Genomic DNA, 144,179 nt, shown 5'->3' on the forward strand with positions numbered 1-144,179 from the left:
ACCATTTCACTACACTCACATTAACAACTGCTAACTATGTGTATGTGACCAATAAAATGTTATTTGATTTGATCCCATCTAGTTTGCGGTTAGTGGGATTACGATTTGTTTTTCAACAGGACAATGACCCAACACAACTCTGAGCTGTATAAGGGCTATTTGACCAACAACGAGAGTGATGGAGTGCTGCATCAGATGACCTGGCCTCCACAATCACCTGACCTCAACCCGATTGAGATCGTTTGGGATTAATTGGATCGCAGAGTGAAGGAAAATCAGCCAACAAGTGCTCAGCATATGTGGGAACTCCTTCAAGACTGTTGGAAAAGCATTCCAAGTGAAGCTGGTTGAGAGAATGCCAAGAGTGTGAAAAGCTGTCATCAAGGCAAAGGGTGGCTATTTGAAGAATCTCAAATATAAAATACATTTAGATTTGTTTAACACTTTTTTGGTTACTACATGATTCCATATGTGTTATTTCATCGTTTTGATGTCTTCCTTATTATTCTACAAGGTATAACATAGCAAAAATAAAGAAAACCCTTGAATGAGTAGGTGTGTCCAAACTGTTGACTGGTTCTGTATATCTACTAATACATATTTGGTAATGGATGAGGGGTTCTGCGATATCGTACTTAGTGAGGACTGGAGATGAACTCAGAAGATGATGACAGTCATGAGGAGACAGGTAAAGGAGGAAAGTGTACAGTAGATAGTCTAGAAAAAGGCTAGTTAAAGGAGAGTCTAGTTGAGGGGAAGTCTGAAGGGGGAGACGCCCCTCACCCCTGACCCCTGTCCCAATGCTCTCAAAGGCGAGTCTGGGCCTCAGGGATGTAGATCTCGATGCTGTCTGCTCTCTCTGACACCGAGTTTTGACGGAAGGAAGCTGCACGCTTGGCCGCCATCAGCCTCCTGCGTGCCTCCTGGCGATGGCGGTCTGGAAGATCCAGGGATTTCTCCCGCGTCACACCTCTCTTCCCGATCATGGACTTCTTTGGTATGGCAGGTGGTAACTGGATACATGAAGAAAGAGAGACAAACTAGACCAAAATCTGAACTGTATCAAAAACGATTCTGTAATTCAACATGTATAAGCAGTAGTTGACATATCATCCATTTGAGTGATTAGAAATAAATCAGCATTGTTAAGCACCATGTCAATGACACCCAGTGGTATAAATCAGCATAGTTAAGCACCATGTCAATGACACCCAGTGGTATAAATCAGCATAGTTAAGCACCATGTCAAAGACACCCTGTGGTGCTTAACTAAGCATTTGACCTCACATAACGAAGAGCACCGCTCCACACTACTACAATGTTGCTCTGAGTAATCTCACATCTCTCTCTAATAAGGCTCTGACTGTGTGATTATGTAGCTGTATCTGTTTCCATAGAAATACAATGACTCTAATTCTGTGTCTGTGTCTCACCAGGCATTGAGAATACCCACTATAGACAACAGAATAAGAATAGACTGTATTCTCTATACCTCAGTGCTACCCACCTTCTTCTCAGGGCTCTTCTCTACGGGCCTCCAGTCATTGTTCTTCATCTGCTGCAGCTTGTCAAACTTGGTGGTGACGTCATCGATGGACAGCTGCAGGAGGTCCCAGAATCCAGCCAGGTCCTGAGAGGTGGGGCGGGGCATGGCACTGGGGTCCTGCAAGGGGTTATAGATGACCACATCAGTGCCTGAATTACAGATACTTTAGGCCTGAGACCGAGATCATATTCCATGTTCACTTTAAAAACAGTGTAGTTTTAGACTGTAAGTTATTTATTGCACTTCTGATAACTTCCACTAGATGTCCTTATCAGAACTCCAACAGCAGAAAACTGCAAGGATTTATGGTATATTTAAAATAATAATAAAACAGTTTCAGCAAAGTCATGGTAGCAGGAAGGTCAAACTTCAAAAAGACAATCATTTCAGTTTTTTCTCCAATTGTCATCTCATGGTTAGACTATTGGACCTAGAGGACACTTCATTATAATGAGCCACAACAAAATGTGATCCATGCCAATCTCTCCTAACCCCCATGAGGATGGGCAATCATGAAGAGGGCTCACATTTCATTCACTGACAGTCAGTCTTATTCATCACATCACATCGACCAGAGTCCCAATCAGCTGGAGCTCTAGTGTCTCAGACACACTACTGACACCACAGAAGATACTAGTGAGACTAGAGCCTAAATCTCCAACTCTGTTATGAAGTTAAGAGTTGAGAAATAAGATCCATAGCATCCCATTGGACTCCGGCTTACCATCTCCCCCCATTAATTCAGTGACTTGATGTGCTCCATATACTGGATAGCTGGAGGGCACAACAATATCAAAGCCAACTGTCTGGAGGAGTTTCAGACTGCTGCATTCTGAATGTAGATCTAAATATATAGGCTCTGAAGTAAAGGTTTAGGTCACTCTTTGAATTACAATGAAGTTAATAAAGTGGAAGGTCTCAGAAAGGAAAAATAGTAAGCAGTACTTAATAAGTGTTCAGAACTACGTGCCGTACATGGTAAAGGGTAATTGCATGTTATTAACACAATAGCTTAGGCTACTGTCACCATTAAGTGGTGCCAAGAGCTACAGTACACATGTACATACATACAGTACCAGGCAAAGCTTTAGTAGTTCTGTAATTGATAAAGTATGCGGGTGCCGTATTGATAGATTGCACCTCCGTCACTCGGTTGCGTCATGACATTGTTCTGAACGTTCTTAATAAGCCATCCTCTATCGGCGGTGCCATAGTGGTGCCCTAAAGAGGTGATTAGCCCAGTCATTCTGGATGGAGGCTAACTACTGTTTCGTCTAAATTACACTATAGTGCCTGGAAATATGATGACATTGCTAAAGTAGTCAAATACTTAGTAGAACAACTTTGCCCGCATTATCATGTCATCAAATTTACTTTAGACAGATGACAATGTCATTAGCAAGCAAAGTTCGTAAAAAATAGCTAGCAATGGTAACATTAGCCAGCTAAAATCCAGTGGCCTCCCCTCAAGCTTAACTTGTTAGCTAATGTTATACTGCATCCAAAGTCAATCTGGTAACATCAAAATTATGACAAAAGGCTTCCTACTAATTATTTGGCTCTTTTTGAATGTCATTTTATTTCCAAGCCACTGTAATGCACTTTTTATGAGTCTACAACTGTCTTTGGAAGTTTGTTCAAGTTAGGCGTATGTTATCCAGGAGAGAAAAAGCTTTACAAATAAAGCACAATTAGACATCTCCTTAAACCTCAAATTTGCCGTATGCCACTTCTTGAAATAGACTCAAATCTATGTTCTGAAAGTCTATGCAGTATTATTTGGAAAATGTCTATCTGGGAAGTAGAGGCAGAAAAACTCTATATAAAAGACTAGTTCAAACTAAATAATCCCCTGTGCACTTTTCAGTCTTTTCTGAATGCTGCCATTTCTGCTGCATATGGCAAAAAATAGCAGTACAATTTGTCCAGACCGGCTTAATCTCAAATCTTGAATATTTGGCTGAGATCAATACAGAGGAGTAAGAATAGAGGTAAACCAATATGAAGAGATAGTTCTTAATTTAAAGGAGGGTCGTCTCAGTATTCTAGTCTAGAGCTGGGAGTGCGTCATTGGTGACACGGAAATTTACAGTCTCATATTGTTCACCTCAAGATGCTGTCATCTCAGAAGTACTAGATTTCTTATTTTGTATTTTTCCATACTCAATGGCAAATTCAATAGTTTCTGACCTGTTGGGCTTGGGACTGTCATTTGTTTTTCACTGGGACAATGACAAGAAACACAACTCTAGGCTGTGTAAGGGCTATTTTACCAAGAAGGAGAGTGATGGAGTGCTGCATCAGATGATCTGGCCTCCACAATCCCTCGACCTCAACCAAATTGAGATGGTTTGGGAGGAGTTGGACCGCAAAGTGAAGGAAAAGCAGCCAACAAGTGCTCAGCATATGTGGGAACTCCTTCAAGACTATTGCAAAAGTATTCCAGGTGAAGCTGGTTGAGAGAATGCCAATAGTGTGCAAAGCCGTCATCAAGGCAAAGGGTGGCTATTTGAAGGATCTCAAATATGAAATACATTTTGATGTAACACTTTTTTGGTTACTACATGATTCCTTCCATTGGTGTTATTTCATCGTTTTGATGTCTTTTCCTATTATTCTACAATGTAGAAAATAGTACAAATTAAGAAAACCCTTGAATGAGTAGGTGTTCTACAACCTTTGACTGGTAGTGTATTTTTTTTAACACACACTCACAAACTGTATGTACACACAATGTTTCAATGACTTTACTCACCAGGTTCTGCTGACAAAGCCAGTATAACTGCTGGAATTTCTGAGACATAAGGAGCTGAGCACTGCCCACCGCACTCCTGATTTTACCTAGGACTGAAAGACAGAAAATCAACTCATCATCTGTTACCTAAAAGTCTTACGAGTCTCTATGGAAGAAAATGTTTCCTAAATGACTGTACATTCTGAGTCCTATCCCACTCACTGTCCTCAGAGAGGTCGTTCTCCTCTGCCTCTGCCTCCATCTCTTTACACCATCCCTCCATCCTCTTGGTCTCTGCGTGGAGCAGCTGCATGAACCAGCTTCCATCCCTCCGCAAGGAGGGGGACACGCGGCCCGACTCTCCAGACGATGCTGCGGGCTCCCTAGGAGAGGGAGGCTCTAGCTGCCAGGTGGTCTCGCTGGAGGTCTGCTGGGGGCTGGGGGGCTCCGTGGGTGTCCGGTAGTCCTCCCGGTAGCTGAAGAGGCCCTGGGTGCGGACGGTGCGAACTCCGTACTGGGTGGGCGTGCTGGGCTCAGAGTGCCCCCCTAGGAAGCCCCCTCCAAACTGTAGGCCCTTGTCCTCCATGGTGGGAAACCCCTCCATCTCCATGTCAGCCTGAACGGAGGCTGTTACACTGTTGGAGCGCTTCAACCTGCCCTGCCCTCTGAGACACAGATTAGGGAAAGCAAACATTCAGGCAAGGGATATTGTAAACTAACACACAGAGAGAAAGAGGAAAGGCTGGTGGTGACGTTGATAAAGACACACCGGGCCAGGCCTGTAGTAAAGCCATTGTTACAGAAAAGGAATGTATGAAAAACAACATTTTACCTTTTGTCATCTTCTACTTGGATCCCCACAGAATGGTATTCCCTCGATCCTTTGGTTTCTGACTCCGAGTCGGTGGCTGCTTCCACCTAATGCAACACAATATAACAGCAACAGTGTTCTCATTATGACCACTCCCAGACGTCCGTGGGGTTATTGGTCCCGCGCTGTGCCTCCTCAACTGTAAGCGGCCTGTCAGAACATAACTACAGTGTGATTAACAGAGGCAGAGAACTCAACCAAACACAACTAGTTCTTCAACACCCTCAGCACTCAACACAGTGATTTATACCAACAACAAGCAGCCGTTTTGGAGATACACAGGGAAGGTATTAAAAAAACTAAAATACATTACAAAACCTAATTAGGGTGTGGAGAGATGTGATCATGTGTAGTATGCCTGGGGTGGTGTGTAACAGACTGACAGACAGGTGTTTGTTAGTGTTCATTGAAGCATGATACTGGGTTGACGGTGCTGGCCAGGGATGGTAAGAGACTGATCCCTCTTGGTCCTGAGAGTTGCTGATCCTGATTGAATGGCCCTATCAGCACTGATCCTTTATGGAATGTCTGTCTGTCTGTCTGTCTGTCTCGCGCTCTCTCTCTCTGCCATTCTCTCTCTTTCTCTCTTTGCCTCTCTCTCTCTCTTTTTGTCTGTCGCTCTCTCTCTCCCTCTTTCTCTGTCTCTCTCTCTTTATCTATCTCACACATGGTCCATGGGCACCCTGTCTATCTCTTTCTTTCTAATCTGATCTTTCTCCATGAACTTGTTTCACACACAAAAACATATATGTCCTGTGACTGTTCGTGTCAGAAAATTATTACTTCATTACATGTACTGCCAACAAAACTTTTACCGTGCAGTTGCATATAGCCTACAGTCTGCAGGGACTAGTAATATCTGGGAGGTAGAAGTGTGTGGTGTGTGTGGTAGCTTGATATAGTCCTTGTGACGCCCACTGACATGTTGTCTCTCTGTTGAGTAAAACAAGTGTGAGACCAGCAGACCTCTAATTTTAAACTTGATTATTAACAGGGTAATTTGAACATCTATTCACCCACATTTGAATCCTCCTCCGCTCTGAGAGACTACACAGTGGAATCCAGCTGAAGCAGGCAGAGTCCTGATAGAACATCTGTCTGCCTGTCTGTCTGTCTGAGAGCCTTAAAAGCTCCAAACTCACATGAATAACTCTTTAGCTTTAAGTGGTTTGCAATGAACAAAGAATCTAGAAAAATGTCAAGCCTGCTACATTGCAGAGTAGCCTGGTACAAACAGTGACATTTTTGGAGGGACACTTTGCTATTCAGGCAGCGAGCAACTCTGAATCCTCCTTTTCTTTCCCAGAAAGGTAATCAGTGGTGAGTCGCTACTGGTCCAGGTGACCTCCATTACTTTCTGCTAAAGGCACAAAGCGAAGTCCACCTCAGAGAGACAGAATGGGCTGCTGCTCTATGATGGATGAGGAGGGGAGAGATTTAGGGGATCCTGGGAAATGTTCAAAGTGTGCTGGTAGAGACAAAAAAAATAAGCAACACCTGGTTTGATGAAAACACACACCACGCTACACACACACACACACACGCGCACACAGCATAGGTGTGGAAACCTTGGAAACTGTAGGCATCAGCATAATGGAGATTAAGGCAGGTAGTAAGTTACAGTAGGTAGGTAGTGAGAGTAAGATCCTGCTACATTATCCATTCTTACACTGTCCTAATATGGACGCCGCACACTATAAATGCCACCAGAACGTAAGGCGTCAAAACTCAAACACTGCGCCCAAACGGTCAAAGGCTAAGGATTAAGATTGTGGTCTTTTCTGAGGTGAGGGGTGAAAGGTCAAACTATGGGCCAATCAATAGGGTTGTAGGCTTCAGTACCAGAGGTGAATTTGACTGAACTGTGCTCAGGAGGTCTGTGACGATGCAGGTGAATTTAAACTGATCTTACCACACTGGCCGAATACTAGCTGCACAGTTTAAAGGGAAACTTTGTTGGAGTTTGGTGTTGCATGCGGCATGTCTGGTATGTTTCAATAAATGTAGACATTCACACTGCCAGCCATTACTAATCTAAAGTGCTTCTGTATTTTACACACATCATTGGATCCAATTTGAAAACCAATGTAATTCAGGCCTTCCTGCCTCTCCTTCTCCATTACCCCCTGTCTCTCTCTTCCTTCTTTCTCTTTCTCTCTGTCACCCACCATACCCTCTCTTCCTTCTCTCTCTTCCTCTCTGTAACCAACCACACCCTATCTTCCTTCTCTCTTCCTCTCTGTCACCCCACCATACCCTCTCTTCCTTCTCTCTTCCTCTCTGTCACCCCACCATACCCTATCTTCCTTCTCTCTCTTCCTCTCTGTAACCAACCATACCCTCTTCCTTCTCTCTCTTTCTCTCTCACTCCCCCAGACCCTCTTTTCCTTCTCTCTCCTTCTGCCTATTCTCCCCAGCAATTATATATATTATTCTGTATCTGCATCTGATTAGGAGTGTGGTGAATCAGGGGTCCGTTAGTGAGCAGATTTGGGGAGATGGCGGGTAGTGTGATTGGGTGGCATGGCATGCAACACAGCAAGGCACTACGCCGAGCGGCACGGCATTCAGCTCAGCTATTTAAAATCTTCATTCATCACCCAGGATGGGCTGCCTGATCATCTCTGAGGGACTGAGACTCACCTGTCTCCACAAACAAACCCTGCCTGGGGGGAGAGAGAGGGAGGAGATAGAGAGAGAGAGAGAGAGAGAGAGAGAAAAGAAGAGAGGGAATAGAGAGAGAGAGAGAGAGAGAGAGAGAGAGAGAGAGAGAGAGAGAAAAGAAGAGAGGGAATAGAGAGAGATGAGGGTGACCATTGAGAGTCATTTGATTTGATTTATTAGGACGACGCTATTAGACGATACCATTGGCAACAGCTAGTCTTATTAGAGTCTGACACTTACTGAAAAAGACGTTACAGACAAAATGCTTAACAATTTACATACATTGAAAACCTAACATGTAGTGTGCATGTGTGTCCATCTATCAGTTCCATGTACATGTCAGTACATATAGTACACACAACAAGCAGGTCAGATAGGGGAGAGGCCTTGTGCCGTGAGGTGTTGCTTTATTTGTTTTTTGAAACCAGGTTTGCTGTTCACTTGCTCTATAAGAGAGGGAAGGGAGTTCCATGCACTCATGGCTGTATAATACGGTATGTTTCCTTGAATTTGTTCTGTCCCTAGGGAGTGTGAAAAGACCCCTGGTGGCATGTCTGGTGGGGTAAGTATGTGTTGCAGTGCTGTGTGTAAGTTGAATATGCAAACAATTTGGAATTTTCAACACATTAATGTTTCTTCTAGAAAGAAGTGATGCAGTCAGTAACTCCTCATCTCTTAGCCAAGAGAGACTGACATGCATGGTATTTATATCAGCCCCCTTATTACAAGAAGTGCCACTCTGTTCTAGGCCAGCTGCAGCTTAACTAGGTCTTTCCTTGCAGAACTCGACCACACGACTGGACAATAATCAAGATAAGATAAAACTAGAGCCTGCAGGACCTGCAGGCTTTGTGGATGTCACGAGTCCGACCGAGGGTGTTTCCCCTTCCCGGGCGGGTGGCGCTCGGCGGTCGTCGTCACCGGCCTATTAGCTGCCACTGATTGTCTTTCCTCCCCCTCCTTGTATGTTTAGTGGTAGCACCTGTTTATGTTTAATTAGTTTGTCTTTATTAGACAGCCGGCCCGCCTGGTTGTTGTGCGGGATTATTTCAATGTAACCTTCGGCTCTGTTGTAAGAGGTACGTGTTAGTGCCTGGTCGTGATTTTTCCATTGTACATTTTGATTCCCTGTGTTTGGGAACGTAACTTTTGCACCCTGTGGTGCTATTAAAAGACGCACAGCATTGAACTCTCTGTCTCCTGCATTTGACTCCACACCCACGACACCCGGAGCCTTACAGTGGAGTGTGGTGTCAAAAAATAATATTATGGACAGACTTCTCCCAATCTTTACGACCGTTGAATCAATATGTTTCGACCATAACAGTTTACAATCTAAGGTAACACCAAGTAATTTAGCCTCCTCAACGTGTTCAACAGCCACACCATTCCTTGCCAGATTCAGCTGAGGTCTAGAACTTAGGGAATGATTTGTACCAAATACAATTCTCTTAGTTTTAGAGATGTTCAGGACCAGTTTATTACTGACCACCCATTTGAAAACGGACTGCAACTCTTTGCTAAGGGTTTCAGTGACTTCATTAGCTGTGGTTGCTGATGCGTATATGGATGAATCATCAGCATACATGGACACTCATGCTTTGTTTAATGCCAGTGGCTGGTCATTGGTAAAAATAGAAAAGAGTAGAGGGCCTAGAGAGCTGCCCTGGGGTACACCATGCTTTAAATGTTTGACATTAGAGAAGCTTCCATTAATTAGATACATGTAGATAGCTCTGAATCCATGATAATCCCAGCCTTTGAACAGGGAAATAGTGAGATAGGGAAGGAACGAGCTCACTGCACCATACACAAGCAGAACAAATTTAATATCATCCTTTGATAAAAGGCTGTATGCAGTCTGAATTGGTGACTGCTGGTCTGTCTGTCTGTCTGTCTGTCTGTCTGTCTGTCTGTCTGTCTGTCTGTCTGTCTGTCTGTCTGTCTGTCTGTCTGTCTGTCTGTCTGTCTGTCTGTCTGTCTGTCTGTCTGTCTGCCTGTCTGCCTGTCTGCCTGTCTGCCTGCCTGCCTGTTTTATTCAGGGGAACTGTCAGGCCAGACGTCTGCAGACTGCAGTGTGTGATGAAGCCCCTTACTCCCAGGGTCACACGAGGGAAGAGAGAATGAAAGAGAAAAGAGCGAGGGTAAGAGAGTGAAGAGAGAGAAAAGAGAGAGGAGAGAGAGGGAGAGGGGAGAGGGAGGTAGGGAGAGAGACCCATTCAGTATAAGCCCGATTCATGAGTTGAATTCTAATTAATGGATTGCAGTAGGATGACTCATTGGTTCTATTTTTAGGCCTAGAGGAGAGACTGGTGTGCCAGAGTGGGATACATGAGCGTGCGACTTTATGAATGGGTGGGTGTGTGTGTGTGCACAATTTTTTGTATACCCGTGTGTATGTGTGTGTGTGTGTGTGCTTGCGTGCCACTCACCTGTATCCCTATGGAAGAGCGTGGTGTTTTGAGGTACTCCTCAGCCTTGGACACCAGGATGGCTTTATCACAGGTCATCACTGAGCTATGACTGTCTGTGGACGGGTGCCTCTTCCCAGACATCACCCCTGCAGCCTCCATGGCTATAGTCACCGCCTTGGCACTGTCCAGACTGTCTGTGGAGTTATACAGGGACCTTCCCAGGCTCAGGCCCAGCCCATCCCCCCACCCTCGAGGAGGTCTACCGTCATGGTACGCATCCTGGGTGGATTCTGTGCTGCTCTGAGCCGTGACTGAGATGAGGGGCTTAGAGCCTACGGTGGAGCGGGGCGGGACCGGCGGAGGGGTCATCTTCTTGTAGTTGTTTGTGTACGTGATCTCTGAAAGATAGAGGAATAGAGAAGGTAAAAGTTAAAAGGAAGTACTATGATGTGGAAGTTGAAGTAGATTAGGTACTGTAGGGCTCTGCCGTTGACAATTAGAGAGCGGAGAGACCACAGAGAGGTATTCACTGTGGAGTGTTGACAGCCATTCTCCTTACATGTATTTGATGCGCAGGGGATTATAAAAATTAAACATATCTTTCAAGTGCAAATGAGAATGTGACTATATAAATAACTGGGTTTGATGTGTCCTCTCCTTTAAAAAATAACTTTGACGGAGCAGCCTAATACTGTAACAGGCTATCAACTCAAACAGCTTATCCATTTGAAGAACATCTAATGATCAAAGCCCACAGTGGTCTTGGCTCATCAGAACTCTTATAAAGAGAGGTTTTGTACTATCCAGAATCCTTAGGACGTCACTACCCCCTTGAAGTTGTCATTTTAAATGGTTACGGTAAGGGTTAAGATTAGGGTTAGGTAAGACTTATGGTTAGGGTAGGGGTTAAGGTTATGGTTAGTGTTTATAGTAGGGACGTCCCAAGGAGACCAGATACCACTGACCATAGAGAAAGGGAAGGAGGAATACAGTACACTGAATTATACAGCAGGCCAGCATTTCTAAGAAACTAGTATATTGTAGGGACTAATGGAGTTTTCAACAGTTTGCAATTATTTCTTACACAAAATCTATGCTCACTGAAAAATTCAAGCATGTCTTCTGGGCATCAAATTAAATAATTTATGAATGTATGTACTGACAGGGGCTAATTGATTTGTGTTCAGTCCCTTCAGTGAATTCTTCATCCTCTATTCCATTCTCCAGAAAATATTTCCACTGGGTTTCTCATTTGAAGAAAACTTATCCTCTTCGGACTACTTTAAAATGGACTAACAATGACATTGGACTATGAATTGGTTTTGAATATGCATTCAATGCAGAATTTGTCCCTCCAACACCATGACCCTTAAGCACTCCCCAGCAGCACCCAGGCTGGTTCTATAAATACCCTCTGCTGACATCCTCCCTGTAGAGCTCAGCATACTGCTCTAAGGCCTAATGACTCACTTTGTCCCCCATTCAGAAATTATCTTCTCAAAGAGGTCACCAAGATGAGTCAGTAGAGAGAGAAAGAATAACAAAGAAGAGACAGAAAGATACAGACATTGAGAGAGAGTGAAGGCGAGATAAAGTATATATACAAAGAGAGAAAGAGAGGGTGAGGGAGAAAAAAGAGAAAGAAAGAGAGAGTGAGAAAAATATAAATAAATAAATAAATAAAGAGAGAGAGGGTAAGAGAGAGAGAAAGAGAGAGAGAAAGAAAGAAAGAAGGAAATAAAGTGAGAAGATTCAGCAGATGGACCCCCCCATCTTGGCAGTGTTACTCAGCATTTAGCCTGTCCCCTCACGTCTCAGCCAACAGAAACCATAGCAACCATACCAGGCAAGACAGGTGGTTTTACTTAACCTTTAAATCACACAATAACTATCCAGACAGAAAACCTGCTCCTTATCTCCATGACAACAACATGGACACCTTTTTGCTTGTTAGCAGTCATTCAAAAAATTGGACTTTCAAAAAGCAAAGTGTCTCCGGCCATATCATCAAGATGATAAAAAATACTAAACAGTGCTACGTTTACCAGGCTTTTAAGGATATCCCACTGGGCACAGACGTCAGTTCAACGTCTAAGTTTTGATTTACAGCACCAGTCAAAAGTTTAGACGCACCTACTCATTCAAGGGTTTTTCTTTATTTTTACTATTTTCTACATTGCACATCAAAACTATGAAATAACACATATGAAATCATGAAGTAACCCCAAAAAGTGGTAATCTAATCAAAATAGATTTGAGATTTGAGATTCTTCAACGTAGCCACCCTTTGCCTTGATGACAGCTTTGCACACTCTTGGCATTCTCTCAACCAGCTTCATGAGATAGTCACCTGGAATGCATTTCAATTAATAGATGTGCCTTGTTAAAAGTTCATTTGTGGAATTTCTTTCCTTTGTAATGTGTTTGAGCCAATCAGTTGTGTTGTGACAAGGTAGGAGTGGTATACAGAAGATAGCCCTATTTGGTAAAATACAAAGTCAATATTATGGCAAGAACAGCTCAAATAAGCAAAGTGAAACTTTAAGACATGAAGGTCAGTCAATCCAGAAACATTTCAAGAACTTTGAAAGTTTCTTCAAGTGCAGTCGCAAAAACCATCAAGCACCATGATGCAACTGGCTCTCATGAGGACCGACACAGGAAAGGAAAACTCAGAGTTACCTCTGCTGCAGAGGATAAGTTCATTAGAGTTACCAGCCTCAGAAATTGCAGCCCAAATAAATGCTTCACAGAGTTCAAGTAACAGACACATTTCAAATTCAACTGTTCAGAGGAGACTGCATGAATCAGGCCTTCATTGTTGAAATGCTGCAAAGAAACCACTACTAAAAGACACCAATAAGAAGAAGAGACTTGCTTGGGCCAACAAACACGAGCAATAGACATGAGACCGATGGAAATGTGTGCTTTGGTCTGATGAGTCCAAATGTGAGACTTTTGGTTCCAACCGCTGTGTCTTTGTGAGATGCAGTGTAGGTGAACAGATGATCTCCGCATGTGTGGTTCCCACCGAGAAGCATGGAGGAGGAGGTGTGATGGTATGGGGGTGCTTTGCTGGTGACACTGTTGGTGATTTATTTAGAATTTAAGGCACACTTAACCAGCATGACTACCACAACATTCTGCAGCGATATGCTACCCCATCTGTTTTCACCAACAGTTTTAAAAAAATGGAACCTTTATTTAACTAGGCAGGTCAGTTAAGAACAAATTCTTATTTACAATGATGGCCTACCCCGGCCAAACCCTAACCCAGACGATGCTGGGCCAATTGTCCTATGGGACTCCCAATCCCGGCCAGTTATGATGCAGCCTGGAATTTGAACCAGGGTCTGTAAGGATGCCTCTAGCACTGAGAAGCAGTGCCTTAGACTGCCTTAGACTTTTTTTATTGGTATTTCAATCCCCTAAAGATGCCTCGGTCAACGGAGTACTTCTTCACCTCATCAAACTCTCGGTGCTTTCGGCGTATTCCAGCTGACAGGTCCTGGTGTAAAGTGAGTTTGGTGTTTCCCACTGTAATGGTGTTGATTTTCGCCGCCTGTAGGACTCGTTCCTTTTCGGTGAATCTCAGGAAACGTATGGTGATTGGGCACGGTGGTTGTCTGGCTGCTGGTGGAGGCCTCAGTGCTTGGTGAGCTCTCTTGAGTTCTATGGGCCTGTCGGTGGACAGGTGGAGCCACTCGGGAAGTTTGTCTTGCAGGATGCGGATCAGTGGCATGTTTCCCTCTACTTTTTCTCCCAGATTTAATAGAACACAATTATTCCTTCGCCACCTGTTTTCCAGGTCCTCTGTTTTCTCTTCCAGATGCTCTATTTTCTTTTTAGCATATGCTATTGTTTCCATGGTGTTTGTCAGTGAGTTTTCCATGGATAGGATTCCCCTCTCTGCCTCATCCAGGTGCCCGCCTTGATGGTTATCTTGTTGTTGATGTCAGGGCAAAGCATTTTCCAGGGTTGACACCTTGCCCTATCGCACTGAGCTGAGAGTTAATGCCATCTAATTTGATGTTGAGTTCTGTATGTTGGGATCTCAGTTCAGAAAGGATATCTTCGGCAGAGTGCAAGGTTGGCATTTGTTGGACCTGGGGGGCGGGGTGTCCTCTTGCGCCTGGCTAATGACGCTAGATTTTTCAAAAAATGGCTTATGCTCAAATCTGGGTACAAATGTCACCTGTAATGTCACCTTTTGTAGCTGCCATGACCTTTTGACTAAAGCTAAAGGAGTTTTAACTTGAAGTGGAGGTAAGATTAAGAATTGGAAACTACTTGTGCGGAGCTCTTAGTTCATGCGGCCATCTCGTTCAAGGGTCACGTGATCCCCCTTAGATTGTTTTAAAAGGGCAGAACCACACCTGTTTGGATCCCCATATTTTCAGCAAAAATGTGGGGCTTGTCTGTTTTGCATGTTATTTTGACATGAATACATGTCACATATCAGTTTGTAAACAATGTAAATATATATATATATACATATATATATATTTACATTGTATATATATATATATATATATATATATTTACATTGTATATATATATCATATATATACAAACATGGTCTCTTTTTGGTTTTCTTGAATAAGGCAGCTCCAGCATGAAGGTGTTTCAGCCTAACTCAGTGGTTTCTGTGGTGGTCGGGCAAGCCAGCAGAAAATATGGAGCGTTGCGCCGTGATTGGCTCAGTGTTCTATCACTCAAGGGAACACTACGTCACCGTAGTGGGGTAGAGCTCGAAAATTCAAGCCCCCTGGGTGCTGCCATAGAGTTACATTAGAAGTGCCCATCCAAGAAGGCTCAAGTTCATTGGCCACAGATAAAATTACTTCAAATCACGTTATATCTACAGTAGCTTTGATTGGACGAATCATGTCAACATCATACTTTCAATTTTTTAGCTAGCAGTCATCATCATGAATCAAGTCGACAATCTGCTGGTAAAACCTTTTTAATCCTTATCATATGAAGATAAATAATGAAGAGAAATTATAGATAAAACATATCCTTGCTAATCGGATATTGGACATAAACATTTCACAACAAATTGGAAATTGCAAATTCAAACCACCAATGAGTGGTTGGAAGGAACCAGTGGATAACTGCAAGCATTGCAAAGCAATCCTGAGCCTGCTATTCAGTGGAGTGGCTTTGTGGTCCAAGTCTAAGATTAAGTGTTTCTTTTCCTAGATTAAAATGATAAAACTTTCAGCATTGTCCATGCTGTCAATGAAGCATGATTTGTGCAGCACACAAAACAACTGTTAACTTGAAACTGCAAAATATGACTTTAGTGAGTTCAAGACAACTGGGAACTTGGGAAAAATGAGTTACGGCTGGGAAAATACATTTAGAACTGTCATCCAACTCAGAATTGTAAATCGGGAACTAGGGCCTCTTTCTAGAGCTAAGACCTGAAGATCACTGATGCCATCATGATTACATTTTTGATTTTTTTGTTGTTGACAGTTGTCTTGAAAGCACCATAAATACAGAGAATGCCAGACTTTGATGACAGAATTTTCCCACGAAGGACCGTTGCGCCACTTTCCTATTCAAGTGAACACAGAACAACAAGGTGAGTCCGAAAATGTCTTGTATGCTGCTGCATAAATGACATAATATGCCAGGGAGATATATATACTGTAGCTAAGAAAGTAATACTAAGTGTATATTGTGTAGTAAGCTGGTAGTAGCCCGTGTGCCTCACCCTAATAATCTGGTCTATTTTCACCTCTTAATTTCACCCACTGTTCTGAATTGGTGGTGCACATGTAGCCTATAACCTGTTTTTGAGAAATGTAAACATTGAATATTGTAAGAGCTTTCATTGTCTGCTTATATACCCCCTTTATTTATCCTACGGTTCTGACTTGGTGTACAGGGACAACACTGTAAGAACGGCCCATTTTCTGAATTCTGTCGCTGTACATTTCAAAAGTGCTGAACAAATAGTTATATTGACTACGTCTGTCCTAGCTCGATCATTAATATCTTATTCGAAATTACGGATTGCCTCATATCCGCTTGTCGTCCCCTTATGCCATAGCTTGTACATCTCAATTGTCAGTAGAAACCACATTTGTTTAAGCAAGTCAGCCATATCGGCTACGTTTTTTTAAAAGGCAGGAAATGAGGCTGAATGAACTGTTTCACTGCCAGACCAGGCTCAACTGATATTCAGGTGTAGCAGTGTTGGGTTGGGACTCTGCTGTTGGGACAGCTTTATGTAGGCCCGAACAGTTTGTGGGCACCGTTTGTCACCGTTATTATGCAATTAATGTATTGTTTAGTGTTGTGTTGTGTATTGGCTTTGCTGGCATGCATCCCACATATATATATTTTTTGCCAACCAAGATTTACATGCTAAAATCGCCACTGACAATGAGTAACGATAACTTGGCTATATACAAGGGGTACCAGTACCGAGTCGATGTGCAAGGGTACAAGGTAATTATGTGCAGGGGTACAAGGTAATTGTCACTCCTCTATGTCACTCCAGACCCCAGCATCTGCAACGGAGGCCTTAACTCCAGCATTTTAAACAAAATAACTTGACAAAGTGCTCTCCCTGCCAGATGTATCACCAAGGCCCAGGGAATCTACAAATAGAAACCTTGACCTATACTGAGGAGAAGGGTGTGTGTGTGTGTGCCTGTTGGTGAGTGTGCGGAGGGAGTGAGAGAGGGAAGTAAGGAAGGAAGGATGGAGGGAAGGAAGGAAGGCCCATCAGTCAAGCGAGCCAATGTTCCGAAGCGTTCGTCATTGCTAGAGCTCTCACGACTTCTCTCACTCACGATTTCTCTCACTCCCATAGCCCGTTTTAGGAGGAAGAGGGGAGAGGAGAAGAGGGAAAAGAGGAGAGGGGTATTTTACATTCCCCTGACGTTTTTCAATCTACCTGCAAGATAAGGGCTTGTGCCTGATGAATCAATAAGGTCCACAACGCGGCAGAGAGGCTCAAGGAGAAAATAAATAGCCAAGGGTGATGAGAGAGAGAGAGAGAGAGAGAGAGGGAGAGAGAGAGAGAGAGAGGGAGAGAGAGGGAGAGAGAGAAAGAGAGAGAGAGAGAGAGAGAGTGAGTTGCAGGGTTTTAACGGTAACTGATGCTTGTTTTCAGGGATTATTATGTGGTGGTGTTGTTGTTTTGTTTAATCTTGATAAGCTTGATAAACCAGTGTGAATGTGAGACTGCTTATTCACAGAATTTTTACTGTATGTCATGAATAAATGATAAACGATGCTGGTTTAAAACATATTCACCATCCGCTATTGGCTTGGACAGGAGGTTTACCTGGGGTTTCGTGGGTCGTCCGGTCAGTGCTGCAGGTGGAGGGGAGGCGGAACTGGATCCCTGAAACAAGCCAGCCAATCACATTCAACATCCTGGTCACATCTGCCTAGTACACAGAACACTAATCACAGTACACCATACAGAAAAACAGTTACATACTGTACCCATAGATAGGAGCATAATGGCAGATAATAAAATATAATATATCAATTGAAGCACCTTGGATAGATTGTGAGGCAGCAGCAGTTTACTTTTTCCTTCAACAGCAACATACACTCACCGGCCAGTTTATTAGGTACACCCATCTAGTAATGGGTCGGAACCCTCTTTTCCTTCAGAAGAGTCTGAATTCTTCAGGGCATTCTACAAGGTGTTGGAAATGTTCCACATGGATTTTGGTCCATGCTGACGCGATGGCATCATGCAGTTGCTGCAGATTGGACGTTGGTACATTCATGCTGCGAACAGCCTGTTCCTTCTCATTCCAAAGATGCTCTATTGGGTTGAGGTCTGGGGACTGACCAGGCCACTCAACTGAACTAAATGTTCTTCCACTCCTCAATTGTCCATTGTTGGTGACCGTGTTCTCACTGGAGCCCTCTTGTTTTTCTCTAGTAGGAGTGGAACCCAGGGTGGTCGTCTGCTACAATAGCCCATCCGTGACAAGGATCGACGAGTTGTGCTTTCCCAGATGCCATTCTGCACACCACAAATCAAATTTTATTGGTCACACACACATATTTAGCCGATGTTATTGTGGGTGTAGCGAAATGCTTATGTTCCTAACTACAACAGTGCAGTAACGTCTAACAATTCACAACAATACACACAAATCTAAAAGTAGAAGAATGGAATATATAAATATTAGGATGTGCAATATCAGAGTCTGGACTATATATCTATATATATACAAATCTATATATATATAAATATACACTACATGACCAAAAGTATGTGGACACCTGTTCGTCAAACATCTCATTCCAAAGTCATGGGCATTAATATGGAGTTGCCTCCCCCCCCTTTGCTGCTTTAACAGCCTCCACTCTTCTGTGAAGGCTTTTCAATAGATGTTGGAACATTGCGTGATGTATTGTTGTCTCTGCCTTCTTGCCTTTGTGCTGTTGTCTGTGCCCAATAATGTTTGCACCATGTTTTGTGCAGCTACCATGTTGTGTTGCTACCATGTTGTTGTCATGTGGTGTTGCTACTATGCTGTGTTGTCATGTGTTGCTGCCATGCTATGTTGTTGTCTTAGGTCTCTCTTTATTTATTTTTATTTAACCATTATTTAACTAGGCAAGTCAGTTAAGAACAAATTCTTATTTACAATGACGCCTACTTGTAAAACCGTAGTGTTGAAGTGTCTCTCTTGTCGTGATGTGTGTTTTGTCCTATATTTTCTATTTTTAATCCCAGCCCCCGTCCCCGCAGGAGGTCTTTTGCCTTTTGGTAGGCCGTCTTTGTAAGTAAGAATTTGTTCTTAACTGACTTGCCTAGTTAAATAAAGGTTCAATGAAATAAAATTGCTGCAGGAACTTGCTTCCATTCAGCCACAAGAACATTAGTGAGGTCGGGCACTGATGTTGGGTCTGTGCAGGCCAGTCAAGTTCTTTCACACCGATCTCAACAAACCATTTCTGTATGGACCTCGCTTTATGCAGGGGGGCATTGTCATGCTGAAACAGGAAAGGGTCTTCCCCAAACTGCCTCAAAGTTGGAAGCACAGAATCTTCTAGAATGTCATTGTATTCTGTAGCGTTCCAGAGCATTCCAGATTCCAATGGCGGAGAGCTTTACACCACTCCAGCCGACGCTTGTTATTGCGCTTGTGTGAGGCTGCTCGGCCATGGAAACCCATTTCAAGAAGCTCCCGACGAACAGTTCTTATTATTCTTGTTTCCAGAGGCAATTTGAGGCAGAGGCAAAACTATCGGCCTATATCGAATCTTCCATTCCTCTCAAAAATGTCAGAAAAGGCTGTTGCGCAGCAACTCACTGCCTTCCTGAAGACAAACTTCGTATCATCATAGCACTGACACTGCACTTGTGAAGGTGGTAAATTACCTTTTAATGGCATCAGACCGAGGCTTTGTATCTGTCCTCGTGCTCCGAGACCTTAGTGCCTCTTTTGATACCATCGATCACCACATTATTTTGGAGAGATTGGAAACCCAAATTGGTCTACACGGACAAGTTCTGGCCTGGTTTAGATCTTATCTGTCGGAAAGATATCAGTTTGTCTCTGTGAATGGTTTGTCCTCTGACCAATCAACTGTACATTTCCGTGTTCCTCAAGGTTCCGTTTTAGGACCACTATTGTTTTCACTATATATTTTACCTCTTGGGGATGTCATTCGAAAACATAATGTTAACTTTCACTGCTATGTGGATGACACACTGCTGTACATTTCAATGAAGCATGGTGAATCCCCAAAATTGCCCTCGCTAGAAGCCTGTGTTTCAGACATAAGGAAGTGGATGGCTGCAAACGTTCTACTTTTAAACTCGGCCAAAACAGAGATGCTTGTTCTAGGTCCCAAAAAACAAAGAGATCTTCTGTTGAATCTGACAATTAATCTTAATGATTGTACAGTCGTCTCCAATAAAACTGTGAAGGACCTCGGCGTTACTCTGGACCCTGATCTCTCTTTTGACGAACATATCAAGACTGTTTCAAGGACAGCTTTTTTTCCATCTACGTAACATTGCAAAAATCAGAAACTTTCTGTACAAAAATGTATGCAAAAAATGTATCCATGCTTTTGTTACTTCTAGGTTAGACTACTGCAATGCTCTACTTTCCGGCTAACTGGATAAAGCACTAAATAAACTTCAGTTAGGGCTAAATACGACTGCTAGAATCCTGACTAGAACTAAAAAATCATATTATTCCAGTGCTAGCCTCCCTACACTGGCTTCCTGTCAAGGCAAGGATTGATTTCAAGGTTTTACTGCTAACCTACAAAGCATTACATGGGCTTGCTCCTACCTATCTCTCTGATTTGGTCCTGCCATACATACCTACACGGTCACAAGACGCAGGCCTCCTAATTGTCCCTAGAATTTCTAAGCAAACAGCTGGAGGCAGGGCTTTCTCCTATAGAGCTCCATTTTTATGGAATGGTCTGCCTACCCATGTGAGAGACGCAAACTCGGTCTCAACCTTTAAGTCTTTACTGAAGACTCATGTCTTCAGTGGGTCATATGATTGAGTGTAGTCTGGCCCAGGAGTGTGAAGGTGAACGGAAAAGCTCTGGAGCAACGAACCACCCTTGCTGTCTCTGCCTGGCCGGTTCCTCTCTTTCCACTGGGATTCTCTGCGTCTAACCCTATTACAGGGGCTGAGTCACTGGCTTACTGGTGCTCTTTCATGCCGTCCCTAGGAGGGATGCATCACTTGTGTAGGTTTAGTCACTGATGTGATCTTCCTGTCTGGGTTGGCGCCCCCCCTTGGGTTGTGCCGTGGCGGAGATCTTTGTGGGCTATACTCGGCCTTGTCTCAGGATGGTAAGTTGGTGGTTGAAGATATCCCTCTAGTGGTGTGGGGGCTGTGCTTTGGCAAAGTGGGTGGGGTTATATCCTTCCTGTTTGGCCCTGTCCGGGGGTGTCATCGGATGGGGCCACAGTGTCTCCTGACCCCTCCTGTCTCAGCCTCCAGTATTTATGCTGTAGTAGTTTATGTGTCGGGGGGCTAGGGTCAGTTTGTTATATCTGGAGTACTTCTCCTGTCTTATCTGGTGTCCTGTGTGAATTTAAGTATGCTCTCTCTAATTCTCTCTTTTTCTCTTTCTTTCTGTCTCTCGGAGGACCTGAGCCCTAGGACCATGCATCAGGACTACCTGGCATGATGACTCCTTGCTATCCCCAGTCCACCTGGCCTTGCTGCTGCTCCAGTTTCATCTGTTCTGCCTGTTGTTATTAATATTTGACCATGCTGGTCATTTATGAACATTTTGAACATCTTGGCCATGTTCTGTTGGCCTTTCTAGGGAGTTTTTCCTAGCCACCGTGCTTCTACACCTGCATTGCTTGCTGTTTGGGGTTTTAGGCTGGGTTTCTGTACAGCACTTTGAGATATCAGCTGATGTACGAAGGGCTATATAAATACATTTGATTTGATTTGTTACACCCAAGTCAATATTTAACTGCGCTACGTGCTTCAGCACTAGGCAGACTTTCAGCACTAGGCAGACATGCATAGAGCCATGGCTTCAATGCCACCGAACACCTTTGGGATGAATTGGAACGCTGACTGCGAGCCAGGCCTAATTGCGCAACATCAGTGCCCGACCTCAATAATGCTTGTGGTTGAATGGAAGCAAGTCCCTGCAGCAACGTTCCAACATCTAGCGGAAAGTCTTCCCAGAAGAGTAGAGGGTGTTATAGCAGCAAAGGGGGGACCAACTCCATATTAATACCCATGATTTTGGAATGAGACGTTTTTACGAGCAGGTGTCCATATATATACACAGTGGGGCAAAAAAGTATTTAGTCAGCCACCAATTGTGCAAGTTCTCCCACTTAAAAAGATGAGAGAGGCCTGTATGTTTCATCATAGGTACACTTCAACTATGACAGACAAAATGAGAAGAAAAAAAATCCAGAAAATCACATTGTAGGATGTTTTATGAATTTATTTGCAAATTATGGTGGAAAATAAGTATTTGGTCACCTACAAACAAGCAAGATTTCTGGCTCTCACAGACCTGTAATTTATTCTATAAGAGGCTCCACTCGTTACCTGTATTAATGGCACCTGTTTGAACTTGTTATCAGTATAAAAGACACCTGTCCACAACCTCAAACAGTCACACTCCAAACTCCACTATGGCCAAGACCAAAGAGCTGTCAAAGGACACCAGAAACAAAATTGTAGACCTGCACCAGGCTGGGAAGACTGAATCTGCAATAGGTAAGCAGCTTGGTTTGAAGAAATCAACTGTGGGAGCAATTATTAGGAAATGGAAGACATACAAGAACACTGATAATTTCCCTCGATCTGGGGCTCCACGCAAGATCTCACCCCGTGGGGTCAAAATGATCACAAGAACGGTGAGCAAAAATCCCAGAACCACACGGGGGGGACCTAGTCAATGACCTGCAGAGAGCTGGGACCAAAGTAACAAAGCCTACCATCAGTAAGACACTACGCCGCCAGGGACTCAAATCCTGCAGTGCCAGACGTGTCCCCCTGCTTAAGCCAGTACATGTCCAGGCCCGTCTGAAGTTTGCTAGAGAGCATTTGGATGATCCAGAAGAAGATTGGGAGAATGTCATATGGTCAGATGAAACCAAAATATAACTTGGTTCAACTCAACTCGTTGTGTTTGGAGGACAAAGAATGCTGAGTTGCATCCAAAGAACACCATACCTACTGTGAAGCATGGGGGTGGAAACATCATGCTTTGGGGCTGTTTTTCTGAAAAGGGACCAGGACGACTGATCCGTGTAAAGGAAATAATGAATGGGGCCATGTATCGTGAGATTTTGAGTGAAAACCTCCTTCCATCAGCAAGGGCATTGAAGATGAAATGTGGCTGGGTCTTTCAGCATGACAATGATCCCAAACACACCGACCGGGCAACGAAGGAGTAGCTTCGTAAGAAACATTTATAAGTCCAGGAGTGGCTGAGCCAGTCTCCAGATCTCAACCCCATAGAAAATCTTTGGAGGGAGTTGAAAGTCCGTGTTGCCCAGCAACAGCCCCAAAACATCACTGCTCTAGAGGAGATCTACATGGAGGAATGGGCCAAAATATCAGCAACAGTGTGTGAAAACCTTGTGAAGACGTACAGAAAACGTTTGACCTCTGTCATTGCCAACAAAGGGTATATAACAAAGTATTGAGATTAACTTTTGTTGTTGACCAAATACTTATTTTCCACCATAATTTGCAAATAAATTCATTAAAAATCCTAATGTGATTTTCTGGATTTTTTTCCCTCATTTTGTCTGTCATAGTTGAAGTGTACCTATGATGAAAATTACAGGCCTCTCTCATCTTTTTAAGTGAGAGAACTTGCACAATTGGTGGCTGACTAAATACTTTCCCCCCCCACTGTATATACAGAAATAGCTGAATAGTATGGCCTTGACTAGAATACAGTACATACATATGAAATTAGTAAATAGTTTGTAAACATTATTAAAGTGACCAGTGTTCCATTATTAAAGTGACCACTTATTCCATGTCTTGATTACATAGGGCAACAGCCTCTAAGGTGCAGGGTTGAGTAACCGGGTGGTAGCCGACTAGTGACAGTTTCTATGTTCTGGGCGGAGGTTGGCTAGTGATGGCTATTTAACAGTATGATGGCCTTGAGATGGAAACTGTTTTTCAGTCTCTCGGCCCCAGCTTTGATGAACCTGTACTGATCTCGCCTTCTGGACGATAGTGGGGTGAACAGGCCGTGGCTTGGGTGGTTGATGTCCTTGATGATCTTTTTCATCTTCCTGTGACATCGGCGCTGTAGGTGTCCTGGGGGGCAGTCAGTGTGCACCCGGTGATGCGCTGGGCACACCGCACCACCCTCTGGAGAGCACTGCGGTTGTGGGCGGTCCAGTTGCCGTACCAGGCTGTGATACAGCTTGACAGGATGCTCTCAATGGTGCATCTGTAAAAAGTTTGTGCGGGTCTTAGGGGCCAAGCAAATTTTTTCAGTCTCCTGAGGTGAAGTGGAGCTGTTGTACTACGTCGTTATTTGTCTGTTTGTGGCCCGCCTGTTAGCTGTTTTTCGGCAACAGGACTGCCGCTGACTGGATGTTTTTTGTTTTTCCCACCATTCTCTGTAAACTCCATTTCTGAGATAGTGGATCCGGTGGATCCTGGCACTGACAATCATACCACGCTCAAAGTCTCTTAGGTCACTCGTTTTATCCATGCTAACGTTCAATCGAACAGTAACTGAATGCCTCCATGCCTGTCTGCCTGCTTTATATACAGTAGCAAGCCACAGCCACTTGACTCACTGTCTGTAGGAGCGATCCATTTTCGTGAACATGGTACCTAATTAACTGTCTGGTGAGTGTATGTTCACACCGTGAAAAGGAAGTTAATATTTAGTGAAATTTGTGACTATCCATCTTGTTTAATCTAGTTTTTAACTAGCAATCATATTTACAATCGTACATTTCAATTGATTCAATTTTTTTAATGAAATACTGTATATGTTCTTATTCAAGATATGACCCTAGTTGAACCTGTGAAACTGTAATAAGACCACTAAGAGGCTGTGAGAAGATGCACAAAGAGGAAGCAATCACAGCAATCATGCTGAGACATTTACACATCACTCTCAAGCTAAATCAGAAGAGATCATTGGCTAATTGGTAGATGGCTTTAGCATCCCTGGAAGAAAACTCATAGGATGGCGAATGTAAAGAGCTAATCTGACAGTTTAGTATGGCTAAACAGAAAAGATTGAATGGTGGAGATCACATTCAGATGAGTAATGAGCAGTTAGAGGTATGGAATTGGAAAGCATGGCTTTTGCCGGTGCACTTACAAAAATAACTCCATGTACTGCCGTATTGCTGAGCACTTTGGTGATTGCTAAGCAACTTTGGAGCTCCATACTAGGCAATGAGGGTGGAAGAGTCATTATGTTCCTAACTTGACAGTAAGCAGTCAGTAATACTCAGTTAAAATAAAAAACTCAAGGAGAGGATTTTAATTTCAGTTATCAATGTTGGGTAAAATAGCCCATCCAAAAATACAAAGAACATTCTAGTCTGATCACTCGCTGTGAGGTGAGAGGTAACCATAGAAGGTATCCACACCAACACTCTGAGCTCAGAGGTTTGCTCATGTTATATCAAATGGGCATAGTACAATTGGTATGTCATCAAATCGTCACTGTATCTAATAAAAAGTCCAACAACGCAGCAAAGGCAGGAGGAAGTGTGATGTATTATGCAGTAGAAAGGAACAAAATGAATATGACAAAACAAACTAATTAACTTCTCCCCTGTATAATCTTGTCAGATTCAGCTAATTTAGCAGACTTTCATAAACTGACGCACATGGAAATAAATAATGTACTGCACAGTTTCTGCTCAACACAACAGAACAGAGTGTCACTTCGACAGTCACTGTTGTGTACGACTCACATATATTTCTTATCAAAGCTTTTATTCCCAGTGCACTTTATTAGGGCCCAGGATTTAATGGTGCCATTTCATACACAGCTCCTTAATAATGATAGCACAGACATCTCTTGTGTTTCATCTGGCTGGTGCCTTGCTGGTAGCAGAGCTATCATTCTGTATTTCCAATAGTGTCTGGGATCTGTTCCCTACACTGGGCACAAAACTTAAAACACCGCCCAGCACCAAACACAGTGCAGTAGGTGTCAAAATAATGCATCTTCCGAATCATCATAACCATGCAGTTTAAAATCACCATTCTCTACAGTCTCCAGGTCAATAATATCAGTCACCAGTCATCCTCACAAATACTATTGTCATTGACATATTGTTTGTATACAAAAGCATGAACATTAATATTTGGATACACTTGAGTACCAGCTGTTAGAATAACATTCTCAGTCTTTGGTTCCTGAGCATGAGGATGACACAGTACATGACAGCAGAGATACAGCAACATCAGTAGAGACACAGCAACATCACTTCCTTGTGGCAGACAGAGAGACAGGACCTCCATGGCTTCACTACCCGGGGATGGATTGAGTTGACATTGACAGGAAAACATCCCATCAGATGTCTTCGAAGCTGCTGTCAGATATCTGCTGATGTATAGGTGTTGGACAGGACTGACGTAACTGACTAAATCAAGGGTTAGTAGGGGTGTGTGAAATTGTGTGTGTGTGTTTCTGTCTGCCTGTTTGTGAACCTGCATGTGTAAAAAAGATATAGCAATAGTATTCCCAACAATCCAAACAGCTACTGATCACTTCTGTTCCATAATCTGATTTAATGATGTCATTTCCCAAGGTTCCGTTAGTTCCCGTAGTGTAAATCCAACAGCTCATTTGATTTATAGCCAGTCTTTGGGATTTGTATGATAATTGCCAAGATTTACATCGCTCTATTCCGGAGTGACATTTAACAGACTACTCAAGATATGTCAGGGAAAAACAATACTGTAAAACCACAGAAAAACAGTACTGTATATCCACAGTCACAGCAAAGATTGTCAAGACACATAAGCAAAGGCCAGTCTATTTAGTGTACCACAGTGAGCTCCACAGAGGATTTAGTGATAAATGTAATTTGTGACAGACTTATCGAATGAAAAGTATGCATTCATTACTCGTAAAGAACAGAAAGATAAGTTCATGTCAATGTTCACCAATGCGTACAGCAGTTCAGAATGCGTTGGTCCATCATAGTTCAAGCCAAATGCAATTGAAGTCTGGTGTGCATTCAACTGATTTGATTGTTCATCACATGGCACAGTACATTCCATTCAGCGACGTAGTTGCTGTCACTAATGCAGTCCTTTAATGTCAAACCACATTCATGATCATGGTTTCATCCTAAGCATTATGAAACATTCATACCGTGCTTTACTGTGGCCATGATACCCAGAAAAAAGAAATCCATTAAGATCCATAGTAAAACATCTTTGAACATCAATACTAAATGTTCCTATGCATACTCTGCTACTGACACATTCAACACTACATTCTTCTCACTGCGATCTTGAGGAGACATCTCACATTCTCAGAGTGTCAGAGACATATATGTTATCTCCGCACTGTTGTACTCATATCTCCCGCTCCACAGCTCTACACTAGAACTCCTCTTCATGGACCGTGGTTCCCACTGGGGGGGCTTCTGCTGCCATCTGTCCCACAGAAAGGCCTGGTCACAGTGAGACTTCCCTGGGTTGTCAGTGGCTGTCTCCCCATCCGGAGCTTCAGGGTCCTCACAGACATCTATGACAGAGTGATCTGTGGCTTCCCCTGTGGTATCCTCTAGCTCCATGGGTGCCAGCTCAAATGCGGACAAGCTAATGCTAGCTGGGTCTAGTAATATTAGTGGATCTAGGTCTAGGATGACTGGTTCTGGGTGGCACATTGTGGCTGGGTCCAGGGCTACTGAGTCTGGGGTGAATGGACTGCCCAATCCAAGGGAGACCGGGCCAGGTGAATGCACTGTAACTTGGTCCTGTGGTTCTGAATCTTCAGGGAACTCTATAGGTAGGTCTTCATTCATGTGATCTAATCGGTACTCAATAGCTGGGTCCACACACATGGATTCCATTCGGTATATAGAGGGGTGGTCCGGACTGGGGGGGCTCAGAGAAACTGGGTCTGGTGGTGTGTACATGGCGATTGGGCTGAGGTCTGATGAACTCACACTAACTGTCTCCAGAGGTTCCAGAGGATCCAAGAAGACGGAGTCCAGATCTGATTCATCTGAGGAATTTAAGACCAAATGGACCACAAATGGATCAGTTGGGCACTCAGTGGCCTGGTCCACTGGTTCTGGAACAGGTGGCCATTCTGGCTCCAGAGACTCATCAAATTCATCAAAGGAGTCGATGGTGACTGGATATGCACGCACAACTATTTCTGATGGGAACATGTCGGAGTCTAAGGGGAATGGATCTGGGAGGTCTGGAAGGCAGACAGTGGCTAAGTCCTGTGATTCTGGATCAGATGGGATCAGACACACATCCAGTGATTCTAAATCAGTTGGGCTCTCTGGTGTAACTATGACAGTTGGGCAAATGGTAACTGAGTATTGATCGAGTTGCTCTGATGAACACACACTGGTATTATACAGTGGCTCTATCTCAGGTGCTGTTGAGGCTATAGGGCCTGGGTCTAAAGATTCAGTATCTGACAGACAGACAGGAACTGCCTGGTGTACAGGAGCTGTGTCTTGAGACACTGGATCTTGCTGGTGCACAGTGACATCTTCCACAGATTCTGAATCTGATGGGGACAAGTCAGAGTCTGACTCTTGTGGTGGGGACACAGTGACCTCAGGTACTGGATATGGTAGGTACGTCACTCTTGGTTCTGGGACAAGGGGTTTCACATTAACTAAGTCAATCGATTCTGTATCGGAGCGGTTCACAATAGCTGGGTCCAGCTTGTGTGTTTCTTCAGGGCACACATTAGCTACGTCTGTGGGCTTGTGTGTTTCTTCAGGGCACACATTAGCTACGTCTGTGGGCTTGTGTGTTTCTACACTGTACACATTAGCTACGTCTGTGGGCTTGTCTGTTTCTACACTGCACACATTAGCTACGTCTGTGGGCTTGTCTGTTTCTACACTGTACACATTAGCTACATCTGTGGGCTTGTCTGTTTCTACACTGTACACATTAGCTACGTCTGTGGGCTTGTCTGTTTCTACACTGTACACATTAGCTACGTCTGTGGGCTTGTCTGTTTCTACACTGCACACATTAGCTACGTCTGTGGGCTTGTCTGTTTCTACACTGTACACATTAGCTACATCTGTGGGCTTGTCTGTTTCTACACTGTACACATTAGCTATGTCTGTGGGCTTGTCTGCTTCTACACAGCACATATTAGCTATGTCTGTGGGCTTGTCTGTTTCTACACTGTACACATTAGCTACATCTGTGGGCTTGCCTGTTTCTACACCACACACATTAGCTACGTCTGTGGGCTTGTCTGTTTCTACACTGTACACATTAGCTATGTCTGTGGGCTTGTCTGTTTCTACACTGTACACATTAGCTATATCTGTGGGCTTGACTGTTTCTACACTGTACACATTAGCTACGTCTGTGGACTTGTCTGTTTCTACACTGTACACATTAGCTACGTCTGTGGGCTTGTCTGCTTCTACACAGCACATATTAGCTATGTCTGTGGGCTTGTCTGTTTCTACACTGTACACATTAGCTACATCTGTGGGCTTGCCTGTTTCTACACCACACACATTAGCTACGTCTGTGGGCTTGTCTGTTTCTACACTGTACACATTAGCTATGTCTGTGGGCTTGTCTGTTTCTACACTGTACACATTAGCTATATCTGTGGGCTTGACTGTTTCTACACTGTACACATTAGCTACGTCTGTGGACTTGTCTGTTTCTACACCGTACACATTAACTACGTCTGTGGGCTTGTCTGTTTCCAAACAATACACATCTGTGGACACTGGATCTGGAGAGCACACAGTCTTTGCGTACTGCTGCTCTGAATCTACAGGGTCCTCTATGGCTGGATCCACAGACTGTGCTTCTGAGGAGCTCATGCTGACTGGGCCTGGAGATAACTGATCTGATAGGCTCTTAGTGTTCTGGTCTAGTGGTTCTGGGCGAACCACAGAGGTTGATGAGTCTACTGACGCTGGTTCTGGCTGGATCATGGTGACTGGATCCACAAGTACGGAATCTAGAGTGATCGGGATAGAACCCTCTACAAACAGTGATGCCGGACGACTTAGAATGGCTGGGTCCATTGAGATCTGTTTAGGAAGATGGCGCCTCACGACGGCCTGCTTCTCTTGTACCTCTTCCTCCTCAGGACAATTAACAGCTGCGTCTGCCGTGCTCTGTCTCACCAGCACCTTGCTCCTGGCCTGCGTCCCTACAGACACTTGAGCCACTTTAGCCCGTTTCCCAGCCGCCCATGTTCTCCCAGCTTCTCCCCCAGCCGCCCATTTTCTCCCAGCCACCCCTTCTCCCCCAGCCGTCCATGTTCTCCCAGCCACCCCTTCTCCCCCAGCCGCCCCTTCTCCCCCTGCCGCCCATGTTCTCCCAGCCACCCATTCTCCCCCAGCTGCCCCTGCTCCCCCAGCAGCCCCAGGATGTGGAGACCACGTGTTGTAGTGCTGCGTGAAGGTGTTGAAGTTGCTATTGAAGGCCCTGAGCTCAGTGCACAGGTCCCTCCTGAGATCAGACAACTCACGACGCATGGCCGACACTTCCTCCTTCCACTGCATGCTGATCGCTGCAGCTAGGTGGGCTGACTCCTTTATACTGGCCTCGATGGCTTTGGGTGAGGGCCTCTCTGGGGCCTGGAAGCTAGGTTTAGGGGGCCTGAACAGGCTGGGTGAATCAGGGGGCCCAGATTGAGGTTTGGCTGTGGCACCGGTACTGTCTTGGAGGTACAGTCTGTTTCTTCTGATAGGGCAGCCTAGATCGTCATGGGCCAATGGGACTATGTCTGCTACGTCTCGACGTACACTGGCCTGGTACTCAGGTAAGCTAGTGGCTTCCTGTGCATATTTTCCCTCTGGAAGACAAAGGTAAATATGTGTAGTATGTCGTCAGGTCACAGGTGTGAGCAGCTGGAGAGAATGTGCTAGTGTTAGCCACCAAGCACAGACATCAAGTCATGCAGTTTTTAAGTTAAGGAATGTATGAGTCAAAATAAGACTTGAAATTGTCTCATATCTTCAGTGTCTAAAAGTCATTATTATAGTCTTTCCTTGGATCTACGAAGCTACATAAGGAAACCTTTCGGGAAAATAAAACATTTTTGTTATCAATATTACACTAAACGTTCATAGTCCCATTTTGACTCATATTTCTGATTATAGTTTACACTGCCTTCTCAATCTCAAATGAAACTGTATCATGCTCTTGCATGCTTCTCATCTTTTCACTGCACAAAGACATACCCCAAAACACATGACAAAGAACAAGATACTGTAAAAACCTACTGTATGTATGGTATTCATACCTTCACAACAGATATGATACAGGTGTAACTTTGTGCACTGAAAAGAAGCAAAGATGAGCAACACATCCCCAACCACTATCAGGAAGTATATGAACCCTATTGAACATCATGAGGTCCAGTATGACCTATCTACCTGAAGTCAGAGGGTGGAACCAATTGTCCAAAGATTCCTGACATCAGAAACACCCCATCCTCCACACCATAGATTGCATGAAATTGCCATGACAAATTTAAAGATTATGTTTTAGTTTGTTGAGAAAGCAGTGTAAATAATTGGTGAAAATCTGTCAAATGCACAATTCTCCAGATGCCCACACCTTCTCTGACCCCTCCCTAATATCATTGGTAGAACTCCACGGTAGAAAGAATGGGTCTTCACTTCTTTACCAGGGGAAGGATGTTGTTGTTTTTGTGTCTATCCAGAAATGGGAAACAATGTCATTGCTACGGTTTATCCTCTGGCGAAGTAGATGATCTTACAGGACCGTTTGCTGAAATGATTTTTATTCACTCAGTGTCATATTCGCAGTTTATTTTATTCCACATAAAAAATATAACTCTTGTTTTTGTGACCTCAATTGTATTGGCCAGTGCAGTCATTACCTGCCACATGAGACACCAGAATCTGTGGGAATTGAACTGGAGAACCTGTGGGAACTGAACTGGAGAACCTGTGGGAACTGAACTGGAGAATCTGTGGGAACTAAACTGGAGAATCTGTGGGAACTGAACTGGTGAAGCTGTGGGAATTGAACTGGAGAATCTGTGGGAATTGAACTGGAGAATCTGTGGGAACTGAACTGGAGAATCTGTGGGAGAGAAAACTCAAAGCCGTTGCTGTGGCAACAACGTGTATGCATCACAATGTGGTTTGTAAGTACAGGTAGATAAAGCTGTCGTAAACCCATTCAGTCATTAAGACTCTGGAGTTGAAGGACTGTTCATCTGAGCACTATTTCCCCTGCCCAGAGTTTCAGCTGAGAACACACGCAAAGTATCTGTGGCTTATCATGAAATAAGGTATAGAGCCAGATTGTGCTGAAGGCGATTAAGTCCATCAACTAAAAGAAAAAGCTAAAGTAAGGAAACAGCAACGAGGGAGAAAAAACAATCCATCCTCACTTAATCTGAAAAGGTCTCGTGATATAATGTTCACTTCATGTGCCTGCAGAATCATTTCAATAGGGTTCATATCTTCACTCTCTGATATTATGTGGAATGAGAATATGAATGACTGAATTGAAAATGCAATATGATGGATTGACTCAAAGCAAATCATAAACTATTCTTGAATATGCTCTGTATATATCAGGAAATATGTCAAAGTGGTTCATGCACATGTATGGAGCCATTTCATAAAGCACTTGAAGAGCAGAGCATCACAAGAAATGTCATGTGCATGTTGTTAATTTCTTATTTCTCACTTGATATAACATTTTGATATTTACAAACGGGAACTGTACCCTTGTGTATAAGGTTTACTTTGCATGGCTATATCAACTTATCATCCACTTTGGAATCAGAGATCAGCTGTCATCTCAATAGTGTTCATGCTCTACTGTATACAGTATGTGTTGTATCTGTTAATGTGGTGCAGTCCCCTCCTCCCCTGTTGTTCTGACCTGCTGTGGCCCTGATGGTAGAGGTGAGGGTGGAGGAGGTCATGGTGGGGATGCAGTCATCATCCTGGGAGTAGCCAGCCTGGATGGCCCTCAAGTAGCTGTGGCTCCGTGTCCGGAAACAGCCGGGCAGGTCCAGAGCCTCCACAGCCTGAGATTCCACCTCACTGAAGACCGACTCACAGACTGACTCAAACTGACCGTTTATCTCTGTCTCACTCACCTGGAGGAGAGAACAGCAGGGTGAGAAAGGGTCAATGCAATGAAAGTTCTTGTCTTTGAGGGAAAACATTAATTGGTTGTATACAACGTTTGATGTTATGCTCTTTTCTTCCTTTGAATAAAAAAGGGTTTGCTTGAAATGGCTACCAGCTAATTGCCAGGAGAGCAAATGTTTGAAAAGGAGAACGTCTGCAAATGTATTGTTCATTTGAGCATTGTCCTGATGCGCAATTACTTAGAGAAATGTCAAGCATGTGACTTGCTCACCAGGACAATGTTTTTTGTTTGTGGTTTTTTGTTTTTCTCAATTCCTCCAGTTTGACACAGTTGCCTAAATAATGCATTCTGAAAGCTAGATCTATGTTGAAATGTGTAAAGGATTAGAGGAAGTCAAGGTGACATATTCTAGTGGCATAGCATACTGTATGAGTGTTAGTTCCCTCTGAATCCCCTGAGACAATGTGTCCTGATCTCAACAGAACCATTATTTGGCAATCTTAATATCCTGAGACAGAAGTGCATCTTGCCATATAGAGATATCAATTTAAGGAAGTTTAAATGGTCCGATGTGTATCTCACCATTCCCATTTGGCAATCCTGAGAATCGTAGATAAGGATCCTGTTCTATTGCGAGATATATAATCTTGTAATAACCTCAGCAGGGTGCCGTGGAGGCAGAGATAAAGCCAGAGAATTAGCGGGAGAGAGGTTGAGCTTTTAAGACTTGGGACAAATCAATACACTCCGACTTTAAGAGCGAGATTTAGATCTTAAATGAATATCAACCAGACACATAAAAGACTCAAGACTAAATTTTGCACAAATGCACAAATACATGAGGGGGTAAGAAAGTTTGATAAAAGTATATGCATCTAAGGAAGGGTCAAGACTGAATGAAGGAAGAGAGAAGAATGGTGAGCTAAGGTATGGAACATCATATAATATCCCATTGTCTTCCGACGGGTGGCTTCATTCTAACGTGAAACGCGTTGCCAGAGTCTGAGCAGACGTCCGTCATGATATCTGGCGTAATACAATGATTATATCTTGTAAATATCATTGCTATAGGCCAGAGACTCACCTGGCTGACCTGGCTAACACAGCTGGCCTGGCTGAGAGTGCTGATTGCCCGCATGTAACTCTGGTTCCTGGAGCGGAATTGGGCTGTTGGGAGAGGTGGCTGCCGGTAGTTATAGATGGTGGAGGGCTCCAGGGCCAAGCTGGGGTGTGGGTGAATGTCTCTGGAAGCCTGCACCTGGAAGCTCTGACTGAATGGAGAGATAGAGACGACAGAGCGAGAGAGAGAGAGAGAGACGACAGAGCGAGAGAGAGACGACAGAGAGAGAAAGAGATTGCAGAGAGAGAGAGCGAGAGATGGCAGAGAGAGAGAGGACAGAGACGACAGAGAGAGAGACGACAGAGAGCGAGAGATGGGAGAGACACAAATAGATAGAAAGGGAGATTATTATACTTGTAAAGGGGTTGTAGAAATTGGCTTAATAATTTTAAGTAAACATAGTTTGACAAATCTGTCACATGGCCACAGGTCTTACAAAAGGGAATAAAACAGTTAAGTGTTAATTACTTCACGGCAGGCATCCTCTGGGTGAGCTGAACTTCAGACTGAGACTGATTATGACATTGCATTGACCAAGAGAGGGGGGGGGGGGGATCTTCCTCCCTCCACTAAATCATTGCTGTGTTCAACAGTGTCCCCGAAATGGCAATTCGATTTGCTATTGTGCTGAAGCAGCCAATCAATGCTTGGAGATGAGGGAAATGCAAATGAGGAGCTAGTTAGCAAGCAGAGCCAGCATTTCTAAGATAGCAGGAGAGTGTCAGCCAGGTCAATTAAATGTGCTTCCCCATAAGGGAAACAGCCTTCACTCACGCCATCACAGAGATGCATACAAAGCTCTCTACCGCTCTCCATTTGGCAAATCGGACCATAACTCTATCCTCCAGATTCCTGCTCACAAGCAAAAACTCAAACAGGAAGTACCAACGACACGATCAATACGGAAGTGGTAAGATGAAGCGGATGCTAAGCTACATGACTGTTTCTCTAGCACAGACTGGAATATGTTCTGGGATTCATCCAATGGCATGAATAACTTCTTTGGGATAGGGGGCAGCATTTTCACTTTTGGATGAATAGCGTGACCAGAGTGAACTGCCTCCTACTCAGTCCCAGATGCTAATATATCCATATTATTATTAGTATTGGATAGAAAACCCTCGGAAGTTTCTAAAACTGTTTGAATGATGTCTGTGAGTATAACAGAACTCATATGGCAGGCAAAAACCTGAGAAAAAAACAAACAGGAAGTGGGAAATCTGAGGTTTGTAGTTTTTGAAGTCACCCCTATTGAATACACAGTGGGATATTGGTTATGTTGCACTTCCTAAGGCTTCCACTAGAAGTCAACCGTCATTAGAATGTTGCTACTGTGATGTGGGACCGGATGAGAGCTCTTTGAGTCAGTGGTCTGCCTACAGCCTCGTTCTCAGTCACGCGCTTTCACTTGAGAGGTAGCTCTCGTTCCATTGCTTTTCTACAGACAGTGGAATTCTCCAGTTGGAACATTATTGAACTTTTATGATAAAAACATGCTAAAGATTGATTCTATACTTAGTTTCACAAGTTTCTTCGACCTGTAGTATAACTTTTGAACGTTTCGTCTGAATGGACCAGATCGCACATTTGGATTTGTTTACCAAACTCCCTAACAAAAGAAGATATTGGACATAAATGGACATAAATGATGGACATTATCGAACAAAACAAACATATATTGTGGAACTGCGATTCCTGGGAGTGCATTCTGATGAAGATCATCAAAGGTAAGTGAATATTTATAATGCTATTTATGAATAATGTTGACTACCCAACAATGTGGATATTTCTCTGGCTGGTTTGGGCTTTGAGCGCCGTTCTCAGATTATGCTTTTTCCGTAAAGTTTTTTTGAAATCTGACACAGCGGTTGCATTAAGGAGAAGTGTATCTATATTTCCATGCCTAACAATTGTATTTTCATTGACATTTGTAATGAGTATTTCTGTGAATTCATGTGGCTCTCTGCAATATCACTGCATGTTTTGGAACTACTGAACGTAACATGCCAATGTAAAATAAGATTTTTGGATATAAATATGAACTTTACAGAACAAAACATACATGTATTGTGTAACATTAAGTCCTATGAGTGTCATCTGATGAAGACCATCAAAGGTTAGTGAGTCATTTTATATCTATTTGTGCTTTTTGTGACTCCTCTCTTTGGCTGGAAAAATGGCTGGGTTTTTCTGTGAGTTGGTGGTGACCTAACATAATCGTTTGTGGAGCTTTCGATGCTGTAAAGCATTTTTGAAATCGGACACAGTGGCTGGATTAACGAGAATTGTATCTTTAAAATGGTGCCTAATACTTGTATGTTTGAGAAATTTGATTGATGAGATTTCTGTTGATTTGTATTTGGCGCCCTGCAATTTCATTGGCTGTTGGCTAGCGGAACCCCAGTCCTAGACAAGTTAAGGAGTTTACCACATCAGTCAACAGCTTCATTAATAAGTGCATTTACAACATTTCCCCACAGTGACCGTACGTACATATCCTAACCAGAAGTCATGGATTAAAGGCAACATCTTCACTGAGCTAAAAGCTAGAGCTGCTGCTTTCAAGGAGAGGGACACAAATCTGCACGCTTATAAGAAGTCCCGCTACACCCTCAGACGAACCATCAAACAGGCTAAGCCTTAATACAGGACTAAGATCGAATCCTACTACACCAGCTCCAACGCTTGTAAGATGTGGCAGGGCTTGCAAACTATCACGGATGACAAAAGGAAACCCAGCCGAGATTTGCCCAGTGACGCAAGCCTACCAGACGAGCTAAATGCCTTCTATGCTCGCTTCGAGGCAAGCAACACTAAACCATGTGTGAGAGCACCAGCTGTCCCAGACAACTGTAGAATCAGGCTCATAAGGCCGTAGGGCCAGATGGATTATCAGGAAGCGTACTCAGAGCATGCGTTGACCAACTGGAAAGTGTCTTCACGGACATTTTCAAACTTTCTCTGACCCAGTCTGTAATACCTACATATTTCAAGCAGACCACCATAGTCCCTGTGCCTAAGAATACCAAGGTAAGCTGTCTAAATGACTACCGCTGTGTAGAAATAACATCTGTAGCCATGAAATGCTTTGAAAGTGGTAATAGCTCACATCAACACCATCATCCCAGAAACGCTGGGCCCCCTCTAATTCGCATACAGTTTCAACAGATCCACAGATGACGCAATCTGTATTGCACTCCACACTTCACTTTACGACCTGGACAAAATGAACACCTAAGTGAGAATGCTATTTATTGACTACTGCTCAGGGTTCAACACCATAATACCCTCCAAGCTCATCACTAAGCTAAGGACCCTTTGACTGAACACCTCCCTCTGCAACTGGATCCTGGACTTCCTGATGTGTCACCACCTAGTGTTGAGGGTAAGCAACATCACCTCCGCCATGCTGACCTTCAACACAGAGGCCCCCAGGGGTGCATGCTCAGCCACCTACCATACTCCCTGTAAACCCATGACTGCGTGGCCACTCGTGACTCCAACACCATCATTAAGTTTGCCGACAACACGATGGTGGTAGGTCTGATCACCGACGACGATGAGACAGCCTATAGGGAGGAGGTCAGAGACCTGGCAGTGTGGTGCCAAGACAACAATCTCTCCCTCAACATTGGCAAAACAAAGGAGCTTATTGTGAATTACAGGAAACAGAGGGCCAAACACACCCCCATTCACATCGATAGGGCTGTAGTGCAGCAAGAGCTTCCTGGGTGTCCACATCACTAAGGACCTACTGTATCATGGTCCAAACACACCAACCCAGTCATACAGAGGGCACAACAATGGCTCTTCCCCCTCAGGAGGCTGAAAAGATTTGGCATGGGTCCTCAGATCCTCAAAAAGTGCTACAGCTGCACCAATAAGAGCATCCTGATGGGTTGCATCACCGCTTGGTATGGCAACTGCTCGGCATAATACTGCAGACGGTAGTGCGTATGGCCAGTACATCACAGGGCCGAACTCCCTGCCATCCAGGACCTCTATACCAGGCGGGGTCAGAGGAAGGCCTAAAGAATTGTCAAAGACTCCAGTCACCCAAGTCATAGACTGTTTTCTCTGCTACAGCACAGCAAGCGGTACCGGAGCGAAAAGTCTGGAACCAAAAGGTACCTGAACAGCTTCTATCCCCAAGCCATAAGACTTCTGAACTAAAATGGCTGATACTAAATTCTTTAACTTCATATGTATATTATTTAACTTCAAAAAAGTATTTAAGAAAAGCGCTAATATGTAGCACCCAAAATGAGGGAGGTTTGAATGCTCTGGATTTTAAAACCTCTATAATCTTTAAGATCAAATGGATACAGAACCATTTAAGAAATAAGGATAGCATTTGGACTATAATCCCTAATTTAATATTCCAACAGAAACCTGCTCCTTTTACTCTCTGTTCTGTACGTAATAGGCGATCAGCTCTGATAGCCTTTAGCCGTACCCTTATCCTACTCCTCCTCTGTTCCTCTGGTGATGTAAAGGTTAATCCAGGCCCTACAGTGCCTAGCATCACTTCTACTCCCCAGGTGCTTTCATTTGTTGACTTCTGTAACTGTAAAAGCCTTGGTTTCATGCATATTAACATTAGAAGCCTCCTCCCTAAGTTTGTTTTATTCACTGCTTTAGCACACTCTGCCAACCCGGATGTCCTAGCCATGTCTGAATCCTGGCTTAGGAAGACCACCAAAACCCCTGAAATTTCCATCCCTAACTATAACATTTTCCGACAAGATAGAACTGCCAAAGAGGGCGGTGTTGCAATCTACTGCAGAGATACCCTGCAGAGTTCTGTCATACTATCCAGGTCTGTACCAATACAATTCAAGCTTCTACTTTTAAAAATCCACCGTTCCAGAAACAAGTCTCTCACCATCACTTGCTATAGACCACCCTCTGCCCCCAGCTGTGCCCTGGACACCATATGTGAATTGATTGCCCCCCATCTATCTTCAGAGCTCGTGCTGCTAGGTGACCTAAACGGGGACATGGTTACCACCCCGGCCATCCTACAATCTAAGCTTGATGCCCTCTATCTCACACAAATGATCAATGAACCCACCAGGTACAACCCCAAATCCGTAAACACGGGCACCTTCATAGATATCATCCTAACCAACTTGCCCTCCAAATACACCTCTGCTGTTTTCAACCAAGATCTCAGCGATCCATAATGGGTCTACGGTCAAACAACCACCCCTCATTACTGTCAAATGCTCCATAAAACACTTCAGCGAGCAGGACTTTCTAATCGACCTGGCCAGGGTATCCTGGAAGGATATTGACCTTATCCCATCAGGGATAAGCTATTCTGGGTATTCTTTAAAAGTGCCTTCCTCACCATTTTAAATAAGCATGCCCCATTCAAAAAATGTTGAACCAGGAACAGATATAGCCCTTGGTTCTCTCCAGACCTGACTGCCCTTGACCAGCACAAAAACATCCTGTGGCGTTCTGCATTAGCATCGAATAGCCCCCGTGATATGCACATTTCAAGCAGAAATTTGCATCCTGTAGCACAAACTCAGAAAAGTTCTGGGACACTGTAAAGTCCATGGAGAATAAGAGCACCTCCTGCCCACTGCACTGAATCTAGGAAACACTGTCACCACCGATAAATCTACTATAATTGAGAATTTCAATAAATATTTTTCTACAGCTGGCCATGCTTTCTACCTGGCTACCCCTACCCTGATCAACAGCCCTCCACTCCCCACAGTAACTGGCCAAAGCCTCCCTCATTTCTCCTTCACCCAAATCCAGATAGCTGATGTTCTGAAGAGCTACCAAATCTGGACCCCTAAAAATGAGCCGGGCTAGACAATCTGGACCCTCTCTTTCTAAAATTATCTGACGAAATTGTTGCAACCCCTATCACTAGCCTGTTCAACCTCTCTTTCATATAGCTGCCGCGGTCATCCCCCTCTTCAAAGGGGGAGACACTCTAGACCCAAACTGCTACAGACCTATATCTATCCTACCCTGCCTTTCTAAGGTCTTCGAAAGCAAAGTTAACAAACGGATCACCGACCATTTCGAATCCCACTGTACCTTCTCCACTATGATATCTGGCTTCCGAGCTGGTCGTGGGTGCACCTCAGCCACACTCAAGGTCCTAAACGCTATCATAACTGCCATCGATAAGAGACAATACTGTGCCGCTGTATTCATCGACCTGGCCAAGGCATTCGACTCTGTCAATCACCACATTCTTATCGGCAGACTCAACAGCCTTGGCTTCTCAAATGATTGCCTCGCCTGGTTCACCAACTATTTCTCTGATAGAGTTCAGTCTGTCAAATCGGAGGGCCTGTTGTCTGGACCTCTGGCAGTCTCTATGGAGGTGCCACAGGGTTCAATTCTCGGGCCGACTCTCCTCTCTGTATACATCAATGATGCCGCTCTTGCTGCTGGTGATTCTCTGATCCACCTCAACGCAGATGACACTATTCTGTATACCTCTGGCCCTTCTTTGGACTCTGTGTTAACTAACCTCCAGACGAACTTCAATGTCATACAACTCTTCCGTGGCCTCCAACTGCTCTTAAATGCAAGTAAAACTAAATGCATGCTCTTCAACCGATCGATGCTCGCACCTGCCCGCCTGTCCAGCATCATTACTCTGGACGGTTCTGACTTAGAATATGTGGACAACGTCAAATACCTAGGTGTCTGGTTAGACTGTAAACTCTCCTTCCAGACTCAAATTAAGCATCTCCAATCCAAAATTAAATCTAGAATCGGCTTCCTATTAAAGCATCCTTCACTCATGCTGCCAAACCTACCCTCGTAAAACTGACCATCCTACCGATCCTCGACTTCGGCGATGTCATTTACAAAATAGCCTCCAACACTCTACTCAATAAATTGGATGCCGTCTATCACAGTGCCATCGGTTTTGTCACCAAAGCCCCATATACTACCCACCACTGCGACCTGTACACTCTCGTTGGCTGGCCCCCGCTTCATACTCGTCGCCAAACCCACTGGCTCCAGGTCATCTACAAGTCTCTGCTAGGTAAAGCCCCGCCCTATGTCAGCTCACTGGTCACCATAGCAGCACCCACCCGTAGCATGCACTCCAGCAGGTATATCTCACTGGTCACCCCCAAAGCCAATTCTTCCTTTGGCCGCCTTTCCTTACAGTTCTGCCAATGACTGAAACAAACTGCAAAAATCACTGAAGCTGGAGACTCATCTCTCCCTCACTAGCTTTAAGCACCAGCTGTCAGAACAGCTCACAGATCACAGCACCTGCACATAGCCCATCTGTAAATAGCCCATCCAACTACCTCACCCCCATACTGTATTTATTTATTTATTTATTTATCTTGCTCCTTCGCACCCCAGTATCTCTACTTGCACATTCATTCATATAATATATACATATATATATTCTGCACATCTACCATTCCAGTGTTTAATTGCTATATTGTAATTACTTCGCCACCATGGCCTATTTATGGCCTTACCTCCCTTATCCTACCTCATTTGCACATACTGTATATAGACCTTTTCTATTGTATTATTGACTGTATGTTTGTTTATTCTATTTGTAACTCTGTGTTGTTGTATGTGTCGAACTGCTTTGCTTTATCTTGGCCAGGTCGCAGTTGTAAATGAGAACTTGTTCTCAACTAGCCTACCTGGTTAAATAAAGGTGTTCTCAACTAGCCTACCTGGTTAAATAAAGGTGTTCTCAACTAGCCTACCTGGTTAAATAAAGGTGTTCTCAACTAGCCTACCTGGTTAAATAAATGTGTTCTCAACTAGCCTACCTGGTTAAATAAAGGTGTTCTCAACTAGCCTACCTGGTTAAATAAAGGTGTTCTCAACTAGCCTACCTGGTTAAATAAAGGTGAAATGATTCTTATTTTTATTTTTTTAATTGTTGGGATATAATTCTTACTCAAATGCAATTTTTATATGGGTATAATCCCTATTAAGCTTGAGAAATTTCATAAACAAGTACTTCTAACTTGGAACCCAAATTTTCTCCACATGGGTATACAATCTAGAATAATAAAGAAATAAAACACAAATATATTTTTCCAAAACTGGTTTGACAACAACATTTTTTTGGTTATATAATTATTGAATAATGATGGCCAACTATATGATTATCAAGAATTTATGAGAACACACAATGTTACATTCACTCCTGAGGAGTATCACATTGTTGTTAGAGCTGTCCCTAAAGGTGCTATTCTTCTTTTAGGAGAATATAACAGTACTCCAAGTGCAACTGTTGAGGATTTTGTCTCTGCTGAGACTCAATACAATTAGAAGGAATTGACATTTTAAACTATAAATGTAATAACATGTACATAAGGAAACTATGTCAATATGTTACTATTCCCTCAGCTAAAATACAGCCCTAGGACAAGTGAACTGGAACAAAGTTTCATTGTTGTCTGGTAAATATTGTATATCTAATAAGGTGATTGAAGTATCATACAAACTCATTCATAGAATCTACCCTGTAAAGACCTTTATTATACACAGATTTAAAATAGCTATTGATAGCAAATGTGTATTTTGTGGTTGTGGCCCAGAAACTCTTGGCCATTTATTTTGGTACTGTTCTTATGTCAGAAGATTTTGGAGGGAGTTTTAAAATATTTTATTTGAAAAGATTAATGTTAATCTGAGAGACTGATGTTATGTTTTAGTGTGATCCAAATGATATGGACCCTGATTTAACTTGTTCATTTGTTTATCGTTCATGGAAGATTCTTTATCCATAAAATGAAGTGGGCAGAGAACAAACCTCTTTTCACATTATTTAAGATAGAATTGAAATATTATTTTGAAATTATCAGTAAATGCTAAAACAAAAAGCAATACGCACCATAAAAGTACTTAACAAAATGAAAATGAATCTTGAACCCTGCCTGTTAGGTTGATGTACTCTTGTTTGTATATTTCTGTTTAAAAATAAATAAAATAAAAGACTTCTGAACAGTTAATCAAATGTCTAGCCGGACTATTTACATTAACCCCCTTTCTTATTTCTTTCTTTATCTTCATTTATTTACACTGACTCCTGGCACTGGCTCTATGCACACTCACTAGACTCTACCCACGCACTCATACACACTACACTGACTCCTGGCACTGGCTCTATGCACACTCACTAGACTCTACCCACGCACTCATACACACTACACTGACTCCTGGCACTGGCTCTATGCACACTCACTAGACTCTACCCACGCACTCATACACACTACACTGACTCCTGGCACTGGCTCTATGCACACTCACTAGACTCTACCCACGCACTCATACACACTACACTGACTCCTGGCACTGGCTCTATGCACACTCACTAGACTCTACCCACGCACTCATACACACTACACTGACTCCTGGCACTGGCTCTATGCACACTCACTAGACTCTACCCACGCACTCATACACACTACACTGACTCCTGGCACTGGCTCTATGCACACTCACTAGACTCTACCCACGCACTCATACACACTACACTGACTCCTGGCACTGGCTCTATGCACACTCACTAGACTCTACCCACGCACTCATACACACTACACTGACTCCTGGCACTGGCTCTATGCACACTCACTAGACTCTACCCACGCACTCATACACACTACACTGACTCCTGGCACTGGCTCTATGCACACTCACTAGACTCTACCCACGCACTCATACACACTACACTGACTCCTGGCACTGGCTCTATGCACACTCACTAGACTCTACCCACGCACTCATACACACTACACTCACTCCTGGCACTGGCTCTATGCACACTCACTAGACTCTACCCACGCACTCATACACACTACACTGACTCCTGGCACTGGCTCTATGCACACTCACTAGACTCTACCCACGCACTCATACACACTACACTGACTCCTGGCACTGGCTCTATGCACACTCACTAGACTCTACCCACGCACTCATACACACTACACGGACTCCTGGCACTGGCTCTATGCACACTCACTAGACTCTACCCACACACTCATACACACTACACTGACTCCTGGCACTGGCTCTATGCACAGTCACTAGACTCTACCCACGCACTCATACACACTACACTGACTCCTGGCACTGGCTCTATGCACACTCACTAGACTCTACCCACACACTCATACACACTACACTCACTCCTGGCACTGGCTCTATGCACACTCACTAGACTCTACCCACGCACTCATACACACTACACTGACTCCTGGCACTGGCTCTATGCACACTCACTAGACTCTACCCACGCACTCATACACACTACACTGACTCCTGGCACTGGCTCTATGCACACTCACTAGACTCTACCCACGCACTCATACACACTACACTGACTCCTGGCACTGGCTCTATGCACACTCACTAGACTCTACCCACACACTCATACACACTACACTGACTCCTGGCACTGGCTCTATGCACACTCACTAGACTCTACCCACGCACTCATACACACTACACTGACTCCTGGCACTGGCTCTATGCACACTCACTAGACTCTACCCACGCACTCATACACACTACACTGACTCCTGGCACTGGCTCTATGCACACTCACTAGACTCTACCCACGCACTCATACACACTACACTGACTCCTGGCACTGGCTCTATGCACACTCACTAGACTCTACCCACGCACTCATACACACTACACTGACTCCTGGCACTGGCTCTATGCACACTCACTAGACTCTACCCACGCACTCATACACACTACACTGACTCCTGGCACTGGCTCTATGCACACTCACTAGACTCTACCCACGCACTCATACACACTACACTCACTCCTGGCACTGGCTCTATGCACACTCACTAGACTCTACCCACGCACTCATACACACTACACTGACTCCTGGCACTGGCTCTATGCACACTCACTAGACTCTACCCACGCACTCATACACACTACACTGACTCCTGGCAGTGGCTCTATGCACACTCACTAGACTCTACCCACGCACTCATACACACTACACGGACTCCTGGCACTGGCTCTATGCACACTCACTAGACTCTACCCACACACTCATACACACTACACTGACTCCTGGCACTGGCTCTATGCACAGTCACTAGACTCTACCCACGCACTCATACACACTACACTGACTCCTGGCACTGGCTCTATGCACACTCACTAGACTCTACCCACGCACTCATACACACTACACTGACTCCTGGCACTGGCTCTATGCACACTCACTAGACTCTACCCACACACTCATACACACTACACTGACTCCTGGCACTGGCTCTATGCACACTCACTAGACTCTACCCACGCACTCATACACACTACACTGACTCCTGGCACTGGCTCTATGCACACTCACTAGACTCTACCCACGCACTCATACACACTACACTGACTCCTGGCACTGGCTCTATGCACACTCACTAGACTCTACCCACGCACTCATACACACTACACTGACTCCTGGCACTGGCTCTATGCACACTCACTAGACTCTACCCACACACTCATACACACTACACTGACTCCTGGCACTGGCTCTATGCACACTCACTAGACTCTACCCACGCACTCATACACACTACACTGACTCCTGGCACTGGCTCTATGCACACTCACTAGACTCTACCCACGCACTCATACACACTACACTGACTCCTGGCACTGGCTCTATGCACACTCACTAGACTCTACCCACGCACTCATACACACTACACTGACTCCTGGCACTGGCTCTATGCACACTCACTAGACTCTACCCACACACTCATACACACTACACTGACTCCTGGCACTGGCTCTATGCACACTCACTAGACTCTACCCACGCACTCATACACACTACACTGACTCCTGGCACTGGCTCTATGCACACTCACTAGACTCTACCCACGCACTCATACACACTACACTGACTCCTGGCACTGGCTCTATGCACACTCACTAGACTCTACCCACGCACTCATACACACTACACTGACTCCTGGCACTGGCTCTATGCACACTCACTAGACTCTACCCACGCACTCATACACACTACACTGACTCCTGGCACTGGCTCTATGCACACTCACTAGACTCTACCCACGCACTCATACACACTACACTGACTCCTGGCACTGGCTCTATGCACACTCACTAGACTCTACCCACGCACTCATACACACTACACTGACTCCTGGCACTGGCTCTATGCACACTCACTAGACTCTACCCACGCACTCATACACACTACACTGACTCCTAGCACTGGCTCTATGCACACTCACTAGACTCTACCCACGCACTCATACACACTACACTGACTCCTGGCACTGGCTCTATGCACACTCACTAGACTCTACCCACGCACTCATACACACTACACTGACTCCTGGCACTGGCTCTATGCACACTCACTAGACTCTACCCACGCACTCATACACACTACACTGACTCCTGGCACTGGCTCTATGCACACTCACTAGACTCTACCCACGCACTCATACACACTACACTGACTCCTGGCACTGGCTCTATGCACACTCACTAGACTCTACCCACGCACTCATACACACTACACTGACTCCTGGCACTGGCTCTATGCACACTCACTAGACTCTACCCACGCACTCATACACACTACACTGACTCCTGGCACTGGCTCTATGCACACTCACTAGACTCTACCCACGCACTCATACACACTACACTGACTCCTGGCACTGGCTCCATGCACACTCACTAGACTCTACCCACGCACTCATACACACTACACTGACTCCTGGCACTGGCTCTATGCACACTCACTGGACTCTACCCACGCACTCATACACACTACACTGACTCCTGGCACTGGCTCTATGCACACTCACTAGACTCTACCCACGCACTCATACACACTACACTGACTCCTGGCACTGGCTCTATGCACACTCACTAGACTCTACCCACGCACTCATACACACTACACTGACTCTTCGCACATGTCTATGCACACTCACTGGACTCTACCCACGCACTCATACACACTACACTGACACTTCATCACACTCACTAGACTCTACCCACACACTCATACACACTACACTGACACTCCATCACACACACGCACGCACGCATACACACAGACTTCATACGCTCACAAACACAAAACACACACATGCATATTGACGCCACACACACACACACACACACACACACACACACACACACACACACACACACACACACACACACACACACACACACACACACACACACACACACACACACACACTCTCTTTCACATATGCTGTCTATTATATGTCCTGATTGCCTAGTCAATCAAATTTCAAATTTCAATCAATCAAATGTATTTATAAAGCCCTTCTTACATCAGGTGATGTCACAAAGTGCTGTACAGAAACCTAGCCTAAAACCCCAAACAGCAAGCAATGCAGGTGTAGAAGCACGGTGGCTAGGTCAAATCAAATCAAATCAAATCAAATGTATTTACATAGCCCTTCGTACATCAGCTGATATCCCAAAGTGCTGTACAGAAACCCAGCCCAAAACCCCAAACAGCAAGCAATGCAGGTGTAGAAGCACGGTGGCTAGGAAAAACTCCCTAGAAAGGCCAATACCTAGGAAGAAACCTAGAGAGGAACCAGGCTATGTGGGGTGGCCAGTCCTCTTCTGGCTGTGCCGGGTGGAGATTATAACAGAACATGGTCAAGATGTTCAATGTTCATAAATGACCAGCATGGTCGAATAATAATAAGGCAGAACAGTTGAAACTAGAGCAGCAGCACAGTCAGGTGGAAGTTGAAACTGGAGCAGCAGCATGGCCAGGTAGACTGGGGACAGCAAGGAGTCATCATGTCAGGTAGTCCTGGGGCATGGTCCCAGCTAGGTAAAACTCCTAGTCACTTTTACCCCTACCCACATGTACATGTACAGTATTATCTCTATTACCTCAACTACCTCGTACCCCTGCACATTGACTCAGTACTGGTACTCTTTGTATAAAGCCTCGTTATTGTTTTTATTGTGTTACTATTTCCTTTCTATATCGCAAATATTTGTCTTCCTTTTTAACTCTGCATTGTGGGGAATGGGCTCGTAAGTTAGCATTTCCAATGTAAAGTCTACACCTGTTGTATTCGGCGCATGCGACCAACACAATTTGAATTGATTTTATTTGGGCTAGAACTGCTACCATTTTCTTCCAAAACTGAAATGGAATGTGCAGAGCGATAGAGGGAGGAAGAACAGGCAGAATACACCCTAATGGTAAGGTCAGATAGGGATAAGTAAGCTGTTTTCAGCCTTTGTGTAGAAACAAAAATTGGCATTTTTCAGTATGACCAATGCTAGTGTGATTTAAACCCTGCTATTCCATCAAGAATTGTCAGAGATGGACCTCATGCATTTACACTGCATTCATAGACTATATCAAATATTCATACACAGTATAGAAATTTCTCCCTGGTTCAGATCACATCCAGAGATGAGCCTAGGAAAGAAGGGAATTCAGATTCAGAGGATCAGTTAAACTAACTAATATACTATCAAAAACAGAGATTAGTCACCGGTCAAGACCAGCTACGACTGTGATGATGTTCAATATCAGCTAAAGACAAACCCACTCAGTATACCTACAGTAAGAGGTAAGTTAGACAGAGACTGTATTGTGTTGACCAGTGCTGTACTGCTAGAGAAATAGGAGATAGATTGGCCTGGCTGACCTCGCATTGACTAGCAGTGCGTGTTTGCTGTATGAGGTGTCTATATGGCTGACCTCTCATTGACTAGCAGTGAGTGTTTGCTGTATGAGGTGTCTATATGGCTGACCTCTCATTGACTAGCAGTGCGTGTTTGCTGTATGAGGTGTCTATATGGCTGACCTCTCATTGACTAGCAGTGAGTGTTTGCTGTATGAGGTGTCTATATGGCTGACCTCTCATTGACTAGCAGTGAGTGTTTGCTGTATGAGGTGTCTATATGGCTGACCTCTCATTGACTAGCAGTGAGTGTTTGCTGTATGAGGTGTCTATATGGCTGACCTCTCATTGACTAGCAGTGAGTGTTTGCTGTATGAGGTGTCTATATGGCTGACCTCTCATTGACTAGCAGTGAGTGTTTGCTGTATGAGCTGTCTATATGGCTGACCTCTCATTGACTAGCAGTGAGTGTTTGCTGTATGAGGTGTCTATATGGCTGACCTCTCATTGACTAGCAGTGAGTGTTTGCTGTATGAGGTGTCTATATGGCTGACCTCTCATTGACTAGCAGTGAGTGTTTGCTGTATGAGGTGTCTATATGGCTGACCTCTCATTGACTAGCAGTGAGTGTTTGCTGTATGAGGTGTCTATATGGCTGACCTCTCATTGACTAGCAGTGAGTGTTTGCTGTATGAGGTGTCTATATGGCTGACCTCTCATTGACTAGCAGTGAGTGTTTGCTGTATGAGGTGTCTATATGGCTGACCTCTCATTGACTAGCAGTGAGTGTTTGCTGTATGAGGTGTCTATATGGCTGACCTCTCATTGACTAGCAGTGAGTGTTTGCTGTATGAGGTGTCTATATGGCTGACCTCTCATTGACTAGCAGTGAGTGTTTGCTGTATGAGGTGTCTATATGGCTGACCTCTCATTGACTAGCAGTGAGTGTTTGCTGTATGAGGTGTCTATATGGCTGACCTCTCATTGACTAGCAGTGAGTGTTTGCTGTATGAGGTGTCTATATGGCTGACCTCTCATTGACTAGCAGTGAGTGTTTGCTGTATGAGGTGTCTATATGGCTGACCTCTCATTGACTAGCAGTGAGTGTTTGCTGTATGAGGTGTCTATATGGCTGACCTCTCATTGACTAGCAGTGAGTGTTTGCTGTATGAGGTGTCTATATGGCTGACCTCTCATTGACTAGCAGTGAGTGTTTGCTGTATGAGATTCCATATTGAGTCTGTCAGCAATGCTCAGCGCAAGCTGGCTCTTCAGCCTGACCAGTAGGGAGGGAGAACACCATGCTTGTATTCACCTCAAGTCTGCAGCAAAATTGGTGATGTAGTTACACACGTCACTGTTCATTTTATTCACCCGGTAAGAGCTGTGGGTAGAGAGAAGAAACTGTGTTACTAGACCCATTGCTGGTGGGAGTCAATGGATACAGGTGTGACTGAGATCACGGCACAACATCAAAGGTTTCAGATAGATTTTTGTGGGGACATCAAACGTTTGCATGAGATGTTAACCAAAGTGCTCCAAACATTAGGGTGATACAAATACAGGTTTATGGACAGGATGACCACAGCAACTAATGGTATTAATGGTCATGTGGAAGATGCTAGAGTTGTAGACTGACAGACAGTGGTGCTTAATGGCAGACAGTACTACCTCATGTACAGTAATTGACCGATAATGACACAGATGAGACCTTTTAGTATTGATGAACATTAGGTATACAGACAGTTGTACAATTAAAAAACAAAATCAGTCTGAACTGCACTTAAGAAGATCATCAGCAATAATACGTAGGCCTATCGGCAATGGCTCATTTACCCATGAAGTCTTGAATAAATAAGCCATTTCTAATGGCAATTTAGTTGTGCGTAAATGAGCAAACTGAGGAGTAAAATACAACTAAAAGTTCTATCCATGAACATTGAAAGCAGCTCCAGCTTTAAGCTGACAACATAAGATGAAAGTGCAGCACATTGACTGACTGAGGGACATCATGTGCATGGCTTTATCCATCATCTCTACGTGGTAGAGATGTCTATTATAGTCGATAGAGCTGAGGCAAGCTGTTTCACAAAAAGACAACCCTTTATAATTTTTTTACCCCAGCACATTGCCTTTAATGTCTCCAACTGTTGCTAATGCACTTCCCATTGTTTGCCAATCCCAGCAGCGTTGCAGTGCTTGACACAAACCAGTGTGCCTGGCACCTACTACCATACCCCGTACAAAAGCACTTAAATCTTTTGTCTTTCCCATTCACCCTCTGAATGGCACATATACACTATCCATGTCTCAATTGTCTCGAGGCATAAAAATCATTATTTAACCTGTCTCCTCCCTTTCATCTACACTGATTGAAGTGGATGTAACAAGTGACATCCATAAGGGATCATAGCTTCCACCTGGATTCACCTGGTCAGTCTATGACACGGAAAGAGCATGTGTTCATAATGTTTTGTGCAATCAGTGTGTAATAATAATATCATATACAGTTTATTAGGTATACCTATCTAGTACCGGGTCAGACCCCCCGTTGCCTCCAGAACAGCCTGAATTCTTCTGGGCATGGAAATGTTGCTCAATTGGCATAAAGGGACCTAATGTATGCCTGGAAGACATTACCCACACCTTTACACCACTGCCACCAGCTTGAACCGTTGACACCAGGCAGGATGGGGCCATGGTCTCATGCTGCTTACGCCAAATCCTGACTCTGCCATCAACATGATGCAACAGGAACCGGGGTTCGTCGGACCAGCCAATGTTTTTCCACTCCTCAATTGTCCAGTGTTGGTGATCTTGTGCCCAGTGGAGCCGCTTCTTCTTGTTTTTAGCCCTTAGGAGTGGAACCTGGTGTGGTCGTCTGCTGCAAAATACCCATAAATGACAAGGACCAACGAGATGAGTTCCGAGATGCCGTTCTGCAAACCACTGTTTTACTGCTCTGTTATTTGCCTGGTTGTGGCCCGCCTGTTAGGTTGCACAATTCTTGCCATTCTCCTTTGACCTCTCTTAGGACTGCCGCTGACTGGATGTTTTTTGTTTGTCACACCATTCTCGGTAAACCCTAGACCCTGTTGAGTGTGAAAAGCCCAGGAGGCTGGCTGTTTCTGAGTTACTGAAACCGGTGTGCTCTGGCTCAGACGATCATACCACGCTCAAAGTCGCTTAGGTCACTCGTTTTGCCCATTCTAACGTTCAATCGGACAGTAAGTGAATGTTTTGATGCCTGTATACCTGCTTTATATAGCTAGTCACGTCCACGTGACTCTCTGTCTGTAGGAGCAAAACATTTTCGTGAATGGGGTGATGTACCTAATATGCCATTTAGCAGAGGCTTTTATCCAAAGCGACTTACAGTCATCAAATCAAATTGTATTGGTCACATACACATATTCAGCAGATGTTATTGCAGGTGTAGGGAAATGTTTGTGTTCCTAGGTCCAACAGTGCAGTAATATCTAACAATTCACAACAATACACACAAATCTAAAGTTAAAGAATGGATTTAAGAAATATATAAATGTTAGGACGAGCAATGTCAGAGTGGCATTGACTAAAATACAGTAGAATAGAACACAGTACATACATATGAAATGAGTAAAGAAGTGCGTAAACATTATTAAAGTGACCAGTGATTCCATGTCTATGTTTATAGGGCAGGAGCCTCTAAAGTGCCGGGTTGAGTAACTGGGTGGTAGCCGTCTAGTGAAGGCTATTTAACAGTCATCCTGAACAGATGAGGGCAATAGTCACAGGAATTAGGACTTCTGGGAAATGAGTGTTCTCTATAACAGGAAGGTGAGCGGATATAGGTCCGACAGCATTGCAGACAACCACAACTAACAGAGAAGCTCAATGAAGAATAATCACATTGTCTGAATGTTTACTGTCAGTGGGACTGAAGATAATGAGCAGTGAAGTTTAGCCTCATCCATCATCCCAGAAAACAGAGGTCAGGAGACAGTAAGGAAATCAGGAAGTCAGAGGGACCTACAAATGTGTTTAAGCCCCATTATAAAGCCATTTTATAATCATCAATGTTTAATGATGATAAGACTTCCCCATCATCATGAGCATACAGTAGGAGATATAAATAAATAGCAGATACACAGCAAATTAAGCATTTGCCTGCTTCTGTGGCAGAAGGATATTGTGCACATACACTCTTAGAAAACAGGTGCCATCTAGAACCTAAAAGGGTTCTTTGGCTATCCCCATAGATACGGTAAAGAAGTAAATCAAACTTGACCAAAACAATATAATTGCCATGAAAACGCGTGGGTAACAGGGCCGTAGGGGAAAGATCCCGATGTCTCCTATTGCTCCCCAGCAAAATTTGCCTACACTTAGGCTATTAATCATATTATGTGTATTTAAAGTATAATGCTTGTATGGATGTCAACCCCAACACATGTTCATGTCATCATTACCAATCAACTGCATTACAGTTAAAAACAACTTTGACTAACATCAACGATTTCTGTATGCTAGCTATGCTAACCAGCTTATACGAATGGGAGTTAGCATTTCGTAGTCGCTTCATCTTAACCTGAAAAACAAAAACAACCAAATATATAAAAAATTGACTTAAGTAAGCACATTGTGGGCCTGTTACAATACATAAATCATGACGTATTTCATGAATATCCACTTTGTAGATCAGATTTTTTTAATGTGCACCAATCTGGTCAATGGAATGCTTACCTCATCTATAGGAGAACCCTCTGAATGACCCTTTTTGGTTCTAGAACCATTTTGGTTACAGGTAGAACAAAAATGGTTTTACCTGGAACCAAAATGGGTTATCCAATGGAGACAAGGTTCCCTTTTGGGGCCCTATTTTTCTAAGAGTGTACACCATATTGGTTAGTCAGCTTGCCTCCATTTCAGCCTTCTAGGTTGAGGACAGTTACTCTGTTGTGCAATGACTGTACCATTATAGACAACAAGGACTTTAACTATGAGTGAAAGTACCACACAGATCCAAGCACGAGGCCTACTTACACAAAGTTAAAGTATTGTGGGAACAGCTCAGCAAACAAAGAAGCAGTTTATGCAGCCTGTGTCTAAAACAGCAACTAATCAATGGAATGGGATTCTTCTCTGACCTTGAGATGTGAGCAACAAGCGTTCATATGATACGCAATCACAATCTGAATGAATAATTAATTGCCTTATGCCACATCAGGAGTTTTATTCATTACGGCTGCTACTCAAGAGGCCAATCATAATTTGAAGGGGAAAAAAGTTATAATAAAACCTGCCCAAAATAGCTGGGATTGATTGGCTTGGTTTTTGTAGACCTTGCCCCCACATTCTTGATGAGAAGGCAGCCATTAGAGAAAGTGTGCTTCTCTCCGATGATGGGGAGTGCTCCTCTGCTTCCCAATCAAATGCTACAGTGCTATCAGACGCTGTGTACCATGCCTGATTGACTCATTAACTTAATTATCCTGCTATGCAGTAATGCTTTAAATTGCCACATGCCATTCCAGTCCCATCATCATCATTAATACATCCATTAAACCAGTTTGGAAAGTCCCTCTTATTGCAGCGAGAAATCCAATATACAAATTCCATTCATCTTAGTCTACAGTCTGTAGGTCCTTAGGTCGGGACCCCAAGGGATATTTGGGGGGTGTAAATGATTATTAATTAAGATGATCGTAGACGTCAGTCCCCTCTTGTGGAGGGGCGTTTCAGCTGAATGGACCTAGAGACAGGCTTGGTGACGGTAATATATTCTTTATTGTTGAGAGACTGAACAGAGAGTCACCCTGTCAGCCATGAGAGGGAGGTGACACAACGCAAAGGCTGTTCTCACTTTAACACCATTAGCTCCAGGAACCTCTGCCATCAAATTTACACCCGCTGCAACCCAGCAGGAGAGGAAATTGCTTCAAGTGGAAACAGAAATCCAACCTTGCACACACACCCCAAACCTCAAATCCAATTCAATTCAGTGCAAACAAGCAGTGAGCCATGATATTATGAAAGCGTTATACTCATACCAGCAGCACCACTCCTGCATGGAGCCCCATACTGCAGCAACATCTGGACAATTTATTTTATTTTTAAGCGAAGGTCAATTAAGTTATATAAACTGTTTTGCGTTCATAATTATTCAAATTTAACGTGTGAGATCTTGCAAGGAAAAACTCTGGGCCCCAAGGCCAGACAAAACTCTGGCTGGCCCTAGAGGTGAAGCTCAAACTGAAATAGCTGCAATAGGAGCAACAGACAGGCAATACTGGAGCAGTCCTGAGGTGTCACAACACAATAAGACAAATGGCCAGACAGGGAGATTCATTCAGTCCATTCAGCCATGAATGGAAAGCCACCACAGCAGGCATTCAGCCTGGGATGAACTTGGTAGCCCAACACTGAAACCCTTGAAACCCTGAGGGAAACCAACACTGTCTACCGTGAATACAGGAGCAACCTCATCAACTGTATCCATACTTGTGTCATTGTCAATGGACTCTGAGGCGGGCTGTGTGGCCAGGAAACATAAAAGGATCCATAAAGGGCAATGGTGTGTGCATGCGTGCTTGTGTGTGTCCTATCTCACTGACGTGTATTCACACATTGATTTCACATATCAATGACATACTGTATACACCAACAGAGGCCTTTTAAAACGTAAACATTTTATTTAAACTTCTTAGACAAAATAATAATAATAATTTGTATTATTTTACAAACCCACCTTCACCCACGCACATTTGGGGGACTAAACCATTTTTTGTTGTTGCAAGTTTTTTTGGACTTTTTTCTTTTTGGTAAAATATTGTGACCTCCCACTTTTTTTGCAATCAAGCCTTCTTGTGTATAATATTGTTTGACAGTTATTTTGAAAGAATCGAATACTCATACATTTTTTGGAAAATGAAAACCTTCCCCAGCACAATCAAGAGATTGTATACCGTGATGCATCTGTCCCTTAAGTCACTCCGATATAACTGTTTGTGGAAATATAACAAAATTGTGTACAACAGGGAGTAACCGCTCTTGTACTTTTGCCCGAAAGTTAGCAACTATGTGGCAGTACCAGAAAATATGTAACAAATCCTCCACTTCCACACAACGAAAATAGGACAAAGGGGATTCTTCTATGCTCCATATTTGTAACATCTTGTTAGTAGCCAGAAACGTGTATAATATCTTCAACTGAAACATTCAGATGATGAGTCTAATTGTCACATCCTGACCTTAGTTCCTTTTTTATGTCTCTATTTTAGTTTGGCAGGGCGTGAGTTGGGGTGATCATTCATGTTTTGTTCTTGTGTGTATATTTCTATGTGTTTGGCCTGGTCTGGTTCCCAATCAGAGGCAGCTGTCAATCGTTGTTTCTGATTGAGAACCATACTTAGGTAGCCTGTTTTCCCACTTTTGTTTGTGGGTATTTTCCATTTCAGTGTTTTCACCATACGGGACTGTTTCGGTTTTCCTTTATTCTCTTGTTTGTTTGTATTCAGTGTTCAGTTTATTAAAGGTATCATGAACACATACCACGCTGCACTTTGGTCTACTCCTTCTTCCACCAACGAAAATTGTTACACTAATGCGGGTTTAAAAATCAGTTTATAAATAATTTCCAAGGGATTGACGTATCAAACTGCTCTTCCCAGTAAGTGTGGAATTTGTGTGGGATGGAAAACCAATTTGTTATTTTCCAAATGAAAGTGGGTTTCTCTCATCTACGATATTACATGAGATCCCATTCATATTTACATATAGTTCTAGAGATTGATTTAAGGCTTCAATATTCTTTAGATGCGGGGCAGATGGTAGCATAGTGGTTAGAGCATTGGACTAGTAACTGATAGTTTGCAAGATCAAATCTCCGAGCTGACAATGTAAAAATCTGTCATTCTGCCCCTGAACTGAAGGCAGCTAACCCACTGTTCCTAGGCCATCATTGAAAATAAGAATTTGTTCTTAACTGACCTGCCTAGTTAAATAAAGCTTTTAAAAAATGTAGCCCTCCATTGTCATACATTATAGATATATATCCGTTTCACCTTTTCTGGTTTACCATTCCATTAAAATCAGAAAAATGTTGGCTTCAAACTGCTTAAAGAAAACCTTATCTGGGGATGGAAGTGACAGGAAGAGATACTGTAGAGACAATTAAGGTGTTTATTAATGTCACTCTGCCATATAAAGACAAAGCTTTACCTTTCCACAGCAATAGTATTTAGTCAATCTTGGCACGTTTCAAATCAAAGTTCTCCTTTACAGGATCCTTTATTCTTTCTCAAATGTGGATGCCAAGCATGTCCACTGGGCTATTGCTCCACTTATTTGTATGCAACAACGCAAAATATAGTTGGACTTTCTTAAGAAAAACACTCTCAAAATGGTGCATTTCTTATAATATGTTTTCAGATCTGATAGTTTGAAAAGTTATTCAAATCTCCAATAAGAGCATATAGTGATGATTGTTGCGGCTGAGAGGCAAATGTTGTTTCATGCTTTCAAGACCACTGATACTCAGACCTACTACATTGGAATTATTCCTGATTTTGATTGCCAGCATCTCGATAGCCAATAAGAATAAATAAGGTGAAACTGGATCCCCTTGTCTGACCCCTCTGAATAGCTCAAAGTTTTTAGATAAATACCCATTATTCACTACTTTACTCACCGGTTTCTACTATAAGACCCTAAACCTTTGAAGAAATGACTTACCAAAATGTAAATACTGACGGCATCTCTAAATTAAATCGCTTTTATCTTCCCAAAAGCCTTCTCAAAATCTGCAATAAACAAACTAACAAATATTGTCACCAATGTAACGACCAGTCATGTTTTGAGCCCCACATTTTTTGCCCCCAAATTTTTAATAACATAAATATGTATATATATATATATATTTTTTTTTAATTGGGGGAGCTTGCCTGTTTTGCATGTTATTTTGACATTAAAACATGTCACAAATCAGTTTGCAAACAACAACAAAAAAAAAATATATTATATCATTGAGTTTAATAAAGCCGCATACAAGGAGGCAGCCCCAAAATGCAGGTGTTTCAGCCAAGCTCAGTGCTTTCTGTGGTGGTGGGGCAGGCCAGCAGAAAATAAGAGCATTGCACCATGATTGGCTCAGCATTGCACCGTGATTGGCTCAGTGTTCTGTCACATGGGGACACTACGTCACCTGCATTTAGTAAGGGTAGACAATCAAGAATGTGAGCCCTTTGGGCACAACCATAGACTTAGATTAGAAGTGCCCATCCAAGAAGGCTCAAGGTCATTGGCCACAGATACATTTATGTCAAATCACGTTATATCTACAGTAGCTTTGATTGGACTTTCAAAATCTTAGCTAGCAGTCATCATAAATCAAGTAGACAATCTACTGGCAAATCCTTTTTAATCCTTGTTAATATGAAGATAAATACTGAAGGTAAATTATATATAAAATGTATTGGTGTTCATCGGCCATTGGATATAAACATTATACAACAAGTTGGAAATCGCTAATTCAATAACGTAAAGTAAAGTAAAGTGACAGTGGCTAACCTCAAGCATTGCAACTGGGAAGTCAGACTGGGAAAATATGTTTCGAATGGTCATCCAACTCGGAATTGTAAATCTTTCTCTTCATTTGATGACAAAATTTGCCAAAAATATGCTTCTGCATAAATGACGTAATATGCCATGGTCGGCCATATCAGCTATGTTTGAAAAAAAAGGCAGTAATATGGCTGAATGAATTGTTTCGCTGCCAGACAAGGCTCTGCTGGTGTATTGGTGGTAAGGATTCACTCCATCGTGCTGGAAAGAAAGCTTTGCTGTTGGAACAGCTTTTTGTAGGCCCTAACAGTTTGTGGGCACCACCTGTCGCCGCACATACACATGGTTAGCAGATGTTAATGTGAGTGTAGCGAAATGCTTGTGCTTCTAGTTCCAACAGTGCAGTAATATCTAACAAAATTCTAAAATTCACAACAACTACCTTATACACACAAATGTAAAGGGATATATTAAGAATATGTACATGTAAATATATGGATGAGCGATGGCCGTGCGGCATAGGCAGGATGCAATAGTTGGTATGAAATACAGTATATACATATGAGATGAGTAATGTAAGATATGTAAACATTATTATAGTGCCATTATTTAAAGTGACTAGTGATACCTTTATTAAATCCATTTATTAAAATGGCCAGTGATTTGGGTCTGTATGTTGGGAGCAGTCTCTCTATGTTAGTGATGGCTGTTTAACAGTCTGATGGCCTTCAGATAGAAGCTGTTTTTCAGTCTCTCGGTCCCAACGTTGATGCACCTGTACTGACCTCGCCTTCTGGGTGATAGCAGGGTGAACAGGTAGTGTCTCGGGTGGTTGTTGTCCTTGATGAACTTTTTGGCCTTCCTGTGACATCGGGTGCTGTAGGTGTCCTAGAGGGCAGGTAGTTTGCCCCCCCCCCCCCGGTGATGCGTTGTGCAGACCGCAGTACCAATTGGAGAGCCTTGCGGTTGAGGGCGGTGCAGTTGCCGTACCAGGCGGTGACACAGCCCGACAGGATGCTCTCGATTGTGCATCTGTAAAAGTGTGTGAGAGTTTTCGGTGACAAGCCAAATTTCTTCAGCCTCCTGAGGTTGAAAAAGCGCTGTTGTGCCTTCTTCACCACGCTGTCTGTGTGGGTGAAACATTTCAGATAGTCCGTGATGTGTACGCCGAGTAACTTAAAACTTTCCACCTTCTCCACTACTGTCCTGTCGATGTGGACAGGGGGGTGCTCCCTCTGCTGTTTCCTGAAGTCCACGATCATCTCCTTTGTTTTGTTCACATTGAGTGTGAGGTTATTGTCCTGACACCGCACTCCGAGGGCCCTCACCTCCTCCCTGTAGGCCGTCTCGTTGTTGTTGGTAAACAAGCCTACCACTGTAGTGTCATCTGCAAACTTGATGATTGAGTTGGAGGCGTGCATGGCTACGCAGTCATGGGTGAACAGGGAGTACAGGAGGGGACTGAGCACGCACCCTTGTGGAGCCCCAGTGTTGAGGATCGGCGAAGTGGAGATGTTGTTTCCTCCCTTCACCACCTGGGGGTGGCCCGTCAGAAAGTCAGTATATACGTACATACATATGAGATGAGAAAAGAAGCATGTAAACATCATGTTGTCTACTCTTGATCAGAAGAAGCATTTCAATTAGAGGGTCTCCTACTGTATCAGTTTGCTTATTCAAGTCATTCAACTCTTTAGTTAATTAATTTTCCCTCCTAAGATATAGCTTTCCCCCATGATGACCACTTGATTGAATGGCCTCTGAATACACATTTGAAAGTGTCCCAGACAATCAGAGGATCAGCTGATCCCACATTCTGTTATTTTTTTTATTTTATTTTTTCAACAAAAAAAAGTGCAGTGATTGATTGAGTTTCCAAATAACCCGGTCCTCTAGGATATTCTACTGTAGTTAGAGACAAATAAATAAGGGCCTGGTCAGAAAGTAAATGGTCAGCAATGGTAGACTGTGATACGTTTGAGACCAGAGCGAAGGAGATAAGGAAGTAGTCGATGCGACTAGCTTGCTTATAACCAAGCCACGTGTATGTAGTCAGATCAGGGTTTCTTAATTACGAAACATCTACCAGGTCTAGAAATTGCAGAAAGTGCTTTTGGATTAGAATAATGCAAACGATCTATCTAGATTTGTATTCTGCACAGTATTAAAATCCCCAACAATTATGAATAATAATCCATTGCAAAAAACACATTAGAAATGAAACGTAATTAACTCCCCAGAGTGCTTGGTAACAGAGAGACAACCACAGACTGACTGTGAGAAACACACTTGCATTTTGTGTGTCATCAGTGGCGGGGGTCAGGCTGACAAGATATTAAGGTATTGTGTACTCGACATTTGCTGTGGTGTCAGTATTTTCCAGGAAAAAGCCTTGCTGTGCCGTAATAGTAATTGACCAACCTGTGTTGAATGGTAATGAGTAGAGCTGCTGTAGCATGTGGGGGTTGGCGAGGAGAGAAACACACAACAACCATACATGACTGACATAGCAGGGGGCTGGATCAGGACCAACATAGAGCTGACAGTGCAGTACAGCAGGGACACCACGAGCAACGTAGAAATGAACAGAGATAGATAGGATAGAATTACAACAGTCACATTTGCATTAAACTGTACATGAAACTGTATGGCATCCAATAGGTTTCACACCTTATAAACAAACACCACCAAGGTGGACCCAAGTCCACAAGGGGGCAACAGGGGGCTTAGCCCCCTCACTTGAAACTTGTGCCCCATCAGTTTTAGTTTTATGTCCCAATATAAAAATAGCAAAACGCCAATCTGTCCCTTCATAAGCACACAATCAATGGTCTCTGAGATTCGGAATTTGAACTTTTTGTTTATTATGGTATAGCGTGATATAAGCAGAATTCAATATAATTCTAATGCAAGAACACCCCAAAATTGTGCCCCCCGCTGATTTCAGCTACTCCCTTATCCTGGGTCTGCACCAAGGTCATTTGTAAGTGAGAAAGAAATTGACATCATGTACCACAGCAATTTTTCTGTTAAATTAAAGGCTGTCAATCAAATGACTAATAATTATTTTCGGTATGCCAAAATAGCACCAATAAAACATTCCCCATTCCAAAATGAAGAATGTACTAGTACAGAGCAGCCTGTTTTGAGAGTGCCAAGAATAGAGTTCATCTAATAGAGCCTTGTACATTAAAAGAGCCTAGCTCAGGCCAGTCATTGTGTTGTACTGGCTGATACAGCAGAATACAATAGGCAGAACAAAACATGAGTTTCTGAAAGTGCTGATCCGGGAGGAGGATTTTACAATGGAAAATTAATAAAAATGGACTCCTATTATTACTGTCTCCATATTCAGCCATGAACAAAGAGAGACGAGTGGCTTTGGAGGAGTGAAAGTGACTGTGCTTGCTCTTGCAGACAGTGGCACTACTACTTTAACAATCAAATCAGGGAACGATGGAATCGCCAAATACAATTTCATGTTTTTATGTCTGACGTAATGTTTAAATTCAAAACACAATAAAGATTCAACTATAGTGGTGGATCAGAGAATAGTGATTTTCTCATACCTGCCCCTGAAATAATGAAGAAAACCTTTTAATTAGAGACAAAATTCTAAAACCATTTAGACTGAAAGTCGATAGGAGATGTATTTTACACTGAGACCCACCTTGTAACTACCACATGATCTCATTAAAGGACCACATTTGTATTCCAATATAACTGCTACTGCTCTGCCACATACACTGACAAGGATATGAATGATATATGAGAGTGGCCCAGGGGTGAAGATGGTGAGGAAGTGAGGTAACAAGGAAATGGGTGAAACAATGGGCAAACAAAGCAGCCATTGACAAGGACAATTAACACACCATACAAGGACCAGGAACAGTAGAAGTAAACAGAGGAAATAACTAGTGTGTCCCTTTAAACACTCTGTGGAATGAATTCAAGGCTCTAAACCTCTTCCGAAACCACATTTGATAATGATGAGACATTTCCAGGGAAATAACATCAGTGTATCATTTCTGTTTTAACATTTCCTCACTGACATTAATGTAAAGAAAGGTAGATGACTACAATATGCAGTTTTATAGTCCAATTACAACATTGCCTTCCAACAGAGTATGTAAAAAGGCAAACAACAGCATTCTTGCCCAACTTATTGAATCATCTATCTAGGATATGTCTTTTCTTGTGCTATTGTTTCTGTGTTAGAATTCTGCTGGCATCATCCTATCATTGGACAAGTATTGTAATCTAATTTCATGTTAATCTGCTGCATTTGTCATGCCATATTGCTAGGCATTAATGTTGTTGTTTCTGTGACTGTGTCTGCATCATGTCCCATCTAATCCTTTAAAAGCCCATTTCCTCTGCCACAAAGCAACACAACACTACACTAACGCAACACTAACACAAAACGACACTAACACAACACTACACTAACGCAACACTAACACAAAACTACACTAACACAACACTAACACAAAACTACACTAACACAACACTACACTAACGCAACACTACACTTTTAGTGTTCCACTCCAGAATTCATTCACTTTATTCCACAGCGCACACCCGTAACAATGTTTTATAAACAATCACACGAAAACCTTTTTGCTATAGAAATCAAATCAAATGTATTCATTCATTTGTACAAGGTTTAGAAGTTGCCCTTATTAACCACAGATCTAGGATCACATCTTTGAAACTGCATGCTGGGATACTTTACATGGCCTACCTCTGGGAGTCTAAGAGCGGTCTTTGCATGACATACTTGACCAGGGAGTGTGGCCGGACCGTCTTCACGGGGGAGGTCTTGGGACTGGAGTCAGACTCTCCACTCTCCTCATCACCCATGGCTTTGACGTAACTGCTGCTCCTCATCCTCCGGCAGGGGATCTCATCACCCTTACCTCCCCCTGGGTAACCACTCCACTCATCCTGAGGTACCTGGGGGAGGACAATAGAGAGGGGGTTAGAGAGAAGGGTTCAGGTGGGGTCTCTATAGGGTGGGAAGTGGCACTAAAACCATGTAAGAGCAGTAGTACGATTGCAGAATATAATGTTATTATAGTACGAGTACTAGAAATACGCAGGTTTACCTCAATGTTTCTTTGGTCCCACTTGTGGTACCATGTATTTCCGTACATAATATTTACTGTAAGTAGGTAGAGTTTATCTTTGAACTGTTACTATTGTTGCATAGACCTGAAAACAGTTTGCCAATATCTGTGCGCTATGCCAGTATATATGTTGTTCCCTCAAGGTTGCCTGTGTACTCAGAGGCTCTTGGCTCAGCCGTGGTTGTAAAACAGACTGTGTCCTCGATCATGTTTATTGGTAAAAGTGAAGGTAGTGAGAGTGAGATTATAGAGGATCAAACAGAATAGGAGATTCATCCACAGCAACCGCCTTTCAACCACATCTCAGGCAAATATAGTTCATGTACATTCCATGTAATATTCTGTTGTCATTCTCTCTCGACAGCTAGTGAGACATTGACAGCTGCATGGCAGCATCCCCATTGGAAAGATGTTTGGTTTTCTGACTCAGACTTGTTCCCTTGACTGCAACCTGTTCCCAGATTGAGACTCAAAGCGTGTTTACCCAAGTGTTTACCCAAGGTTACAGTACACATCACAAGGCTCCTCAATATTGAGAAGCAGCATCAGAGATGTGGTGTCTACTGCTTACACAGTGTTACATGGTGTATGGTAAATCACAGGAGAGGTAACACTATTTGACATTCCTGTCTGATGGATTACATACTGATGCAAGACATCTTTAAGTAGTACATAAACCCTGCAAGAGATCTGTTATAGTTCAGTTGGATAAAATAAAATAAAATATACAGTCATTGATGATGGGCGAGGTGCTGGCTAGTGGAGCAGAACACTTGAAAAAGAGCTGCACAATAGAAAGCTCAGATCATTTAATAACAACGTTTGTACAGTTTGTGCTGTCATTCACGTTTCCAAAACGTGCATCTGCAGTGGAATTCAAAAGATCAAATGAAAATCATGAGCCGAACACAAAAGTATCATATTCTGGTATTGTGTTTGTATAATAGAATGTGTTGAAAGGTTGTGGAAACTATTTGAAGCTGTTCAACAAACTTCTTGCTCATTTAATCGAACTGGTAACATCATGTTGTTCACAAACTCATTTAAATATCACAGGCTCGTTAAACAAACGACCACAAATCTATCTCTCTCTCTCTCTCTCTCTCTCTCTCTCTCTCTCTCTCTCTCTCTCTCTCTCTCTCAATCTCTCTCTCTCTCTCTCTCTCTCTCTCTCTCTCTCTCTCTCTCTCTCTCTCTCTCTCTCCCTCTTCTCTCTCTCTCTCTCTCTCTCTCTCTCTCTCTCTCTCTCTCTCTCTCTCTCTCTCAGTTTTGTGTTACTTAAAAAGTAACTACATCAGGAACTGAGTCGGGAACTAAGCCTCTCACACAAACAAACGTACACACACATGGCTAGGGGGATTGCTGAAGTATATATTAGTGCTGTGTGTGCGTGCGCGTGCCTGAATGTGTGTGCATGACGCTGTACTTCAAATACAAAAATATTTCTTCCCTGTACATTGAATCTCCAACCCAAAGCCATCGCAAAATCACCCGACATACTTAAAACGTTACATTTAATTTGCGCCACACAGGCTCACCATCCTTCAAGGGGCCTCAACGTCACTCAGAGTGAAGGTAAAAGCTACTCAAGGAGCCTCTCTCATCTAAAAGATCTTCAGAACCAGAAAACTCTTTAGAGAACAGTCACCATATTAGATACTTAGTCACCATAATAGATACTCAGTCACCATATTAGATACTCAGTCACCATATTAAATACTCATTCACTCAGTCACCATATTAGATACCCAGTCACCATATTAGTCACTCAGTCACCATACTAGATACTCAGTCACCATATTAGATACTCAGTCACCATAGTAGATACTCAGTCACCATACTAGATACTCAGTCACCATATTAGATACTCCATCACTCAGTCACCATACTAGATACTCAGTCACCATATTAGATACTCAGTCACCATATTAGACACATTTTTCAATGTGTGTCTGGGTTAGTCATCTATTTCTCAGGTTGTATCTGGGTTAGTCATCTATTTCTCAGGTTGTTCAGTGTGTGCCTGGGTTAGTCATCTCTTCCTCAGGTTGGTCTGGGTTAGTCATCTCTTCCTCAGGTTGATCTGTGTGCGTCTGGGTTGGTCTGTCTGTCTGGGTTAGTCATCTCTTCCTCAGGTTGATTTGTGTTTGTCTGGGTTGGTCTGTCTGTCTGGGTTAGTCATCTCTTCCTCAGGTTGGTCTGTGTGCGTCTGGGTTGGACTGTCTGTCTGGGTTAGTCATCTCTTCCTCAGGTTGGTTTGTGTTTGTCTGGGTTGGTCTGTCTGTCTGGGTTAGTCATCTCTTCCTCAGGTTGGTTTGTGTTTGTCTGGGTTGGTCTGTCTGTCTGGGTTAGTCATCTCTTCCTCAGGTTGGTCTGTGTGCGTCTGGGTTGGTCTGTCTGTCTGGGTTAGTCATCTCTTCCTCAGGTTGGTTTGTGTTTGTCTGGGTTGGTCTGTCTGTCTGGGTTAGTCATCTCTTCCTCAGGTTGGTCTGTCTGTCTGGGTTAGTCATCTCTTCCTCAAGTTGGTTTGTGTTTGTCTGGGTTAGTCTGTCTGGGTTAGTCATCTCTTCCTCAGGTTGGTCTGTGTTTGTCTGGGTTGGTCTGTCTGTCTGGGTTAGTCATCTCTTCCTCAGGTTGGTCTGTGTGTGTCTGGGTTAGTCATCTCTTCCTCAGGTTGGTCTGTGTGTGTCTGGGTTAGTCATCTCTTCCTCAGGTTGGTCTGTGTGCGTCTGGGTTAGTCATCTCTTCCTCAGGTTGGTCTGTGTGTGTCTGGGTTAGTCATCTCTTCCTCAGGTTGGTCTGTGTGCGTCTGGGTTGGTCTGTCTGTCTGGGTTAGTCATCTCTTCCTCAGGTTGGTCTGTGTTTGTCTGGGTTGGTCTGTCTGTCTGGGTTAGTCATCTCTTCCTCAGGTTGGTCTGTGTTTGTCTGGGTTGGTCTGTCTGTCTGGGTTAGTCATCTCTTCCTCAGGTTGGTCTGTGTTTGTCTGGGTTGGTCTGTCTGTCTGGGTTAGTCATCTCTTCCTCAGGTTGGTCTGTGTGTGTCTGGGTTAGTCATCTCTTCCTCAGGTTGGTCTGTGTGTGTCTGGGTTAGTCATCTCTTCCTCAGGTTGGTCTGTGTGCGTCTGGGTTAGTCATCTCTTCCTCAGGTTGGTCTGTGTGTGTCTGGGTTAGTCATCTCTTCCTCAGGTTGGTCTGTGTGCGTCTGGGTTGGTCTGTCTGTCTGGGTTAGTCATCTCTTCCTCAGGTTGGTCTGTGTTTGTCTGGGTTGGTCTGTCTGTCTGGGTTAGTCATCTCTTCCTCAGGTTGGTCTGTGTTTGTCTGGGTTGGTCTGTCTGTCTGGGTTAGTCATCTCTTCCTCAGGTTGGTCTGTGTTTGTCTGGGTTGGTCTGTCTGTCTGGGTTAGTCATCTCTTCCTCAGGTTGGTCTGTGTTTGTCTGGGTTGGTCTGTCTGTCTGGGTTAGTCATCTCTTCCTCAGGTTGGTCTGTGTTTGTCTGGGTTGGTCTGTCTGTCTGGGTTAGTCATCTCTTCCTCAGGTTGGTCTGTGTTTGTCTGGGTTGGTCTGTCTGTCTGGGTTAGTCATCTCTTCCTCAGGTTGGTCTGTGTGTGTCTGGGTTAGTCATCTCTTCCTCAGGTTGGTCTGTGTGTGTCTGGGTTAGTCATCTCTTCCTCTGGTTGGTCTGTGTGCGTCTGGGTTAGTCATCTCTTCCTCAGGTTGGTCTGTGTGCGTCTGGGTTAGTCATCTCTTCCTCAGGTTGGTCTGTGTGTGTCTGGGTTAGTCATCTCTTCCTCAGGTTGGTCTGTGTGTGTCTGGGTTAGTCATCTCTTCCTCAGGTTGGTCTGTGTGCGTCTGGGTTGGTCTGTCTGTCTGGGTTAGTCATCTCTTCCTCAGGTTGGTCTGTGTTTGTCTGGGTTGGTCTGTCTGTCTGGGTTAGTCATCTCTTCCTCAGGTTGGTCTGTGTGTGTCTGGGTTAGTCATCTCTTCCTCAGGTTGGTCTGTGTGTGTCTGGGTTAGTCATCTCTTCCTCTGGTTGGTCTGTGTGCGTCTGGGTTAGTCATCTCTTCCTCAGATTGGTCTGTGTGTGTCTGGGTTAGTCATCTCTTCCTCAGGTTGGTCTGTGTGTGTCTGGGTTAGTCATCTCTTCCTCAGGTTGGTCTGTGTGCGTCTGGGTTAGTCATCTCTTCCTCAGGTTGGTCTGTGTGTGTCTGGGTTAGTCATCTCTTCCTCAGGTTGGTCTGTGTGCGTCTGGGTTGGTCTGTCTGTCTGGGTTAGTCATCTCTTCCTCAGGTTGGTCTGTGTTTGTCTGGGTTGGTCTGTCTGTCTGGGTTAGTCATCTCTTCCTCAGGTTGGTCTGTGTTTGTCTGGGTTGGTCTGTCTGTCTGGGTTAGTCATCTCTTCCTCAGGTTGGTCTGTGTTTGTCTGGGTTGGTCTGTCTGTCTGGGTTAGTCATCTCTTCCTCAGGTTGGTCTGTGTGTGTCTGGGTTAGTCATCTCTTCCTCAGGTTGGTCTGTGTGTGTCTGGGTTAGTCATCTCTTCCTCAGGTTGGTCTGTGTGCGTCTGGGTTAGTCATCTCTTCCTCAGGTTGGTCTGTGTGTGTCTGGGTTAGTCATCTCTTCCTCAGGTTGGTCTGTGTGCGTCTGGGTTGGTCTGTCTGTCTGGGTTAGTCATCTCTTCCTCAGGTTGGTCTGTGTTTGTCTGGGTTGGTCTGTCTGTCTGGGTTAGTCATCTCTTCCTCAGGTTGGTCTGTGTTTGTCTGGGTTGGTCTGTCTGTCTGGGTTAGTCATCTCTTCCTCAGGTTGGTCTGTGTTTGTCTGGGTTGGTCTGTCTGTCTGGGTTAGTCATCTCTTCCTCAGGTTGGTCTGTGTTTGTCTGGGTTGGTCTGTCTGTCTGGGTTAGTCATCTCTTCCTCAGGTTGGTCTGTGTTTGTCTGGGTTGGTCTGTCTGTCTGGGTTAGTCATCTCTTCCTCAGGTTGGTCTGTGTTTGTCTGGGTTGGTCTGTCTGTCTGGGTTAGTCATCTCTTCCTCAGGTTGGTCTGTGTGTGTCTGGGTTAGTCATCTCTTCCTCAGGTTGGTCTGTGTGTGTCTGGGTTAGTCATCTCTTCCTCTGGTTGGTCTGTGTGCGTCTGGGTTAGTCATCTCTTCCTCAGGTTGGTCTGTGTGCGTCTGGGTTAGTCATCTCTTCCTCAGGTTGGTCTGTGTGTGTCTGGGTTAGTCATCTCTTCCTCAGGTTGGTCTGTGTGTGTCTGGGTTAGTCATCTCTTCCTCAGGTTGGTCTGTGTGCGTCTGGGTTGGTCTGTCTGTCTGGGTTAGTCATCTCTTCCTCAGGTTGGTCTGTGTTTGTCTGGGTTGGTCTGTCTGTCTGGGTTAGTCATCTCTTCCTCAGGTTAGTCTGTGTTTGTCTGGGTTGGTCTGTCTGTCTGTCTGGGTTAGTCATCTCTTCCTCAGGTTGGTCTGTGTTTGTCTGGGTTGGTCTGTCTGTCTGGGTTAGTCATCTCATCCTCAGGTTGGTCTGTGTGTGTCTGGGTTAGTCATCTCTTCCTCAGGTTGGTCTGTGTGCGTCTGGGTTAGTCATCTCTTCCTCAGGTTGGTCTGTGTTTGTCTGGGTTGGTCTGTCTGTCTGGGTTAGTCATCTCTTCCTCAGGTTGGTCTGTGTGTGTCTGGGTTAGTCATCTCTTCCTCAGGTTGGTCTGTGTGTGTCTGGGTTAGTCATCTCTTCCTCAGGTTGGTCTGTGTGTGTCTGGGTTAGTCATCTCTTCCTCAGGTTGGTCTGTGTGTGTCTGGGTTAGTCATCTCTTCCTCAGGTTGGTCTGTGTGTGTCTGGGTTAGTCATCTCTTCCTCATGTTGGTCTTTGTGTGTCTGGGTTAGTCATCTCTTCCTCAGGTTGGTCTGTGTGTGTCTGGGTTAGTCATCTCTTCCTCAGGTTGGTCTGTGTGTGTCTGGGTTAGTCATCTCTTCCTCAGATTGGTCTGTGTGCGTCTGGGTTGGTCTGTGTGTGTCTGGGTTAGTCATCTCTTCCTCAGGTTGGTCTGTGTGCGTCTGGGTTAGTCATCATAACATCTATGAATTGCCTTTTATGGGTTCTTCATAAAGGAAGACAATCTCAGTGATTGTTAAACGTCGTGTTGATGTCGCAGCTGAAACTAATATCCATCTGTAATTGTTATATCCTGTCACATTGTGCGTGCTTGGCACCATCCCATCCCAACCCACCAAACTATCTCTCGCCGTCATTCCTTTATAGTTCATTAAGTCATGAGAAAAGATTATGGTACTCTTTGAGGAAAAGTGTGTCACTGCAATTTTCAAGCAAAGCCAGCAGCATACCACCCTGCATCCCACTGCTAACTTGCTTCTGAAGCTAAGCAGTGTTGGTCCTGGTCGGATGGAGATGGAGACCAGATGCTGCTGGAAGTGGTGTTGGAAGGCCAGTAGGAGGCACCCTTTCCTCTGGTCTAAAAAATTATCCCAGGGCAGTGATTGGTGTAGGGTGCTGTCTTTTTTTAACACACGTTAAACGGGTGTCCTGGATAAATTCCCAATCTGGCTCTCATACCATCATGGTCACCTAATCATCCCCAGCTCATTCATCCCCCCTCATCTTCCCTGTAACTATTCCCCAGGTTGTTGCTGTAAATGAGAATGAGTTCTCAGACAACTTACCATGTAAAATAAGGGTTCAAAAAACAATAATGGGTTGACACTAGACCTTATTTGAATCTGGCTCACACACACACACGCTCACACACACGCTCACACACACACTGAATGCTCATCATAGTTGATGGGTAAAATAAGTCTTCAAGGAGTTTGATATTTTTAGACGTCTAATCAAGTAAGGAGTGCCACAAGCTGTGGTGAGATTAGTTTCATTTGGATTTGCTGGTAAACTATAGTAGATTGATTAGAGCATCTCCCATCTCCCCCTGTGTAGGGGGGACCAGACATCACTGTGTTTCCCCCCATCCTAATGAATACACACACGCAGCACAGGGCTATTTACATGGAGGAAGAGAACATACAGATCTATACAGTAAGTGTCTGAACAGCTCATGCTGCTTCCAACATGATGGAATATACTAGAAAATGTGTGCTCAGTTATTGATAGGCCGAATTGAATGAATGCACTCAAGTGAGGAGAACCACTACAAACTACACTGATGGCAAAAAGAGGCAGAAAAAGGCAACACGTTCTGAGATATGCAGTATCTATAGTCCGGTTACTCTCCTAGGATGTGTGGGTGTCCACGTGTATGTCCCTTCCCATGACTGAGCCCTCAGGCCTCAGCTCTGATCCTGCCCCAGAGGCATCCCCAGGGAAATGGGCTGTAGGCTGCAGGCCCTGCTGCTGCTGCAGGGAATTTCATTGATTAACTCTGCTGCTCCGCTCAACTCAGGTCCTCTCCCGCTAGGAATATAAGTCAGTGGCATTAAAATAGGACTCGAGTAGAGACGGGGATAGATCTGGCTTCCTTGGCCCCACACTTGTCTCCAAACAACTCAATCAGTGATAATCCCTCCCCACTTCATCATTTCCTCTGAGAGGAATGTAGGAAGAGAATGATTCAGTCTTACTTTCTCCTCTCCCTCTCCCACTTTCCTTCTCTCCCTGCATCTCTCTCTCTCTCTCTCTCTCTCTCTCTCTCTCTCTCTCTCGATGTTGTGTATTGTTTGGTCTTGGGTCTAGGTCTCACTGCCTTCCTGGAGGTGTCCTCTCCTGTCACAGGGTTGCTAGGAACTGTTGTAAGGGCGATGAACAGACAGAGGATTCTCTCACTGTGTGTGGGAGCATCCTGTTAGTGCTACAGCACATCACAGCACGCCTCTCTCCTCACAAACTGACAGGAAATACATGTGAGGGACAAAGGGAGGGAAAAAACAGACAGTCGTGGCCAAAAGTTTTGAGAATGAGACAAATATTAATTTCCACAAAGTTGGCTGCTTCAATGTCTTTAGATATTTGTGTCAGATCTTACTATACAATACTAAGTATAATTACAAGCATTTCACAAGTTTCAAAGACTTTTATTGACAATTACATGAAGTTGATGCAGAGTCAATATTTGCAGTGTTGACCCTTCTTTTTCAAGACCTCTGCAATCCACCCTGGCATGCTGTCAATTAACTTCTAGGTCACCTCCTGACTGATGGCAGCCCATTCTTGCATAATCAATGCTTGGAGTTTGTCAAAATTTTTAGATTTTTGTTTGTCCATCCGCCTCTTGAGGATTGACCACAAGTTCTCAATGGGATTAAGGTCTGGGGTGTTTCCTGGCCATGAATCCAAAATATTGATGTTTTGTTCCCTGAGCCACTTAGTTACCACTTTTGCCTTATGGCAAGGTGCTCCATCATGCTGGAAAAGGCATTGTTTGTCACCAAACTGTTCCTGGATGGTTGGGAGAAGTTGCTCTCGGAGGATGTGTTGGTACCATTCTTTATTCATGGCTGTGTTCTTAGGCACAATTGTGAGTGAGCCCACTCCCTTGGCTGAGAAGCAACCCCACACATGAATGGTCTCAGGATGCCCCAAACGGACACGCTTTTTTTCCGAATGCCCCAAACAATCGGAAAGGGGATTCATCAGAGAAAATGACATTACCCCAGTCCTCAGCAGTCCAATCCCTGTACATTTTGCAGAATATCAGTCTGTCCCTGAGGTTTTTTCCTGGAGAGAAGTGGCTTCTTTCCTGCCCTTCTTGATACCAGGCCATCCTCCAAAAGTTTTCACCACACTGTGCATGCAGATGCACTCACACCTGCCTGCTGCCATTCTTGAGCAAGCTCTGTACTGGTGGTGCCCCGCAGCTGAATCAACTTTAGGATACAGTCCTGGCGCTTGCTGGACTTTCTTGGGCGCCCTGAAGCCTTCTTCTGTCACGCCTTGGTCATTGTATTTGTGTTTTCGTTATATATTTGGTCAGGCCAGGGTGTGACAGGGGTTTATGTTATTGTATTTCGTATTGGAGTTTGGAGTATTTGGGATCGCGGCTGATTAGGGGTGTTGTATAGGCTTGGCTGCCTGAGGCGGTTCTCAATCAGCAGTCAGGTGATTCTCGTTGCCTCTGATTGGGAACCGTATTTAGGTAGCCTGAGTTTCGCTTTGTCTTTCGTGGGTGATTGTTCCTGTCTCTGTGTAGTTTCACCAGATAGGCTGTATTTAGGTTTCACGTTCCGTTTGTTGTTTTTGTATTTATTAGTTATCTCATGTATCGTCACTTTTTCCTTCATTAAAGACATGAGTAACCACCACGCTGCATTTCGGTCCGACTCTCTTTCAACAAACGAAGAACGCCGTTACATCTTCACAACAATTTAACTGCTCTCCTTGAAGTTCTTGATGATCCAATAAATGGTTGATTTAGGTGCAATCTTACAGGCAGCAGTATCCTTGCCTGTGAAGACCTTTTTGTGCAAAGCAATGATGACGGCACGTTTTTCCTTAATCAGCATGACAGAGGGATCTCCAGCCTTGTCCTCGTCAACACTTACACCTGAGTTAACGAGAGAATCACTGACATGATGTCAGCTGGTCCTTTTGTGGCAGGGCTGAAATGCAGTGGAAATGTTTTTGGGGGATTCAGTTCATTTGCATGGCAAAGAGGGACTTTGCAATTAATTGCAATTCATCTGATCTCTCTTCATAACATTCTGGAGTATATGCAAATTGCCATCATATGAACTGAGGCAGCAGAAGTCGTGAAAATTAATATTTGTGTCATTCTCAAAACATTTGGCCACGACTGTACAGCATGCAGGAAGAAACATAAGCCATTGGCCAATTCCCTTCAACTATTACCATCCTTCCTGAGCTCATTCCCAAGCTTCTTCCAGCCCTCTGGCTGTCTTTATGTCATAGCACAGCTGTCACCCTGTCCTATCAATCTATAAATATCAATCTTCACTGGGACGGCTGCACACAACACATAGCCTACCATGCATTCTGCATCTATACATCCATATCTCAGAATATACGGTGCATGGATGATCCCCTCAGCTCCCTTTCTGTAAATTAGGCAGTCAGTAGTGCTGAGCGATTACTGCTTTTTGAGGTTGGTTCGGTTTCTGTTCGATTAACATTTTTTCGATTAAGTACACTATGCATTATGTGGGTTGAATGCTGTTCAACACAGATTAAAACAATTCATAAAAATCCCATAATGGTAGTGACTGCCCATTACTGATTATCACTTCTTCACCAGCATTCATTGTCATTACTTTACTATAATAAAGTATTTTAGTTGATGTGTAGAACACATTTGTATTATTTTATGACATTATTTCATTCCAATTCATCATCTCATCTCTATAGAGCTGCTGCCTATGCTGTCTGACTAATTCACTATTGTAGTAGTTCTTCAAAGTAAATAAGGCATACTTTTATGACTGCTAAATACCAACTATCAATAACTTAGGTCATGTATTTCCAGGTAGAAATACCTTGCGAAGCAACTGCTGTCATGGGTGCTGTAAACGTTAGCTGTAAACAGCAGTACGTAGACATCTGGAACTATTGAAAACCTATTACAAATGAGTCTGGTTAACTACACTGCCCTTCAATCGAGAGAGAGAGAGAGAGAGGGGGGAGAGAGAGAGAGAGAGAGAGAGAGAGGAAGAGAGAGAGAGAGAGAGGGGGGAGAGAGAGAGAGAGAGAGAGGAATGTAGACCCACCTTCTTCAACCTATTTATCAATAAATTGGCAATGGCACTAGAACGGTCTGCAGCACTCGGCTTCACCCTACTAGAATCTGAAGTAAAATGTCTACTGTTTGCTGATGATCTGGTGCTTCTGTCCCCAACCAAGGAGGGCCTACGGCAGCACCTAGATCTTCTGCACAGATTCTGTCAGACCTGGGCCCTGACAGTAAATCTCAGTAAGACAAAAATAATGTGTTACAAAAAAGGTCCAGTTGCCAGGACCACGAATATAAATTCCATCTAGACACCGTTGCCCTAGAGCACACAAAAAACGATACATACCTCGGCCTAAACATCAGCGCCACAGGTAACTTTCACAAAGTTGTGAACGATCTGTGAGACAAGGCAAGAAGGGCCAGCTATGCCATCAAAAGGAACATCAAATTTGACATACCAATTAGGATCTGGCAAAAAAATACTTGAATCAGTTATAGAAGCCATTGCCCTTGATGGTTGTGAGGTCTGGGGTCTGTTCACCAACCAAGAATTCACAAAATGGGACAAACACCAAATTGAGACTCTGCATGCAGAATTCTGCAAAAATCCACATGAAAGGAAGCGATTCCCAAACCTTCCATAACAAAGCCATCACCTACAGAGAAATTAACCTGGAGAAGAGCCCCCGAAGCAAGCTGGTCCTGGGGCTCTGTTCACAAACACAAACAGACCCCACAGAGCCCCAGGACAGCAACACAATTAGACCCAACCAAATCTTGAGAAAACAAAAAGATAATTACCTGACACATTGTAAAAAACAGAGCAAACTAGAATGCTATTTGGCCCTAAACAGACAGCACACAGTGCCAGAATACCTGACTACTGTGACTGACCCAAAATTAAGTAAATCTTTGACAATGTAGACTGTCGCTGAAGGCAGACCTGGCTCTCAAGAGAAGACAGGTTATGTGCTCACTGCCCACAAAATGAGGTGGAAACTGAGCTGCACTTCCTAACCTCCTGCCCAATGTATGACCATATTAGAGAGACATATTTCCCTCAGATTACACAGATCCACAAAGAATTCGAAAACAAATCCAATTTTGAAAAACTCCCATATCTACTGGGTGAAATTCCACAGTGTGCCATCACAGCAGCAAGATTTGTGACCTGTTGCCACGAGAAAAGGGCAACCAGTGAAGAACAAACACCATTGTAAATACAACCCATATTTATGCTTATTTATTTTATCTTGTGTCCTTTAGCCATTTGTACATTGTTAGAACACTGTATATATATATAATATGACATTTGTAATGTCTTTACTGTTTTGAAACTTCTGTATGTGTAATGATTACTGTTCATTTTTGTTGTTTTTCACTTTATATATTCACTTTGTATGTTGTCTACCTCACTTGCTTTGGCAATGTTAACACATGTGCCAATAAAGCCCTTGAATTGAATTGAATTGAATTGAGAGAGAGATAGAGAGAGAGAGAGAGATAGAGAGAGAGAGAGGGGAGAGAGAGAGAGAGGGGGGGGGGGGGAGAGAGAGAGAGAGAGACTGTGGTGTCTGCAGCGCTGCAACTTCACTCTGCCTTTAATCACAGGCTTTCTCTCTCTGAACCGTCCAGCTTTGGCAAGTCAACATGGCAATTAATTGTCTTATTAAATCCTGCCGCATTGCCCTATCAGCAAAACAATCAAAGCCTAATCCGCGCTTTCTACTCTTTTGGAAGGAAAAGAGTTGTGTTAAGCGGTGAAAGTGAATTAATGAAGGCTAAGACACAACAGTAAAACAAAATGATTTTGTAGTGGCACTTTGGCTGAGCAGTTGAGTGGCTAATAAGGCATGTATTATGCTTGTTTTTTCAGTCAGTCCTTTCAGATCTACACTATCTGCTTGTCTACAGTATCTAAGAGAGGGAAGAGCAAGACTTACAAAGAGAAGGGAGAAAGAACATGAGAAAGAGATAGAGGGGTTGAAAGAGAGAGATAATTATAGAGAATGAGAGAGAGAGATAATTAAGTTTGCCATGAGCAGCAGTCTGTCGTGAATCTGTATCCTGGCCAGGTGAGCTTGTCACATCCATGACTTCATTGCGTTGTCACTGTCACCTTACTGCATCTAAATCAAAGCTGCTGTTCCTCCCTAACAGATACTAACAAGGGCCGGAGTGTGTGTGTGTATTCATGCTAGGGTAATTTGTGACAATTTGTGAAATCAGTCTGCAAAAGACAGAGAGCGATGATCGATGGCACATACAGCATGATTCCAAATATTTGTAATTTCAGGAAGAAGCCAACTGTACTCCATCTCTGTCCTGTTCTATGCTCACTAACACACCAAACGTTCCCATTTTTGGAGAGCACTCTGCTCTCTCACAACATCATAACTTCCTCTCTTTTCAATAGATTTTTTCTTTCTTTTCTCCCCTGTCGTCAAATCCAATGACAACAACAAGGTGTCATTTAGAGTGATGTTCTTGACTAACAACTCAATCTAACTACCTCACTGCTCCTGTTGATAAGGAAAGGTATAGAAATAGAGAGACATTCAGCCAGCCAACAAGCCAGTCAGACATTGAGCCATTGAGCCATTGAGCCAGCCAGCCAACAAGCCAGTCAGCCATTGAGCCATTGAGCCATTGAGCCAGCCAGCCAACAAGCCAGTCAGCCATTGAGCCATTGAGCCAGCCAGCCAGCCATTCAGCCAGTCAGTCAGCCATTGAGCCAGCCAGCCATTCAGCTATTGAGCCAGCCAGCCAGTCAGCCATTGAGCCAGTCAGCCATTCAGCCATTGAGCCAGCCATTCAGCCATTGAGCCAGTCAGTCAGCCATTGAGCCATTGAGCCAGTCAGCCATTCAGCCATTGAGCCAGCCAGTCAGCCAGTCAGCCATTGAGTCATTGAGCCAGCAAGCCAGTCAGCCATTGAGCCAGCCAGCCAGTCAGCCATTGAGCCAGCTAGCCATAGACCTGAATAGTCTGTTTATTTCCCCCTGTCTCCTAGCCCTCTGTGGATCCACAGTCCTCCCTGGTAGCTAGTTCACCTCAGAGAAGGGGCATCAATCCCCAGGGGAAATGCGTCACCAGCTGGGCCGATAGACAAGGCTCAAAATAGCCCTGCAGTGGAGAACCAACGGAATGGACTGGGCTATTTATAGAAAAAACAACGTGTTTATGGTCGTTCAGACACCCCATCAAAAGATCAGGCAAAGAATGCATTACCGTCTGCATCAGTCTCAGGGAGAGTTTAGTGCACTTAGAGAGATAAAGAGATTCGAGGTTCTAGAGGCTACCGTTGTCTGGGGTTCATCATTTTCATCACCATTAAAAGGGTTTTGTATACAGATGCTTGGAATTAGTCACAAAACCTCTGTTTTCCTGTTTACGTCAGTTAATAGTCAGATAAGCATTGCCTCCTCACTAGAATGGTGGGTGGATTGAGCCATGTATCATGTATTTCTTGTCCATTAAAGACAGCAGTTACACCACATTCTACTTCGTAGATTCTCTGAGGCGTATTTATCTGAGTGCTAAGGAGTTCAAATGTTTTTAGCTTCAGGCAATAGCCCACTCATGGGTTGTATGTTAACTGTAAAACAAGTACTTTTTACTGTCAGGAAGAGCTTGATATTGATTCATCATACACCAACAGCATCGTTTCATATTCAGCGTTATTTTAGTGAAAAAGTACAGTAGGCATTCAGTGCCGTGGGCAAGGAAGTTGCCATTCCTAAACAAATACCCTTTACTACCACAACCCTAACATAAAACCTCTGGACCATCAACTACAAAAATGCTGATTCACTTTGAATTGATCTTAATGTCATTACCCACAATCCACCAGGGTTTCCCACAATGCAGATCCTGGCCTCTCACACACCAATACAGACCAACTGACTCCTTTGGGAAACATGGCACTGCAAAAAGCTCAAACCTGCAATGATCCTGAGTCTTTTCTTTGCCCCCCCTGGTGTTATTCATTGATACAGTATTTGATATCTCCCACTGAGCTGTCCCCTCACTGCTTCTACCCTGCTGAGCCCCTGACAGGTGACTCATATCCTGGACAGGGAAATACAAGAGATTATCTCTCAGAACTATCAGAGGTCCAGCTGAGACAAACAACATCATAATAACGCTGTCTGGATTCAGGGCTGTCTGTCTGCTGAACATGAGCCTCTGATGGAATAGAGTGCCATATAAACGGCAGGCTTAAATATTGAGATCCATGCTAATCAATGAGCCTCGTTGTTTGCAGTGTTTCTAAGTGTTAGAATGAAGCATAGCTGGTCTTTGGTTCTACACTGACTGATAATGACCATAAATCCTCTCTCTCTTCAATGGCTTCACTAAATCAGACTACCAGTGGACCTATGTCTATGTGTACATATCTGTCTGCTTATCTGTCAATCCCATCCATTTGACATTTTAGTCAATTAGCAGATGCTCTTATTCAGTGACTTCGTACTGGTCTCTTTCTTTCTTTCTATCACATTGCTGTGGTTCCGGCAACATGGCTCCAGCAACGGACAGACTAGGACTAGAAGAGTGACTCACCTGTAGGTAGTGGCAGGGCCTGAGGTTGGGCTTGAGGTCTGTGGGCATCATGGGTTTCTCCAGGTTGAGAGAGGACTTCCTGTAGGCCTCCTTGGCCTGACTGACGGTCAGCGTTGACCAGGAGCTCCTCTTCATGAACTTCCCTTCAGGAGCCATGGCCACACTCTCACACGCGGAACACTTCACATCGTTGTTGCTCTTGGAGGTCTTGAGCGACAGGTCCCCGTAGTGGCTGTGGACAGAGTCGGGGTAGCAGTGGCTGCTGATGTGGTCCACATGTTGGCGTGACATGACACTGGGCGTCCGGTACGTACTGTCACTGTCCAGATTATCGTCTGAGCTCCACCAGCCTGCCACCCCGGAGCGCTGCTTACTGCTGCTGTCTGATGACTTACGCTCTTTGCTCTTGCTGCGCTTGCTGTGTTTGTGGTGTCCGTGGTGGTGATGATGGTGGTGGTGGGAGCCTTCCCGGTGCGAGTCTCCCTTGGTTCCGTTCATCTTGGACGAGCCCTCCAGGGAGTGGGACTTGGTGAAGAGCTTCTGGACAGAGTGGACCAGGTGTCGGATCCTCCCAGGGCTCTCGTTGCGGTGCTCCGTGGTGGTAGTGGATGCCCTCTGGTACTGCAACGTGTGGAAGCCATCACGGTGTAACGGAAGCTGCTTCTCAAACTGGTCTAGCAGGTTGGCTGGGATTCTGTTCATCTTACCGCTGCCGCCATGCGACGAGCCACACTCATCTCGATCCCGTGATCCACCGCCAACACCTCCTCCTCCTCCTCCTCTACTACCACCATCCCGCGACCCGCTGCCGTCGTGGTGGGAGCTGTAGTGCATCCTGGGAAAGGTACTGCTGGAGATGGAGTGGTCTGTGTTGGCCATGGAGACTGGCATCGCCATGCACTCAGAGTGGATGGAGCTACGGGGGGAGCAGCGATGGTGCTCCATGAGACAGCTCTCTGTGGGGCTGAGGAGGTATGAGGGGGTGCGGGATTCATGGTGGTCCAGGGAGTGGTCGCAGTCGGCCAGGCCGCAGGTGTGAGCTGAGGTGATCTGGAGCTGGCTGGGCCGGCCACCCGATAGAGCCTTCATGTTCCTGGGTGGAGGAGGGGAGAAGCTGTCTTCATCGAAGTGCTGAGAAGGAGACCATGAAAACCGCTGGTCTATGTGTGAGAGAGAGAGAGAGGGAGAGAGAGAGAGAGAGAGAGAGAGAGAGAGAGAGCAACAGATGCTGTGTAAATAGCTAAGAACAAATAACCTTCAGCAGTTGCAACAATCAAAACCCATGATCAAATCAGCTGCTTATCAAATGCCATTGTCACTACAGCAGCACAATGTAGTCAGTCACCTAGAACAACAAAGTTGAAAAAGAGAAAGTAAGATCACAAATTGTCACAGTCCCACAAACCTTTTATTCTCTACTCCCTCCCTCCCTTGTCTGTCTGTTGGTGCCAGGCTGTGAGGTGAGGCATGGCGAGGGAAGGGGGACAGGTAGCAGCTAGTGTTGCCATTTATCCATTGCAAAGTGAAATAATAGCCTATCATTTTGGAGCGGGGGTGTCATCCGTCAAAGCCCTGAGGAGAGCGTTTTGAGGTGCATCAGCGGACGAGCGTCCTTGGGAGGCATCCTACCACCACGGCAGCCACATCGCTGGATTAAAACCACATTCTCTGTCATCTGTTTCCAAGGGCGGACATCCCAACCCACCTCTCTACAGCATTTAACTTAATCAGAGAATAGCTTTACTTTATTTAGACAACCCACTTACCATTCTTTCACTCTAGTTACACATACCCTCTCCTTGAATAAAACAGAGACAAGGGGATGCCAGACAGAGACTGCAGAGACTACTAATGGAATAGTATTATTTTAATGTGTAGGGGATAGTGGGGTAAGTTGAGCCACCCTTGTTTCTACATTTACGTTAGCGTTACATTCTAGGAAACACAACATTTATAATTTCAACAAATATTTAGAAAGCAGTCATCATTTGAAGGATCACTGAAGGATACAACCACATGGAAAAAGTGATTCGCAAGTTAGGTCCAAAAAATGTATTTTCAACAAGTCAAATGAATGTATTGTGTTACAGGTTTCATGATGCTTGTATCTAAACCAAAGTAGATAATGTTAAGATTGTTCTACATATCAGTTGCGGTCTCTATAAACTTCAACGAGGTGCTTAACCTTGCATGAAAGTGCATCATTGTAGCTACTTTCTGAAAGTATTCCGACCCCTTGACTTAAAAAAATAAAAAAACGTTACAGCCTTATACCAAAATTAATTAAATAGCTTCTTCCCCTCATCAATCCACACACAGTACCTCATAATGATAAAGAAAAAACAAGTTTTTCATTTTTTTGCAAAAATTGTTTTTTAAATATGGAAATATCACATTTACGTCAGTATTCAGACCCTTTACTGAGTACTTTGTTGAAGCACCTTTGGTAGCGATTACAACATCGCGCCTTCTTGGGTATGATGCTACAAGCTTGGCACACCTGTATTTGGGGAGTTTCTCCCATTCCTTGCTGCAGATCCTCTCAAGCTCTGTCAGGTTGGATGGGGAGCGTCACTGCAAGATTGGGCTCTCGTTGGGTTCAAGTCCGGGCTCTCGTTGGGCCACTCAAGGACAGTCAGAAACTTGTCCCGAAGCCACCCCTCTGTTGTCTTGGCTGTGTGCTTAGGGTCGTTGTCCTGTTGGAAGGTGAACCTTCACCCCAGTCTGAGGTCCTGAGTACTCTAGAACAGGTTTTCATAAAGGATCTCTCTGTACTTTGCTCCATTCATTTTTGCCTCGATCCTGACTAGTCTTCCAGTCCCTGCCGCTGAAAAACATCCCCACAGCATGATGCTGCCACCACCAGGCTTCACCGTAGGGATGGTGTCACGTTTCCTCCAGATGTGCTGCATGGCATTCAGGTCAAAGAGTTCAATCCTGGTTTCATCAGACCAGAGAATCTTGTTTCTCATGGTCTGAGAGTTTTTAGGTGCCTTTTGGCAAACTCCAAGCGGGCTATCATATGCCTTCTACTGAGGAGTGGCTTCCGTCTGGCCACTCTACCATAAAGGCCTGATTGGTGGAGTGCTGCAGAGATGGTTGTCCTTCTGGAAGGTTCTACCATCTCCACAGAGGAAAATTAGAGCTCTGTCAGAGTGACCATCGGGTTCTTGGTCACCTCCCTGACCAAGACCCTTCTGCCCCTATTGCTCAGTTTGGTCGGGTGGCCAGCTCTAGGAAGAGTCTTGGTGGTTCCAAACGTCTTACATTTAAGAATTATGGAGCCCACTGTGTTCTTGGGGACCTTCAATGGGCAGACATTTTTTGGTACCTTTCCCCAGATCTGTGCATCAACACAACAACATCCTGTCTCTATGCTCTATGCACAATTTCTTTGACCTCATGGCTTGGTTTTGGCTCTGACATGCACTGCCAACAGTGGGACCTTATACAGTGCCTTGTATAAGGTCCCACAGTTCGGCCCCCTTGAACTTTGCGACCTTTTGCCACATTTCAGGCTTCAAACATAACGATATAAAACTGTATTTTTTTGTGAAGAATCAAAAACAAGTGGGACACAATCATGAAGTGGAACGACATTTATTGGATATTTCAAACTTTTTTAACAAATCAAAAACTGAAAAATTGGGCGTGCAAAATTATTCAGCCCCTTTACTTTCAGTGCAGCAAACTCTCTCCAGAAGTTCAGTGAGGATCTCTGAATGATCCAATGTTGACCTAAATGACTAATGATGATAAATACAATCCACCTGTGTGTAATCAAGTCTCCGTATAAATGCACCTGTCATGAACCTTAGACACTGTCACTAGCTGGCTACCAGCGGGTCCTCTACCCTGCACCTTAGACTGTTGCCCTATGTACATAGAGTCATTGAACACTGGTCACTTTAATTATGTTTACATGCTGTTTTACCACTTTACAGTAAATACGGAACAAAAATATATAAAAAACGCAACATGCAAAAATGTCTAAGATGTTTTTGAGTTACAGTTCATATAAGGAAATCAGTCAATTTAAATAAATTCATTAGGCCCTAATCTATGGATTTCACATGACTGGGAACACAGATATGCATCTTTTGGTCACATATACCTTTAAAAAAAGTAGGGACGTGGATCAGAAAACCAGTCAGTATCTGGTGTGATCACCATTTTCTTCATGCATCGCGACACATCTCCTTTGCATAGAGTTGATCAGGCTGTTGATTGTGGCCTCTGGAATGTTGTCCCACTCCTCTTCAATGGCTGTGCGAAGTTGCTGGATATTGGTGGGAACTGAAACAGAGTAGTAAGCGTCGATCCAGAGCATCCCAAACATGCTCAATGGGTGACATATCTGGTGAGTATGCAGTCCATGAAAGAACTGGGCCATTTTCAGCTTCCAGGAATTGTGTACAGATCCTTGCAACATGGGGCTGTGCATTATCATGCTGAAACATGAGGTGATGGCAGAGGATAAAGGGTGATGGCAGAGGACAACGGGCCTCATGATCTCATCACGGTATCTCTGTGCATTGAAATTGCCATTGATAAAATGCAATTGTGTTTGTTGTCTGTGGTTTATGCCTCCCTCTCGCCCACACAACGACATACACATGGTCTGCGAGACTGGTTGGACATACTGGCAAATTCTCTAAAATGACGTTGGAGGCGGCTTATGGTAGAGAAATTAAGCTCTGGTGGACATTCCTGGATTCAGCATGCTAATCGCAAAAACTGAGACATCTGTGGCATTGTGTTGTGTGACAAAACTGCACATTTAAGAGTGACCTTGCATTGTCCCCAGCACAAGGTGCACCTGTTTAATGATCATGCTGTTTAATCAGCTTCTTGATATGACACACCTGTCAGGTGGATTGATTATCTTGGTGTAACGCTCGTCGTTGCATGAAGAATGAGTGGACCAAAGAGCAGCGTGGTACGTGTTCATGATAATTTATTTAAACTGAACACTGAGAGAGCATAACAAAATGGAACAAACCGAAACAGTTCTGTCTGGTGCAGACACAAAACAGAAAACAACTACCCACAAAACACAGGTGTGAAAAAGCTGCCTAAGTATGATTCTCAATCAGAGACAACGATAGACAGCTGCCTCTGATTGAGAACCACACCCGGCCAAACACAAAGAAATAGAAAACATAGAAATAAAAAAAACTAGAAGCCCACCCTAGTCACACCCTGGCCGAACCAAAATAGAGAATAAAAGCCTCTCTATGGCGTGACACTTGGCAAAGGAGAAATGCTAAATAACAGTGACGTAAACAAATTGTGCACAATATTTTTGAGAAATACGCTTTTTGTGTGTCTGGAACATTTCTGGGATCTTTCATTTCAGCTGGTGAAACATGAGAACAACACTTAACATGTTGCTTTTATGTTGTTGTTCACTGTATTCTAGTCATGGCTCATCCTATATAAGTAGTGCTGTACACACCTTTTCTAGTCATATACTGTCCATATTCCACACCATTATATACACTACCAGTCAAAAGTTTTAGAACACCTACTCATTCAATGTTTTTTCTTTATTTGTACTATTCTCTACATTGAACCTGGGGCGGCAGGTAGCCTAGTGGTTAGAGAGTTGGGCCTGTAACTGAAAGGTTGCTAGAACGAATCCACGAGCTGACAAGGTAAAAATCTGTCATTCTGACATTCTGCCCCTGGCAGTTAACCCACTGTTCCTAGGCCGTCATTGTAAATAAGAATTTGTTCTTAACTGACTTGCCTAGTTAAATAATGGTTAACAACAAAAAATGTATATACAGTGCCTTGCGAAAGTATTCGGCCCCCTTGAACTTTGCAACCTTTTGCCACATTTCAGGCTTCAAACATAAAGATATAAAACTGTATTTTTTTGTGAAGAATCAACAACAAGTGGGACACAATCATGAAGTGGAACGACATTTATTGGATATTTCAAACTTTTTTAACAAATCAAAAACTGAAAAATTGGGGGTGCAAAATTATTCAGCCCCTTTACTTTCAGTGCAGCAAACTCTCTCCAGAAGTTCAATGAGGATCTCTGAATGATCCAATGTTGACCTAAATGACTAATGATGATAAATACAATCCACCTGTGTGTAATCAAGTCTCCGTATAAATGCACCTGCACTGTGATAGTCTCAGAGGTCCGTTAAAAGCGCAGAGAGCATCATGAAGAACAAGGAACACACCAGGCAGGTCCGAGATACTGTTGTGAAGAAGTTTAAAGCCGGATTTGGATACAAAAAGATTTCCCAAGACATCCCAAGGAGCACTGTGCAAGTGATAATATTGAAATGGAAGGAGTATCAGACCACTGCAAATCTACCAAGACCTGGCCGTCCCTCTAAACTTTCAGCTCATACAAGGAGAAGACTGATCAGAGATGCAGCCAAGAGGCCCATGATCACTCTGGATGAACTGCAGAGATCTACAGCTGAGGTGGGAGACTCTGTCCATAGGACAACAATCAGTCGTATATTGCACAAATCTGGCCTTTATGGAAGAGTGGCAAGAAGAAAGCCATTTCTTAAAGATATGCATAAAAAGTGTAGTTTAAAGTTTGCCACAAGCCACCTGGGAGACACACCAAACATGTGGAAGAAGGTGCTCTGGTCAGATGAAACCAAAATTGAACTTTTTGGCAACAATGCAAAACGTTATGTTTGGCGTAAAAGCAACACAGCTCATCACCCTGAACACACCATCCCCACTGTCAAACATGGTGGTGGCAGCATCATGGTTTGGGCCTGCTTTTCTTCAGCAGGGACAGGGAAGATGGTTAAAATTGATGGGAAGATGGATGGAGCCAAATACAGGACCATTCTGGAAGAAAACCTGATGGAGTCTGCAAAAGACCTGAGACTGGGACGGAGATTTGTCTTCCAACAAGACAATGATCAATGCCAAGTCAAAGTCCAGACCTGAATCCAATCGAGAATCTGTGGAAAGAACTGAAAACTGCTGTTCACAAATGCTCTCCATCCAACCTCACTGAGCTCGAGCTGTTTTGCAAGGAGGAATGGGAAACAATTTCAGTCTCTCGATGTGCAAAACTGATAGAGACATACCTCAAGCGACTTACAGCTGTAATCGCAGCAAAAGGTGGTGCTACAAAGTATTAACTTAAGGGGGCTGAATAATTTTGCACGCCCAATTTTTCAGTTTTTGATTTGTTAAAAAGGTTTGAAATATCCAATAAATGTTGTTCCACTTCATGATTGTGTCCCACTTGTTGTTGATTCTTCACAAAAAAATACAGTTTTATATCTTTATGCTTGAAGCCTGAAATGTGGCAAAAGGTCGCAAAGTTCAAGGGGGCCGAATACTTTCGCAAGTGAAGACATATAAACTTCACTTGCACTGTAGTGAACACATATAAACTATGAAATAACACATATGGAATCATGTAGTCACCAAAAAAGTGTTTATATTTGAGACTCTTCCCTTTGCCTTGATGACAGATTTGCACACTCTTGGCATTCTCTCAACCAGCTTAATGAGGTCATCACCTGGACGACCTCATCAATTAACAGGTGTGCCGTGTTAAAAGTTCATTTGTGGAATTTATTTCATTCTTAATGCGTTTCAGCCAATCAGTTGTGTTGTGACAAGGTAGGGGGGTATACAGAAGATAGCCTTATTTGGTAAAATACCAAGTCCATATTATGTCAAGAACAGCTCAAATAAGCAAAGAGAAACAACAGTCCATCATTACTTTAAGACATGAAGGTCAGTCAATACGGAACATTTCAAGAACAAGAAGCAGTCAAGTGCAGTCGCAAAAACCATCAAGCGCTATGATTAAACATGCTCTCATGAGGACCGGCACAGGAAAGGAAGAACCAGAGTTACCTCTGGTTGAGGATAAGTTCATTAGAGTTAAGTACACCTCAGATTGCAGCCCAAATAAATGCTTCACAGAGTTCAAGTAACAGACACATCTCAACATCAACTGTTCTGAGGAAACTGTGTGAATCAGGCCTTCATGGTTGAATTGCTGCGAAGAAACCACTACTAAAGGACACACATAATAAGAAGATATTTGCTTGGACCAAGAAAGACAAGCAATGGAAATTATACTGGTTTAAATGTGTCCTTTGGTCTAATGAGTCCAAATTCGAGATTTTTGGTTCCAACTGCATGTGTAGTTCTCACCGTGAAGCATGGAGGAGGAGGTGTGAATAATAGTAAATACTACAGTATTATCCGCAACAAAAACACTGTTGTAAATACTACAGTAGTGTCCGCAAAAACACTACAGTCCACAAAAACACTACTTTACGCCCTGATCTGTTTCACCTGTCCTTGTGCTTGTCTCCACCCCCCTCCAGGTGTCACCCATCTTCCCCATTATACCCTATGTTTTCTGTCTGTCTCTGGGAGTTTGTTTTGTGGTCTGCTTAGCAAAGTACTGACCATGTGGAGAGAAGCATCAGCCATGAGCCTGTGGTCTGCCTAGCCATGTACTGACCATGTGGAGAGAAACATCAGTCATGAGCTTGTGGTCTGCTTAGCAAAGTACTGACCATGTGGAGAGAAGCATCAGTCATGAGCCTGTGGTCTGCTTAGCAAAGTACTGACCATGTGGAGAGAAGCATCAGTCATGAGCCTGTGGTCTGCCTAGCCATGTACTGACCATGTGGAGAGAAGCATCAGTCATGAGCCTGTGGTCTGCTTAGCAAAGTACTGACCATGTGGAGAGAAGCATCAGTCATGAGCCTGTGGTCTGCTTAGCAAAGTACTGACCATGTGGAGAGAAGCATCAGTCATGAGTCTGTGGTCTGCTTAGCAAAGTACTGACCATGTGGAGAGAAGCATCAGTCATGAGCCTGTGGTCTGCTTAGCCATGTACTGACCATGTGGAGAGAAGCATCAGTCATGAGCCTGTGGTCTGCTTAGCCATGTACTGACCATGTGGAGAGAAGCATCAGCCATGAGCCTGTGGTCTGCTTACCCATGTACTGACCATGTGGAGAGAAGCATCAGCCATGAGTCTGTGGTCTGCTTACCCATGTACTGACCATGTGGAGAGAAGCATCAGTCATGAGCCTGTGGTCTGCTTAGCCATGTACTGACCATGTGGAGAGAAGCATCAGTCATGAGCCTGTGGTCTGCTTACCCATGTACTGACCATGTGGAGAGAAGCATCAGTCATGAGCCTGTGGTCTGCTTAGCCATGTACTGACCATGCCTGACTCAACACTTGGCACAGAGCCATTGGTCCAATATTGTCAATGCTCCAAGAACCCCCTAAGTGATCTATGCTGGAACTCTGACATGCAGGAGGCTAGAGAGAGAGAGTCAGAGGAAGGGCCTCATATATTAAGGGCTCCAGTCCAGTACATAGCCTACGCTATGCACAGAGTATAATTAAAGGTGGTTTTGCTCCTGTTATTACATTACCATTTAAATAGCATTATATCTGCTAGAGTAACTGACTGGGACACACCTCCCCTCATTTAGCCTGGAACAGGACTTAAAATATCTACAGCGCAAAAGGCCCACGACCTTCAGATTTGGCAATATCATTGTACCTCAGTATTACGTAATAGATCAATACAAGGCCAATACGGGGCCATACAGGGCCAATACTGGACCAATACAGGGCCAATACAGGGAGCACTAGGCATCAGAGCAGTATATCATCTCTTCACCAATAAATACCATAAACACAGGCGTACAAAGTAGGCTTTAGTTTGAGAGCACTTGACAATAACAAGAGCAACAGCTAGCTATGAGAACAACATCTGATCCAGGAAAAGAAGCCCCCTTTCAAAGAAAAGCAAATCGATAGAGCAGCTTAATTAACCATCTCCCAAAGGTTAAACACACTCTGCCCGGAAATACTGGCCTTTCATCACTAAGGGGGGGAATTGCGTCCTAACACCCAGGGGATAAGCGATGGTCCAGGTGATGGTCCAGGTTATGGTCCAGGTGATGGTCCAGGTGATGGTCGAGGCCAGGGATTGGCAACTGGCGAAGGCCCTCGGATCCCCCCCCCCCTTCCCAGTCATCTTACAGTTGCCAGATAGAATAGCAGAATGCACAAAGTAGAATTCAAAATTTGGTTGTGCATCACCAGTTTTCCTCTTGTTGTGTCAGTCACTGTTAGTCAGTCAATTAGCCCATGTCAGCAAATTTGTTTGCTTGTTATCATGGTTGAATTACTGGCCGGGGGCCCCCCATTGTGTTTCTAAATCATTGTCACTCAGATATATGATATTAAAACTGCAAACATTTATTTCCAATCTATGGCAAAATGTGTAGAATAGCAGGAAATGAGCTGTAAAACAGCTCATTTTCCTCTCCGCCCCATGGCAAAATGAGTAGAATTGCATGAAATGAGTTATAAAATAGCTAAATCTTCTCTCCTTTCCATGGCAAAATGTGTAGAATCAGCAAACTTGCTTTAAAAACGGCAACATGTTTTCTCCACTGTCAAGAGGGGGGCCACTAAAATCTTTGCTCACTATGCAGCCCCTCATGATGAGCTCAGATTTTTTGTGACCCCCATCAAAGTTGCCCATTCCTGGTCCAGGCTATTAGATTGGAGTGAGAGCTGATGGACAGCTACACGGCCAGGGCAGAAGAGCTGTGATGGCCAGGGCCTGATTATCTACACTCGCCTCCCCTCACAGATGCTCAGGTCAATCTGTTAGACAGCCAGGGATCCGACAGACAATCTTTTTCACTGACACGGCTTGACCGCCCTCTCGAGCCCATCCCAACGCCCCGCGACAGAAAACATTATTAGGCCTTTCACAAGCAGAAAGAGAGAGAGGTCTGGAAGGTAATATGTGGAAAGAGAGGAGAAAGCAAAAGGCTCTGGGAGAATATGTGGGGTTGTGGAGGTGCTGAGTCAGCTTGTCACAGATCATACAGACGACAGGTCTACTTTCTGAATGCAGCCCAGCCGGGGGGTTCAAAAAGGCAGTTCTCACACTAATCAATGAGATGATATAGGGTCATTGTCAAGAGAACCTCTGCTGCAGACATGACTGTGCTTCTCAAACAGAAACACTTATTGAGGTACTGTTAGTTACTTATGTGATAATTAACTAATATGATTTAAGATAATTATTTCAATTGTTGATGCTTAATAGAGTGCTGAATATGAAAAGAGGAAGAGGGAGAGAGAGAGGGAGAGAGAGGGAGAGAGAGAGAGAGAGAGAGAGAGAGAGAGAGAGAGAGAGAGAGAGAGAGAGAGAGAGAGAACATTGTTGGGTGGGTGTTGCACTGTATTGGCTGGCTGTGCCGGAGCCTGAGGCGCATCCTGTTGCTCTGCCCATTGTGTTGTGTTGGTCCACAGAGCTGCCAGCTCAGTGAGGATGTGAGTGAAGACAGATAGCCAGCCACAGCCTGCTGGGCCTGAACAGCGTGCTGGAGCAATCAGAGCAGCACCCCACCATCTCTGGGATAGCAGCACTGGGGCTAGAGCTAGATTAGACCAGAGGTACTACTACTACCGCTGCTCATGCCGCAGTGGGATTTTTTAGTGGGAAGAGAGGAGCTGCATAACAGAACATCAATGAGTAGAGAGAGAGTGTGTGGGAAAGTGAGGGTGTGTGAGAGAGAAACTATGTATGAGAGAGAGACAGAGAGAGAGAGAGGGGGGGGGATACACATTTGAGACTGAGAGTCTAAGAAGACAGCCTTTGTATAGCCAATGTGGCCCATAATCCTGCCATGGCCACCTAACACACAGACCTATCAGACCTTTCACCATTAATCCCTCCAAAAGAGATTAGGTCCAGTGTCCCTGAGTAAAATTTCCCTTTTTCTCTTTCCAACAATCTCCTTCCATTTTCCAGAAGAACTCCACAGTCAGGAGCCAAGGGGACTCTTACTTTACTTTCCTACCATGAGATTAATTTAGCCAGATAAGCGGGGCAGCAGAATGCTTGAATACTTATCAGTGTGGCGCAGCGAATTAGCAGCGTAATGAAGAAGCCATCGTCTTATCGGTGCTGTGCTCAGTGTTCTGCGGTATGGAACTGTCCTTCTATATGTCAGTCAAACAGGGAGCAGAATGAAGGGGAACCAAATCTCTGAAGTGACAGAATCACTGTTCCACTTCAACTACTCCTTCTATGGAATAGAGAAAAGAGTCCATTTTGATATCATGACTAAAGCCTCAAAACCTCTCACTGTAGCCATAGAAACGGGTATCTTTTATCACAGGAAAACATGAGGAAAGATCCTGTCTCTGAAAGCCCACTTCAGGATCAGGATGTCCAGCTGAACACTCCAATTCCATCACAGCAAAATCCCTGTTCACCTTTTCCACCACACTTCTCTAATGTGATGCTTCTCTCTCTCTGTCTTCATCTCTCTGTTTATCTCTCTCTACCTCTCCCCGTCTCTCTCTCTATCGCTCTGTCTGTCCTGGGTGTAACGGTAATGACTTGGGAGATTGAGGTGATACAGGCAGTCGGGTTCAGATCCTTGTCTACTTTTCAAAGTAAACCAAAACATTAGAAGCACAAAGCCAATCAGCATGTTAAATGATTTGTTGTGATGTTAATCTGAGCTGTACAGCTCCTGTGCTGATTATACCTGGTAGAAGCAATTGCCACATATCTCAGTAAAGGATGTTCTGTATCGAAAGCATGTAAGAGGATAAAGAGAGCTCCACTTTTTTCTGTTTCAAATTCAACTCCTAATTCAATTCATGATTGTTCAATTTATTTGCATGAATGGATGGTCGTGATTGGGAGACTAGTGTTCAGCACTGGATAATTAACATACAAACAAATGCACATAGTGCACATGGACACACACGCGCACAAACACACACACAAACTCACACAAACAGTTGGAAAAGGTTGCTGTTGGCTGAACAAAAAATATAATCGCAACATGCAACAATTTCAAAGATTTTACTGAATTGCAGTTCATATAAGGAAGTCAGTCAATTTAAATAAATTCATTAGGCCCTAATCTATGGATTTCACATGACTGGGAATACAGATGCGCATCTTTTGGTCACATATACCTTTTTAAAAAAGCAGGGACATGGATCAGAAAACCAGTCAATATCTGGTGTGACTACCATTTGCCTCATGCAGTGTGATACATCTCCTTCACATAGAGTTGATCAGGTTGTTGATTGTGGCCTGTGGACTGTTGTCCCACTCCTCTTCAATGGCTGTGCGATGTTGCTAAATATTGGCGGGAACTGGAACATGATGTCGTACACGTCAATCCAGAGCATCCCAAACATGCTTAACGGGTGACATGTCTGGTGAGTATGCAGGCCATGGAAGAACTGGGATATTTTCATCTTCCAGGAATTGTGTACAGATCCTTGAGACATGGGGCAGTGCATTATCATGCTGAAACATGAGGTGACGGCGGTGGAGGACTGGCACAACAATGGGCCTCAGGATCTCGTCACGGTATCTCTGTGCATTCAAATTGCCATCATACCGTAGCTTATGCCTGCCCATACCATAACCCTACCCCCACCATGGGAAACTCTGTTCACAACGTTAACATCAGAGAACAGCTCTCCCACACGACGCCATACATGCTGTCTGCCATCTGCCCGGTACAGTTGAAACCGGGATTCATCCGTGAAAAGCACACTTCTCCAGTGTGCCAGTGGTCATCAAAGGTGAGTATTTGCCCACTGAAGTTGGTCAGGATTCCAAACTGCAGTCAGGTCAAGACCCGGTTGAGGATGGCGTGCACACAGATGAGCTTCTCTGAGATGGTTTCTGACAGTTTGTGCAGAAATTATTTGATTGTACAAACCCACAGTTTCATCAGCTTCCCGGGTGGCTGGACTCTGGCCTGGCTGGACTCTGGCCTGGCCTGGCGTAGTTTGACATGTTCTGCATTTGTGAGGCCGGTTGGACGTACTGACAAATTCTCTAAAACAACGTTGGAGGCAGCTTATGGTAGAGAAATAAACATGAAATGATCTGGAAACAGCTCTGGTGGACATTCCTTCAGTCATCATGCCAATTTGCACTCCTTCAAAACTTAAGACATCTATGGCATTAAGTTTTGTGACACAACTGCACATTTTAGAGTGGCCTTTTATTGTCCCCCGTACAAGATCATGCTGTTTAATTAGTTTCTTGATATGCCACACCTGTCAGGTGGATGGATTATCTTGGCAAAGGAGAAATGCTCACTAACAGGGACGTAAACAAATTTGTGCACAAAATTAGAGAAATAAGCATTTTTTGTGCATATGGATCATTTCTGTGAACTTTTATTTCAGCTCATGAAACATGGGACCAACACTTTACATGTTGCGTTTATATTTTTGTTCAGTGTAATTAGTGTAAGTGGCTGTTTCAGAGGCAGTGAAATAAAAGGACTGCTATTGACCCTGGCCCAGAAAACACTCACAACGCAGCCAACAAAGGACTACTCGCTGTCGCTGGACCACCAAAATGTTCAGAACTGAAAATGGGACTTGATTAGAGTGTACTGATAACCTTGTTGAGCTGTATGGGATTACAAGGATCTACTGACTACAATGATGTGACAGTTCTTTATCACATCTAAAACATAGTTATCACTGTTCAATAACCTCTGAAATGTTGTCTATGACTGAGAGAAAGAGTGGTTTGCTAGAGCTAGTAAAGATCAGATAGGTACTCAGGTCACGCAGTCAGCATCTGTGTAGGGCCCTTTGAATAGAGCCACACACAGCCTGAAAGTCTCTAGGTTCCATCTCTAGTAACTCACTCAAGCCACATGATTCAACTAATCATTCAATGGACTGAGCTGATTTAGTTTCCCTCCCCAGGACATGCAGTGGTGATAGGATGGGAGGAGAGCTGGGAAACCTGGCATCTCCTGGAGGAGCGGACTGGACATGACAAAAGTTTGCTTTTGGGCCAAAAGGTTTTCCTGAAAGGTTTTTCCTTTTGTGTTTGATCTCTGTTCCCCGTGGAGTAAAATGGTATAAGACAGGTCAGTTGAGTCAGAGTTTTTCCTGGTAAGGTGATATGGTCAGGAAAAACAACTGTCATGTTTCTGTCCTTTCCCACAAGGGGAACACCAATTAACACAGACAGCTAGCTGCAATGTCCCTGTTACATAGATGGGAGGGTGTTAGGGGATGGAGCTCCCGGGGTAGAGTTGGCCGGGTGCTGCATTTATACTGCCCGTTATCAACAGCAGTATGGAAATTAACTCTTCAACATGTATCATTATTAAGGTCCCGTCTCTCTCACCACATCCATCAATGATTTATATCTTCTTCTGTCCTTATCCATTCCCCCACTTCTCTCTCTCTGAAGGAAGCATTTTACAGGTGAAGTCTCAACAGGCTCAGCTTGAACCCTGGTGAGTTGATGATAAATACTACTCCATGTCAGACCACTCAGTGAGAGTATGAGAGACATGGAGTGTAGTGTGTGTGTGTGTGTGTGTGTGTGTGTGTGTGTGTGTGTGTGTGTGTGTGTGTGTGTGTGTGTGTGTGTGTGTGTGTGTGTGTGTGTGTGTGTGTGTGTGTGTGTGTGTGTGTGTGTGTGTGTGTGTGTGTGTGTGTGTGTGCGTGTATGTGTGTCGCGTATGACTATGACAGGAGAGAGAAAAAGTAGGGGGTGAGAGTGGGACCAATGAGAGAGGGTGAGGGAGATACACAAGGTGAAAAACAAAGACAGCTAGCTCCATCCACAATGCTGTAACCCAGCCCCTCAGAGAGAGAGAGAGCGTCTGTGCTGCCACAACAGCTAGCTCCATCCACAATGCTGTAACCCAGCCCCTCAGAGAGAGAGAGAGTGTCTGTGCTGCCACAACAGCTAGCTCCTTCCACAATGCTGTAACCCAGCCCCTCAGAGAGAGAGAGAGAGCGTATGTGCTGCCACAACAGCTAGCTCCATCCACAATGCTGTAACCCAGCCCCTCAGAGAGAGAGAGAGCGTCTGTGCTGCCACAACAGCTAGCTCCATCCACAATGCTGTAACCCAGCCCCTCAGAGAGAGAGCGTCTGTGCTGCCACAACACCCGGTGGAGGAGCTGCAATAATCCAGCCATCATCCATCCCACCGAGGCCCCCCATCAGCCGTGGCTCATACACACACACACACACACGCACGCACGCACACACACAAGCACACACACACACACACAGTCTTGTCACTCCTCACAGCCCTGAGTTAGGGGTTGCTTAGTAACAGAAGGTTAATGACAACATAGATCTCAGTGTTAGTCAGCGCCTGAAGCCACAACACAGAGAAATGTCACAATTACAGTCAGAGTGAGGCGAGGTGAAGTGAGGCACTTTAGTACTCCATCACTTCACAGGTGTGAGATGTCTCAAAGACATGTGTCCAAGTTGGTGTTGCCTTCACAGTATGACTCTCTCTGCAATGGAGTTAGCTACATAACAGTGGACAATTTGCTGGCTGGGATTTTCAGCATTGCGTTTATTGCAAGCCTGAATGAACAAGATATATTAACCATAAGAACCATATTTTGCAAAGCCCATTAAGATACCTGGCAGCCACATATTGCCATCTCTCATAGTATCATTATAATTTACTAGGACTGACTCAACCCAAGGATAAACTACTCATCTGCAACAGGACTACTGCAATGTTCAGAGAAAACCTGTGCTCGTAAATTGGGCAGGTATGAAATATGTGTATATATTACGAGAGAATGATACTGTTTTACAACCTCATATCAACAAAGTCAGAGAGTTTATTACGGCAACATTGAACGACTCAGTGGCCCCTTTCAAATACACACCATCATCCTACTTTGGCTTCAAAGTTAGCATAGGATAATAATCAACGTTAGCATCACGCCATCTCTGTCGGCCAATGACACTTTGACGACCTCCCAGACATTACCACATAATGTAGAGACATCTGTCCAATGACTGCAGAGTCACAGAGCCATCATCAGCCACTGTGGATAACACTGCATCAGACTGACGATATATGTGTCTGTTCTGACAGTGATTGTGCTCGTTATGCTTCTGTTGTCTATATGGGATCAGCATCATCAGAATTAGAGTTGGAGGGTCTAATATTGTAGCATCTCCTGCTCTTCTATTGGAGTCAATTAAAGTCCTTGCGACATCATTGGCAGCCTGATTAGCATATTTACCACTATAGGTCCCCAGGGAAGCGGCTGCCTCGTCACATCACACTGCATCACACAGCCTTGTGATTGCCCTCTAATGGTTGTCCTTCAGACGAAACCTTTGAGACGACACTTTCATATGTACACACTGCAAATTAATCAGATTAGGCCTCCAACTTTTTTCCTTAATTGACCAAATCATCATCATTAAAACACCACTGTTTAAGATCATGCAGAGAGGAGCCAATTAATGGATTCCCCATACTCATTAGGAGGATAACATAATGCTAAACATTACAAAATATAATATTTATCATTTGCAGGTGTGTGTATCTGTAAAACCCATAGAGAATTCAGAATGGACAAATCTTTATGTGTGTATCGATAATCTAACTTTAATGACATGCAGAAAGTCGTAGTATGTGTCTGTGTTCGTGCGTATGTGCATGCATGCGTTTCCTGATTCGCAATCGTCATGGTGATCTCATCTCAGAGGAGAGGTAGATGAATTGGTGCGGCAGAATTCATTCAGGACGAGAAGTGAGCAGAGGCATGGTTATGATGGACTAATGTTGTTTTGCTTGAATTAACAGGGAATATATGAAACACGCTGCAAATCTGTTTCACTCGCTGGTCAATTTAATACAATTTAATACCTAATTATGTTTCACTTGTCATAGTTTATGCTGCTTGGATTTGAACAATGTGAGGTGGGGATTTAATTGATGTCGGCCCCTTGCTCAGTGCTCAGAATGTTAATGGCTATGTTTGGTGTATTAGATAGATGATAGATAATAACTCATTAACTTATCTCTATTTTTTCTTAGTCCCCTGACATTGATGACATGTTCTGTGAAGTCATGTGACTAGTGGCCCTCGGGGCCCCTAAGGTTGATCACAAAGGTCATAAAGGACTTGACCTCTTCTAGCACTTTACTAATTCCTTCTCCTGACTCCCCAATTCACGTAAGTTACATAACCGACTTAAACCTATCCCCAGTGGGCCATTTATATACTCTTTAGGAGCAGCAGCTTGAACCTCAGCTCTCCAGTACTCAGGAGAAATTTAGAGAATGCTCTAATCAATCACATCTCTGCATCTGAGGGGAGAGGAGGAGAGGATGGAGGGCCAAAGAGAGGAGGACTCCCACCCTTCTGTTTTCATTTAAAAAAATGTGTTATCTAGAACCTAAAAGGGTGCTTCAGCTGTCCCAACAGGAGAACCCTTTGAAGAACCCTTTTTGGTTCCAGGTAGAACCCTTTTAGGTTCCATGTAAAACCCTTTCCACACAGGTTTCTACATGGAACACAAAAGGGTTTCTTCCTGGAAACAAACAGGGTTCTACATGGAAACAAAATAGGTTATCCTATGGGGACAGAAGAACCATTTTGGAACCCTTTTTTCTAAGAGTGTACAACACTGATATGGGAAACATCCAGTCCCCCAGAGTGCAGTGCCACAGCAATATGGAGGTGGAATCCCTGGTTAACTCATACAAGGTATTGTCAAACTCAATGAAGCCACTGAAAAATGAAAATTCAAACCTTCTATATGAGATAGAAACACAAGGTGTAGGAGGGAGATTTTCCTTCCTCTAGTCATTCCTGTGCTGCATTGATCAAAATACAACCTAACTTCTAGCAGTGCTGCAGCGCTGCAGACTGAGGTCCCTTTTGATTTACCCTCCCACTCCTTCCGTTAGCAGGTTTTGCTGGGCTAGACAGCGGCAGAGGACTCAATGCAAACACACTCTCTCAGTAGGAGCTGGTTTGGTAGAAATACTGTATGTTCCTCCATGCATTCAAATCAAATCAAATTGTATTTGTCACATGCTCCGAATACAACGGGTTTAGACCTTACTGTGAAATGCTTACTTACAAGCCCTTAACCAACAATCCAGTTCAAGAAATAGAGTTAAGAAAATTAAGAAAATATTTACTAAATAAACTAAAGTAAAAAATAAAAAGTAACACAATCAAATAACAATAACGGGCTAAATACAGGGGGTACCGGTGTCGAGTCAATGTGCGGGGGTACCGGTGTCGAGTCAATGTGCGGGGGTACCGGTGTCGAGTCAATGTGCGGGGGTACCGGTGTCGAGTCAATGTGCGGGGGTACCGGTGTCGAGTCAATGTGCCTTAGTTGAGGTCATTTGTACATTTGTTCATATTGTTAGAAACATGTTCATGCATAAACAATAACAACATCCCAAAACAACAAAATATAACTAATATTTACAGTTCTGTGGGTCTACCTCCCAGACAGTGTAATTTAATTGTGGGAGACCATCTTACTGTATGCTCTTGCCCCACCAGGAAATTTGTAGGTAGGGCTAAAGTGACTACGGGTAGATGATAAACAGCGAGTAGCAATAGTGTAAAAACAAAAGGGGGCAGGAGTATTAATGTAAATAGTCGGGTGGTCATTTCATTAATTGTTCAGCAATTGGGGGTAGAAGCTGTTAACGAGGCTTTTGGACCTAGACATGACGCTCCAGTACCGCTTGCCATGCGGTAGCAAAGAGAAATGTCTATGACTTGGGTGACTGGAGTCTTTGACAATTTTTTGGGCCTTCCTCTGACACCGCGTAGTATATAGGTCCTGTAGCGCCATGCCGTGATGCAACCGGTCAGGATGCTCTCGATGGTGCAGCTGTAGAACCTTTTGAGGATCTTGGGACCCATACCAAATATTTTCAGTCTCCTGAGGGGGAAAAGGTGTTGTCGTGTCCTCCTCACAACTGTCTTGGTGTGTTTGGACTAGAGGTCGACCGATTAATCGGAATGGCCGATTAATTAGTGCCGAATTGCTGATAGATTTTTTTTTTAAATACCTTTATTTAACTAGGCAAGTCAGTTAAGAACACATTCTTTTTTTCAATGACGGCCTAGGAATGGTGGGTTAACTGCCTTGTTCAGGGGCAGAACGACAGATTTTCACCTTGTCAGCTCGGGGGGTCCAATCTTGCAACCTTACAGTGAACTAGTCCAACGCAATAACGACCTGCCTCTCATTGCACTCCACGAGGAGACTGCCTGTTACGCGAATGCAGTAAGCCAAGGTAAGTTGCTAGCTAGCATTAAACTTATCTTATAAAAAAACAGCCTGTGATTGAACCAGGGGCTGTAGTGGCACCTCAAGCACTATGATGCAGTGCCTTAGACCGCTGCGCCACTCGGTTAACACATTTTCATTGGTGGTCTTCATCTATAACCGTCGGTGCATTCTTACAGACCACTGTGATTAATGTATGTGTGGAGGCTTGGCGCACAAGTCACTGATCATAAAGCAGCTCAGTGTAGGATGGAAGGGCAGGAATGACTGGAGATGATAGTTTTGTGGGTCCAATGGAGAGAAGCCTTATTAAAGTAATTGCTTCTTGTCACCTGAATATGTAAAGACTTTATGCAAAGCATAAAGCTGATGTGCCATGGCTCCCATCGGCCACGTTCTGATTTTAATAAGGCTTTGAAAAGCTGCTGAGGCCAGAGGGAAGATAGACAGGACCTCAGAGAGAACTATTGATGACCACAGCACAATGTCAGAGAGAGAGACAGAGAGACAGAGAGAGAGAGAGGTAGTGAGTAGAGAGAGAGGAGAGAGAGGTAGAGTAGAGAGAGGTAGGGAGAGAGAAGGAAAAAAGATTAAGAGAGAGAGAGAGAGAAAGAGAGAGAGAGAGATGAGTGGACAGAGTGAATGAATCATGAGTGATACTTTTTTTTAACCTATAACTACATGTTAATTACCAATTAGTGAAGCCACTTCATGCTTCAGCATCAACCTGAAAATGTTTTATTCATTGAGGAATAATTACATATTAATGTTCCTTCAGAAGAAATGACACATTAATGTACCTTCCGAAAAAATGACACTGGCTTACAATCTGCACCTGTGCACTTTGCCATTTGTAGCCAGTTTTCCCCTTTCCATCTATCAATCTGAGCCGTGGTTTAGAATGTAAATGAAACTGGCAGGTGGAATGGCATCGTTTAATCCCTCTCTGATGGTAGTAGACAGGTGAATGATGCCATGGCCTGGCAGGCGTGGAGTGATGACACATCTCTGGGCTATTTACACTGCAACGTCCCCCAGGACCAGGGCAGGAGTGCTCCAGTAATGATAATGGGCCTATTTGCATTTTGAAGGTCAATTGCTCATGTTTAAAGCTCTGGTAGGTGCCCATAAAAACGAGTGGCCTCCAGAGCTCTGACAGTCACTGGCACATTCACAGAGATCCATCTCATTCCATTACATGTTAAGCACCCTCGTTTTGGTTTCAAATGTGTAAGATAAACAAATTATGCTAATACCGTAGTCTCAAACTCCTTTATCATTGAATCAGGTCATCCAAAAAAGTGCTTGTTGTTATTCTTGTGTTAAAACCTCACCCTGACCAGGCCAGTATCAAGATTCAGATTGATAACCAAAGCTAAGGAACATTCAAGCCAAATCCCATATCTTACTTTGTCTACACAGCCCTTCCAGGGCTTTCCTCTCTACTCTAGTGGGCAGAGCAGCATTTCCAGCAGTCCCTACAGCAATTACCCAACACAGCACAAACCTGTACAGCTGCTCCTCCGGTACACACATACACACTGGCTCCTCTCCTCTACCGGCATCATGATTGGGAAGGGAATCCCTGGGGAGTCTCAGAACATATTTTGAAAATAGCTCTCTCTCACTCTCTGGTTAAACTACCCCCTTGCCTTCATCCAAGCTCCAGTCAGAAGCATTTTGAGTGACCCTGGTCCAGTCGTGAGCTGTGCCTGGTATCTGCAACTCAGCTACCTAGACAGATAGATAGATATCTATCTAGACAGATAGATAGATAGATAGATAGATAGATAGATAGATAGATAGATAGATAGATAGATATGCAGAAGGATGGAGTGATTATCTGTGTGTCCTCTGTGTGAGATAGTGATCTTCTTCTGAGGCAGATTTATCTTCACACACTTATCATGCTGAAATTGAACTTGGATTTGATGATGTGATATTTTAGGCCATGCCAGCTATCGAGCCAGAGCGATGACTTTCTACTTGTGAACTGTATTCTTACTGTGGGTACTTTGGAGCAGGTATGGGCAGGTATGACTTGTAGCAAGTGGCAAGTCTTCACTGAGTCATCAAAAGGTTTGTTAAACAAGTATTTGTTCAGACTCCATCATAACAGACTTAAGTAAACATTTGACAAGAAAGAACTCAGAAATTAGGGGAAAAGTACTGCATAAATTGCTGTGTTGGGAGCAAGCTGGCCTGAGAGCAGGGAGAGAAAGATAGACTTTGCTTAGTTGACGATAAGCCTGGAGAGTGGGCCTGGTAAAAACTACTTGCAGTTTTAATGGCATGTTTGCTTAATCCACTTCACCAGGCTGCCGGAGGCAATCTTTAGACGTTGTTTTTTTCCCTATGATGGCTGTTGGTGACACAAAGCCCCTGCATTGCCATACTCAGAGATACTAAGCCCTCGCAATGTTGTATTCTGCTCAGAGCTGTGAAATTCACAGAAATCCACTGGTACTCTATCCACTGGACCTGCTTAACTACTACGGCTCAGACCGAGCCTTCATAGGGCCTACTGAAACAGAGCATGTGTTTACTATTGTTGTATTGGCTGTGCTGTTGTTGCTATCTACAATCCCATCACATCTAATTCTGGTCTATACTGGGCATTGACCTTCGGCTGCAGCTTGGCAAATGTTTTGCCAGTCTAGTCTCTAAATGTTTTGAAATAAAAAAATCCATGCTTCCCAATTCAACATGGAACAATGCTTTCTGGGCTCAGGGGGAATATACATGAGGTCTTAATTCTATTACTAGGAGCCCCAGAGTCGCTGTAATGCCTGGTGGGGCAAGAGCATACAGTAAGATGGTCTCCCACAATTAAATTACACTGTCTGTTTGTTGTTTTGGGATGTTGTTATTGTTTATGCATGAAAAATGTTCTGATATGGGATACTGATTTGTAGTAGTCTATATTACCATATGAGAAAATGAGGAGACCACAGCAAGCTATATATATTCTCTTGTCCCCCAACATCCTGCTAACTTACTATTACAACAGTACTTTTCACATCCACTGCAATTACCCTTAAATTGATTTTAGAACACATCTTTTAAATCTTTGCTTAATCAATACCCTATAATAGTAATTGACCTTGAGAAGTCACCTCTAGACGGGTTAGCGGACCACATCACGAAAACGTTGCGCGCACGTCGAAGGGACTAAAGGCCATGTGTTGTTATGGTTCTGGATGGCCAGATAGCTAGCAACAATAACAATAAACTGCCATGTGGTGAATTGTAAGTGACTTGTTTCATCTAGTTTGATCTTGTTCCTGATACCATGTCTTGTTTTGAAATGTTTTGACTGATGTCACGTGTATGCTAATATGCCCCCAAAATTCTAGCCAACAACTGTAACAATGAATTTGAGAGATAAGTGGTCAATTGATTTATGCTTTCAATAAACATTGAGACTAAATACAGTTGTCACGTTCTGACCATAGTTCTTGTGTGTTTTCCTTGTTTTAGTGTTGGTCAGGACGTGAGCTGGGTGGGCATTCTATGTTGTGTGTCTGGTTTGTCTATTTCTATGTTTGGCCTGATATGGTTCTCAATCAGAGGCAGGTGTTAGTCATTGTCTCTGATTGGGAACCATATTTAGGTAGCCTGTTTTGTGTTGGGTTTTGTGGGTGGTTGTTTCCTGTCTTTGTGTTTTCTGCACCAGTTAGGACTGTTTCGGTTTTGCCACGTTTATTGTTTTGTATTCTGTTCATGTTTAGTTTTCTTATTAAAAAACATTAACTCTAACCACGCTGCGTTTTGGTCTGCCTATCCTTCCCAGGAAGAAAGCCGTTATAGAACCACCCACCACAACAGAACCAAGCAGCGTGGTGAAAAGCAGCAACAGCAGGAGAGGCAGCAGCAGCAGCAGCAACAGCAAGAGAGGCAGAACTATTTGGAAAAATGGACTTGGGAGGAGATCCTAGATGGGAAAGGACAATGGGCACAGCCAGGAGAATATCGCGGATGGAAGCCCGAGAGTCAGCCCCAAAAATGTCTTGGGTGGGGGCACACAGGAAGTGTGGCGAAGCCAGGTAGGAGACCTACGCCAACTTCCTGTGCTTACCGGAGGGCGAGAGAGACCGGGCAGGCACCGTGTTATGCTGTGGAGCGCACGGTGTCCCCAGTGAGGGTGCATAGCCTGGTGCGGTACATACCAGCTCCTCGTGGGCATCGAGCCAGGTGCCATGAAGCCTTACGCATGGTTTTCCCGGTTCGCCTGCATAGCCCCAGTGCGGGCTATTCCACCTCGCCGCACTGGCAGGGTGACCGGGAACATTCAACCAGGTAAGGTTGGGCAGGCTCGGTGCTCAAGAGCTCCAGTGCGCCTGCACGAACTGGTCTTTCCAGTACCACCTCCACGCACCAGCCCTTCGGTGGCAGCTCCCCGCACTCGCCCTGAGGTGCGTGTCCTCGGCCCAGTACCACCAGTGCCGGCACCATGCACCAGGCCTACAGTGCGCCTCGTCTGTCCAGAGCTGCTAGAGTCTCCCGCCTGTCCAGAGCCGCTAGAGTCTCCCGCCTGTCCAGAGCCGCTAGAGTCTCCCGCCTGTCCAGAGCCGCTAGAGTCTCCCGCCTGTCCAGAGCCGCTAGAGTCTCCCGCCTGTCCAGAGCCGCTAGAGTCTCCCACCTGTCCAGAGCCGCTAGAGTCTCCCGCCAGTCTGCAAGGAGCCGCCAGAGCCGCTAGTCTGCAAGGAGCCGCCAGAGCCGCTAGTCTGCAAGGAGCCGCCAGAGCCGGCAGTCTACCAGGATCCGCCAGAGCCGCCAGGATCTGCAAGAGCCGCCAGTCTTCCAGGAGCCGCCATTCAGCCAGGATCTGCCAGAGCCGCCATTCAGCCAGGATCTGCCAGAGCCGCCATTCAACCAGGATCTGCCAGAGCCGTCAACCAGCCTGAGCTACCTCTCAGTCCTGAGCTACCCCTCAGTCCTGAGCTACCTCTCAGTCCGGAGCTGCCCCTCAGTCCAGTAGGGCCCTTTGTTAGGGTTCCTAGGCCAAGGTCGGCGGCGAAGGTCGCCACTCAAAGGACGCTAAGGAGGTGGACAAAAACAATGATGGAGTGGGGTCCACGTCCAGCGCCAGAGCCACCACCGCGGACAGATGCCCACCCAGACCATCCCCTATAGGTTTAGGTTGTGCGGTCGGAGTCTGCAACTTGGGGGGGGGGGGTACTGTCACGTTCTGATCATAGTTCTTGTGTGTTTTCCTTGTTTTAGTGTTGGTCAGGACGTGAGCTGGGTGGGCATTCTATGTTGTGTGTCTAGTTTGTCTATTTCTATATTTGGCCTGATATGGTTCTCAATCAGAGGCAGGTGTTAGTCATTGTCTCTGATTGGGAACCATATTTAGGTGGCCTGTTTTGTTTTGGGTTTTGTGAATGGTTGTTTCCTGTCTTTGTGTTTTCTGCACCCGTTAGGACTGTTTCAGTTTTGCCACGTTTATTGTTTTGTATTCTGTTCATGTTTAGTTTTCTTATTAAAAAACATGAACTCTAACCACGCTGCGTTTTGGTCCGCCTCTCCTTCCCAGGAAGAAAGCCGTTACAATAGTTGACATGTTATCAACAATCTAAGCCAACCCTGTCTGTTTTTGCCCATAGTTGTGCACGTGTCGGTTTTGTTGCTAAACAACCAAGCCGTCTATATGTACTGCATAACTCAAGCCCCTAAGAACAATAGCTTCCAAAACATGTATTCCCCTTATGCCAATTTCATTGGTTCATTGGTTGACAAATTAGACATAAAACTAAAGTATAGGACTGAGTTTGGGAAACCCTGTGTTAGAACCACGCTTCACGGACTCTCTCTTATCCCTCCTGGCATTTACACAGTCACATGCTCATTTGCGTCTCGACATGAGGCTTGCTCTCTCTCTGTTTCTTTCTTTCTCTCGCTCTCTCTAATTCTCTCTCTGTGAATCATTCTCGTCCCCTCTCTCTTACTGAGCATCACTCTGTCACCCTCTCTTTCTCTCTCCCTTTTCTTCTCCTCCTCTTTGTCTCTCTTTACCACTCTCCCCCCATCTCTCTCTAACCCCACTTCTCTTTCCATCAGTGTATTTATTATGGATCCCCATTAGCTGCTGCCAAGGCAGAAGCCACTCTTCCTGGGGTTCAGAAAAAATGAAGGAAGTTATACAATTTTGAATACAATACATTCACAACAGATTTCATTAAGTGTGTGCCCTCTGGCCCCTGTTTCACTACCACATCTACAACACAAAATCAGCAAATCAAATCAAATGTATTTATAAAGCCGATCTTACATCAGCTAAGTCACAAAGTGCTGTACAGAAACCCAGCCTAAAATCCCAAACAGCAAGTAATGCAGGTGTAGAAGCATGGTGGCTAGGAAAAATTCCCTAGAAAGGCCAGAACCTAGGAAGAATCCTAGAGAGGAACCAGGCTATGGCCAGTCCTCTTCCGGCTGTGCCGTGTGGAGATTATAACAGAACATGGCCAAGATGTTCAAATGTTCATAGATGACCAGTAGGGTCAAATAATAATAAACACAGTGGTTGTACAGGTCAGCACCTCAGGAGTAAATGTCAGTTGGCTTTTCATAGCCGATCATTCAGAGTATCTCTACCGCTCCTGCTGTCTCTAGAGAGTTGAAAACAGCAGGTCTGAGACAGGTAGCACGTCTGGTGATCAGGTCAGGGTTCCATTCAGTCAATAGCCTCAGAAGGTCAGGCCCTCAGTGAATGCCTTATTCATAATAAAACACCTCCTATTGACTTACATGGACAAGAGGAGAAACCAGGAAAAGATTGTAATGGCCAGTGAATATTCAATAAATAATGGAGCCTGGGTTGAAGGATATGAGACCTGCGTTTCGCAGAGAATACCTTGAACATAATAAATATTTTGTTTTTGAAAGTTTGTTGGTTTTATTTTCTCAATTTTAAATTCTAAATGAACAATCCCATTCTTATAAAAATAGCATGTTAAACACTGGCTCACTCCCATAGCTGCAGTATAGGCAACACTCTATACCAGGGCTCTACAACCATGTTCCTGGAGAGCCACCCTCCTGTAGGTTTTCGCTCCAACCCCATTTGTAAGAAACCTGGTTCAGTTTATCAACCAGCTAATAATTAGAATCAGGTGTGCTAGATTTGGGTTGGAGCGAAAACATACAGGATGGTAACTCTCCAGGAACATGGTTGAAGAGCCCTCTTCTAAACAGCCTAAACCAGGGGTCAGCAAACCAGCGGCTTTTGAGACGTAGGTGGCTCTTCAAACCCCCTTTGCGACTCAGTTGCTATTTATAGATCTCCCACCCAAATAACATATACAGTACACAGTACCAGTCAAACGTTTGGACACACCTACTCATTCAAGGGGTTTTCTTTATTTGTGCTATTTTCTACACTGTAGAATAATAGTGAAGACATCAAAACAATGAAATAACACATATGGAATCATGTAGTAACCAAAAACGTTTTAAACAAATACATTTTTTTGATTTTAGATTCTTGACGGGATGTCACGTGTCCCATCCCATCGGGTTCTAGGTCACCTCCTTGACTAAGTACCCTTCTCCTCCGGTTGCTCAGTTTGCCTGGGTGACCAGCTCTATGAAAAGTCTTGGTGGTTCCTGTCACGTTCTGACCTTAATTCTTTTGTTATGTCTTTGTTTTAGTATGATCAGGGCGTGAGTTGGGTGGGTTGTCTATGTTCCTTTTTCTATGATTTGGGATTTCTGTGTTTGGCCTGGTATGGTTCTCAATCAGAGGCAGCTGTCATTCGTGATTGAGAACCATACTTAGGTAGCCTGGTTTAACTTTTGAGTTGTGGGTGATTTTTTCCTGTGTTTGTACCATACGGGACTGTTTCGATTTTCGTTTGTTCATTCACGTTGTTATTTTGTATTTTTGTAGTGTTCAGTTTTATATATTAAAATGGACACTTACCAAGCTGCACATTGGTCCGACCTCTCTTACTCCTCGTCAGAAGAAGAGGACAATGTTACAGTTCCAACCTTCTTCCATTTAAGAATGATGGAGGCCACTGTGTTTTTGTACCCTTCCCCAGATCTGTGCCTCGACACAATCTTGTCTTGGTGCTCTATGGACAATTCCTTCAACCTCATGACTTGGTTTTTGCTCTGACTTGCACTGTTAACAGTGGGACATTATATAGACCGGTGTGTGCCTTTCCTTTTCATGTCCAAGCAATTAAGTTTACCACAGGTTGACTCCAATCAAGTTGTAGAACCATCTCAAGGATCAATGGAAACAGGATGTACCTGAGGTAAATTTTTCTAATCTCTTTGCAAATGGTCTGAATACATATATAAATAAGGAATTTCAGTTTATATTTTTTATAAATGTGCAAAACATTTCGAAAACCCTGTTTTCACTTTGTCATTATCGGGTATTACGCGTAGATTGATGAGGAAAACCATTTATTGAATACATTTTACAATAAGACTGTAACGTAACAAAATGTGGAAAAGGTCAAGGGGTCTGAATACTTTCCGAATGACCTGTATGCTCCTCATTCACTCAGCGTTTTGAGTCCACTGTCCCCACTCACACAGAACTATTCTATGCCTTGACCTCTTTCTTCCCTCTCTCCCCAGATGAAATCCTACAACTAGTGAGATCTGGCCGCCCGACAACCTGCCTTGACTTGACTCATCTGATGTGAAAAATATAGACATGTATCGCTTCTTTCCAAAACACTTGAGCGTGCGGTCTCTGGTCAACTCTCTTGTTATCTCAGACTTCAAGATGGGTCACTCAACCGAGCCTGCTCTTCTCTGTGTCACGGGTGCTTTACGCACTGCCAAAGCTGACTCTCTCTCCTCTGTTCATATCCTCCTAGATCTATCTACTGCTTACAACAACATGAAGCATCATATCTTCCTCTCCACCCTCTCTGGCAGGTTGCTCCTACCAGGTGACATGAGAGGATCTGTGTCTGCACCACTTACTCTCACTCGGTTCTAGGCCCTCTCCTCTTCTCTCTATACACCAAGTCACTCGGCTCCATCATATCCTCATACGGTCTTTCCTATCATTACTATGCGGATGACGCTCAACAACTTTTCTCCTTTCTCTCTTCTGACACCCCAGGGGTGACATGCATCTCTGCGTGCCTAGCAGATATCTCAGCTTGGATGTTGGCCCAGTACCTCAAGCTCAACCTCGACAAGATGGAGCTGCTCTTCCTCCCTGGGAAGGCCTGCCCATTCAAAGACCTCTTCATTACGGTTGACAACTCCACAGTGTCGCTCTCTCAGAGTGCAAAGAACCTTGGCATGACCCTGGACAACATCCTGTCGTTCTTGGCAAACATCATAGCAGTGACTCGCTCCTGCAGATTCATGCTCTACAATATCCATAGAGTACGACCCTGCCTCACACGGGAAGTGGTGCAGGTCCTAATTCAGTCCTGTCCCGCCTGGACTACTGCAACTTGCAATTGGCTGGGCTCCTTGCTTGTGCCATCAAACCCCTGCAACTTATCAAGAACGGTGCAGCCCGCCTGGTTTTCAACCTCCCCAAGTCCTCCCATGTCACCCCGCTCCTCCACACACTCCACTGCCCCTCCCTACCTTCAGACTATGCTTAAACCCTACACCCCTTGTATTGTATTCAAGGTTTAAAAAGTTTGCTTCTATAGTTTGTAATTTTCAATTAAAAATGTCAGACTTGACCTGATGAAAATTTACATTAATTATAATCCACATAATAATTCACATTTCCTGTTGCAGCAGGATTATTTTCCAGCTGTAGCAAACTGTCTCAAATGAAGATCCTACATCTGTATGCACACATGACTGTAAGTCAAATAAGGGCACGTATTGGTAGATGGGTAAAAAAAAAAAAAAGCTAACATTGAATATCCCTATGCGCATAGTGAAGTTACTAATTACATTTTGGATGGTGTATCAATACACCCAGTCACTACAAAGATACAGGCGTCCTTCCTAACTCAGTTACCAGAGAGGAAGGAAACTGTGCAGGGATTTCACCATGAAGCCAATGGTGATTTTAAAACAGTTACAGAGTTTAATGGCTGTGATAGGAGAAATTTGAGGATGGATCAACAACATTGTAGTTACTCCACAATACTAACCCGATTGACAGAGTGGAAATAAGGAAGCATGTACAGAATAAAAAATAAGTCAAAACATGCATCCTGGCACCCTAGTAATACTGCAAAAATGTGGCAAAGCAATTCTCTTTTTTTGTCCTGAATACAAAGTGTTATGTTTTGGGCAAATCCAATACAACTCATTACTGAGTACCACTCTCCATATTTTCACATCATGTTATGGGTATACTTGTAATCGTTAAAGACTGAGGGTATTTTCAAGATAATAAATAAACTGAATGGTGCTAAGTACAGGCAAAATCTTTCATCAGGACAATAATGTAAAACACTAGGCCAAATCTACATGTTCCTGAGTGGAAAATCTGTGGCAAGACCTGAAAATCATTGTCTTAGCAATGATCAACAACCAATTAACAGAGCTTAAAGAATTTGGAGACGAATAATGGGCAAATGTTGCAAAATCCAGATGTGGAAAGCTCTTAGGGACTTACCCAGATAGACTTACAGCTGGAATCGCTGCCAAAGGTGCTCCTAGAAAGTATTGAATTAGGGGTGTGAATACTTATGTAAATGAGTTATTAGTTAGTTCACAACTAATGCCAGTTAGCCTGGCTGATGCTGTGCAGGTGTTTGTACACATGCATATACACACACTCTCATTCAACTAAATGCATACAAGAACACACACATACTGTATGTGTAATAGTGCCAGACATGCACACAAACATATACTGCTGGCATTGCTGTTATGATTGAACATTTTCATAAAAAGATTTGCATTATATTTTTCTTTTTTTTTCTGTCTTTTTCTTTTTTCTCTTTAGTTCATTCTCTTGGTTGTTGGTGCATTGGGGGGTTCTTGGGGGTGGGGAATGGAATAATTGTATTTTTTATTTGTATTTTTCTTGTTCGAGGGGAGGGTTCTCAAATGGTTGAGGGACAGCTGTTGGGGAACTGTGGGGGGGGGGGGGGGGGGGGGGGATCTTGGAGGGTTCGGGTTCACGTTTTTTGGCCTGGTGGTAGATCGGTCAACATGCCCTTGAGCAGGGCATTGACCCTGGATGCTTCTGTGTGTAGCTCTGAATAGGAGTCTGTTGGATGACTGGTATGACGTATTTGTTGAGTGGCTTCACTGCAAGTACAGTTGAAGTCAGAAGTTTACATACACCTTAGCCAAATACGTTTAAACTAAGTTTTTCACAACTCCTGACATTTAGTCCTAGTAAACATTCCCTGTTTTAGGACAGTTAGGATCACCACTTTATTTTAAGAATGTGAAATGTCAGAATAATAATAGTAGAGAGAATGAATTATTTCAGCTTTTATTTCTTTCATCACATTCCCAGTGGGTCAGAAGGTTACATACACTCAATTAGTATTTGGTAGCATTGCCTTTAAATTGTTTTACTTGGGTCAAATGTTTTGGGTAGCCTTCCACAAGCTTCCCACAATAAGTTGGGTGAATTTTGGCCCATTCCTCCTGACAGAGCTGGTGTAAATGAGTCAGGTTTGTAGGCCTCCTTGCTCGCACACACTTTTTCAGTTCTGCCCACAAATATTCTATAGGATTGAGGTCAGGGCTTTGTCATGGCCAATCCAATACTTTGACTTTGTTGTCCTTAAGCCATTTTGCCACAACTTTGGAAGTATGTTTGAGGTCATTGTCCATTTGGAAGACCCATTTGCGACCAAGCTTTAACTTCCTGACTGATGTCTTGAGATGTTGCTTCAATATATCCACCACATTTTCCTCCTCATGATGCCATTTGTGAAGTGCACCAGCCCCTCCTGCAGCAAAGCACCCCCACAAGATGATGCTGCCACCCCCGTGCTTCAGAGTTGGGATGATGTTCTTCGGCTTGCAAGCCTCCCCCTTTTCCCCCCAAACATAACAATGGTCATTATGACCAAACAGTTATATTTTTGTTTCATCAGACCAGAGGACATTTCTCCAAAAAGTATGATATTTGTCCCCATGTGCAGTTGCAAATCGGAATCTGGCTTTTTTATGGCGGTTTGGAGCAGTGGCTTCTTCCTTGCTGAGCAGGCCTTTCAGGCCATGTCGATATAGGACTCGTTTCACTGTGGATATAGATACTTTTGTCCCTGTTTCCTCATCTTCACAAGGTACTTTGCTAGTGTTCTGGGATTCACTTGCACTTTTCGCACGAAAATATGTTCATCTCTAGAAGACAGAACACGTTTCCTTCCTGAGCAGTTGTCACACCCTGACCATAGAGAGCCCTTGTTTCTCTATGGTGTAGTAGGTCAGGGCGTGACGAGTGGGTGTTCTAGTTTAAAATTTCTTAGTTGGTGTTTTGGTTTGGTTCCCAATTAGAGGCAGCTGGTAATCGTTGCCTCTAATTGGGGATCGTATTTAGGTAGCATTTTTCCCACCTGTGTTTGTGGGATATTGTTTGTGTTTAGTGTGTTTGTGCACTACGTCGTCGCGTCTTTGTAAGTTTTTATATTTTGTTTTGTTAATTTCACTTAAATAAATATGTGGAACTATACTCACGCTGCGCCTCGGTCCGCTCATTTCCAAGAACTTGACAGCGATATGACGGCTGTGTGGTCCCATGGTGTTTATACTTGCATACTATTGTTTGTACAGATGAACGTGGTACCTTCAGGTGTTTGGAAATTGCTCCCAAGGATGAACCAGACTTGTGGAGGTCTACAATTTTTTCCTGAGGTCTTGGCTGATTTCCCATGATGTCAAGCAAAGAGTTTTGTACTTTTGTAATACAACTTCAGGTATTTCTAAACGTACATAATCGATCAAATTGAAGACGGGATGATCTGTGTTCAATACAGGAGCAAAACAAACTGACACTACTTTTCTGGTTACGCGCCTCTATCAAAAAGTACACATTAAGTGACGTTCGTTCTGAGCTATGGTACTTCTTCATTACACAAAGGAAAAACCTCAACCAATTTCAACAAACTGGTGACATCCAAGTGGAAGAGGTAGGAACTGCAGGAAAGTCGATTAGAATTCTGGATTCCCCATGAAAACATATTGAAAAGACAGTGACTTCAAAAAAAGAAATCTGAATGGTTTGTCCTCGGGGTTTCGCCTGCTAAAAAAGTTATGTTATACTCACAGACATGATTCAAACAGTTTTAGAAACGTCAGAGTGTTTTCTATCCAATACTACTAATAATATGCATATATTCGGATCTGGGACAGAGTAGGAGGCAGTTCAGTTTGGGCACGCTATTTATCCAAAAGTGAAAATGCTGCCCCTACCCCAAACAGGTTTAACAAGAAATGTGTGGAGTGGTTGAAAAACGAATTTGATTGATTCCAACCTAAGTGTATGTAAACATCCGACTTCAACTGTATATTGCATGTTTCGGATATTAAATCAAATAAAATACATGCTTTTCTGTATTTCATTTTCAGTAAATTAGCAAAAATTTATAAAAACGTGTAAAATGTTTCATTATGGGGTACTGTGTGTAGAGTGTGTGTAGGATGAGAGAAAAAAAAACATTTAATCCATTTTGAATTCAGGCAGTAACACCACAAAATGTGGAATATGTCAAGGGGTATGAATACTTTCTGAAGGCACAGTATAATATTACTATTCAATTAAAAAATCTATTTGAAGCTCATGTTTTCCCCTTTCCTCTCCATAAAATAGGATATTCAGACAGTCAGGCCAGTAATGCATTTCCATATATTCATCGAACTGCATGTGTGTGCATTATTATTGTCACATTGATTCCTTGTTTTGGTGGTCCATCTGGTTTGGGTCGTCTCATAGCTTATTTGAATATAAATTCAGGTCACGATACATTTCACCAGACTAACTACCCCACAGAAGATGTAATTGGAGTTTTTGTGAATGGAAAAATAAACAACAGTGGCTCTCCCGAACGTTAGGATATCCCCAATGGAAACCGCTTGAAACAACAAAATTTGAGTCAGTTTTGTTTTCAACGACATAACCTTCCATTTGTCATGTTTGTATTTCCTGCTTCAACAGGATGATCAAATTAAGATATGGCATCTGTATTTCCTGATGTCCAAAAGTAAATGCTATTATTGTAGATTATCACGATTTTGCTTGATTTTCAAGGACAATCTGTAACTCATATTGACAAACGGTATCTCTGCACCCCCCCCCCCAATTTTTTTTGTATCCCAACCTGGGGACCTTGTGTCAATCCCTGGCATTACCCTGTGAGTAACAGAGTAACAGAGTGTGATGCTGGGGGACACTCAGCTGTAAATCCCTATGATCGACACCGGCATGATGGGAGAGAGACTATAACAACCCCACAATCCCTTTGGCTCCAGGGGACAAATCACAGAAGACACAGCCCCTCTCTGTGTGCTCTACGTTGTGGACTATTGAATGTATGTATTTATTTCAACCAGATAAAAAAAAAACTGGCAGCTTTCCCTTCACGTCCAGGGGCTTTGGTTTTCACCAATGGCGTTTTCGAGAATGTCACTGTTTATTGTGTGTGTGTGTGTATACTGCATGTTTGTGTGTGTTAGGGCTGTTGGTAATGGCTCAGTACTCGGTGCATAAGCATGGAGATAAGATGTGCATGTTGTCAGTTCTTTCTACTGTATCTCTCAGCTGGGATGGAGGGAATCATGCTCCCTCACACATCCTCTGATGCTTCCACCCTCTTCTATCTCTCTCTCTCTCACTCTGTCTAACACGTCATCTCTCAGTTCATCCTAGGTTTAGGTTCCTCCAGGCTGTGGGGGTCTGGGGGACATCAGTCTCTGTGTGGCACTGAGCAGTGACATGAGCTGAGGCACTGAGCAGTGACATGAGTAGAGGCACTGAGCAGTGACATGAGCTGAGGCACTGAGCAGTGACATGAGCAGAGGCAGTGACATGAGCAGAGGCACTGAGCAGTGACATGAGCTGAGGCACTGAGCAGTGACATGAGCAGAGGCACTGAGCAGTGACATGAGCAGAAGCACTGAGCAGTGACATGAGCTGAGGCACTGAGCAGTGACATGAGCTGAGGCACTGAGCAGTGACATGAGCTGAGGCACTGAGCAGTGACATGAGCAGAGGCACTGAGCAGTGACATGAGCAGAAGCACTGAGCAGTGACATGAGCTGAGGCACTGAGCAGTGACATGAGCAGAGTCACTGAGCAGTGACATGAGCAGAGGCACTGAGCAGTGACATGAGCAGAAGCACTGAGCAGTGACATGAGCAGAGTCACTGAGCAGTGACATGAGCTGAGGCACTGAGCAGTGACATGAGCTGAGGCACTGAGCAGTGACATGAGCTGAGGCACTGAGCAGTGACATGAGCTGAGGCACTGAGCAGTGACATGAGCAGAGGCACTGAGCAGTGACATGAGCAGAAGCACTGAGCAGTGACATGAGCAGAAGCACTGAGCAGTGACATGAGCTGAGGCACTGAGCAGTGACATGAGCAGAGGCACTGAGCAGCTTGACTCTGGAGGATCCAGCATACTGGGAACTCAAAATAAAGTCCCGGCTGATCTGGACCCTTTTGCGCGGGCCAGCCCTCAACCATCCCCCCGGCCCTTCTGGACCGCTCCCCTGACTCTATGAAAAGGTCACATCCACAATTACCGCAGTCCATCTGATTATGTCTTAATCCAATACGCATCCAGAGAGAGCTCTGTTATACACAGTGAAACCTTGGCAAGGTTATGCATGACATTCTCTGGTAACCATCCTCCTGCTGTTTAACATATACTGTACATGAAAACATTTCTCAATTTCTTGATTTCATACTTCTCAATTCCACCGGAGCAATAGAGATAAAAGCTATTATGCTTAGTCATGTGTACTGTTTGAAGGTTTTTGCATTAGATGTATAGTGAATGTACCAAACATTAAGAACATTAAGGTTGCAAGTTCAAATCCCTGAGCTGACAAGGTACAAATCTGCCGTTCTGCCCCTGAACAAGGCAGTTAACCCACTGTTCCTAGGCCATCATTGAAAATAAGAATTTGTTCTTAATGGATTTGCCTAGTTAAATAAATTAAAAGAACACCTTCCTAATATTGAGTTGCACCCCCCCCCCCCCCCCCCCCCCCCTTTCCCCTTAGAACAACATCATTCCACAGGGATTCTCACCCATGTTGACTCCAATGCTTCCCACAGTTGTGTCAAATTGGCTGGATGTCCTTTGGGTGGTGGACCATTCTTGATACACACGCGAAACCGTTGAGCGTAAAAAAAACAGCAGTGTTTCAGTTCTTGACATAAACCGGTGCGCCTGGCACCTACTAACATACCCTGTTACTTACTAATGGCTCTGATTACTCCAGACTATTTTTAAAAATCATATGAGCAAAAAATATTTCATTTTATTTGCAATGCTTAACCAGACAAAATTAAACGTGCATATTTAAATAATGAATGTGTGTTTGGGGGGCTAAAATTATGAAATATTAAAGCTTTAAACCTCTCACTAAAAGCTTCACTCATTCATAAATTATAATGAATAATCTACTGGAGAACCAGGTTGGGTTTAAGAAAGGCTCATCCTGGCCTTTTGGCCTTTATACAGATTACAACTTCTCATTTCCCCACTAATTGAAAATGAAATTTTGTTTAAAGTATCGCCCTTTCTTAAACAAGCAATACAAAGCTGGTTACAATTTGAGTTTTATTCTCCAGAAAAGATAGAACAAATATTACAACAAATGTCATGGTTAAATTCAAATATACTGATTAAATCCAAACAACAAAATGTATTTTATTTATTAATGATATTATGAACAGAAACTGAGGTGTTATGTCACATATACCGCTATCGGATATCAGCTCAATACAAACATACAACCAACTGCAGCATTACCACAAAAATGGAGGAGACAAGTGTAATGGAGAGAATGTAGGGAAACTGTTTGCCTGCCATATACTAAAGATACAAATTGGCTGAAAGCAACTGCCATAAATAGAAAAATATACCAGTTTCATTTGAGGACAAAAATGTTGATACAGATTGCAACATAAATGGGAAGAGATTTTCGATGTACCAATTCCATGGCACATGGTTTATGAACTGGTACAAAAAAACTACACTTGTTTCAACACTTAGAGTTTTTCAATTTAAATTAATATATACAATTCCTGCCACCAACAGAATCCTATATATATGGGGCATACAACAATCTCAGCTCTGTAGATTTTGAAGTGAAGAGACAGAATCAATAGATAATTTATTCTGGTATTACTCCTATGTAGCTGCTCTTAACCTTCCAAATAGCAGTGTTGGGCGATTTGAAAAGCCATAAAACCATGTCAATAAATAATATAATAATACCAGTAGGAAAGGTTTTCATCTTTAGCTCACAATCTGTGGATAATATATGATTAGAAAGGTAAAAAAATATATGCAAAACATCACAGCACAACTGAAAAATATATGGCACCATGGAAACCAAATGAGGGTGGTCTAAATAAAAAATATACAAATAAATAAATAATACAACTAATTGAAATAACTAAAAAATTAACTTATTGGTGAAATCAGCAATCAGACAATATATTCTTTAAGTAAATCAATGAAACCTTTATTAATGCAATTGCAGACCGAAGTTGACAACGGAAACACAGCACGCATGTCTCAGAGTAAGTTCTGCATCTCACCTAAGGGCACAGCTGATTTTATACATGTGATCACTCCCTAGTGGTACGATCACCTACGTCTATGTATGTGTGTATCAATAAGCTTATAAGGCAACCTAGTACAGTAGCTTCTCTGAATTTATTAGCATTGTCCACTGTCACACAAGATCAAAATGTCAAAACCAGACAGTGGTTACTTCTCTTGATCTAGTTTCGGCCTGACTCAGACCCAGCCTGCAAGCACACTCTCGCAACAGCCATAGCTTAACCACAAACACTAATATACATAGCTTGTGCAACGTATAGTGGCAGAGTTTTTAGACACATAGCAACAGGCCTGCAGCAAAACATGTGAATCTTAGATCCCCTTAATCAACAATGGGGAAGGTCTTTGGGACCCACACCCTACACCCTGTTCAAAGGCACTTCAATCTTTTGTCTGCTCATTCACCCTCTGAATGGCACAAATACACAATCAATGTCTCAATTGTTTCAAGGCTTAAAAATAATTATTTAACCTGTCTCCTCCCCTTCATCTACCCTAATTTGAGTGGATTTGACAAGTGACATCAATTAGGGATCATAGCTTTCACCTGGATTCACCTGTTCAGTCTATGTCATTGAAAGTGGCATGTGTTCTTAATGCTTTGTATACTCAGTGTAAATCTTTGTAGACCTACACGGTGTGCAGTTGTACAAGTAGTAAAAAAAGACAAACAGGTAGACAAAATGTGATACAGCAACATACATTTACACTGAGCTGGTTGAATGAAGCAAAAGGCAGGATAACGAATAGCACCAGCTCTCACATACAGTGATGAGAAACGGGACACAAAAGCACTCCAGAAATCCAAACCTAATGCATGCAGATCTTTCAAAAATACTATTAAAGGGGCAATCTGCATTTCAAACAACAACAAAGCCGGCACCCTGACACTGATTTGGTAAACAGCTGAGGGGTGGGGCTGTCGAAATGTAACCACTCTCAAATTCATAAACAAGGACTGACCATCCATGAGATTAAATTGATAGTTTAAACCATGTTTTGAGGCTATACAGTGTTTTTTTACAATTACATTTTATTATGAAATTGTTTGTAAACGTAGTTATATTATTATAAAATAATTAATGGGTCACTAGCTTAAAAGTAAAAAAAATTGATGTAGCAATTGCAGATTGCCCCTTTAAGATGATGGATGACATCAGCTGTGCCTTGTTAAGATGGTTTCCACTTGAATAATGAAGATTGCCAGATGTTAGCCAATAAAATAAAGGGGTGAATACGAAGAAGAGGCTCAATGACTACGATGCTTTCAGCCACTCTGTAACATCTAATATGTCTCCTAACAAGACAATACATCAGGGCCCCAGCCCATATCTCCTCTGTATTAGTTAGTAATGGAAAACAGTTCTGCCAGAATGGTTCATCTATCCGACTGGGTGTGCAGGCTTTGGTTCCAGCCCAGCACTAACACATCTGTTCAAATACTGTAATCAACTAATCACAGTCATCAGTCTGAACCAGGATTAGCTGAATCAGGTGTATTAGTGCTTGGCTAGAACAAAAGCCTGCTTCCTCCCTTCCAACACTGCATAAGCCTGGATGATGACAGAAGCTTTGAACGGCACGGCACACTCACCTTCTGGCTCACCACACAGTGTGCACTGTGATTCTACAGACCAAGAGAGAACCAAGAGAGACATTGTTACCATCAGATACTGAGCATGTGGTCGTGATGAGACAGAACAGTGAGATGGCATTGATTTGAGTAGATGGTCAATTCATAAGAAATTTATCAAACAACATTACTGCAAACAACAAAAACACAACATACACAGGACAGCATTTTCAAATGTTTTGAAACTAGTGTCAACATGGAATGGTAGCAGTATAGTACGGGCCATTCACAACATCATAGAATCTCAGCAGCCATGCATAATATGACATAAGGAGAGATGTGAGTATCCATGTAGATTATTTGATGGTAGCATTGTAGAGACAGGAATCAAAGTAAAAAGCACAACATCAGAACCAAAGACGAATCACATTTCTTTGATGCATCACTGCCAACGCTCAACTCAAAATAGAAACATAATAATAAACTTCCATTTACATCCACATGCTATCAATCACTTATACATTTCACATTAGGCCCCCTCTTTAGGAGTGTCAAAATGCCACATATCTTTAGTTGAGCAGCAAAATATGATTCCCATGCAAACATAAGCATTAGTTTCAGTGTGTTTATAGCTTTACAAAAGCATGTAAATGAATTTGACAGGGTAGTATTTTTTAATTACAAGTGTTTATCTTTCTCTCCCTAAAGCATACAGTAGATATGTACCCTTTGATGGCTGTGTGTGTGTGTGTGTGTGTGTGTGCACGCGCGTTCAGCACATGTGACTGTATGTCTGCGTGTTCACAATATGCTTTCACAAACAAGATTATATATATTTGTTCCTGGAGTCAGACCCACACTCCTGTAATGAGCTCAGGCAGAATTTATGATGATGAGAATGATTCCCCTCCCCAGCCTAATATATCTGCAGCTTCTAATCTGCACCATGCTTTCTCTGAGGCCCATAACCCAGCTGTGTGAGTCATACCCTTAAAGCAGCTACTTCACCAGTTTACTGAAGGGGCCAGAGGAGCCTCTCTGTCGCTACACAAAGGGCTTCCTTCCTCTAATTGGATCAATTAGCTGCTAGATTAGATAAACAACAACCTTGTCCTCCCCAAGCTGAACATGAGAGATGTAGCTACAAACCAGCAGCATAACTACAGCTTGTTCCTGCAACAGATGGTGAGGTATACATGCACACGCACGCACACAATCACCACTTCACCAGCAACCTGAACTGCAGTCTCCCTCCATCCTCTGCTGACCTTGCTCTGCCTGGAGTAGTTTACAGTGGTTGGCAGGGGCACAGCACTGGAGTGAAGGAGCTTAAGGTTCAAAGTTTGCTGACGACGCCACGGTTGTAGGTCTGATAACCAACAACGATGAGTCAGCCTATAGGGAGGAGGTAAACGAACTGGCATTGTGGTGCCAGGACAACAACCTCTCCCTCAACGTCAGCAAAACAAAGGAGATGATTGTTGACTTCAGGAAGCAGAGGAGGGAACATGCCCCAATCCACATCAACGGGACTGCAGTAGAGAGAGTCAGCAGTTTTAAGTTCCTCTGCATCCACATCACCGAGGACATGGTCCAACAACACCACCAATCTTGTCAAGAGGGCGAATATGACAGAGTCTGTACCTCATAAGGAGGCTGAAGAAATTCTCCATGCCTCCCTGGGTTCTCTCCAAATATTACCGCTGTGTGCTGACCGGTTGCATTATGGCCTGGTATGGAAATTGCTCCATCCACGACCGCAAGGCCCTCCAGCGGATGGTGAAGACGGCCCAGTACATCACCTAGACAGGGCTCCCGCCCATCCAGAACATCTACTCAAAACGGTGCCTGAGGAAGGCATGCAGCATCATCAAGGACCCCACACACACTCCAGCCACAAGCTGTTCACTCCCTTATCGTCGGGCAGACGGTATCAGATCATGAGGTCTGATACCAACCAGCTCAGAGAGAGTTTCTATCTACAAGCCATCAGATTGCTGAACACTTGAACTGGACTGACCACCTGCTCTGATTCTCCACACCTTAGCACACATGCACTCACTCATGCACACACCCACACATACACACACACACGCACACACACATTCATGCTACACACACAGCACAACTGCTGTTGCCAGACTTATAATGATAGCTAAATACAGCACAATTTAAACACTTTCTCTAAAACATGTGGAAATATTGGACTATGAATTGTGCCACCCTGTATTATACACTCTTAGAAAAACCAATTCCAAAAGGGTTCTTTGGCTGGAACTAAAAAGGGCACTTCAAATGGTTATCCTTTCGGGACCCTTTTAGGTTCTAGATAGCACCTTTTTATCTCAAGTGTACTTATGCTAAAATGTGTATTCTATTCTACTGAGCCATTTACTTTATGTTCTTATTCTAATCTTTTATTATTTCTTAATGCTGTTGAATTGAGAAGGAACCTGCAAGTAAGAATTTCGCTGGATGGTGTATACCATGTATATTTAATACAACGTGAAACTTTGAAGTTGAAACCTGAAAGGCAATGTGCCACTGCTCTGCCATACTTATGATCCAAGACGGCGTAGCAGTCGGACGTGTGTTTGTCTTGTCCCATGTAAATAGTCGGTCTCATCGTTTTTTTTCGTATATATTTTAATCTCACTTTCCATCTACGATCTAAATATACTTTTCTGCAACCCGCCTCACCCAATGTGGTACGGATCTGTTATTTTTATACATTATAACTGGAACCTCAATCAGGAGCTAGCCAGCTAACTAGTAGTCACTGTTAGCCACAGCTAGCAGTCTTCACCTTAGCTCGGTCACCAGCCAGCTTTAGCTCGGTCAATACCTGCCAGTCTGCACAGCGCGATATCAACCCAGAGCATATCGGGCTGCTTTTCTCCATCACATCACCGGATTCCTGCCGCAAGCCCTGGGCCATTACACCGGATCATCGCAGCTAGGCCCATCCCATGGCTAGCCGAAGAGGTATACCCGCTAATTTGTGGGCTTCAATACCTCTTTTGCCAATTGGCCTGGACTCTTTATTGCCGACATGGAGCCCCGCCAATCCATCATGAGTAGTCTGCCGACGTAATCGTCCGATATGGTTTCAACAGGCTTTTCAGTTGCGATGTCACCAAAGACCCATCTGCTAGCCTCGGCCTGCGTGCCTCCCGCTCTCGTAGCATATTAGCAACTACCGAACGGCTCCAGGACTCACCTATTGCTGCTCATTGGACCCTATGATCACTCGGCTACACATGCTTTTCTAATGTCAAATTGCCTTGTCTTCTGCTGTTTCGGTTAGTTATTGTTTTATTTCACTGTAGAGCCCCTAGTCCAGCTCAACAACCCTTAGATAGCTCTTTTGTCACACACCCCACACATGGGGAGACCTCACCTGGCTTAGCTGGTGTCTCCAGAGATGCAAGCTCTCTCATCGTCACTCAATGCCTTTACCCCCACTGTACTCACATCCTACCATACATTATGCCCTGAATCTATTCTACCATGCCCAGAAATCTGCCCCTTTTATTCTCTAGACGACCAGTTCTTATAGCCTTTAGCTGTACCCTTATCCTACTCCTCTTCTGTTCCTCTGGTGATGTAGAGATTAACCCAGGCCCTGTAGCCCCCAGCATCACACCTATTTACAGGCGCTCTCATTTGTTGACTTCTGTAACCGTAAAAGCCTTGGTTTCATGCATGTTAACATCAGAAGCCTCCTCCCTAAATGTGTTTTATTCACTGCTTTAGCACACTCCACCAACCAGTCCTAGCCATCTCTGAATCCTGGCTTAGGAAGGCCACCAAAAATTAAGATATTTCCATCCCCAACTACAACATTTTCCATCAAGATAGAACCGCCAAAGGGGGTGGAGTTGAAATCTACTGCAGAGTTCTCAAATCAAATCAAATCAAATTTGATTTGTCACATACACATGGTTAGCAGATGTTAATGCGAGTGTAGCGAAATGCTTGTGCTTCTAGTTCCGACAATGCAGTAATAACCAGCAAGTAATCTAACTAACAATTTCAAAACTACTGTCTTATACACAGTGTAAGGGGATAAAGAATATGTACATAAAGATATATGAATGAGTGATGGTACAGAGCAGCATAGGCAAGATACAGTAGATGGTATCGAGTACAGTATATACATATGAGATGAGTATGTAAACAAAGTGGCATAGTTAAAGTGGCTAGTGATACATGTATTACATAAGGATGCAGTAGATGATATAGAGTACAGTATATACATATGCATATGAGATGAATAATGTAGGGTATGTAACATTATATTAGGTAGCATTGTTTAAAGTGGCTAGTGATATATTTGACATCATTTCCCATCAATTCCCATTATTAAAGTGGTTGGAGTTGAGTCAGTGTCAGTGTGTTGGCAGCAGCCACTCAATGTTAGTGGTGGCTGTTTAACAGTCTGATGGCCTTGAGATAGAAGCTGTTTTTCAGTCTCTCGGTCCCAGCTTTGATGCACCTGTACTGACCTCGCCTTCTGGATGATAGCGGGGTGAACAGGCAGTGGCTCGGGTGGTTGTTGTCCTTGATGATCTTTATGGCCTTCCTGTAACATCGGGTGGTGTAGGTGTCCTGGAGGGCAGGTAGTTTGCCCCCGGTGATGCGTTGTGCAGACCTCACTACCCTCTGGAGAGCCTTACGGTTGTGGGCAGAGCAGTTGCCGTACCATGCGGTGATGCAGCCCGCCAGGATGCTCTCGATTATGCATCTGTAGAATTTGTGAGTGCTTTTGGTGACAAGCCGAATTTCTTCAGCCTCCTGAGGTTGAAGAGGCGCTGCTGCGCCTTCTTCACGATGCTGTCTGTGTGAGTGGACCAATTCAGTTTGTCTGTGATGTGTATGCCGAGGAACTTAAAACTTGCTACCCTCTCCACTACTGTTCCATCGATGTGGATAGGGGGGTGTTCCCTCTGCTGTTTCCTGAAGTCCACAATCATCTCCTTAGTTTTGTTGACGTTGAGTGTGAGGTTATTGTCCTGACACCACACTCCGAGGGCCCTCACTTCCTCCCTGTAGGCCGTCTCGTCGTTGTTGGTAATCAAGCCTACCACTGTTGTGTCGTCCGCAAACTTGATGATTGAGTTGGAGGCGTGCATGGCCACGCAGTCGTGGGTGAACAGGGAGTACAGGAGAGGGCTCAGAACGCACCCTTGTGGGGCCCCAGTGTTGAGGATCAGTGGGGTGGAAATGTTGTTGCCTACCCTCACCACCTGGGGGCGGCCCGTCAGGAAGTCCAGCACCCAGTTGCACAGGGCGGGGTCGAGACCCAGGGTCTCGAGCTTGATGACGAGCTTGGAGGGTACTATGGTGTTGAATGCCGAGCTGTAGTCGATGAACAGCATTCTCACATAGGTATTCCTCTTGTCCAGATGGGTTAGGGCAGTGTGTAGTGTGGTTGAGATTGCATCGTCTGTGGACCTATTTGGGCGGTAAGCAAATTGGAGTGGGTCTAGGGTGTCAGGTAGGGTGGAGGTGATATGGTCCTTGACTAGTCTCTCAAAGCACTTCATGATGACGGAAGTGAGTGCTACGGTAGTCGTTTAGCTCAGTTACCTTAGCTTTCTTGGGAACAGGAACAATGGTGGCCCTCTTGAAGCATGTGGGAACAGCAGACTGGTATAGGGATTGATTGAATATGTCCGTAAACACACCGGCCAGCTGGTCTGCGCATGCTCTAAGGGCGCGGCTGGGGATGCCGTCTGGGCCTGCAGCCTTGCGAGGGTTAACACGTTTAAATGTCTTACTCACCTCGGCTGCAGTGAAGGAGAGTCCTGCCTGGGAGCCACACATCCTGGTCCGTGACTGGGCTGGTTTTCTTCTTGTAGTCCGTGATTGACTGTAGACCCTGCCACATACCTCTTGTGTCTGAGCCGTTGAATTGAGATTCTACTTTGTCTCTGTACTGGCGCTTAGCTTGTTTGATAGCCTTGCAGAGGGAATAGCTGCACTGTTTGTATTCGGTCATGTTACCAGTCACCTTGCCCTGATTAAAAGCAGTGGTTTGCGCTTTCAGTTTCACGCGAATGCTGCCATCAATCCACGGTTTCTGGTTAGGGAATGTTTTAATCATTGCTATGGGAACGACATATTCAACGCACGTTCTAATGAACTCGCACACCGAATCAGCGTATTCGTCAATGTTGTTATCTGACGCAATACGAAACATCTCCCAGTCCACGTGATGGAAGCAGTCTTGGAGTGTGGAGTCAGCTTGGTCAGACCAGCGTTGAACAGACCTCAGCGTGGGAGCTTCTTTTTTTAGTTTCTGTCTGTAGGCAGGGATCAACAAAATGGAGTCGTGGTCAGCTTTTCCGAAAGGAGGGCGGGGCAGGGCCTTATATGCGTCACGGAAGAGTAACAATGATCCAAGGTTTTTCCACCCCTGGTTGCGCAATCGATATGCTGATAAAATTTAGGGAGTCTTGTTTTCAGATTTCAGATTAGCCAGATTAGAAATCCCCAGCTACAATGAATGCAGCCTCCGGATAAATGGATTCCAGTTTGCAAAGAGTCAAATAAAGTTCGTTCAGAGCCATAGATGTGTCTGCTTGGGGGGGGATATATATGGCCGTGATTATAATCGAAGAGAATTCTCTTGGTAGATAATGTGGTCGACATTTGATTGTGAGGAAATCAGGTGAACAGAAGGATTTGAGTTCCTGTTTGTTTCTTTCATCACACCATGTCTCGTTAGCCATAAGGCATACACCCCCGCCCCTCTTCTTACCAGAAAGATGTTTGTTTCTGTAGGCGCGATGCGTGGAGAAACCCGCTGGCTGCACCGCCTCCGATAGAGTCTCTCCAGTGAGCCATGTTTCCGTGAAGCAAAGAACGTTACAGTCTCTGATGTCCCTCTGGAATGCTACCCTTGCTCGGATTTCATCAACCTTGTTGTCAAGAGACTGGACATTGGCGAGAAGAATGCTAGGGAGTGGTGCACGATGTGCCCGTCTCCGGAGTCTGACCAGAAGACCCTCTTTTACGGAGTCGTTTTTTTGGGTCGCCGCATAGGATCCATTCCGTTGTCCTGGTTGAAAGGCAGAACACAGGATCCGCTTCGTGAAAATCATATTCTTGGTCGTACTGATGGTGAGTTGACGCTGATCTTATATTCAGTAGTTCTTCTCGACTGTATATAATGAAACCTAAGATGACCTGGGGTACTAATGTAAGAAATAAAACGTAAAAAAAAAAAAAAACTGCATAGTTTCCTAGGAACGCGAAGCGAGGCGGCCATCTCTGTCGGCGCTGGAAGTAAGTCCGTTCTGTCACACTATCCAGGTCTGTGCCCAAACAGTTCGAGCTTCTACTTTTAAAAATCCACCTTTCTAGAAATAAGTCTCTCACTGTTGCCGCTTGTTATAGACGCGCCTCAACCCTCAGCTGTGCCCTGGACACCATATGTGAATTGATTGCCCCCAATCTATCTTCAGAGTTCGTACTGTTAGGTGACTTAAGCTGAGATAAGTTTAGCACCCTGGCTGTCCTACAATCTAAGCGAGATAAAATCAATCTCACATAAATGATCAAGGAACCTACCAGGTACAACCCTAAATCCGTAAACATGGGCACCCTCATAGATATCATCCTGACCAACTTGTCCGCCAAATACACCTATACTATCTTCAACCAGGATCTCAGCGATCATTGCCTCATTGCCTGCGTCCGTAATGGGCCCGTGGTCAAACGACCACCCCACATCAAAGTCAAACGCTCCCTAAAACACTTAAGCGAGCAGGCCTTTCTAATCGACCTGGTCCAGGTATCCTGGAAGGACATTGACCTCGTCCCGTCAGTAGAGGATGCCTGGTTGTTCTTGAAAAGTGCTTTCCTCACCACCTCACATGCCCCATTCAAAAAATGTAGAACTAAGAACAGATATAGCCCTTGGTTCACTCCAGACTTGACTGCCCTTGACCAGCACAAAAACATCCTGTGGCATACTGCATTAGCTTTGAAATGTCCTCACAATATGCAACTTTTCAGAGAAGTCAGGAACCAATGTACACAGTCAGTTAGGAAAGCTAAGGCTAGCTTTTTCAAACAGAATTTGCATCCTGTAGCACTAATTCCAAAACATTTTGGGACACCGTAAAGTCCATGGAGAATAAGAGCACCTCCTCCCAGCTGCCCACTGCACTGAGGCTAGGAAATACTGTCACCACCGATAAATCTATGATAATCAAGAATTTCAATAAGCATTTTTCTACGGATGGCCATGCTTTCCACCTGGCTACCCCTACCCTGGCCAACAGCTCTGCATCCCCCGCAGCAACTTGCCCAAGCCCCCTGCTTCTCCTTCACCCAAATCCAGATAGCTGATGTTCTGAAAGAGCTGCAAAATCTGAATACCTACAAATCTGCTGGGCTAGACAATATGGACCTTCTCTTTCTAAAATTATCCTCAGAAATTGTTGTAACCCCTATTACTAGCCTGTTTAACCTCTCTTTCGTATCGTCTGAGATCCCTAAAGATTGGAAAGCTGCAGCGGTCATCCAAACAACTCTCCTTCCGTGGCCTCCAACTGCTGTAAATGCTAGTAAAACTAAATGTATGCTCTTCAACCGATTGCTGCCCGCACCTGCCTGCCTGCCTAGCATCACTACTCTGGACGGTTCTGACTTAGAATATGTGGACAACTAGAAATACCTAGGTGTCTGGTTAGACTGTAAACTCTCCTTCCAGACTCACATTAAGCATCTCCAATCCAAAATTGAATCTAGAATCGGCTTCCTATTTCACAACAAATCCTCCTTCACTCATGCTGCTAAACATACCCCCATAATACTGACTATCCTACCGATTCTTGACTTCGGCAATGTCATTTACAAAATAGCCTCCAACACTACTCAGCAAATTGGATGTAGTCTATCACAGTGCCATCCATTTTGTCACCAAAGCACCATATACTACCCACCACTGCGACCTGTATGCTCCCGTTGGCTGGCCCTCGTTCATATTCGTCGCCAAACCCACTGGCTCCAGGTCATCAATAAGTCTTTGCTAGATAAAGCTCTGCCTTATCTCAGCTCACTGGTCACCATAGCAACACCCACCCGTACCATGCACTCCCGCAGGTATATTTCACTGGTCATCCCCAAAGCAAACACCTCCTTTGGCCGCCTTTCCTTCCAGTTCTCTGCTACCAATGACTGGAACAAAGTGCAAAAATCACTGAAGCTGGAGACTTATATCTCCCTCACTAACTTTAAGCATCATCTGTCAGATCAGCTTACCGATCACTGTACCTGTACACAGCTCATCTGTAAATAGCCCAACCAACTACCTCATCAGCATATTGTTATTTATTTTTTACTCTTTCGCACCCCAGTATCTATACTTGCACATCATCATCTGCACATTTATCACTCCAGTGTTTAATTGCTAAATTGTAATTATTTTGCCACTATGGCCTATTTATTGCCTTACCTTCCTAACTGTACTACATTTGCACACACTGTACATAGATATTTCTATTGTGTTTTTGACTCTACGTTTGTTTATCCCATGTGTAACTCTGTGTTATTGTTTTTGTCGCACCGCTTTGCTTTATCTTAGCCAGGTCACAGTTGTAAATGAGAACTTGTTCTCAACTGGCCTACCTGGTTAAATAAAGGTGAAATAAAAAATGTAATAAAAATACTCTCATCACATGGACCATAGACAATAGCCTCTCCTATCCATTGCCTGCTGTCCAGTTGGATACAGAACCAAAGTAAAGGCTGTTATTGACGAGGTGGGAACGCTACAGACAATGTGAGAACTGCACTGTACTGTTATTTGTGATTTTTGCTCCTTGGTTAAGTGGTAATTCATTGAGTCTGTCTTGTTTCCTGATTTCTGTAACTGTTAGTTTACCTGTGTAATATTTACATAAGCTTGTGTTTCAAGTACCACTTGTGTTTCAAACATGGTCCTCTTTTAAGAATTGCTGTGCTGATCAAGGGGCAGTTCATTACATCTGTCTAGTATGGTGCATTAATGTTGTTTGTACTTGAATTTATTTTTGTAAATAAAGATGGTGACGCAACTATAATGCAAATTTAAAATAGGCTTATATCTAAAAAATATATACAGTCAAACCAGATTTTATATATATAAAATCAGCAAAAAAAGAAATGTCCTCTCACTGTCAAAAGCGTTCATTTTCAGCAAACTTAACATGTGTAAATATTTGTATGAACATAACAAGATTCAACAACTGAGACATAAACTGATCAAGTTCCACGGACATGTGACTAACAGAAATGGAATAATGTGTCCCTGAACGGTCTGGTGTGGCCACCAGCTGCATTAAGTACTGCAGTGCATCTCCTCCTCATGGACTGCACCAGATTGCCAGTTCTTGCTGTGAGATGTTACCACACTCTTCCACCAAGGAACCTGCAAGTTCCCTGACATTTCTGGGGGGGAATGGCTCTAGCCCTCACCCTCCTATCCAACAGGTCCCAGATGTGCTCAATGGGAATGAGATCCGGGCTCTTCACTGGACATGGCAGAACACTGACATTCCTGTCTTGCAGGAAATCACACACAGAATGAGCAGTATGGCTGGTGGCATTGTCATGCTGGAGGGTCATGTCAGGCAGGATAAGCCTGCAGGAAGGGTACCACATGAGGGAGGGGGATGTCTTCCCTGTAACGCACAGCGTTGAGATTGCCTGCAATGACAACAAGCTCAGTCCGATGATGCTGTGACACATCGCTCCAGACCATGACGGACCCTCCACCTTCAAATCGATCCCACTCCAGAGTACAGGCCTCAGTGTAATGCTCATTCCTTCGACGATAAATGCGAATTCGACCATCACCCCTGGTGAGACAAAACCGAGACTCGTCAGTGTAGAGCACTTTTGCCAGTCCTGTCTGGTCCCGCGACGGTGGGTTTGTGTCCATAGGCAACGTTGCTGCCAGTGATGTCTAGTGAGGACCTGCCTTACAACTGTCACACCCTGACCATAGTTTGCTTTGTATGTTCTATGTTTTGTTTGGTCAGGGTGTGATCTGAGTGGGCATTCTATGTTGTGTGTCTAGTTTGTCTGTTTCTGTGTTTGGCCTGATATGGTTCTCAATGAGAGGCAGGTGTTAGTCATTGTCTCTGATTGGGAACCATGTTTAGGTAGCCTGTTTTGTGTTGGGTTTTGTGGGTGATTGTTCCTGTCTCTGTGTTTGCACCAGATAGGGCTGGTTTGGTTTTTCACATTTCTTGGTTTTGTTAGTCTATTCATGTATAGTTTCTTTATTAAAGAACCATGAATAATAATCATGCTGCGTTTTGGTCTGCCTCTCCTTCACCGGAAGAAAGCCTTGACAACAACAAGCCTACAAGTCCTCAATCCAGCCTATCTCAGCCTATTGCGGACAGTCTGAGCACTGACGGAGGGATTGTGCGTTCCTGGTGTAACTCGGGCAGTTGTTGTTGCCATCCTGTACCTGTCCCACAGGTGTGATGTTCGGATGTACTGATCCTGTGCAGGTTTTGTTACACGTGATCTGCCACTGCGAGGACAATCATGTCTCCCATCCTGTCTCCCTGTAGCGCTGTCTTAGGCGTCTCACAGTACGGACATTGCAATTTATTGCCCTGGCCACAGCTGCAGTCCTCATGCCTCCTTGCAGCATGCCTAAGGCACGTTCATGCAGATGAGCAGGGACCCTGGGCATATTTCTTTTGGTGTTATTCAGAGTCAGTAGAAAGGCATCTTTAATGTCCTAAGTTTACATAACTATGACCTTTTATTGCCTACTGTCTGTAAGCTGTTAGTGTCTTAACGACCGTTCCGCAGGTTCATATTCAATCATTGTTTATGGTTCATTGAACAAGCATGAGAAACAGTGTTAAAACCCTTTATAATGAAGATCTGTGAAGTTTTTTGGATTTGCAGGTTCCTGAAAAAGGGATGTTTCTTGAGTTTATATACATGTACATAATTTTAACAACAGGACAATGTCAAGTCCATTATCTCTCTGAGGAATATGAATTAGGCTGTTTGAGAAGGTTTGAATCCTAAGCATCCTGCCTACACATACTTTGAAGTACAGTACCAACATATCTCCTAAAGTAGATCAAAGCTGTGTGCTGGATAACCTTGGTAAGGCATGGGTGGAATAGGCATTGTGGTGCTCATGTGAATGTATTTTCATTTTAGGCTCCAGACCAATGCCTATTCTCACTTAAAACACCAGGATGTGACTATGCAACATACCTGTAAACAAAGGGGAATTATCACTAAATATAAAATGCACACGCAAACGTACATTTATCAGTTATCATCAACTGTGTTTACACAATTCGGGAATGGTTAAAACGCTACGGTCTTATGCAGGCTTTTAGTTCTACCACACCTCTTTTCTACTATTCATGGTCATGATGAACAGCTGAGGGCTTGATGAACAGCTGAGTAGTTTAATCAGGTGTGGTAGCACTGGACTTGAACAAGAAATCCTGCATAACCCTGTGGATCATTGATAACTCCTGATACAAACACTGTAACAAATGACAAACTGCTGAGAAACACCTGCAAAAAACTAAGTCATTGAACAAGTACAAAACTCTTAAGAGAAATTATACACATATTTGCAAATCTGAAATTGGATTGGTGCTCTAAACCCTTGGATACAGAACTTCAGCTAGACATGTCCAAAGTAATGCTGTACACAGCTGTCCATCTCCAGTAAAAGAGCACACATGTCCTCATTTATAAATGGCAGTATAAATATGAAAACAGGTGGGAGAACTCACATATTTGGAACAGAACATACATTTTAAGTATTGATAGAGTGCAAAGTACCATGTTTACTGCATGCATTTGAATTGGCATAAGTCATTTGTAAGTTCCACACGGGCCAGCTTGCATTTCTTCGTGACGGGCTCATTTCCACAATTCGCCACTCGACCATAAAGCACTGTGTCCCTAGGCAGTACCTTAGGGATGGCTTGCATCTCATGGATGAGGGCAATGACCTCTTCCTTGAGAGTCTGAGAGCTGGTCTCTCCTCCGTTCTAGCAAGATGCACGTAGTAGTACACACAACAACATTCACTGCCACTCGCCTGCCATCAATGAAACCAAAGGCTCTTTTAAGAGTCACCTAATAAATAAAAATAAGTATGTATGTGTTTATGTCAGTAACTGTCAAAATTATAAACTATAATTGTCAAATTGTATCCTCCGGGAGGTGAACTCACAATCTTCAGCTACGCGGGGGCGTATCTATTACACTACAAACCCTGTTCTTAAAACACTTATTTCGACAGACCATTTAAATGGACGATCTTGAAGCGTTCTTTCAAAAACAAATTTGTTTGTTTATTTCTCTTGCTTGGTTAAAATACAAGTCTAAAACAGTTTATTTGTTGAAAACAGACTAATTTAATCACATAGCGAACCAAGTTAGCAAGCATGTAATTTTATTTTGACTGTGCACAGCATGGCACACAATTTAAGCAAGCATTCGATTTAAGCAAGTTTTTGATGAATCTGCCCCGGGGTACACCGAGGTATGGCCCCTCAAATTATTGGGCGAAAGCAGTGAGAGGAGGCAGAAAAGCGTTTTTATAAAATGCAATAACTTTTGCATGTGAAAACATATGATCCTACTCATTGCTACACATGCTTAACTAGGTCACTTTTGTTTTGAGCCTACTTGGCCGTCGGACAAAGCGTGCACTTGTCTCACGTCAGGGAAGCAGCCGGGTTCCAAATTGAATGTGATCAACTTTCAGCTGTTGCTAAACATTTCTACACGGGCACCTGGGCAAGATTAATCGAACCCCTCAATGATTCCGATGTTGTTTTACCTGGGTGCATTTGTACTTTTTGATGGCAACTTCAGATTTTCTGGAAACACACTGAAAAGTAACTTGACACTGTGTTAATCAGTCAGCACAAATAAGGATTGTAATAATGACAAGGCAGGAGTATACCGGTCGGAGCATGCATTTGCACACTTGCTGTGCACAACTGAACTGAGGCTTATGTGCATTTGGGGTTCAACCATTGACTATAGATATATGCGGTTCATAACTAGCTTAATGTTTCTTAACATTTGTTTTCTCGGCTATAGTTTGTGTTGTGGTCCTTGTTCTTAGTTAAGGAAATGTAACTTAGCTAACTGCAGTGTTTTTCCTGTCTGAAATCTGTTCTGTGCAATGCAAAATTACCGTGAACAGCATTGCATTTCCCCAAAATGTGTTGGTTTTAAACTTAACCTAACTAACATTAACTAGCTATGTTTTGTGTAAGACAGTATATATTGTGGTGAATGAACGGGCAATACACATGACCTAACATTGCAGTCTTAAATTGGCTAATGTTACCTAGCTAGTTAACATTAACTGGCTATCATAGCGGCCAAGGACATTTGTTTTCTTATTTGTACATATTTCTGCATGTTTTTGCTCCGATTGCACGCAATTGTCTAGATCAGCAGTTTACAAATGATGACTTTAGCCTTATGAAAAACCTTACTTGGAACAATATAGCTAGCTATTTTTCCTTGTTTGTTGAGTAGGTAGCTAACCAATGTTGGCGCTCATCTGACTGGTATAACATTACATTAGCTAAATAGTTAGCCAGCTAGCTACCTAGATAATCAAAACAAAAGCACATTTATGTGCTAGCTACCTTTATTTGCCCGTTCTTTAGCTAGCTAGCTTTCAAGTGACTGGTGTAAGCTAGCTACAGAGGCTAGCTGCTTTCCTTTGCACAATCAAGCCAACATTAGCTAGGTAACGGTAGCTAGTTAGCTACCTAGCTAATCAAAATATCTGCTTGCATTTATTGATTAACCTCAGCTTGAATACCACCATATACTGTAGCTAGCTATATACCGTAGCCTAGGTTTGTACGCATACACTTTTGATGACTGGCAGCATGGTGCAAGCAGCTGTGTTGTGCCGAGCAACTGACCTGGTGTTAGAACTCTGTCACAATCGTTGGAAGCATACTCGGACCAAAGTGCAGCGTGATCTGGGTTCCACATATTTTTCATTTAAAGTAAGTTAACTACACAACAAAACAATAAAGAATAAACGAAACGTGACGACAATGGAGTGCCAACTTGCAACTAACTACACATAAACAACATCCCACCAAAACACAGGTGGAAAATGCTACTTAAATATGATCCCCAATTAGAGACAACGATAGCCAGCTGCCTCTAATTGGGAATCATACCAAACACCAACATAGAAAACAAAACTAGAACCCCACATAGAAAATATAAACTAGACTAACCCCCCAATCATGCCCTGACCTACTCCACCATAGAAAATAAGGACTCTCTATGGTCAGGACGTGACAGTACCCCCCCCCCCCCAAAGGTGCGGACTCTGGCCGCAAAACCTGAAACCGAAATGGAGGATTAGGGGGGGTGCAGTGTCAGTGGCGGCTCTGGTGCAGGACGAAGAACCCTCTCACCCAGCGGATCCGCCAGCATCGGGGGCGGCTCTGGTGCGGGGCGAAGAACAAAGAACCCGCTCATCCTGCGGATCCTGGATTGGGCATCGGTGCAGAGGAAGGCTCCTGCCCTGGAGGTTCTGGACCGTGGTCCGTCGCAGGAGGTTCCGGACAGTGGACCGTCGCAGGAGATTCCGGACCGTGGACCGTCTCAGGAGGTTCCGGACTGTTGACCATCTTTGGAGGTGGAAACTCTGGACTGGGAATCGTCACCGGAAGCTTTGGACTGGGACTCATCGCCGGAAGCTCTGGACTGGGAACCATCACCAGAAGCTCTGGACGGGGAACCATCACCGGAAGCTCTGGACTGGGAACCATCACCAGAAGCTCTGGACTAGGGATCATCACCGGAAGCTCAGGACTGGGGATCGTCGCAGGAAACTCTGGACTGGGAACCATCGCCAGAAGCTCTGGACTGGGGAGACGCACTGGAGGCCTGATGCGTGGGGCTGGCACAGGTGGCACCGGACTGGTGACACACACCTCAGGGCAAGTGCGGGGAGCAGGCACAGGACATACCGGACTGGGGAGGCGCACTGGAGGCCTGGTGCGTGGAGCTGGCACAGGACGTACTGGGCTGTGGAGGCGTACAGGAGACCTGGTGCGTATAGCCGGCATCAATGGCACCGGTTCGATGACACACCTCACACGGCAAATTGTGAGGAACTGGCACAGGACGTACTGGACTGTGAAGGCGCACTGGAGACCTGGTGCGTACAGCCGGCATCAATTGTACCGGAACTATGACACACTTCGCACAGTGAGTACAAGGAGATGGCACGGGACGAACTGGGCTGTGGAGGCGCACTGGAGACCTGGTGCTTAAAGCCGACACACAAGGCACCGGACAAAAGACACGCTCCTCAAGACGAGTGTGGAGAGCTGGCACAGGACTTACTGGGCTGTGGATGCGTACTGGAGACCTGGTGCGTGGACCCGGCATAGATTTCAGCAGACTAATAGCACGCTCCTCAGGACGAGTATGGGGAGCTTACTCAGGTGGCATTAAACTGATTACACGCTCCTTAGGGCAACTGTCGTGTATCTTCTACCAACTCAACAACTCTCTCCGCTCTTTCTCCTCCAATACCTCCATCCACTCACTGATGGTCTCTGACTCTCTCCTTTCACTCTCCTCCAGTTTCTCCCACTTCTCCCAGACTGGCTCTGGTTCACTCCTCGGCGCCGCCGAACACCCCATGTGCCTCCCCCCTTTTTTTCGGGATGTCTTTTGGGCTTTGTCTGTGGCCGCGAACCCCGGCGTCGTAGCTGTCCTCCCTTTTCTCCTTGCGTCTCCTGCCAAGGAAAGCGATCCTGTCTTGCCAGGATTTCCTCCCAAGTCCAGGATCCCTTCCCATCCAGAATCTCCTCCCAAGTCCAAGTTACCCTCTCCTCCTGGGCACGCTGCTTGGTCCTGTTGTGGTGGGATATTCAGTCGCGATCGTTTGTAAGCATACTCGGACCAACGTGCAGCTTGATCTGGGTTCCACATATTTTTCATTTAAATTAAGTGAACCACACAACAAAAAAATAAAGAATAAACGAAACATGATGACAATGGAGTGCTAACATGCAACTACACATAAACAATATCCCACCAAAACACAGGTGGAAAAATGCTACTTAAATATGATCCCCGATTAGTGACAACGATAGCCAGCTGCCTCTAATTGGGAATCATACCAAACACCAACATAGAAAACAAAACTAGAACCCCACATAGAAAATATAAACTAGACTAACCCCCCAGTCACGCCCTGACCTACTCCACCATAGAAAATAAGGACTCTCTATGGTCAGGACGTGACAAACTCTGAGTTTCGGCTGAAACGATGTTAGCGAAGGTAGCGAATCATTGGTTCTTAACGGACAAAAAATTAGCACGTTGAGAGCAATAAATTATAAACGTAATCAAAACTATAAACGTACTCAGTCAGAAAAGTGGCAAGTCTAACAGTCACTTTATGAACTCTGTAGTCTCATTCTTATCCAATGGTTAGATATTGAGTCAGTTCTGGGCAAAACAATTGTCTGATGACCCTAATGCTTGTTAAAAATCCGGTATGTGGTTGTCAGTAACGGTCGGACGGCTCATGACGAAAGGCTGGGAGTGTGCTCTGATATTAGCCCTCTGATTACAATGAAGAGCAAAACATACCGCTCTGTTCTGAGTTAACCACATCCTTCTTTGCAACACCTGATCATATGACCGGACAATAATCAAGATAGGATCAAACTAGAGCCGGCAGGACTTTGTGGAGTGTGGTGTCAAAAAAACAGAGCATCTCTTTATCACGGACAGACCTCTTTCCATCTTTACAACCATTGAATCAATCAATATGTTTCCACCATGACAGTTCACAATCTAACACCAAGTAATTTAGTCTCTTCAACTTGCTCAACAGCCACACCATTCATTACCAGATTCAGCTGAGGTCTAGAACCAAATACAATGCTCTTAGTTTTAGAGATGTTCAGGACTAGTTTATTACTGGCCACCTATTCTAAAACTGACTAAAATTATTTGTTTAGGCTTGCAGTGATTTCACTAGCTGTGGTTGTTGATACATATATACGGTTTAATCATCAGCATACATAAACACAAGGGCTTTGTTTAATGCCAGTAGTAGGTCATTGGTAAAAATAGAAAAGTGCAGAGGGCCAAGAGAGCTTCCCTGCGATACAACACACTTTACATGTTTAAAATGAGAAGATTCCATTTAAAACCCTCTCTGTTCTAACAGTCAACTCTGAATCTACGACATGGCAGAGGTCGAAAAGCCATAACACATACGTTATTTTTTCAACAGGTTATGGTCAATAATATCAATGGCTGCACTGAAATCTAATAGTACAGCTCCCACAAATTTCTTTCAACCAATAATTTATGTCAGTGCAGTACGTGTTGAGTGCCCTTCTCTATAAGCATGCTGAAAGTCTGTTGATAATTTATTTACAGAAAAATAGCATTGTATTTGGTCAAACCCATTTTTTTCCAAAGGCTGCTTTACCATTCTTGGGTAGTGGAATGACTTTGGCTTACCTCCAGTCCGGAGGACAAACACTTTCCTCTAGGCTCAGGTATGATTTTATGAACCTTATTTCCTTGGCTACATATATTAAAATGGTGTCACACACTGACCTGTTTCAACTGTCCTCGTTATTGTCTCCACCCCCTCCAGGTGTCGCTTGTTTTCCCCAGTGTATTTATCCCTGTGTTTCCTGTCTCTCTGTGCCAGTTCGTCTAGTATGTCCAAGCCTACCAGCGGTTTTCCCGTTTTCCTGCTTTGCCTATTCTCCTTTTGCTAGTCCTCCTGGTTCTGACCCTTGCTTGTTTTCTGGACTCCATGCCCGCCTGCCTGACCATTCTGCCTGCCCTGGCCTTAAGCCTGCCTGCCCTTCGGTACCTCCTGAACTCTGAATGTTTTCTATTTATTACTCTGCTGTGGCGAGCCATCATTCAGGGCAGGTGAGAGCCCCACCTGTTTTAAGCCTGCCATTTGTAGCAAAACATATTTTTAAAACTGTTTTGCATGTTATTTTGCCATTAATACGTGTCACATATCAGTTTACAAACAATGTAAAAAAATATACCTGTATATCATTGAGTTAATAAAGCCACATACAAACATGGTCTCGTTTTTGTTTTCTTGAGTAAGGCAGCTCCAAAATGCAGGTGTTTCAGTCTAGCTCAGTGCTTTCTGTGGTGGCGGGGCCAGCCAGCAGAAAATATGGAGCGTTGCGCTGTGATTGGCTCAGTGTTCTGTCACTCAAAGGACACTACATCACTGCCAAGTCTAAGGGCAGACTGTGAAAATTCTATCCCTTTGGGTGCTATCATAGAGTTACATTAGAAGTGCCCATCCAAGAAGGCCCAAGGTCATTGGCCATAGATAAAATGATGTCAAATCACATTATATGTACAGTAGCTTTGATTGGACTGATCATGTCAACATCCTACTTTCAAAATCTTAGCTAGCAGTCATGAATCAAGTCGACAATCTAGTGGCAAAACCTTTTCAATCCTTGTCATAAGAAGATGAATAATGAAGAGAAATTATAGATAAAACGTATTGGACATAAACATTACACAACAAGTTGGAAATCGCAAATTAAACAATGAGTGGTTTGGAAGGAAGTGGGCACAGGGTCACAAGGTGAGACCAAAAATGTATTGTAAGCTGCTACGTCAATGATACACTGCTCAAAAAAATAAAGGGAACACTAAAATAACACATAGTAGATCTGAATGAAAGAAATATTACATAGTTGAATGTGCTGACAACAAAATCACACAAAAATTATCAATGGAAATCAAATTTATCAACCCATGGAGGTCTGGATTTGGAGTCACACTCAAAATTAAAGTGGAAAACCACACTACAGGCTGATCCAACTTTGATGTAATGTCCTTAAAACAAGTCAAAATGAGGCTCAGTAGTGTGTGTGGCCTCCACGTGCCTGTATGACCTCTCTACAACGCCTGGGCATGCTCCTGATGTGGTGGCGGATGGTCTCCTGAGGGATCTCCTCCCAGACCTGGACTAAAGCATCCGCCAACTCCTGGACAGTCTGTGGTGAAACGTGGGGTTGGTGGATGGCGCGAGACATGATGTCCCAGATGTGCTCAATTGGATTCAGGTCTGGGGAACGGGCGGGCCAGTCCATAGCATCAATGCCTTCCTCTTGCAGGAACTGCTGACACACTCCAGCCAAATGAGGTCTAGCATTGTCTTGCATTAGGAGGAACCCAGGGCCAACCGTACCAGCATATGGTCTCACAAGGGGTCTGAGGATCTCATCTCGGTACCTAATGGCAGTCAGGCTACCTCTGGCGAGCACATGGAGGGCTATGCGGCCCCCCCAAAGAAATGCCACCCCACACCATGACTGACCCACCGCCAAACCGGTCATGCTGGAGGATGTTGCAGGCAGCAGAACGTTCTCCAAGGTGTCTCCGGACTGTTACGTCTGTCACATGTGCTCAGTGTGAACCTGCTTTCATCTGTGAAGAGCACAGGGCGCCAGTGGCGAATTCGCCAATCTTGGTGTTCTCTGGCAAATGAAAAACGTCCTGCACGGTGTTGGGCTGTAAGCACAACCCCCACCTGTGGACATCAGGCCCTTATACCACCCTCATGGAGTCTGTTTTTGACCGTTTGAGCAGACATATGCACATTTGCAGGGCTCTGGCAATGCTCCTCCTGCTCCTCCTTGCACAAAGGCGGAGGTAGCGGTCCTGCTGCTGGGTTGTGTGCCCTCCTACGGCCTGCTCCACGTCTCCTGATGTACTGGCCTGTCTCCTGGTAGCGCCTCCATGCTCTGGACACTACGCTGACAGACACAGCAAACCTTCTTGCCACAGCTCGCATTGATGTTCCATCCTGGATGAGCTGCACTACCTGAGCCACTTGTATGGGTTGTAGACTCCGTCTCATGCTACCACTAGAGTGAAAGCACCGCCAGCATTCAAAAGTGACCAAAACATCAGCCAGGAAGCATAGGAACTGAGAAGTGGTCTGTGGTCCCCACCTGCAGAACCACTCCTTTATTGGGGGTGTCTTGCTAATTCCCTATAATTTCCACCTGTTGTCTATTCCATTTGCACAACAGCATGTGAAATTTATTGTCAATCAGTGTTGCTTCCTAAATGGACAGTTTGATTTCACAGAAGTGTGATTGACTTGGAGTTACATTGTGTTGTTTAAGTGTGCCCTTTTTGAGCAGTGTATAATATGCCAGTTGAAGTAGGAAGTTTACATACACCTTAGCCAAATACATTTAAACTTTAAAAATTCCCTGTCTTACGTCAGTTAGGATCACCACTTTACTTTAAGAATGTGAAATGTCAGAATAATAGTAGAGAATGATTTATTTCAGCTTTTATTACTTTCATCACATTCCCAGTGGGTCAGAAGTTAACATACACTCAATTCCTATTTGGTAGCATTGCCTTTAAATTGTTTAACTTGGGTCAAAGTTTTAATGACTCCAACCTAAGTGTATGCAGGTTGTCAAGGGGACCTTCAATGCTGCAGAAATTGTTTAGTACCCTTCCCCAAATCTGTGCCTAAATTTACATTGCACTGACATGCACTGTCAACTGTGGGCCCTTATATAGACAGGTGTGTCTTTGAAAATCTTGTCAAATCAATTGAATTTACCATAGCTGAACTCCAATCAAGTTGTAGAACCATCTCAAGGATGATCAATGTAAATAGGATGCACCTGAGCTCAATTTCGAGTTTCATAGCAAAGGGTCTGAATACTTATGTAAATAAGGTATTTCCGTTTTTTATTTGTAATACAGTTGCACACAAAAAATATATATAATGGGTTATTGTGTGTAGATTCATGAGGATGTTTCACTATTTATCAAGGCCACTTGGCACTTCTAATGTTGCTTAGGCTACTGATGTTTTCATCATTTGACCGCGCGTCTTGACCGTATGTCTTGGTGGTTGAGGTATTTGGTTTTTTTCTTCATAAAAATAAGCTGTTACCATGTTCTAACAGATATGCTTTCTGTTTCATAATTTGATCAAAGGCACTCCAGGAATAACACTTATTGAACACTTGAATTTTGGTGTTTTTGGTGTTTTGTTTGTTTTTACATATAGCCTACAGTAACATAAACCAATGAAAATGCTATTTTGTTATTTGAAATAAATAAAAAGTAATATTCTGTTACCCAAGCTCTTCATAAACTCAGCCAAAGTATTATTTTTGCGATAGCATATATTAAATGTATTAATTACAGTGTTAGAATGTTGGAGTCAGAATGACTGCTCATTAGCTTGAGGCCCACTGGTTTTAGTGTTAAAATATCCTTCACCTGTGATAGAGAGACACCACTGTCCTCAATGGTACTCCCACCGGCTTTGGTCTTTGTCATGGTAGCAACGTACAGTAGACTGCGCTGTTACTCCTCACAGTTCTAGACAGGGCAGGTCACAGGGCAGATGCAAACAGCAGGGATTCAAACAGTCACACTCCCGGGACGATCTGTCGTCCTAGCTGCAAGGGCTGTGGGCTGTGTACAAGCTGCTAAGGAAACCTGATAGCTAGCTAGCTAACATTAGTTAGAAGCTAGGCTAGCGTCTGCACCAACGAGGGAACAATGAGCTACCCTGGAGCAAAATAAACCTGCTATTGTTCCCTGTAATACATACACTTAAATGTTGACAATTATTTGAAAATAATTCAGTTAATTCATAGTTATTTTGAAAAAAAAAGCCACGACAAAGATACACTTTCAATGCATGCCACCGGAATGTCATTCGATCTTTCTAATGACGGTAGTCCCTGTACTTCCTTTTGTGGAACTTGCTAGGTTATACAGTCAGGTCCAAAATTATTGACACCCTTGATAAAGATGAGCGAATATAAAATAAATAATACAAATACGGAGCTATATATATTTTTTAAATTACATTATTTTATACAAATACATTTCATCAGAGAACAAGATTAACACGTTTTAACATTTTTTTTTTAATTCTCAAAAATATAGGGGTCAAAATTATTGGCACCCCTGTTTCAATTCCTCTTTACCTTGCGAGGATAATGGTGCTGACCCTTTTTCTAAAATGTGATTGGAGAACAGATTACGATGGATCAATTCCTCCATACAGAATCTTTCCAGATCCTTGATTTCCTTCCTCTGTGATTATGGACTGCCCTCTTCAATTCAAACCACAGGTTTTCAATCAGGTTCAAGTCCAAAGATGTGGTTTTGATGTGTACCTGGGGTTATTGTCTTGCTGGAAGATCCACTTGCGGCAAAGTTTCAGCATCCTGGCAGAGAAAACCAGGTTTTTGGCTAAAATGTCCTGGTCCTGGGTAAAGTTCATGATGCTGTTGATCTTAACAAGGGTCAGAGGACCAGTGGAAGTAAAATAGCCCCATAATATGAAATATCCATCATATTTTACAGTAGGTATGGGGTTATTTTCTCCATATGCGTCCTTGTTTCCACACCAAACCCACCACTGTTGTGCATGGCCAAAGAGCTCTCAATAAGTTTGGACCTGACTGTATTTTGATGTCGAAGTCACCCACTAGTCCCCCCACTTAGTCTCAGGACAGGAGCAATGTTTCTGCACACCAATCACTCTCTTCACAGGAAGAGACTGTTATAATCTTTATCTCATTCTAGGGAATAGACTGTGGCTGTGTTTTCCTTGTCACTTGAATGGGTCTGGAGACCTTATTTATCTTCCTGATCGGTTTTAAACGATTAAAGCCCAGTGGGCTTCCTCTACATGACTTACGACTCAAGATTTTCACGGCTACATGGTGATACAGTACAACATGTGTATCCATAATGGAGGAAGTTGAAATTCAAATTCATATTCAACCTCATGTTCATATTTGTGAATCTCCACACAGGGTCTTGGTCCTTCATATAGGGATTATGGGATGTGTTATAACACAGTTATTAATATTCTATAATAATCAAAAACTTTTTAGACATAAGGAAAACAAAAGCTATGATTTATTTCCATTTTGTCGGAATTGAATATCCAAGTGTGCTGCAACCAATGGGGAGAGGGAGAGGGAGAGGGAGAGGGAGAGGGAGAGGGAGAGGGAGAGGGAGAGGGAGAGGGAGAGGGAGAGGGAGAGGGAGAGGGAGAGGGAGAGGGAGAGGGAGAGAAAAATAAGTATCTTTGCCATAAAGTTGACAGTAATTTGAGATTTAGCAACACGGCTGTGAGCATGAATGTATTCCTGCATGTACAATACTGGAACCTGTAGGCAATGTGAGTTTACATGAGACACATTTACAGGAGCTGCTATGGATACAGTAAAATATGTACTGATATGGCATTATGTACACAAGTGAAAGCACATCTCTCTCTCTCTCTCTCTCTCTCTCTCTCTCTCTCTCAGCCTCCAGTATTTATGCTGCAATAGTTTGTGTCGGGGGGCTAGGGTCAGTCTGTTATATCTGGAGTATTTCTCCTGTCTTATCCGGTGTCCTGTGGGAATTTATGTATTCTCTCTCTTTCTCTTTCTTTATTTCCTTCTCTCTTTCTCTCTCTCGGAGGACCTGAGCCCTAGGACCATGCCTCAGGACTACCTGGCCTGATGACTCCTTGCAGTCCCCAGTCCACCTGGCCGTGCTGCTGCTCCAGTTTCAACTGTTCTGCCTGCGGCTATGGAACCCTGACCTGTTCACCGGACGTGCTACCTGTCCCAGACCTGCTGTTTTCAACTCTCTAGAGACTGCAAGAGCGGTAGAGATACTCTGAATGATCAGATATGAAAAGCCAACTGACATTTACTCCTGAGGTGCTGACGTGTTGCACCCTCGACAACAACGGATTATTATTTGACCCTGCTGGTCATTTATGAACATTTGAACATCTTGGCCATGTTCTGTTATAATCTCCACCCGGCACAACCAGAAGAGGACTGGCCACCCCTCATAGCCTGGTACCTCTCTAGGTTTCTTCCTAAATTCTGGCCTTTCTAGGGAGTTTTTCCTAGCCACCGTGCTTCTACACCTGCATATTGCTTGACATTTGGGGTTTTAGGGTGGGTTTCTGTACAGCACTTTGTGACATCAGCAGATGTAAGAAGGGCTTTATAAATACATTTGATTGATGTATGAAGTCTCTTTTATATTTAAGAGTTGCTGTCGTTTGCAATACGACATTCTCTTGCTCTATGTAAAGTGGCAGGCAATAGCCTTCATATATGGTCATAAAACACATAAACACAAACACTCACACTGCAGTGAGTGCACTCATTTCAATGACATCAACAAACTTGCAGTATCCCTATTGAAAAACATTACAAACTGACCTTTGACATCCTTATTATGGCTCGTCATCCATACGTCTCCATACAAGGAAGAAAATTAATCATAATGAACTGCCGTATTTTCATATCAACAACACTGCTCACACCTCCCATGTCAGCTGAGGCATCTCATCTACACCTCCAGTAACATACTGAGTGAGACATCGAGTTACAGGCGCTAATTAGCTTTCTGCGTTTGTCTAGTCATAGGAATCTTCGGCTCCTGTGAGAACAACACATAGGCCTACATCACTATAAAGTGAAGTTAGATAGTTTATGAAGAAAGTGCATGGGCTGGTGACAGAGGTGATGTTTGGGGAAAGTAAACTTTTCTGTGTTTTGAGAGTCTGTTGGTGATATCGTTTTTCTCCACTGCGCAATAATGCTCTATGTGCTCTGTTTGGACAGTGCTGGCTGAGTACTGAAAGGTAGAGCTCTCAAACATCTAGCCAGTTTGAACTGTGTCAATGATTGGAAGTCAATGAAGCAGAGCACACACCACACACACAGTTTTTTATTGCTATCCTTGTGGGGACCAAATCATTTATTCCCACCCAAAATCCTATTTTCCCTAACCCCGAACCCTAAAGAGGAAGGCCATAAAAATGGTCAAAGACTCCAGCCACCCTAGTCATAGACTGTTCTCTCTGCTACCACATGGCAAGCAGTACCAGGGCGCCATGTCTAGGTCCAACAGGCTTCTTAACAGCTTCTACCCCCAAGCCATAAGACTCCTGAACATCTAATCAAATGGCTACCCAGACTATTTGCATT

At 43.9% G+C, this 144,179-nt stretch overlaps 1 protein-coding gene across 1 annotated transcript; it reads right to left on the bottom strand.

The window, feature by feature from the left end:
• Positions 1-534: 534 nt before the first annotated feature.
• Positions 535-79,843, bottom strand: LOC109894606 (disks large-associated protein 2). Its single transcript, XM_031829077.1, has 11 exons — positions 78,688-79,843; positions 63,108-63,319; positions 34,101-34,287; positions 32,801-33,020; positions 17,539-17,598; positions 10,248-10,627; positions 5,113-5,198; positions 4,503-4,945; positions 4,302-4,393; positions 1,508-1,663; positions 535-1,013 (listed from the first exon to the last, which is right to left on the bottom strand). Exons 1-11 carry the CDS (start codon positions 79,774-79,776, stop codon positions 807-809), a joined length of 3,132 nt encoding a protein of 1,043 aa, XP_031684937.1. The 5' UTR covers positions 79,777-79,843; the 3' UTR covers positions 535-806.
• Positions 79,844-144,179: the final 64,336 nt, after the last annotated feature.

Source organism: Oncorhynchus kisutch, linkage group LG7 (assembly GCF_002021735.2).
Source record: "Oncorhynchus kisutch isolate 150728-3 linkage group LG7, Okis_V2, whole genome shotgun sequence".
Lineage (NCBI taxonomy): Eukaryota > Metazoa > Chordata > Actinopteri > Salmoniformes > Salmonidae > Oncorhynchus > Oncorhynchus kisutch.

What these genes read in the sequence shown, in the direction of transcription:
- LOC109894606 (XM_031829077.1), bottom strand. Translation starts at nt 79,776, where the DNA reads ATGAAGGCTCTATCGGGTGGCCGGCCCAGCCAGCTCCAGATCACCTCA. An exon ending in GTGTTAGCCAGGTCAGCCAG is followed by an intron (nt 33,021 to 34,100) that starts GTGAGTCTCTGG and finishes TCTCTCCTCCAG; the next exon opens with GTGAGTGAGACAGAGATAAA. An exon ending in AGAAGAGCCCTGAGAAGAAG is followed by an intron (nt 1,014 to 1,507) that starts GTGGGTAGCACT and finishes TCATGTATCCAG; the next exon opens with TTACCACCTGCCATACCAAA.